The 134490-nt window shown below is 40.6% G+C and overlaps 2 protein-coding genes across 3 annotated transcripts; both read left to right on the forward strand.

Moving 5' to 3' along the window:
- Window positions 1-12841: 12841 nt before the first annotated feature.
- Window positions 12842-55261, forward strand: prkx (protein kinase X-linked). 2 transcript variants are annotated; one of them, XM_066705959.1, is made up of 9 exons: window positions 12842-13477; window positions 30491-30659; window positions 32402-32665; window positions 34575-34694; window positions 41783-41878; window positions 44936-44993; window positions 50297-50374; window positions 51367-51516; window positions 52548-55261. In XM_066705959.1, exons 1-8 carry the CDS (start codon window positions 13306-13308, stop codon window positions 51490-51492), a joined length of 1083 nt encoding a protein of 360 aa, XP_066562056.1. In that variant the 5' UTR covers window positions 12842-13305; the 3' UTR covers window positions 51493-51516; window positions 52548-55261. The 2 variants fall into 2 exon arrangements, with proteins under 2 accessions (XP_066562056.1, XP_066562057.1); XM_066705960.1 differs by having other exon boundaries at window positions 52551-55261.
- A 45507-nt stretch (window positions 55262-100768) lies between these two features.
- On the forward strand, window positions 100769-117436 carry LOC136750844 (matrix-remodeling-associated protein 5-like). The gene is made up of 7 exons (XM_066705961.1): window positions 100769-101209; window positions 103552-103785; window positions 104250-104379; window positions 104813-105203; window positions 105728-110560; window positions 111385-112285; window positions 114002-117436. The coding sequence occupies exons 2-7, from the start codon at window positions 103607-103609 to the stop codon at window positions 115902-115904; spliced, it is 8337 nt and encodes a 2778-aa protein (XP_066562058.1). The 5' UTR covers window positions 100769-101209; window positions 103552-103606; the 3' UTR covers window positions 115905-117436.
- The last annotated feature ends 17054 nt before the right edge of the window (window positions 117437-134490 follow it).

Consider the following 134490-nt stretch of genomic DNA (forward strand, 5'->3'; position numbering starts at 1 on the left):
GGTGGGGTCTTCTGCTGTTGTAGCCCATCCGCCTCAAGGTTGTACGTGTTGTGGCTTCACAAATGCTTTGCTGCATACCTCGGTTGTAACGAGTGGTTATTTCAGTCAAAGTTGCTCTTCTATCAGCTTGAATCAGTCGGCCCATTCTCCTCTGACCTCTAGCATCAACAAGGCATTTTCGCCCACAGGACTGCCGCATACTGGATGTTTTTCCCTTTTCACACCATTATTTGTAAACCCTAGAAATGGTTGTGCGTGAAAATCCCAGTAACTGAGCAGATTGTGAAATACTCAGACCAGCCCGTCTGGCACCAACAACCATGCCACGCTCAAAATTGCTTAAATCACCTTTCTTTCCCATTCAGACATTCAGTTTGGAGTTCAGGAGATTGTCTTGACCAGGACCACACCCCTAAATGCATTGAAGCAACTGCCATGTGATTGGTTGGTTAGATAATTGCATTAATGAGAAATTGAACAGGTGTTCCTAATAATTCTTTAGGTGAGTGTATATTGTACAGTACTGTTCAAAAGTTTTAGAACACCTCCATTTTTACAGTTTATTTGAAATTTGTCAATGTATTCTTTCTACAACGGAAATCAGATATTGTTCAGAAAGTTCTTCCCAACACTGTTGCAGAAGTTCCCACAAATGTGTTGCACTGGTAGGTTGCTTTTTCTTTCACCCTTCTGTCCAGTTCATCCCATGTTTTGGGACATTATCTTGCTGTAGGATGAACCCCTGACCATCTAAGCGTATACCAGAGGGTATTGCATGGTGCTGCAAAGTGCTTTGGTTGCTGTTTTGGTTCAGGGTGCCACTCACTCTGTGCAAGTCGCCGACTCTGGATCCAGCAGAAGAGCCCCAGACCATCACGCTTCCTCCTTCATGTTTGACAGTTGGTGTCACTGAGGAACCATCCTTTCGCCTACTCGACGGCATACAAAAACCCGATGAACCGAAGATTTCACATTTTGATTCATTGGTCCAAGTGCCTTTTGATGGTGTAGGAAACTGTACTTAAAAATGGGGATGTTCTAAAACTTTTGACCGGTAGTGTATGTTATATATATAGTGGGTAAAATAAGTATTCAGCCCCCTTGGACTTTTTCAGAGAAGTAAATATGTTTTAGAAGAGTTTCAGATGGCTCCAAAACACACCTGGAAGCCCTGAATACCTTTCTGCTGTGTTTGAATGAAAACAAAAAGCTTGTAAATTGAGGGCAGTAAATAAAAGACACGCCAAAGGAAATGCAATTCTGTGAACAATAAATCCATGCAGTATTACCTCACGGAGAACAAGTATTCCCACCAAAACATGGTAAACAGAATGTAATTCAAACAAGTGGAATTTCCAAGGTTGTGATGAATTACCCCTTTGAGGTCATCGCTTGATGTGTACACAGTTTTCTTCATTTACGCACTTCGTCGTGTTATCTCAAAAATAATTCAATCAATGTCATTTATTGCCAGTGTTATATATTGTCTTATATATATATATATATATATATATATATATATATATATATATATATTTTTTTTTTTTTTTTTTTTTTTTTTTTCTGACCAGAGCTTCGCTGAAAATCACTCAGTGTAACTTCAAGCTGTGGTGAACTAACATGGACGCCATGTAATCAGATGGTAAGATGATATTATTGGATGAATCTTCGGGAATTGTTTGCATGAAAGCTGAGTTTATTGCATTGATCTTTTTCAATGCGTAAGAAGAATCAATACAACTTTGAATTGTTTGTTAAGTTTGTTAAGAAGAAAGGGATACATATTTCTGTCCCGTTCCACTTTCACTCTGTTCCAACACAATTAAAGAACATGGTACATTTTTCTCAGGCCATTACTGCAGTGGGTTGGAGTTATAATGGCATCTATTCCTGTCCTTGTTTTCTATACTGTAGACTCACCGATGGCCTACCTCTGACATACATACAGGCTACTTCAACTCATGTGTTATTATCAGTGGTGTAGCGGTAAAATAATTAGCAGGTATATTATATGGACCAAAGATTACAACACTTTTTATCACACAACACATATCATTGTCCCCTACGACACGCCTTGGCTGACTGGCTGATACACTTGTAAGGTATGTTTGGGTAAGTCGTTGGGGTTATCCCCTAATTAGCTGCTAATATGGACACTGTGTGAAGAGGAAAAGGGAAAAGGAGTTGGGGAAGCCCCTACGTTCCCCCCGGAGACACAATTTCCTGTCTAGAATGCTTTAGTGATTGACTGACTGATATACACTATGGACTGATGCACTAATACATTGTAGCCTACACTACTATCACTAAACTACACAATATACACTCACCTAAAGGATTATTAGGAACACCTGTTCAATTTCTCATTAATGCAATTATCTAACCAACCAATCACATGGCAGTTGCTTCAATGCATTTAGGGGTGTGGTCCTGGTCAAGACAATCTCCTGAACTCCAAACTGAATGTCTGAATGGGAAAGAAAGGTGATTTAAGCAATTTTGAGCGTGGCATGGTTGTTGGTGCCAGACGGGCCGGTCTGAGTATCTGCTCAGTTACTGGGATTTTCACGCACATCCATTTCTAGGGTTTACAAAGAATGGTGTGAAAAGGGAAGAACATCCAATATGCGGCAGTTCTGTGGGCGAAAATGCCTTGTTGATGCTAGAGGTCAGAGGAGAATGGGCCGACTGATTCAAGCTGATAGAAGAGCAACTTTGACCGAAATAACCACTCGTTACAACCGAGGTATGCAGCAAAGCATTTGTGAAGCCACAACACGTACAACCTTGAGGCGGATGGGCTACAACAGCAGAAGACCCCACCGGGTACCACTCATCTCCACTACAAATAGGAAAAAGAGGCTACAATTTGCACAAGCTCACCAAAATTGGACAGTCGAAGACTGGAAAAATGTTGCCTGGTCTGATGAGTCTCGATTTCTGTTGAGACATTCAGATGGTAGAGTCAGAATTTGGCGTAAACAGAATGAGAACATGGATCCATCATGCCTTGTTACCACTGTGCAGGCTGGTGGTGGTGGTGTAATGGTGTGGGGGATGTTTTCTTGGCACACTTTAGGCCCCTCAGTGCCAATTGGGCATCGTTTAAATGCCACGGCCTACCTGAGCATTGTTTCTGACCATGTCCATCCCTTTATGACCACCATGTACCCATCCTCTGATGGCTACTTCCAGCAGGATAATGCACCATGTCACAAAGGTCCAATCATTTCAAATTGGTTTCTTGAACATGACAATGAGTTCACTGTACTAAACTGGCCCCCACAGTCACCAGATCTCAACCCAATAGAGCATCTTTGGGATGTGGTGGAACGGGAGCTTCGTGCCCTGGATGTGCATCCCACAAATCTCCATCAACTGCAAGATGCTATCCTATCAATATGGGCCAACATTTCTAAAGAATGCTTTCAGCACCTTGTTGAATCAATGCCACATAGAATTAAGGCAGTTCTGAAGGCGAAAGGGGGTCAAACACAGTATTAGTATGGTGTTCCTAATAATCCTTTAGGTGAGTGTAATGTTGCCACTTCTGAGGTACAGATCCAAAACTTATATAGTAGCACGGACACTAACCAACCTGCTATTATTTTCCAGGGTCTTTGTGTTTTGGTGACATTAAGACGGACGGAACAAATTAAACTTCTGAATAATTTCTTCACTTTTACTTCTAAAATATGTTATTATGAATCAGATATTCCTGCAAGAAAATGTTTACATGTTTGTGGATTTATAAGTTGATTATTTTAAGTAAAATAAACCTCACGGAAAATCTATATGAACGTACTGCTACATATCAATAGCTTAGAGACACCGTTATTTTTAAGGTAAATCAACTTTATGGCCAATTCCTTCACTAAAGATAACTGCTCCAGTTCAGTCATATGATGCAACATGTGTCTTTGCACATCACATGCACAGTCTATTTCTGGAGCTGCTTTTAAAAGCTGCCATACCTAAGGCAAAGAAAGAAAAATGCATAGCTGTCTTAGATAAATGTTATGAGCCATTTCTCAACTCACATTGCCTCTCAACATATGCAATTCGGGGTTAATATTTTCAGAGTGTTATTAATGTCTGTACTTTGTGGGTAAAAGGAAGTTTCATGCAGAATTTAATATTTTTACCATTACAGAATGCAGGCCTTGTCTTCAAAACTTCAGACAATTTATGGAACTCAAAACATGAGAAAGTTCTAGAATGCTTGATCATTCTATCTAGAAAGTTGTGGCTATCCGGTGTTTTGCACAACAGCTACAGACGGGTGACAAATTAAAGGAAAATACAACATAAAGTGTCTCAGTAAGGTGCACCACGAGCCCCAGAACAGCTTCAATGCTCTTGGCACAAATTCTATGAGTCTCTGGACTCTACTGGAGGGATGAACACCATTATTCCCTCATTTGGGGTTTTGATGATGGTGGTGGAGAGCACTGTCTAACACATCAGTCTAGAATCTGTGAAGGCCATAGCATATGATTCACATCATTTTCATACTCATCAGACCATTCAGTGACCCTTGTGCCCTGTGGCATTGTCATCCTGGAAGAGACCACTCCCATCAGCAGGGCTGGTTCTAGACATTTGGATGCCCTAGGCAAACTTTTTGTAGGAGGCCCCCCTCTTGATTGGTGGACTGGTGTGGCTGATGCAGGTCGGGGCTCCCTGCCCAGGATTCGAGCTGTGCACCACAGGCACCCTGCACCGCAGCAGCTACGGCGTAGTACAGTGTTAAGCCCTCTACGCTAACAGGCTGGGCCTCCTACCACAGGAGGATTAACACTATACTACTTTTACCGAGGTTACGTCACTTTCTAACGAGCTCATTATGACACGAATGAGCCCTGTTACACTCGGGGATGTTACGGTTATGGGGTCCTCCAAGCCCGAGGCCCTAGCCAAAATAATTGTTATATATGCCACAGTGCATGATACAGAACACCTGTTTGGAGGCATCTACATTCATTATGTTCCTCCACTCATTTATTCAGGTTTTTCCTTTAATTTGTCACCCGTCTGTATATTTCTAGGTAGAAAAAGATTGCAACGATGGCAAAGATGATGAGGAGGCAGAATCTTCTGTTTCAGTTTCAGTAACACTACCCCTCCCCCAACAGCACCAAACAACGTCTGACTTAAAAGCATTTTTAAGAAGCAGGAATGCAAAGACTGGATTCATTGTAAATGGCCTTTCTGTGAAAAACCCAGTTCCCCAAGAGGACGAGCAAATGATTATTCACTGACCTCAATGTTTCAGCCTCTCAGAGTCAACTGGGGAAATTTGCTCCACAGACTTTGTTTCTTAGGAAGTATTTAAATTGTGTTTTTGTAAATATACTATTAGGTTTCCAGTTCTACTCTCACCAATGCATTTTTGTCAAGTTTTACCATCAAATCTGTCTAATATGACTTGTTATTCTTTAAACGCAGTCATATAGATGATCTGCACTTTACTATCTTACACATATTTAGAGGTTGTTGAACTTGTGGATGGGGGTAAAGAGTTAAAAAGAGAGGCTTTAAACACGTTATTAATAAACTTGGATTTTAGATCACTTTTTCTTTTCTGATACGGAAAACACCAAATATTAAAGCAATATTAACTTTCACTCGGATTATTTTTATTTAAATATCCCAATTTAATTAAGGGTTTCATTTTATGATTGTTTAGTGAATTTGTGCTTATTTTCTAGTATGGAGTAGAGATTGGAGAGGAGAGAGAGAAAGGAAGGAACATTAGAAAAGCGGTAAAGAGAGATGAGAGAGAGGAAGAGGGGATAGGAAGAAAACTTTATTAAGGTGTGCAGTTCATGAATATGAAACTGATACACACTGTTTTTTAAACCAAACAACCCCGAATTAGATCCTAAACAAGGTACTGTTAGTTTTTTGCCAAAAAAAAAAATTCCCCTGCTTCGCATCCCTACTTTCAGAGTCCTGGAGTCGCCACTGTTTACAGACCTTCTGTCATGTTTCTGATCATCATAAATACTGCATTAATTAAATCTCATTACTATTACTTCCAGATTAATGATTACATTGATTAAGGCATCATTTATTTGTAGGCATAATGAAGAACACAGTTTACAACAAATGTCTTTCTGTGTTTTTTGTAGCCTTGATCTGTGCTTTCACAAAGTTAAAGGGGGATAGAAATTGTTGAGACATTCAAACAAACCTATAGGTTTTATGGTGACACACTATTTTGTGTTTGTGTGTGTGAATATATATATATATATATATATATATATATATATATATATATATATATATATATTTCTGAGTCACTTCACTGCCATTTGGTGCCATTTCCCATATTTCACACATTGCACAATAGCCCTTGGTGGTGTTGTTGGCTGATATGTTTCCTGGTTTAAGTGGACTCACTCAAGAGTCATAGATCAGGGATTGTGAAATCATACGTATTGTTCAGACTGGTAATCTGAGTAATTTCCCTTCATCAGGGATGTCCGTGTGATCACTAATTGACATGACTGTGTGCCGAAATTCAAGATGAAAGCAGTCTAGTGAAAATCACTTACCGAGACTCACATACTACTACACTTCCATAGTTTAACACCAGTCAGACGTGTAGACGATGTCTGTTTGACCTTAAATCAATTAAACTAATGAACGCTTGCCTCTATCAGGAAACTGATAACAAACCTTAGACAAAGCACTCGCAGGAAAAGAAAAGAAGGTCAAGAACACATGAAATATTGAACACAAATTTAAATTTAAATAATATCTCAGAGTAGAAACCTGGGAATAAAAGCATTTTTGTGTGGAGGAAGGTTGTTAGTAATGCTTGGGCTAGCTAAAAGTAAAGTTTACACTGGGCCCTTCTGTCCTCGGGCAGGAGACGTGTTCGTGCTCTTTACTCTGCACTTTCCTGATGAATGAACAAGACATACAAGTTTAATAAGGGAAGGGACTTTTTGTGCTTTGTGTTGCTGCAGGGTAATAAGTTCACCAGAGCCAAACTGAGCAAGCGGCAGTGTGAAAAAGACATGTCCCTGCATGAAGTCCAGCTTCGACAACTCCAGGCTGCGTACAGTGAATGCCAAGAGTGTTTATGTGTTGCATGCTGGGAATGTCCTTTCATTGGGGGGATCTTTTTCACACACAGAATGTCAACATTGCACACACAGTTCGTAAGACAGCAGATGTTGTCACAGAAAAAACTGAAAATCCCTGCCTTACTTAATGTTGTTTCTGTATTTGTTTTATTATAAATGCTGGGTCACTGCCTTTTGTAAGTTAAATAGCCTGTGGTTTGAGGCAGAAACCTCTACGCGTTTGGGCACATTGTGCACCCTGACTTTGTAAACACCTTGGGACCCCCACAGGGCGTTGTGTGTGTGTGTGTGAGTGTAACTGCTGTGTATAGATGATGCACTCCTGAATAATCTGTCGTTGATGTCATCCTTTGTCATCACTTGCATTGTTCATTCACATTTATTCTTTGAGGTCAACAATACTGGTAGTGTCTAATCCAGTAGTGTCTAAGATAGATAGATAGTTGCTTTTGTTGCAATTAGTTAAAAATCTGGCATATTTAGTTTAGAATGTAGCATAAAATATTTATATCCTTATAATACATAGTTGTTAGTATTAATCTACAAAAGGGCACTAATCTAATCTAAAAGGACATTATAATAACATCACTCCCATCTTTGAAATGTTTGCCCGTGGGAGGGGCAGTGAACAACAGCTGATGTTTCTTTAAGTCACACATGATACTGTCGAGTCACATGACTGAGTGTGAACATGCTACTGGTTTTTTTTCAATGGGACATCTTGTCATTATCTCTTACAAACAACAAACGAATCAACCAAACAAACAATTAATCAGTAAATCAACACATAGGATATAGTTTATTTTATTTCCCTGTATGAATTCACTTGTATGCTTAAAACAGTTTTATTATTAGCTTGAGCTACAGCTGGATAGAATTACTATTATTATTATTTGAAAGAGTTGCCAATACTATTCTGGCATCCTTTATATATATATATATATATATATATATATATATATATTTATATATATATATATATTCTGCAACTGTAGCACATACTAACATTAACATTGTAAAGATTTTGAAACCAACAAAATCGTTGTTACAATCCCTGCAGTAAACATGCTGTCTAGCATAAATAGCCTCTTTTCACCACTTTTAATATTTTGCTAGAAGTGTTCAGTGTCAATCATGTATTTGTGCCACTGTTTTAACTGCAAATATGGTCTATTTTCTACACTAATGCTGTGCATCTATTTTCCTAATATACATTTATCTCTAAAACAAATATAAAATAGAGAAAAAGAAGAAACATTTTTTTTGTTATTTAGTGTTTATTTTAGAAGACAAATCACCAGCATATTAGAATCACGTTAAATAGACCCATTTACACGAGTAAGAACTTAAAGCTTTACTTGTTGGAGATTAGGTACATCCCAATTCATTAAATAGCTTCAACTTCATGTCATAATTAAACCGAGTGGACTGTTATTTTAACAGTTTGTATTCTAGGAACTAATCAGAACTGCATGCTTGTAAATTCTGGGAGAAATTGTTTACAAATTATTTGACAATGAAAATTGCACCAGTTTATTTATTTTTTAAATGATAATAATGTGCATATGCTATCTATTGTAAAGTATTTCCTTGTCAATAAACACAATTTTCTTCACAGACCCTATAATTGTGGTGTTACCAGCAACAATCTGGATGTTACACAGCTGCACATCAGTTTGGTAACTGGAGGACATGAAATATGAGAGACATCAAAAACAACATATCAGGATAATTGGATAACTGTGTTAAAAGAAATTAAGTCATCCTTGCTGATGGCACTTTCGTGTTCATATTTTAAACCTTTCTAAGGGTAAACTAACTTAGCTCAAACAATTTTATGCTTAAAAGCAGGAAGCCGTGCAACATTGTGATGGTCAATTATTGTTAATATTTCCTCCTTTTAACACAGGACTTCCAAGTCCCATGCAGACATTGTACTGGGTTGCTTAATAGCTTTTTGATTTAGTTTAGCACATCCTAAGGTATCCATTTGTAAAATGATTAATGGAATTTGAGAAAAACTGAAATAAACTTTGTCTTCTAATGCAAAGAAGAAAGAATACATTTAACTGCATGGAAATATGAATCTTCGTGACAGGAACATTTCCGTAATCAATTTTGCAGTGAGATTTTTGAAGACTCTTAAATTAAAGTAGACAGATTTGTTTTCTTTGAAGATTTAAATGCCATGGTTTCAGTGCAGATTTGGAGTTCTACGAAAGTGATATAATTCACTGAAAATATGCATTATATGTTTTAAAAGACTCAGAATTCTAAAACACAGAACAGTTTCCTCACACAAAGAAATTCAATGAAATATCACATTGCAAAGCATTCGGTTGTATAACATTAAAGATCACTTCACAGTAGATGGATGAAAAGGGGTTATTGAAAATGACTTTAAAAAAGGGAAACAATACTCCATTTTCATGGGAGTTTCATTGGTGTCACATTGGTGTCTTTCTATGGAATTACTAAAAATGGCTGAATCACAATCCCTTGAAATATCTCAGAAGTTACTAGTGAAGAATCATGCAAAGCAATAACATGTAGGACTACTGAAAATGAATTAAATAATCAGAACAGTACCAATAATCTCTGTCAGCATTATTCACACTGTCTTTTACGATTGTTTGCCTGTAATTTGTGATTTAATACATTACAATTACATCACAATAAAAAAACAATTTTAAACACGTGTAATGCAAGCTGTTGAGCCAGCAAGATACAGGTTCTCATTTGAAGGCAGCGACAGCTGATGGGATTGAGTATTTTGGGAGAAGGCTGATGGCCGTTGTCTAGGATTTCCTTTCTGATGAGCAGATATTTCAAATTCACCCATGAGGCCATACAGTTGTGTATATATATATATATATATATATATATATATATATATACACTCACCTAAAGGATTATTAGGAACACCATACTAATACTGTGTTTGACCCCCTTTCGCCTTCAGAACTGCCTTAATTCTACGTGGCATTGATTCAACAAGGTGCTGAAAGCATTCTTTAGAAATGTTGGCCCATATTGATAGGATAGCATCTTGCAGTTGATGGAGATTTGTGGGATGCACATCCAGGGCACGAAGCTCCCGTTCCACCACATCCCAAAGATGCTCTATTGGGTTGAGATCTGGTGACTGTGGGGGCCAGTTTAGTACAGTGAACTCATTGTCATGTTCAAGAAACCAATTTGAAATGATTCGACCTTTGTGACATGGTGCATTATCCTGCTGGAAGTAGCCATCAGAGGATGGGTACATGGTGGTCATAAAGGGATGGACATGGTCAGAAACAATGCTCAGGTAGGCCGTGGCATTTAAACGATGCCCAATTGGCACTGAGGGGCCTAAAGTGTGCCAAGAAAACATCCCCCACACCATTACACCACCACCACCAGCCTGCACAGTGGTAACAAGGCATGATGGATCCATGTTCTCATTCTGTTTACGCCAAATTCTGACTCTACCATCTGAATGTCTCAACAGAAATCGAGACTCATCAGACCAGGCAACATTTTTCCAGTCTTCGACTGTCCAATTTTGGTGAGCTTGTGCAAATTGTAGCCTCTTTTTCCTATTTGTAGTGGAGATGAGTGGTACCCGGTGGGGTCTTCTGCTGTTGTAGCCCATCCGCCTCAAGGTTGTACGTGTTGTGGCTTCACAAATGCTTTGCTGCATACCTCGGTTGTAACGAGTGGTTATTTCGGTCAAAGTTGCTCTTCTATCAGCTTGAATCAGTCGGCCCATTCTCCTCTGACCTCTAGCATCAACAAGGCATTTTCGCCCACAGGACTGCCGCATACTGGATGTTCTTCCCTTTTCACACCATTCTTTGTAAACCCTAGAAATGGATGTGCGTGAAAATCCCAGTAACTGAGCAGATTGTGAAATACTCAGACCGGCCCGTCTGGCACCAACAACCATGCCACGCTCAAAATTGCTTAAATCACCTTTCTTTCCCATTCAGACATTCAGTTTGGAGTTCAGGAGATTGTGTTGACCAGGACCACACCCCTAAATGCATTGAAGCAACTGCCATGTGATTGGTTGGTTAGATAATTGCATTAATGAGAAATTGAACAGGTGTTCCTAATAATCCTTTAGGTGAGTGTATATAACAACAAAAAACATAAGTCAAGATAGTAACTCTTAAGCTGTTATCCTTCAGGCAGCATCTATGATCATTCAATGGCCTGTGTTTGCTGGCACAGCTCTGTTCTCAAGTTCAATTAGTGTCATTTTAACTCCAGGTTATTATTGATGTATTTATTTATTATTTATTTCTGAGCAGACGCCCTTATCCAGGGTGACTTACAAAACACAAACAGCATTATAAAAGTGCAATACAGTCTAAAATTACAGATCAACACAGTACTTGTACAAATTACAAGTTCAAAATTACATAAGTGTATAAGAACATATACAGTTAATACAAGTCCTATATGCTAGCTTTGTGAGCTAATAACTGCAGACAGGATGTGAAGTCATAGTTAATAGCTCAGTGGAAGGGACATAGAGGTGAACAATACAAACAACACGAGTACCAGCAATGAAAAAGCAAGTTGTACAACGAAAACTAAATAAAGTGCAATTTAACAGGAGAGTTGAGCCCTGCAGGGGAAACACAGCTAGTTTAATACATTGACATTGTCTAGATACCAGCTAAGTTGCTTTACATTTAAGATGCTTTCAAGATTTAAATGAAATTTCCTTTATTCATATCTGGATTCATTTATTTACTGGTGGAGCTTCACAAACCAACAAGACCAAGCAACACAACAATGCAGAAGCCAGTGGCCACACATTTCATTCATATCAGAGTACCAAGGTTTCCCCCTAAATGCAAAACAGCACACACGTGTTTCAAACTGAATGCACACTGTTTCTGCTTTGACACATACAGCATTTTTCACATTCTTCCAAGGGGCCTTATCTCCAGGTTCAGAACTGAGCCTCTTTACATCACAGACACATACTGATGCGTTTATCCCTTGGTTTGTGTATTGATTGTGACTTGTGTGGAAGGAGGACAGGTTCAACCTACAAATATTAATTTAGCCCAAACAAACCTGAGTGTATGCATGGGCACGCCCAGATTAAAATACATACCATCACCTTCCTGTCCTCTCCTTAATTTCCCCCCAAACTTTTACAAAAAACTCACCCAAATTCCCCCCAATCTTTAAATCGATTTTGTGTACTGAAACCTGATTTAATATTGTTACAAGACTATACAGTGGGGTGGCTGCTGCTGGTGTGTGTGTGTGTGTTGGGTTTTAGCTGCATTGTCTAAAATATTTATAAGAACCTAATTACCCCCCGACACACACACACCACCCACCCACCCAGACAACAAACGCTGCCCCCAAATTTCCCACTGGACACTTACAAATCCCCCTAATGTGGACCACAATCCCCCAATCTGGCCCCACTGGTGTGCAGCTACACTGTACCCGACTCGGCTACAGTAACAAAGACCCTTTCTCCGGCCATTGTGACAAGCACTTCCGCGCCGTGCCGTGCCGGGTCCCCGTGTCTTCCCCTCTCCCAGCGGCGGGACACCGGGCACCAACACGGCTCTCTCAGCCTCCATGTGCAGAAAGACAAACAGGAAAAGCCAGTCCTGCCAGCGACGCCCACCCCGCCCCGCCCCCCGAGCCACACCATTGGGCCGCCGCTCTTACACCCCGCCTCCTGATTGGCCCATCCCCCCGCCCGTCACGGCTGCACCGTGCCTGTCCTGCCCGGTCCACAATGGAAAGCGGTTTGAATGTGCAAGCGAGGGACTCCGGTTCGTGTCCGCCAGAGAAGCGAGAGGGGGGCCAGCTAAATCTTTGACATATCCCGGAATCTCTGATCGCGCCGGAGCAGCGGGCCGGCTCGGCTCACATCCCCGCCGGGCAGAGGAGGAATTTTGGGTTGCATTCGTTTGTAAGGGAGGTATGCGTGTGAAGTGAACAAAGTGCCTCGGCTGCGGACGTTTTGCACGCCTTGGTGAACCGTGCGCCGCCCGGGGATGCACGCCGGCCGCACAGGGACCCGAGGATGATCTGCGTGCGGGCGCTCGGAACAAAGGGCACGGCAGCTGAGCGACCTTCCTGCGCGGGGGGCTGACCGCGGCGCTGCGGGGGAGACAGGAGAGCAACTTTTGTATGCGGAAGCCAAGAGGGGGAAAAGCCCGACACTCGGTTTGAGGAAAAGATGGCAGCGGCCAAAGCCAAGGCTGGTCCCGGGGTGAACAGCGACTGTGGCTCCTGCAGGGACGGTGGCCACGGCGCCGGCGCTGCCAGTCCTGGCGCCGCACAGAGCGGCGCGGCAGCCCCGGCGCACAGGACCTACACGCTGGAGCAGCTGGACACGGTGGCCACTGTGGGTGAGTGAGGCAGACTGCGGTGTGCAGAAGTCATCCTGCTTTAAAGCTAATGTTAAAAATAGATGTGCAGGGTGCGTTGTTTATTTATATAGGCTTCTGTGGAACCACTAGCATTGCAATAGTATCATTATTTCTGGAATATTAAACAGAGCAGTAATTGCATATGGAAATAGGTACTATTATATGTATATGTTGCAGCCGGATTCACAGTGTAACTTTGCCATTTTGAGAAGGTCTATTAATGCACAGTCTTTACTAGACATGTAGTTTACTGATGCACATGCTAGAGAGCCTCTGTGAATTCAGGCATTTAAATGAAACATGTTTTTCTCTCTTTTTTGATGAACTGATGATCATCAGCCCCTGACACACACAGGTCCTAGCATAGATATGCTATTGAAAGCTAACTTGATTATGGAAACCTGCTGTGTGAAACCAGTCTCTGGCTCAAGTCAATTTAACGCATTAGGCAGACAATATTTCATATTTAGTCATACGAATTGCAATAAGAATAATAATTCTCTCAAGGCTCTCTATGCGTGTATATAATGTTGTGCTGTGCTGTGTACAATCAATGGGCAGGTCATACTAGACATAGGATAGGCAATTACACACACCCGGACAATTAAGGGACGCCAGTAATTAGGCTAGATCTTGATGGGTGGAACTTGGCTATTTATTCTGGAATAATTATTTTATCAGTCAGCGAAATAGACTGCAGATGTGGGCCTGGTGCCAAGTCACTTCACTTTCTTTTTTCAGTGTGAATGTCAAGTGCAGCACTTTCACAATTCCCTGGCTGTGATCAATGTCATAATATGCTGGCAGACACTCCCTCGAGTGCTGGAGAAGAGGTGATGCCAGACAGGGGACAGTAACTCGGCTTGTAGACGGTGGCTCTTAAATTTGTCAACTTTAGCTGGGAGTCAGGTGACTGGAGAGTCCATTGGTTGAGGAGTCAGGTGACTAGGAAGGCCATTGGTAGAGGAAATGGTTGTGTTTTAGACAATTCCTGTTTCTAGCCTTGGTTCTGCAGCTGACTGGCAGTGTCTGTCTCTGTGTGAGCTGTGAGAACTGAGCTTCTGTTATAGGTGACACTGTGGGACATGATACGTGTATAGATTACCCTCTAATTAAAATAATCGTTTTGTAATGCATTATATTTCACACACACACACACACACATCTCTTGGTCAGTTCTTGTATTTTGGATTCATTACCATGCATATCAGTCTGGGGGTCTATATGAATCTCTGCAAAGCCGTCAGTTCAATGTTCTGTGCCTTGTGGGGTGAGCTGGGTCCATTTTTGGGTAAAGGTGGCATAAAGTTCTTGCAGAATGTGCCATGACCTTGTTAAACAACAGTCTGGGCAGAATTGTGTACCAGTTTTTGTAATGGGGACTTGCATGGGGTTTTATAGGTCTTTCTCAGCCATCACTCCCTGAACGATTGGTCATTTTGACTCATTAAGCCTCGACATTGAATCAATTAGGAGAACTAAGATAAATAGCAGAGATAAAAACATTTTGAGCCATGATCTTTAAACTTTAAACTAATCTGAATATGAGATGGTATGTTTTTTAATTTAATTTGAACGACCCCTTTTCACTCGTCCTGTAAGAGGTTCAGGGTTTGGACGCTCCAGAAACAGGGTTGGCCAGCTCTACCCAGGGTCCTTCTCAACTTTGTGTCGTCAGATGGGGCCTAACTCGTGAATTGTGCCGTGTGTGTACCGTGCAGGAGCTGTCAAACTGCGCACACACTTCTCAAATAAGAGACATTTGATAATAATGACATAATAATAATAATAATAATGATTATGATTTGAATCATCCTTTTTGCATATTTTTAATTTGAGGACCTTGAAGCCGTAGGATCCTCTCGCCAAGCCCGGCTCTTGAGGTATGGCGACAAGGAGACACTGGCAAGCGAAGAGCTACTATTTAGTCCTGTGGTTGAGATGTGCAATTGCTGGGTGAGCTGGAGTTTTCATTTAATCCAGGCCTCAGTCTGATGCAAAATACCAAAATTCACTTAATGTGCTTCTGGAAAAGAGGATAATAGATGCTGTCAAACCCTTCTCGTCCCTCTAAGTGTTGGAGCATAGAACCTGCACATTTAGTAGGAGCTTATATTGAAAGTACACAAAAAAAAAAAAAAACTTTTTCCAGATGCTGAGTGGTTATTTTTGGACTAGTTTGTGTGGTTTTAGAGTTGAATCTAACACACCTTGCATAAGCTAGCCTGAATGCTAAATACTGTTAGGATTACTTACCATATACGATGTAGTCTGCATTACTTGATTTTGTTGTTGTTTACTATGTTTTCGCGTTGTGAATATTTAATGTATAGCTATTAGACATTTTATAAAAGCATGAATTATACTTTCGATTTCTTTAATTACTTGTTTACTGCTGCTTGTGCTCGGTAGTTCAGTTGAACTCCGCTGTGCTGAGACATTTGACGGTCATTGTAAAGGTGTGGTCGGATAATAATGCTCCAGTGAATCATATCATTCGGAGTCATAAATTATGGTCTTCAATTACACTGATCGGTTCCCGTCAGGAGCAGGGCAGTCATTAGTTCTTCTGGAGTGGATTGTGTTCGGTCTGTGAGGAGAGAAACCTTGTGAAACTGGAGAGAGGGAAGATTCAGCCAAGAAGAGCTGTGAAATATTCGTAATTACACTGTTGTGATGGCACGACACAGTTGTGTGTTTGTAAAGAGGGTTTCATAGCCCAGGTCCCACTTGTATTCGTGACATAACATGTTAAACTATGATATTTGCACTTCACTATAGTTAAAGGAGAGAACAAAAGTAGTTTAAACAAACTGCACAATTTCGAGTAAGATTGTGTTTTGTGACTTTTTGTAATTTACTGCAATCTTACTGGACAAACTGACATATAACATAAGTCTCTTCTATTAACATTATCATTTATGAGATGTAGTACATTGCGTGCCACCTTGGATAAAGACATCAACAACACAAGCAGGATAATAAGTACACAATGCACACAATCATCCTCACAAGCACACAGAGTATAACAGAGCTGAGGGGTCTGCAGGTTATGTCAGACTTGAATCTCGGCTCACAGGCAGTTGTTCAGCTCAGTGTTAAGGGGGTTTTCTGTGGATGTTTATAAAAACACTCTGGCCCTTATTCTGAAGTCCAGGAGGCATTTATTAGGCCTGTGGAAAGAAGGAGATAAACTCTGACATCACGGCTTTAGTGTTGCCTACCTTCTGCGCCAAATATCAGTGACTCCAGACATCTACAGTGAGATATATTATCCTGCCTACTGTAACAGACTACTTTCCTCATAGTTTACAGATTATATCAAGGGGCCTGACGCAGCTCAGACCGGAGTTTGTTTTTTATGTCTTTACATGAGCAGTTGGTAAATATTTACAGTTAGATTAATCGTAAAGCTTTTTTTTTTGTTTTTATCAACTTATGGCACGCAAGCTTTGTATTTCAAATGCAAATGAAGAGCTGCAGACAGAAGCCGCAGAATATTAATTATTGCGTTCAGCAGTGTTGTCCTGAATATTGCTAACCGTGCATCTACGTTTTTGGAATCAATATTGGGCTAAAATAAAAAAATCCATCCCATCAAAATAGGTCTTTGTTTCTAACAGGTTTGGCCAATTCTGGGACAAGCTTTACCAATACTTTCCTGTCATAAAAGTACAGTTTTGACATATGTTGATATTACTGTGCCATCCATATTAAAACCACAGCGCTGCACTTTAAATATGGGCTTCACTTTAAATGTAGAGGGACACAAAATCTACTTTGTTGGCAGGTGGAAGGATTTGCATAAAAATAATCTAAAATTACACAAGAGCATTCTTCAGTCTCTTCCTGTTGCAGATACGTTTGCAATCGTATGAAGTGTTTGTTTAACCTTTAAATTGGTAAGATTTGCGTAAAGAAGCTTTAGTTTGTGTTACAGGGCCCTAGAAAAACAAATCTGGGTCCTCGAAGCTGGTGTGTGAGGTCAGACTTCCCAGATCGAACACTTTCATGACGAGCAGCCTCAAGCTAGCTGAGTGTTCTCTGAGATCACCGGAGCTCCTTTTAAAATCTTTTATATATGATTTTATATAATGTCTGTCACTTGAAATGTCTCCTGGACTTTCAAATGCCCTGTTTACCATAGCAGGAGGGACGTTATCTGCTTTGCTGCTTGTCGTACTGTGAAATTGAATAGACCTCCACTCTCGGCACGGTACGCTCGGCAAACATAAATCAGTGCTGTTCAGGAATCGTTGAACGCACGCTAAATGTGTGTAAATGTTTTATGGCTGTGGTAGCATCTCTGTGAATACACCATGCTTGTGTGCCTTTAGTGGCAGCGTCTGTAGCCGAAGGAAAAAGGCAGAAGATGCGATGTGAAGGATCCGCTGTAATTGAATAGCTCTACATTCAGCCGAGTCTCGAGAGCAAGGAGTTGTGCTTGACTGAAGTTCAGGAGTGCATTAGGCTCTCCGCGGCTGCATTCAGAGACACAAAGAGAACGTCTGCAGTGCATCCATCTGCCTGCAGCGCTCGGTAAATATATTCATGTGAGCCTCGCCAAACGTGGAGAGAGAATCCGCTGTGTCTGCAGTCTCGTTCGCTGGAGAAGGTGCCTCATGAATATCGAGACTCTTCGCAGTTTTCCCCTCCTTGAGAACAATGTCATGTGAGGGTGCAGATAAAAGCCCTGTATTGTAAATGACTGAGTGATCATGTGACCCTATAGCACTGACAAGGGTGGGTTTGTTCTTAATGGCGGACCATTGGTGGGGCTATAACGTGTTAACGAATGACCCCCCGGCCCAGACTTTGAAGGACAGGTACGGTAGGCCTACTAACATCAGTCCAAACACAATCAAGCCACTGTCTGCACTTTATTTTGTGGCATTCACAGAAAGATAGACAAGATCACTTTTGACAGACCGACAGATTGATGGGTAGAAATCTTGGACAGGAGCTTGAATCTTCAGGTTTAGGTCTTGTAAGGAACTCCTTTGCAACTACACATTGCGGTTGTGGACTGAAACTGACGTTACACATCAAGGCACAGCGGATAACGGATTCTGAACAACCTTGTCTTATCTGTCCGCTCTGTGTTAATATTTCATGATGTGAGATGCACTGTAGTTCGTGTAGGCTACGAGGCACGTTTTTATATTGACTCACACCGAGCGCTTACCGTATAGCGTCGCAGGGTGATTAACGCGTGTCTGTGCATGAATTTATACATCCATGGTGTGAAGGGGTTTTGCATAGTTCTCTGGAGGTTATGGTGTGTGCAATTCCTCACAGATGAAGGGGTGTGGTGGGGGGGAGTGCAGGGAGATTGAAACCGGCGAGTTACTGTAGTGCAGAAAAACACAGACGGAAGAGAAAGAAGGCACGTCTGGTTTTATGATGTTATCCAATGTCATTTCTTGGTTTATTAAAAGAAAACAGACACGAAAAACGAATTAATCCTTGTTATCTTATTCAAGCCAATGTGGGAAATGTATCATCTGTTAATGCATTGTTGAGATTGTGTTTCAGTTTTCTCTGTTACTGTACTCTGTTAACAGATTTGTGGTGATTTGTATTTAAAACACATTCATTTTTAAGCTGTCAAAGTGTGGCAGTTAGAGTATAATATAATGAATAGATCAATACAATCAGGTGGTGAAAATAGAGGGGCCACATGTATACTGTGACTAAAACACCCTCGGGCACCTGACCTTTTGCTAGACTAAACCTACATTAAATACATAGAAAAATGGAAACGCTGTTGTATCAGCAATTGAGTGATTGTATCCCCTTTGTTGAAGATGACTGTAAATGTGTGAGTTCTGTACTTCTCTTGCCTCTCTGTCCTTTTTACCATATCGAACCTGCACTGCTTCTCTGCAATGCCCGGACATGCGATGTTCTAAAACACAATCCCGCTAACTTTTCCACTCTTCTTTTCTAGATTCGTTACTTAACTTCATTTGCTTTCGATTGTTACGCATTGTGCGGTTTTCAACTTCACAGTACGTACTCTTATGGGACATTGCTTGCAGGTGTTTGCCTGGGTTTTGTCCTCGGTTCCGCACAGGGAAGGGCCTCTCATCCAGAAGAAAATTGCGTTTCATGGCGTGCCACGGCTCAAAAGATGATCCCTAATAAGCCAGGCGTAGAAATCCAATTTGCTGGCTTTTGTTGGCTGCTAACAGATGTACTGCCCATTACAAATCAGTTAAGCTCTTATCTGGGTACTTTCATTCTTCTAATTGTCACTACAAAATTATAAGGAAAGAAGTAGTTTTCTTAAGCTTTACACCTGCTTTGTGATTGTGTTGTTCATTAAAGGGGCGTCCCCCCTTCCTTTGAGTGCAAGCCCCCAGAGTCACTGAACAAACCGATATTAGTGGACACTGTGAAATTCAACTTTAAAACGGTTTTAAATGCCGCATTTATATGGAAAACAATCTCTGTGTGGCAATGCGTTGGTACACTGCCCCACATCTAAGCAGGTTGTCCTGAAGCTAATGACTGATGTTGGTGGGACGTGAGTGGATTGTTGTTTTAGCGCGACAAGACATTTGATTAACAAAATAGAAAACTCACTGCCTGAGAACAGGTTTGCTTATTTTCTTGGATTTATTTATTTAACGCCATCACATATTTTCAGAAAATGCATCAATGTTTCAGCTCGTTTTGGTTTCCTGCAATTAATATGTTGACATAGATGGAGATCTGTAATTTGCATCCATGAAATGCTGTGTGACCAGGAAGCAGAGAGGGAACATGTATGTATCATGATTATCTTGGGACACATGCTGTTATAACCGGTTGCAATTGTAGTGAAGTATTTGTTCTTTAAATATAGAACCACAGTATTGAAGAAAAACCACAATATTAGGGTCTTTCTCCTGTTGTATAGAAATATGAATTTGGAAGTAAGTGAATATGCAACAGCGTTTAAAACAAACATACATTGTCTGTGTTTTTACTGGACCTATGCCTGTGTCAGTTCAGCTGCAGTGTTTCTGAATAATCACAAGTGCCTCGGTCCTTTTTTCCTCCTGCTTGCATACAGGTCTGTCAGGCACGTGTATTGACCGGTCGCCTGCATCCCTCGTAGACCGATCCCCGCAGTGGCCGAGACGTGAAGCTGGGTCATGAATCCGCGGTGCTGTCGTAGGCCGCTGTGGCTGTCCTTGGCGTCTGCTGCCTTGTGCGCTTCATCCTCGGGAGCGTGTGCAGGAGAAACTTTCAAGGGAGAACTGATATATGACACCTTTTAGGATTCCCCTTAGTCAACCTCTGAGTGCCCTCTGGGGTCCGTTTCAGGAGTGGTTTAGGTTGCTAGGTAATGCACTGATACAGGCCTGGACTACCAGTACATTATTTATTTCATAATTTGAACTGCTCTGACTAGGGTAATTGTACAGCCACCAAGTTAGAAAAGTGCGTTTGAATTCTGTTGTCTAGTCCAGGTAAATACCCTTTGGCACGGATTAATTGCAGTCAGTCCAATGACATATGCTTTGAAAGTTATTTGCTGACATGATTTGCAATATGATCTGCTTCTTCAGCCAAGTTCTTTCGTTGTTTTAATGGGGTGGGAGTGGGGTAACTATTTTTCAGATTTTAAAAAGAGATCAAATTCTCCCCGTACAGAAATCAAACACGAGAACCAAACCGATGAGCCGTTAGTTCCCCTTTTCTTATCGCCATTGACTTTAACACGGTCTTGTTTTTCATTGACCTAGTTTTGCTTCGAGCCCACAGTGATGAATCGTGGTTTGAGCTCACCAGGGAAAGGGGGCACCGACCGGGGCACATCTATGAAAAGTACGCCGAGAATGACCCACATCAGGGGAAAAACCTGGGCCACATGTTCGAAACACATGCCTTCCTGCTAAGGTGATCTCCTTGTGGCAAGTATTTTCATATTCGCAGCAGAACAGTTATAAAGCCACATGAAAAAAGCACCTGTTTTATAAGATCTTTATTTAAACTGTTTAAAACGATAGTATTTTTTGTGCATAGTCTGAATTGGATCATGTCTTTCGAATTTTACATAAATTAACACGTTCACAGCGGTCTGACACCCACATTAATCCTCAGTTTTTGTGTCAGGCCAAACATACAGTCTGGAGAGAAAATGCCCAGCTTCAAAAAATGCTTATTATGCATCAGGATGAATTTACAGTGAAAAAGCCTTTAGTCAGTATTTTGATCAGTGCATAGTTCACCTTATTGACACGCGATCTGTGAGTCAAGGCTGTGAGTCCAAATGTGTGTGGTGCAGCTTCCTGGGTGTGCTGAGGTTTTGGTTTGGCAAATTTAGATACACCGATGAAGACATAACAAGTTTTAAAAAAGAAAGAAAAACCCAGAGCACTCCTCTCGCATGAAGTGAATACAAGAACTGAGGATGTGAGTTAGAGAAGCCTTTTATATCTCATGGAAAATAGGTTGCAGTCTTCTCAGAAGTGATTACATCTCGTTAAAATACAGTTGTGCAATAGATTTACGTTGTCGTCGTGTTTGATGGGTTGATCTTTCAGTCATCAGATGTTTATCAAAGACATTGTTTTAAGTCCTCACCAAATACCTGTGCTCCAAAACACAACTTGTCAACTTTTTAACTGTTTTAGCTGGTTGAATATTGTAGAAGGCAGTAGCTGATTGCATAATTCTAGATACAGTAGTGGATTGAAATAACCAAAACACAATAGCTGTATACAATCCAAGAAACAATTAACCTAAGACAGAGAGACAGGGTCACGTGACTTTGGTAGGTCTCTGTGGCATCCTGAGAACGTGGTACGAAACAACAGACCAAAATGCTTTAAGAAACGAATTATTAATTGTGTTAAATGTGCCCGTGTTTTTGCTATATATAGTGCCTTCTCGTCCAAAATGTCTACAGCTCTCAGATTCTGTTGCATTTTTTTAAAGAAAGTGTGCTATTTGAACTGAATTGTGCTCCTATTTTACTCAAGGCACATGTTCTCGTTCTCTCTCTCTCTCGACGAGGATGTGTGTGCTGGGGGAGGGGGAGGCGAGTCCTTTCTCGTCTCAGAGTCTCCCCCCATCCCATTTTTCCAGCCCCGGCTTGGGTCGTTATACGTGCCCTGGCGTTCCCTCTGCAGGTGCGGCGCCTAATTACTGTAACTGCCAAGCGCTTGTTAACGCTGCCGGTAACCCTGTGAGGTCTTGGTGTGCGACGCTCGACTGAGCCCCCACAAGCGTCCCTATGTATTGGGTAACAGGCTCGATAAATAATTCTCTCCTCTCCGTTCCCCGTGGAGCTGCGACTACAGCGAGGGTGCTTGTAGTATTGTGTTACTGTGCCGGTGTGCAGGCAAGCTGTTCTGCGTTTAGGCCCCCTGTTGTCTGTTTGTGGCTGTAGCTAGGGAACCCTCCGCTTGTGGGATTCACTGAGAGGTGTCACTCGCCAGCACACGGGGTTGTTTTATCATCAGACTTTTTTTTTTTTTTACTTTGTCTTTTTCAGTGGCCAGTTAAGAAACCTTAACTGCATCTTTCATTGTCTGATGACTGTGAACCCTCAGTCCAGAGCATGTGTTGTCTTTCTGCAGTTAAATCTCAATTCCAGTCGTAACACATCCAGGAAGATTTGAATAACGTGATTCTTTTTGGAAAGATTTCACTGTTTTTTATAAATCAATAACAGTGGGCTGATTTCATAGTTCCAGTAATTCAAGCTGATGTTCCCTTTTCCGTATCCTGTTATGTGTGTCCCAGTTGGGAACATGTACAGTCAGAAGTCTCCCCGGGACTCCGCTGTAGAGTTTTGATGTGCGTATCCGACTGCCATTGAAGTTACAAACCTTTTTAAATCAGGTATCGCCTCCCAAGCCATTTGTTTATCTCCTTATAAATGTCATTCCTCGTCCCCAGCCTTTCATTTCTCCATGACAAAGCCGAGATTGATTTATTCTCGACCTGTTGAACAATATGGGTTTAATTTATTTTTCTTCTCTCGTCTGTTTATTTGTACTTTAAAGACTGTTTGAGTAACTTGAGGTCTGTGTGCTCCTACTCTGTACCGGTGACCTTATTTTCACTGTGTCTTCGAATCGGTGTGAAGATTGAGCCGTTTTGTATGCGAGTGTGCAGCTGTCTTTGAAGCATTCTGGTCCCAATAGAAAACAAACAACAAGGTAATTTTGTCATACTTTTTAGGTCTGAAGAACATAAAAAGAAGAACATAAAGTTTACAAATGAGAGAAGGCCATTCGCCCCATCGTGCTCGTTTGGTGTCCATTAAAAACTAAGTGATCCAAGGATCCTATCCAGTCTGTTTTTGAATGTCCCCAAATTGTCTCTTCAGCCACATTGCTGGGGAGTTTGTTCAGATTGTGACGCCTCTCTGTGTGAAGAAGTGTCTCCTGTTTTCTGTCTTGAATGCCTTGAAGCCCAATTTCCATCTGTGTCCCCGGGTGCGTGTGTCCCTGCTGATCTGGAAAAGCTCCTCTGGTTTGATGTGCTCGATGCCTTTCATGATTTTGAAGACTTGAATCAAGTCCCCACGTAGTCTCCTCTGTTCCAGGGTGAAAAGGTTCAGTTCCTCAGTCTCTCAGTAGGACATTCCCTTCAGACCTGGAATAAGTCTGGTTGCTCTCCTCTGAACTGCCTCTAGAGCAGCGATATCTTTCTTGAAGTGTGGAGCCCAGAACTGTCCACAGTGTCCAGATGAGCTCTAACTAGTGCATTGTACAGTCTTGCTTGGGGTTGGGGTTGCCAATTGAAGGATTTGTAAACATGCTGATCACAAGTCAAAGCCTTTACTGTCTCCTTTCCAGGAAATTTGTAGTCTTTTTGGCATGGCCAGATCCCGAGCCTATCGGCTTTCAATTTTTTGTATTGATTTAATTTAAGAGTATCTGCTCGAGAAGTATTGCATCACAATATATTATTAAAATGCTTGTCAACTTGCCATCCGTGTGCTTTTCAATATGGTAAAAGTAAAAGTGGCCCGTTCTCTTTCCAAATATGACGACTGTCCAGCAAATGCCGTGTAACGGTAGCTAATGAATCATGCAAGGTGGCGGAGGAGAAAGCAGCAGATAAGATATCTTCATTGCATATCAACAAGACTAATTGACTCAATAGTACTCTTAAGAGGAGATAAGCGATGGTTCCAGGAACTCAAAGCCATGGAGCGGCGAGGCGGCGTCTCAAAGCGGTTATTGAAGGAACGGCACAGTCGAATGCAAGCCGGGCCACAAGACGAATGCAACTTTTCCCCGAAAACTAGAGCTTCCTGCCGTTTTCTCTTTCGCCAAGAGAGTGTTTTTCAATTATAACAGAGAGGGCAGAGAGCATAACAGCTGTAATTTATGTGCCTCCAATGGTTTGTTTTAATTTGCTGCTCATGGGAGTAGTTGAGTGATTTGATGCTGTATTTCTTCCCCCCTTTTTTAGTTTGCATTTATTCCTTTATCTTCTGATTGGATTCGGAGACGGAGTGATAAACAGCCTGGTCTGGTCCATCTGTTCGATTTTCACCAGGATGGTCGGTTTTGTCTGCAAGAAACCAAATGCATGTAAATAATGTAATTGAATTGATTTTAGCGACTGCTGTGTACGACGTGTGATTGCAAAGTTGTGGTCCATCTGTTTTGTTTAGGAGTTGCCACTTTTGCATCAGTTGTGCTCATACAAAATAAAATCTTTAATAATAAGGTAATCAGGTTGAGCAGGATCCAAGATTTATACCAAGAAGGGGGAGAAAAGCTTACTGCATGTCTGCATTTTGGAAGAATGTATTTTCCCATGATCTTCCCAGATGTCTGGATGACAAGGAACCAAGCAGGGGAAGTTCCGAGCAGTGAGTCTATATTGTAATCGCCCCTGATCGAGTGTCGTACGGAGAGATGCTGAAACAATATCCACAAAGTAAGATTGACTGTTCGGAGGTGAAACTTATTAGCCAGGTCACTTGGTATTTGCATTTTTATTTAAAATCACGGGAAGCCTTCCAAAACGTTTCAAAAGCACTTTCAGATCGTTTGGTAATTTGCCCAAGCTGTGTTCACCTGTATTTAGCCCCCGTTCAGCAAGACGAGACCCCGACTCGCCTGCTGATGCTCTTGCTGTCCTTTGATGTATGAATATTGTTCATTAACCTGTATTTCAACTTGTTACTTCCTGCTTATCAGCCCTTAAACCAGTCATTTGCATTGTGGATCGGTATATCTTTTGTAATTAAATCAAGGATATCTTTATAGGAATCGCACTTTCATTCCTTTCACTCCTTCACCAAAAAAAGGACTCTCTTTAAACTGGAATCAGGTGATACTTAAAGTAATAGACCAGACAGTGAGTCCATGTGGATTTACTTATACTTAAGTGCATATCTTGTTAGTTTAGCTCTTTTTAAAAAGATTATAGTTTTAAAACTCCGCTAATGAGATTTGCGCTCAGTGCTAATTACAGCTTGAAGGGAAGGGAATCTAAAATGTTGAATAAATAGCAATAAACGTTGAAAGTAAGCGGCCTTATCTATGTGATTACAGTGTTTGTGTTGCTATTGTGTAAGCTGCACACCTTTTACATTACAATGGATAAGGGCCTACACCAAATGAATACTTAACATAAATTATTCTAATGTTTGTGTCAACAATATTGTGTTTTGAAATGGATTTTGTCGGTCACATCTGTATTTAGTTTTTGTTGTGAACATATCACATTTGTTTTGCTTTTCCAAACACAATTTCAACAGCAGGAAGTCGTTTGTGTTCCAGTGCTTTTCACACTGTCTGTTAGGAGGAAAACGAGTGTAAATACAAGAAGCTAAATGTCAATAAGAACTATTGGCAATATAATGAACCTATTAACGCACACAAACACACACTTTATAATAACAAAGCCATGGAGATCAAGCCTTGAGGACAGCAATAAAAGTCTCTAACAGCATTTTTGGTAGAAACTTCAGTAAGCAGATGCCTTATCTTGGGTTTGTAAGGTCTGCTCAACCGCTGTACTGCTTCTGAGAGGGTCTGAAAGTGGATTGACAATTGCCAGTACCTGTGCACTTTTCTCATTGTGTCAGTGCTGATGGCAGACGCTCAAAAGCAAAGCGATATTGATTTGGAGGCTGCGTGTCAAGAGCACTGGAGTAGGATCGCATGTATAATTGTGTGTCTGTAGTGGTAATCTTAATTAAACCAGCAAATACCTGGGGCTTCAGAAGTCGTTTCCGTCTGAATGTCTTGGGGGTTATCAGGGGGTTGACTGTGTTTTGTGCTCTTATCCTGTTTAGTACAACACTTTTATTTCTGCTCTCAAGCTCGAGGCTGAAGGCAATGTAATATCTCAGCCTTGTTTATTTGGATGCTGCACAGGTTTCATACCAACTTAGGTTACCATATGATCTTCTGTTGTCCACGTATGGCCGATCGTCTCAGCTGATCCAGCGTACATTTACAAACCAAAGATGTGCTAGGAATGAAATCTGTTGTAGCACATTTGTAGGAGGTGATGTTTTTTTATGCATACCTAAGCAGGTCCTCAAGTTTAATTGCTTGAATTTGATTTACAAACAGAGCCAGTATCCAATGTGCATCAGGGCCTGTAGAGATTCACATTCAATCATGGTTTGTAAATATAGGAGAGGTTGGTCGGTGCTGGGATTTCTTTTACTCGTGTTACAGTAACAAAAAGCCCACGATCACAAACGGAAACCCTGGCATGTGTTTTTTGTTTTGTTTTGTTGGTTCTATAATATCCACTTTAAGAACTGCCTGGAATATGTAAAGCTTCTGCACCGGTGGGTTTTCACCGCTGGGAGTAAGCATCATTGTCAAGTAAATACGGATCATTCGGACTGGTACTAGAAAAGCCTTTGTGTTCAATTTAGTTTAGTTAGGAAATCAAAATTTTTTGTACGTTTCAAGTAATTGCAAATGTTGACAGACTTGGCATTTCACTGAAACTCTTATCGTGCTTGTGAAATGTGTGAAAGTGACAATCCGATTAATTACTCGCCAGTGCAAATCTGCCTCATTATGCGCTCGTCTGTAAGAAAATAGAATTGAAAAGTGGTTTCTTTAAAGCATTTTGTGCTGCAGGAGTTGGTCAAGAGTTTCACTTTTCACGCAAGTGACTATCGGGAATGGCGATCACAGTCCTGCTACATGGCAGGGCACTAGAGAAGGCTCAAATCTCCTGAGAAGTCAAGCCCAGTAAATGTGGCTTGTAAAGAAATAAATAATTTAAAGCTTTAACTGGATGTCCCACAGTCAGACCTGTGCTTTCCAAAACCTGTTTCTGAGAACCTCCACACTGTAATATTGTGTTGTCTTATGACTCAGATTCACATGAAGGTGTCGCATAGTTTTGAATTAATGTGGATTGTATATGGAAATTCCTTTTTAATGCTTTTAACAAAAAAAACAAAATGCGATTTTAAGAAATGTGCCATCTGCTCTTACAAAGCTAGGCAAATGACTGCATTACATTATGGTTTATCTACCCGTGACCTAGATTTCATCATGGAAACCAACCAAGAACGTAATCTGAGGTAGAACAACAATAATAAACATCATCATCATCATCATCATCATCATCATAAAAATAATATCATCTAGGGATTCCTGCATCTGTGGCGAGTGACTTGAGTTATTGGCCTTACTGGTTACTCCTCGGCTCCAGTGATCGTAGAGTAATTTGTGTCGATCGCAGGCCTTAATATACTGATGACATGAACCGGTGACAACTGTGTCTTAAATCACAGCCCAGACACGTTATCTGTCTTTGAAATAAACGTTTATAGTCTGTTGTAGTTAGCAGATGGTTTTAAAGAATAAAAATAATAGCATAAATTAATCGAGATTTTGCTGAAATGGCATACTTTGTGTTTGACAATATTACACAATTTCATGATTTTGAGGGTGTTTTTTGTAATAATTCCATTCAGTTGTTTTCTGCTTCCTATTGGCTATTTAGTTCAAAATTAGTCTTTGGAATTCCGGCGCAGCCCTACCGTGCGCCTAATATAACCCCAGGGAATGATGATTTATCCCCAAAAGATTGCGTTGTTATATCTGTCATGTTTACTACGCCTTGGAAACTTGCCTTCACTGCACCTTAAAGATATATAATTTTAGTTTTGTTTTTATATAGTTTAGTTTCTGATTCAGTTCCATTTTGTTAACTTAAGATAATATTCCATTGTTTGGGAATTCAATTTAGCGTCAATAGAAACATTTACTGCACCGGTCTTGGCTTCGATGAGGTGCAGTACATTTCTGATTGGATTACACTGCAGTTTTCAGCACTTTCATATATTTAGTATCGCAGTAATGAAACCTAAAACAGGGTGTTGTCTCTTTTTTCACAGTTGCATTACTGGGGTAGTGTTCTGTGTCTGCTAATCTCTATGCGTCAAACAATGACTTATATTCATGTCACCATCCTGAAATGAGAGAGGAGGACAAGCGAGCACTTGTTGCTTCAGTCCCACCTAACATCACCTAATCTCGACGGTAAAGCTGCGTCGGCGCAGGGGTTGACCAGATTCAGTGATGTGCTCCACGTTTACAGGCTGGTGAAGTTGCAGCTGTTTATTATGCATTACAGCAAGCCCTAGTTAATTAAATTAAACCCGTTTGGGAAGTGAATGACGTGGCGGACGTTCATATGGGCTCAGTGGCAGCAGCCGGTTGTGTTCCAGAACATGGCCTTATCGATGAGCTTATCGATCGGACGTCCGAATGAACGTCTGGGCTGTCGAGTGCCGGTTCTGGATCCACACGACTTCCAGGGGAACTTCAGAAAGCGCGAGAACGCCGCTGGCTAGGGTCCATCTTGATCGCCAAGGTTTTTAAACAGTTCCACGACAAATTACTTTGGGAGCCACTGGAATGTTCAGATGCTGGTCCTCAGAGCACACCCCCATCATGCAACTGGGCATTTTGACAACCTAGCATGTATTGTCAAAAGTGTAGAGTTTAAAACAAGTGCAGTAATCTTAAGACTGTACAATGCACTAGTTAGAGCTCATTTGGAAAACTGTGAACTGAACCTCTTCACCCTGGAACAGAGGAGACTACGTGGGGACTTGATTCAAGTCTTCAAAATCATGAAAGGCATAGACCACATCAAACCAGAGGAGCTTTTCCAGACACAGGGACACACGCACCCGGGGACACAAATGGAAATTGGGCTTCAAGGCATTCAAGACAGAAAACAGGAGACACTTCTTCACACAGAGAGGCGTCACAATCTGAACAAACTCCCCAGCGATGTGGCTGAAGAGACAATTTGGGAACATTCACAAACAGACTGGATAGGATCCTTGGATCACTTAGGTATTAATGGACGCCAAACAAGCACGATAGGGCGAATGGGCTCCTCTCAGTTGGAGGCTTTCTGTTCTTCTTCTTATGTTCTTCAGATTTATGAAGTATGACAAAATTACCTTGCTGTTTGTTTTCTATTGGGACCTGAACGCTTCAAAGACAACTGCAGACTCGCATACACATAGTTATTAATGGACACCAAATGAGCACGATGGAGTGAATGGCCTCCTCTCGATTGTACGCTTTATGTTCATATGGATGTCCAACTTGTGAGGGATTTGGCTGCCGTAATTCCCTTACCTGCAGGAGACACGTGTGCTCCGGTCATGTCCATGTGCACCTGCTGTAGCGTCCTAATGGGACACGGAGCGAACATATCCCAAAGATCATCTCATAGCTCAGGTTATGACTAAGAACATTATGGTGCATTAGGTATGTTTTCCCCAGAGCAGTAGTTATACAAGACAACTTATTTCCTGTGTTCAGACCGTTAGGCATTACATCAGAGTAAATCTTCAACTGCAGCTACTGATGCAGACACTTTTTTTTTTTTTTGTTGCTGTTCTCTTTTCCTTTGTAAATGTCAACTGATGCGCCCTGGCTGTGTGAGGTAACCAGTGATATTCGCAGCTTCTGCTCGTACTGTTTAGTAGTGTGTTCAGTTTTTCTTTCTCCTCTTTGCCTGCAGGAACCGGGACGTTTGGCCGCGTCTTTCTGGTGAAGGACAAGACCACGAGAGGCTTCTTCGCTCTGAAGGCGATGAAGATCCCTGACGTGATCCGACTGAAGCAGGAGCAGCACGTCCACAACGAGAAGGCTGTGCTGGCGGAGGTCAACCACCCCTTTCTCATCAGGCTGTAAGTGAATCTTTAAGACCGGAGAGTCATACCTACATGCATACAGTGGGACAATGCTTTTCTTTTCTTTTGATATGATTCTGCCCTCAATGAAGTGCCACATAGAGAGGAAAATAAATACTGTGATTTTTAAGACTTGCTTTCCTTTTGTGGTGTGCTGGAAAATTCATGATGTAGGCCTCGGCTCTGATTGGGCCACTCAAGGACATTTACCTTTCCTTTGCCACTCCAGTGTAGTTCTGGCTGTGTGCTTCAGGTCATTGTCCTGCTGAGAGGCGAACTTCCATAACAGTTTCAGCTTTCTTGACGAGGACAAATACACAATAACGACAAAATATAATATGTGTAACTACATTACCATAGCAGCATGTACAGTTCTCATTAGTTAGTTAGTATTACTTAGTTCCAATTAAGAAGTCAAGGCATTGTTTTACTCAAAGCCTATATTTATTTATGTATTTTTAATCTGTTTAATAATTGATGTATGATTTTTTATAGCCACGTTATATGGTAGCCACGTTATCTGGGGATGCAGAAGCCACTGTAGTCAAACCTCACATGTGTCCTCTGCAAGTTTACCCAATTTCCATTGAACTCCATGGTTTAACATATGCATCACTGCGATTCACAGCCGGTATCGAGTCCTGATGCGACTCTATGAAGCCAGAAACACAGGAGATCCCTCATGGACAAAATGCAGGCTCTCTAAGTGTCATCTTATAACCCACGGTTTTCAGTGAGCGTCTAGTTTTGCACAGTCTGATGAAATGTTTCTGACATTAAATTACAGTGAGAGAGTGCTGTTGAGGCTTTCTAGTGGGAAATTGGTCCTGTGGAAAAAGTAGTGGACGTTTACAGGTGTTACAGAGGTTCGCACTCATTATAACCTTTCAGTTCTCAGTCACAGGATTAGACAAACTACAGACACCAGGGGCTGACACTTCACTGATCAAGAGGTGTCAGATGTCTCACATTCCCATAACTATAATCTCACCATGTAACAAAAGCGTTTAAAGGGACGGTTAAAGGTGTATTACTACAGAGACGGTTAAAGCAAATGCTGTTTTTCTTTCCTCTGTATTCTGTGAGTCTCATAATGAGTGTCCAATGTAATTTATCTTAGAAGCTGTATGGTATACCATTGAATTAATGCAGTGTGAAGTTTGATCGTTTAAATATAGTAACCAAGCGTTTGTGCGGTCTGTAAGTCACATAATCGGAGACCTCGGAGGCGTTTCGAAGGACGGAAGCTGCATGCCTTCATAACTGTAATGTTTCTCATATTTTACCTCCAGTCAGACCACAGAGAAATCCTCTTGCGTTTTTGTTTAGAGTCCTGTGCAGCTATTTCCCAGCATGCACGTCCTGTACTGGTGTCTTTGCGTAGATATTGGTTGGAAAGTACAGCATTGTTAACTTCAGGATATTGAATATATTCTGCATCTTAGAATCACGGAAGAGAAAGACTGGGTAATTCATGGCTGTAACAGACTTTCTCTTGTTGGAAGCAGTGACATTTCTACATAGATACTGTAGGCCTACATTATGAGACTATATTCTGCTTTATTTATCTATAAAATAAAAATATTACAAATTTTCATTTACTGTAATTAAGATGGAATAGAAGAGAGTCCACTGACAGTTCATACTTCAATCCCACGCCCTTCCCTCAACATCATACATCTATATTTGAAGTGTTCGTTGTGTCTAATATATATTTGATCTTCGATTCGTCCCCACAGATTCTGGACTCATCACGATGACCGTTTCCTCTACATGCTGATGGACTACGTGCCCGGAGGGGAACTGTTCAGCTACCTGCGCAATATGGGCCGCTTCAACAACAGCACGGGACTGTTTTACTCTGCGGAGATTGTGTGTGCCATCGAGTACCTGCACTCCAAAGAGATCGTTTACAGAGACTTGAAACCAGAAAATATTTTACTGGACAGAGAGGGCCACATGAAGCTCACGGACTTTGGGTTCGCCAAGAAACTGGTAGACAGGTATGTACTGCGTTTATTTTCGACACCAGGTAAGCCCTTATAGGTGTTTTCATTATGAGAATTAGAAAATCACAACATAGGTCAAACGAAAGTGGTTTCAATGATGGCACAACTTTTACGAAGAGGGTTTACCACGGTTTAGAATCTGCGTTTCCGGGAATTCAGTTGTTAATTGCGAACTATAGAAAGGGTGCGCTGGAGTCAAACAAACCTCTAACCACATGAAACCCGATCAGCAAACCCTATGGGTGACCTTATCTCACCAGACGCCCTGTGAGTTTGGCGTCCTCGCATGTTTACCTAGCTGTATAAAATGTCTGCCGGGTGATAACACACCTTTACCCACGGATACCATTATACAGGTAAACAAAAGCCATCGCCACTGGGTTGTGAAACTATGTGTGTAATCTGAAAACCAAAAGCATAAATTCCTGGTGTGTTGTGTGTATGAGCAATATACACACAAACCAGCTTTGACCTTGTTTCTCAGGTGAGTTTTGCTAGATTGAAGTGTGTTGTAATAGTTCTTTTTCCGTATAGGAAGGGGGAAAGCAGTTTCAGTTCGTTCATTTTAAGCAATGATTGTTTCTTTCTGTGCTGTATTGAGAAGTAAGTTTGCAAAAGCTAATGTTCTTATCTGCAAGCGACCCACTTATATCAATAATAGGCAATGAAACTGCAGGAAATACGGTCAGAAGGACACTTCTCTCTCTCTCTCTGTCTCTCCAGTGTTAAATAGTTCTGCTTTAATGCGTGAATTCGTACTGCCATCTAGTGGAAATTAAAGTGTGGTTTTATTATTACGATTTAGAAGTATTATTTGTCTATTAGAAAAATAAATCATGAACAAACATGAAAGGACTGGCTGTCTGGCTCCGGGGTGTAATAATTATACGTTTTGCCAGGGAGAAAGGAAGAGGAGATGTTACGGGCTGAAATTTGGATTGGCACTTGCAGTAATGTGACATAAAATTGTGTCTGCAGTTTGTACGGCAGTGCTGACCCATGCGACCCCTCCACATGCGTTTTATCTGCATCCCCATGATTGGGGAAAGTTCAGAAGCCAGACGAGAGGCACTGAGGCACTGAAGTGTAGCTCAGACTGGCGAAGATGTGCCATGGCTTCCCCTCGCTGATGAGCTTAAGGTCTCCGAGGCAGTGTTCGGCGGTTCTGAGATAAAGACCCCGCAGACCTAGCACGTTCCAGAGAGCTTCACTCACGTGGTAAGGTGCAACTGTGGTATGTGGCATCACCACCCTTAGCCAAATCTGTGTCGAAGTCGTGAAGCCGGGCACCCGCTTTACCGCGGGCAGAGTGAAACTCGCTTCCCTCGTCCGTGCTCAGCTGACCTTTAGAGAACCTCTTGCCGATCTTGGCATAAATAGCCGTTCTTGGATGAGAACGGCTCCCGGAGTCCTGACGCGGTGGTGCCCGCCAGCTGCTCCGTCAGCATCGCTCCCAGGACGTTACAGAACGGACAGACCAAGTGTGATGAGGGACCTCACTACTGAGCACACTGTGGACATGGTGGTCAGTAACCGAGAGGAACGGGGCCAAACAGAGCATGTAATACGGACGACTTACTGGCTTTTATATGAGATCGGTCTCTACACCAGTGGAGCAAATAACACCACATCAGTTTCCACAAAAACCCAAAAGTTCAAATGGCCTTTGATACTGTAACTCTTGCTTAGACTATAGTCCTCTGCATTTAAAGTAGTAGTGCATCTTGACCTCAGTGCCACAGAAAATTGCGAGAAATGTATCAAGCATGCCGATTGCACCGACGCATCTTCGCAGTGCATTAGTTTTAGCTCAACACAAAGATCTAGCTTCGCTATTCCATACTGTATCACCACTGGACTGCGTTACACTCATACACTGATTCATACTTGTGTGTTCCTGCAGGACCTGGACGCTGTGCGGGACTCCCGAGTACTTGGCACCGGAAGTGATCCAGAGTAAAGGCCACGGCCGGGCGGTGGACTGGTGGGCCTTGGGGGTCCTGATCTTCGAGATGTTATCTGGGTGAGTATGACGGACTGGGCAATGGGGAATGAATATCTTTGTCATGAGGATACCCATCCACAGAACCATGATGGACAGGTGTCTGGTTATAGAGTGCGCCGCTGAACGTTTTTATCTTTTAACAAGAGTGTTTCACGCATTCGGCATCCGTGCCGAGACAAAGATTCCTTCAGGAGAAAACTGTCAACGCAGTCCGCAGGCAAGCCTCCTCTCAGTGTGCTGCTCATTGAGTGTTCATTGAGAGCCGGAGTTCAGAGCGGTGGTCCCAGACGAGGGTGGGGTGGCAGGAAGCGGCCCAGACTGTGCGTTTAAAACACATGGGGCTCTGGCAGTGAGGGGAGAAGATTCACTGGCAGCAGAGCTCAAATAATAACCTGCTACTGGCGTCTGCAGCCGTCTGTGGGTAGCAGAGAGGATTATCGGGGCTGCTGCTCGTTCACAGCGTTGTCAGGGCCTGTGTTTATGGTTGCTGTTCAGTATCGGTGTGTCCTTAAAAAGTGATAGGGACCCCCAGTTAACACACTGGATGGGTGAGGCGACTGGGCTCTAACGATCGCATTACTGTCCGGTTTCAACTCGTATATTGGGCAGATCCCAGCAGGTGGAGGCTGGCAGGGTTTTGAAGACGTGCGCCACCTGCTTTTATTCTGCCTTCCTTGTCAAAGTGTCACAGGAATGGATCAGTGAAATGCGATCTGGCGACCCGAGCCGACTCATGGAAACGTTTTTTCCGGTGGCACTCAGCTGGGGGTCATTCTGTTCAATATTAATGATCCCGCTGTGGGGCAAGTTTAATGCGTCTGTCCAGATGTGTTCCATTTCCAAACAAGACAAGACAAGAATACCGTTACGAACGCAAGATGAGCTGCTTAATCATGCATGGTGTGAGAGAGATGATGTTGGAGGGCTGTGATGGAGGGAAACTCACTGATGGTGTTCTACAAAATTTTCGAAGCCTTCTGTCTGTTTATGTGTTTATTAGTGCACGTCTTCTCATCGACCGTATTTGTGCAGCCGGATGCCTTGTCACACTCTGCTGAGAGCTCTCACAGCTCGCGAGTGTCGTGCACATCTCTGTTTCATATCCCCCTGGCTTGAACTGGTCTTTCTTGCCCCTAGCATAATTACGTTCGAGAGAGTCTGTATATATTTTCTTTCCAGGATGTTTTTTTTTTTATTTGAAACTTATGTGGAACTTGTACAGCTCTGATTCAATGTTTTCCTTGAAGAAAAAAGGTAAACCTTAAACACAAGTGTTGTGACAACCTGACGCCCGAGGCTCTCGACAGTAGCGGTGTTAAATAAGGGTCATCCGGCCTCAACTGCACATCAGAGACTTTTCAGCTCAAAAAAATAACAGACTTCGAATCAGTTGTAACTGCATTGTTGTGGAAATCTCTTTAAAACTGGATGTTTAAGGTATCCCTCAAAGCTGGCTTATTCTGGCTATTTGTTAATGAAATGAGCATGAAGGAAAAACGAATGACTTAGTCCGAAGTCCATGAAGTTAACACTGTTAATATTTACAATGAAACTAATTAATTTCAAGGCGAGACTTCTTGTAAAATGCGTTTTTTCGTGGATGTTTGTTTTGTTTGGCAGGTTCATTTGCTCAAATGTGTTGGTGCTTTATGCTTCACTGGATCTGAACATTGCTGATGTAAAGTAATGTGGTTTGTTTGAAATGAATGACTTCACTGCTATAAATACCGAACACAATTTCAGTTGTATTATTTGTGTTCTGACTTCTTGAATTGGAAAATAACAATCAATTTAAGGGGAAATCTATTTTGCGTTTTGGAAATCATCGCAAAACATAAACCGTAATAAATGTATTGATGATGATGATGATAATTAATTAATGAGGAAGGGGATCCCCCCCCTAATGACCACTAGAGGGCCGAGGTGATTTATGCTTGACCATCCAGGGTCTAATGAGCTCCAAAATTAGACTTGGTAACTATCTGCAGTGTAGGCTTAACGACATGCAGTCATACAGTCCAGATATTTAATTGATCTCCGTCTCTAATCCGTTAGTAAATTGTCTTTTTAATCCTGTTTCAGTTGTCAGATGGTGGTGGTTTTTTAAAATGTATATAGACGTGACTTCCCTTGAATAGTTTGCTGTACGGATGTGTCTGGAATCTGAATATACTGTTTCCAAAACATCCCAGAAGACAAATCGGACGTGTCTCTGTTCCTGACACCTAGTGAGATCATCTTCACAACCTGATTATTATTATTAATAACATAATTTGCATTCACAAGGTAAACGCACGTGTAAACGGGGGAAGCGCAGCTGTCACAAAGGCACACGAGATTTGCGTTCATGCCATTCGTTTTTTTGCATGTCATTTGCATGAAATGTTGTTGTCTCCCTTAAACACCTTTCAGTTAGTGTCTGAGTTGTTGTCGTATCACAATGTTCGCTAAAGCGCCAGTAGAGGGCAGTGTTGACAAGCTTGGTCTGGGACAGGGAAGCGATTTTATTGTGTTGGGGTTTTTGTTTAGGTATTTTCCCATTTCTTCTCAGATCAAACTTTTTTTTTTTCCATCATAATGCATTAATCACCCTGATTGAAATCACGCACAGCCAGCCGGCCACGGATCTGAATGTCGATCATGCATTCAAACGGTTCGATTAGCGAAAGCAACCTTGGAGATAAATCCTCGTTTTGCTGGGTGTAATTCCTGCTCTGTAAACATCCATCATCAGCATGTCGTATTACTGTCAGTCATAGGAAGGGAAACGCAAAGTACCATAGCCGGGCCTCTGAAATGGGGTAATGCGATACACCGGCACTGCAGGCGAGGGAAATAGAAGCAGTTAGCTGTCTCGGGGAACGCTTGACCCCCAAATCGAGTGCTGAAGGCTGGTCCCTGTACTGCCCTTGTCAGATGGCTTTTATAGTTTTTGTTTTACTCTGCTTTTGTTTGCCAGACAGAAAGGAGCAGAGAAGCACAAGTATTTCATTCTATGAGGCGAAGAGGAATAGCCTAATACAGTGAGGGAAAAAAGTGATTTGATGTTTGCCCACTAACAAAGAAATTATCAGTCTATAATTTTAATGGTAGGTGTATTTTAACAGTGAGAGACAGAATAACAACAACAAAATCCAGAAAAACGCATTTCAAAAAAGTTATACATTGATTTGCATGTTAATGAGTGAAATAAGTATTTGATCTCCTATCAATCAGCAAGATTTCTGACTCCCAGGTGTCTTTTATACAGGTAACAAGCTGAGATTAGGAGCACTCTGTTAAAGGGAGTGCTCCTAATTTCAGCTCGTTACCTGTATAAAAGACACCTGTCCATAGAAGCAATCAATCAATCAGATTCCAAACTCTCCACCATGGCCAAGACCAAAGAGCTGTCCAAGGATGTCAGGGACAAGATTGTAGACCTACACAAGGCTGGAATGGGCTACAAGACCATCGCCAAGCAGCTTGGTGAGAAGGTGACAACAGTTGGTGCGATTATTCGCAAATGGAAGAAACACAAAATAACTGTCAGTCTCCCTCACTCTGGGGCTCCATGCAAGATCTCACCTCGTGGAGTTTCAATGATCATGAGAACGGTGAGGAATCAGCCCAGAACTACACGGGAGGATCTTGTTAATGATCTCAAGGCACCTGGGACCATAGTCGCCAAGAAAACAATTGGTAACACACTACGCCGTGAAGGACTGAAATCCTGCAGCGCCCGCAATGTCCCCCTGCTCAAGAAAGCACATGTACAGGCCTGTCTGAAGTTTGCCAATGAACATCTGAATGATTCAGAGGAGAACTGGGTGAAAGTGTTGTGGTCAGATGAGACCAAAATCGAGCTCTTTGGCATCAACTCAACTCGCCGTGTTTGGAGGAGGAGGAATGACCCCAAGAACACCATCCCCACCGTCAAACATGGAGGTGGAAACATTATGCTTTGGGGGTGTTTTTCTGCTAAGGGGACAGGACAACTGCACCGCATCAAAGGGACGATGGACGGGGCCATGTACCGTCAAATCTTGGGTGAGAACCTCCTTCCCTCAGCCAGGGCATTGAAAATGGGTCGTGGATGGGTATTCCAGCATGACAATGACCCAAAACACACAGCCAAGGCAACAAAGGAGTGGCTCAAGAAGAAGCACATTAAGGTCCTGGAGTGGCCTAGCCAGTCTCCAGACCTTAATCCCATAGAAAATCTGTGGAGGGAGCTGAAGGTTCGAGTTGCCAAACATCAGCCTCGAAACCTTAATGACTTGGAGAGGATCTGCAAAGAGGAGTGGGACAAAATCCCTCCTGAGATGTGTGCAAACCTGGTGGCCAACTACAAGAAACGTCTGACCTCTGTGATTGCCAACAAGGGTTTTTCCACCAAGTACTAAGTCGAAGGGGTCAAATACTTATTTCCCTCATTAACATGCAAATCAATTTATAACTTTTTGAAATGCGTTTTTCTGGATTTTTTTGTTGTTATTCTGTCTCTCACTGTTAAAATACACCTACCATTAAAATTATAGACTGATCATTTCTTTGTCAGTGGGCAAACGTACAAAATCAGCAGGGGATCAAATACTTTTTTCCCCTCACTGTATGTGTATTTATTAGCCAGCTCTCTTTAAAAGGGTATTTCTGAGTGTGTTTTCAGTGTTGTACCTCATTAGTGTGAACCAGAACCACATTACTGCGCCGCTTCCTGAGCATTGTGTTAGTTGTTGCAATGTGCAATTCATGTATACACAAAAAAAAAAGTTGCACAAACACACACACACTCACACCTTAATGTTCATAGAGAGGCTAGCATTCAGTTTCTGGATGGCTATATATAATTATATATATTTTTTTTTTACTACAATTTGCATAATGCATCCAGTATTTCTCAGACACAGTTTACAGGTTCCCCTGCCACCCTGATTCATGGAAATCGTGTGTGTGTGTGTGTGAGAGGTTGTGGGGGGGGGGAGTGTGTGTGTATCTAAACTGCACCACAGCATGGGGTATTATGATTGGCTTGCTCTACCTATTGGCAACATTTCAAGCAGGAAGGAAGCACATGTTCCCAGAGCTCAAACTGCCCTTGGAGTAAATAGGAAGAAATTCGTTATGCAGTGAGCTTGAGATCTTTTCATTGCATTATCAAAGAACATAAGCACAAGGACCAGCATATGCACATCGGCTGCGTGTGACATTTCGTGACTCCCAGCTCCAGCACTTCTATGAACCCTGAGCCCTGTGAGAGATCTGCACTATCCTAATGTAGCTCTCAAATATTAAAAGATACTCCTTTCAGTTAATTAGCAGCAGTTCAGTTTTGAGTCGTAGGTGAGCCGTTTCTGCGCTGCACAGAGATGCATTTGCCAGCCCTGCAGGCACATACATTTGTAGTGTAGTGGTCAAACCAGACACGTTTTCATTCGCAGTCGTTTGCATCAATATATTCCGCCAGAGACGCTCTTCTTTCTTGACCTCCTGTGGGTCTGATTTAGGATATTTCGATGTTACTAACCTCTCTTACAAAATATACATCTATACAATCCTACCCTTCCTTACTGCACCAAATTACACAGGGTCTTTTGAAGTGTCTGCTCTTAATCTGTATGTCCTTTGCCCCTGTGGTTTGGGCCAGTTAGAGAAACATCCATGAGCCAAAAATAATGTTCCCTTCGGTTTCGAGGCCATAAGAGTTTCTTGCTGGTGTTGTTGAAGGCCTCGGCCTAATCTTCGGGATACGTGGCCATATCTCCTGATGGAGACATCCCCAAATTTGCACACTAATGTGAATGTTCAGATCCAGTCATATATTCTCTGGCAGTTTCTCTGATTTAACTGCACTCTGGTGGGATTTTTCGGTTCTTGCTGTCTTCTCCAGCAGAGTTTTCCCTTTCCTCTGCCGAAATCTTGGCTAATTATGAGGTGTTACATAAACCCAAAGCCACAGTTATGTAAACCCACAACTGCTATTGACCCATCAGTAATAACCTGGAGAACAGTGGCTTTATGGTTGCTAAGGCAGCATTGCCACTTTATTCTGGCATCACATTCAAAGACAGATCGTGAATCCATTCCTGGAATACAGTGCAGACCGTCCCGATGTGTCTGCGTCGAATCAAACGTCCGACACTTGACAGGCAGCCTGTGTTCTGCTACAGATCACAGTCTTTTCCATTTTAAAGTCATTTGTATCGTATTGTATTTTACTGCGGAGACGCATTCATCCGATTTACCTCCAAGTCTAGAAATGTCAATCCGCGGAGCAGACAACGTTTTTTCCGGGGGGATGAATCTCGACGCACAGTCTTCATTAACCCAAGAGGAGCACAATAAATTGGAGTCTATAAAGGCATGTGTGGAAGGAGCTGACATGTGGCCTAACAGATTCAACATTTTGACGGATGACGACACAGTTTCCCCACTTTCACAGAATACCATTAATGGTGTAACAACGTTTGGCCGTCCACGTCTCTGCATCGAACATTGCATCGTCTTCGGTCAAATGAAGACCCTTTGGTGAAGGTGGATCCGAAATTCGTTCAGGCATGAAACATCAAGTCCAATTTGGACTCTTGACAGTAATTCAAAAGCCTTTCATGCGTTTCTGCATCCAGAACCCTTTGTGTGATTTCCATCAATACGTGAATTAATAAATGATTATTGCGGGAATCTGCAGGTAAATCCTCTGTGAATAGAAGTCTGTGGAAATCGATTTCACAGAAATGCCATCACTTTGCTTTGCTCGAGGTCAGAGTGTGTGTTCCCTCCCTACAATAGTCCTCCGGGTGTGGTGGAGTAACGCCACACAAAGACAGCGGCCAAATTATTAAATACACATACATGTCCTAATGATGTACATCGTGGCAGTCAATCAAAGCTTTTCTCTTCTGTTGTATCGCACAAAACTCTGATCCCTTCTTTGCTGTGCGATCCAGTGCAGACTCTTAGTAAACGACTCTTTATGAGAGGAGTTTGGCTCCATGTGTACAGATGTTTTTTCCTTCTACTTCTTCAGATGTTCATTTTAATTAGCGGTCAATACTCTGTAAACTCACATTAGGGGAACAACCGTTTGCGATGATGAATTGATTCTGATTTGTTTCCCTGCTTCGTAGGTACCCACCGTTTTTTGATGACAATCCATTTGGCATTTACCAGAAGATACTTGCTGGCAAACTGGACTTCCCCCGGCATCTGGATTTCTATGTAAAGTAAGTTTAAGTTCATTAAAAATAAAATGGGAAATGCCAAAAAGAGGAAAACATATTTTCAAAATAGCTTTTTCCTTCATAAAGTGGTGGGGAAGCCAGTATTTTTTTTAATTCTCTTTCTGGTTTTTAATGCTGTGAGAAGGAAAATTAAGCTGGGAATGATCATGGTCGTACAGAGCAGTCTTTAATTAAAATGACTAAAGTGTCACTCAAAGGCAAATCAATAGCAGGAGCTTTTTTTTTTTTTTTTCTCCCCCTCATATCATATAGTATATTTTTCCATTAAATGTTATATCATCTGTTCTCTTGACGTTCCCCCTGGAAACAAGAGAGCGTTTGTCTGCGAAACGTTCGGGGTTAGCATGTGTTTCTAACATTACATTCAGAGTGCAATGCTAAATTCCTGCACCCTGTGTATATTATCGAGTGTCTCGCTGCTTCACGATTCAATGGGGCAATAACTTCTGCACTTTGTTGATGAGAAGCTTCATTACAAAAGGTTTGGAGGACACTTGAACTTTCTCTCTTGTAAAAAGACATTTCACTTGAATACTAGGTATATATTAGACATTTACACATTTCTTCATTTAGATAATTGGCTAAAAACTGGACGGTGTATATTTTCTGGAGGATAGTTTGCACTTAGACAACAATGCACTAGTTAGAGCTCATCTGGATACTGTGGACAGTTCTGGGCTCCACACTTCAAGAAAGATATCGCTGCTCTAGAGGCAGTTCAGAGGAGAGCAACCAGACTTATTCCAGGTCTGAAGGGACTGTCCTACTGAGAGACTGAGGAACTGAACCTTTTCACCCTGGAACAGAGGAGACTACGTGGGGACTTGATTCAAGTCTTCAAAATCATGAAAGGCATTGACCACATCAAACCAGAGGAGACGCTTCTTCACACAGAGAGGTGTCACAATCTGAACAAACTCCCCAGCGATGTGGCTGAAGAGACAATTTGGGAACATTCAAAAACAGACTGGATAGGATCCTTGGATCACTTAGTTATTAATGGACACCAAACGAGCATGATGGGGCGAATGGCCTCCTCTCATTTGGACACTTTCTTATGTTCTTAAAACACAGCCTATAAAGCCCACTCCATAGAGGAACTACTTTGGACTTCCATACATCTGAGGCTGCAGTACAGAGTGTGAGTTTCATTATTGTGTGAGGGCTTCAGTTAGGCTGTGGAGGATTGGGGAAAATTATGAAGATGCATACAAGTGCTCCACATCTGAAGCTTTTCTGCTTAACCAAAACCACATGGCCGCCTCGTCTCGCCCTCGTCAGCCCACTTACGATATATATCGAAGGAGCTCCAGGAATTTGCTTTGTCTGTTTGTTTTGCCGCAGCAGAAAGCGGATTACTAACACACACTAACATTTACACAGCGCTCTGGCAGACACGCAGGGGAACATGGAGGACTGCGGCACAAAGCGTCAGGAGAACGGACACCTCCGATCTAATGTTTGGTACATCTGGATGAGTGATCTTGTGTAAAGAGATCAGCAGGTGCTGCCGTTTCACAGCGTCTGGTGTCAGAGGTGCACGTCACACAAACAGGACCTACATTAAACAATATAATAATAATAATAATAATAATAATAATAATAGAACGACAATAATATTCCAGAAATCGAGTTGAATAATTGATAATGAAGTGTTCTAAATCATTAAAGACTAGACAACATTGTGCATTAGAAAGACGATGTACCTTGATCCAATAAATACATGTGGGAGAAGATCGGGGGTGGAGATGAAAAGTTAAAAACAAAACCTCTTGGACAGAAATTTACCAAGGTGCATTATTTGGGAGGAAGCACAACATTGTGTGTTTTGTTTGTTTTGGTTTATTTTAAATCTCCTGGAAACATTTATCAGGGGCCCTGTGAATGGGACCTCGAGACATTTCAAATGTCTTCTCCAAGGGAGCGAGATAGCTTTCCCCTCACGTCTCTTTATGTGGTCACTTCTCCTCGGCGCCATCGATTCATCTCCCGTCAACGAAACTAAATCTGTTCTCCGCTCGTTCCCCCGCGGTTCTAAAAGGGCCGCTAATTCCCAACTGCGGTCAGTTTTGCTCTGTCGTGAATATATGATCTCTCACACCTAGCGCGTTATTAACTTCAGCCTGCTGACCTGCAAATTGGGCAGTGGTTTCAGGCCAAGCAGATAGTTACAGATTGAGTGGCGGAGAGTGAATTAACGCTTTTGTCACAGGTCAGTTTTCACAGGGAACAGGATTCCCTCCCGCCTCTGGCTGCTCTTATTGCGAGATCCGTCTCCTCTGACCCTCAGCACGGCTTTACTTTCTGAAGGAGAGAGGAGACACAACTGGCTCTCTCTCCAGAAGTGAAATGTATCGTAATGTCCTTCCTTCTGAAAGTCCTACAGATGCGTGTCTGCATTTATGCAAATCCCAGGCCTGCAAACGTTATTCCAAAAGGCGTGTTAAACATCTCCTCACAACTGTTCGTTCAATTGGCTCTCGCAAGATGAAGGGTCTGGATACACGTAAACTCTAATGGCATAATCAGCTGTCTGCTCCTTGTCCTCCAGTCATGGGACACAAAACCAGCAGCTGTTGCAGTGAAAAAGAGGAATTTAATTACAGAGCGTCAACATCTCTGGTCACCCCAAACCAGTAACGACTTGAAAAGCGTGGCTACAATTCTAGTGCGTGGCTACGACGCGTGATCTGTGACTGAAAGGACAGCCTCTGAAACTGTGTTTTGATGTCAAATGTAAAATGCCACAAAATGTATTTGTTGGACGTCCAATAAAATGTCACAAACTACACGTGTATATTCAAAGTTGGGAGATACAACAGTAGTGGACGTGAAGTCGCACTAGTAAAAATGTGTGTCAAATGTCTGCCAGTGGTTTATCTGTGCTGGTGATTCAGTGATCAGATTGTCCGAGACTGTGTTTATGAAAGTATGTATCCAGTAACACACTAATGCATTACTTTGCCTGAGTGTCCAGTACACATGATGCCATGATGAAAAATTGAAAGACTTAATGTTCGTTTGTTTGTTTGTTTTCAGAGACCTCATTAAGAAGTTCCTTGTTATTGACCGAACAAGAAGGCTGGGAAACATGAAGGTCAGTTTAAAAAAAAAAAAAATTAAAAAAAAAAATTGCTGTATTGATTCTCAGATGCATTTTTGGTATAGATGTCCCCGGTGAAGCAAAATATGAGGTGTCCTTATCTAACCCCTCTCTTTCTCTTCTGTGGCACAAATGTCAAATCTGTTGGAAATAAGTATTTAATGGGAATCGCAGTGTGTGTGACAGAACCACAGTCCTCAGCTGTGTACCTATATCTGTACAAAATGTCAAAGTGTCATTGACCGGCACTTCGGTGCACAGAACTGGGTGACAACTTATTCAAGAATTGTGACCTGTGAATACAAGTGTAAATACACACACACACGCATGTGGAATGTAATCGTCTACGTAGCTTTTTAACTCACTGAAAAATTATCACCCCTGGGTCTGACCAAGACTATAAATCACAAACCTTAAACGGGATCGTCCCTCCTATATTCACACCGCCTATATTTCCATTTAATTGTATTATATTGTTGTTTTGATACTCGTCGCGTTGTCCTAGCTAGAATGACCTGCATTGCTTTCTATTATCAATGTGACGAGGGTTTTTCCAGTCAAATGTATTTTTAAGGCGGTGCAAGCCACGTGTAACTGTGGTAATTGTGTGCTATTTATTTATCTAGAAGTGTCTCCCGTTTTCTGTCTCGAATGCCTTGAAGCCCAATTTCCATTTGTGTCCCCGGGTGCGTGTGTCCCTGCTGATCTGGAAAAGCTCCTCTGGTTTGATGCGGTCGATGCCTTTCATGATTTTGAAGACTTGAATCAAGTCCCCACGTAGTCTCCTCTGTTCCAGGGTGAAAAGGTTCAGTTCCTCAGTCTCTCAGTAGGACATTCCCTTCAGACCTGGAATAAGTCTGGTTGCTCTCCTCTGAACTGCCTCTAGAGCAGCGATATCTTTCTTGAAGTGTGGAGCCCAGAACTGTCCACAGTATCCAGATGAGCTCTAACTAGTGCATTGTACAGTCTGAACATCACTGCCCTTGTTCTCAATTCTACACTTTTGACAATTTACCCTAACATTCTGTTTGCCTTTTTTATTGCTTCCCCACATTGTTTGGATGGAGAGAGTGAGGAGTCCACATAGACTCCTAGGTCTTTCTCATGCGTTACTTCATCTAGTTCTGTTCCTCCCATAGTGTAATTATGGTGGACATTTTTGTTATCTTCATGTAATACCTTGCACTTGTCCACATTGAATTTCATCTGCCAGGTGTTGGCCCACAAATAGAAACCTCCGATCGTATATTTTCCGACCTGAGCCCCAGTGAAGTCTGTTGGCCCACGGCGTTGCAGCCAAACTGAAGTATTTATTACTTTTACGATGTGAAACCCGGCACTCGAGCCCGCATGCAGCGTCCTCGGTCCTCTGACACAAGCGCTAATGAGCCCCACGTCTGAGACAGAACCAGAGGAGCCGTTAACCCCGGACAAATCTCGGGTCCTCGTGGTGGCGATTGGGAGTAATGGAGGGAACAAGGTGGTGTGTGAACGCTGGCTCTGTGTGAACGGCATCCTCCAGACGTTTTAAACGCTGGTTTGCAGGAAGAAATGGTTGAGGAGAGATGAGCAACTCGGCACCAGGTCCGTTCGGCGATCAACCGTTGCTTTTCAATCCGTCCCAGACTCAACAGCTTTTGAGCCAAAGTTGCGTTCTGTCGGGTTAAAGGTCACAGGATTGTCGATTAACTTGTGCGTTTGACTATCATCAGAGCCATGAGTGAGTTTGACAATTAAAAATGTGCTTATTGATTAACAAGGACTCTATTATACTTTAGAGCAGGGGTTTTCAAACCAGTCCTGGAGTAGCCCCTGCCCTGCTGGTTTTTGTACCAACTGAGGTCTTAATTGCTTAATTGAATCCTTAATTGACCTAACAAAGCAATATACCATTCAATTAAGTAATTAAGACCTATGTTGGAACAAAAACCAGCAGTGCAGGGGGTACTCCAGGAACAGTTTGAAAACCCCTGCTTTAGTGATTACTTTCATCAAATAAATTGCTGCACAAATGCGTATAGACATGCTGTTTATTACAAATATTGTTTTGTGGTGGTGTTGTTCTTTATTTATTACAATCATATGAACTGGCATAAGCATTGAAATCTGAAATGTAAATATAACCTGAGCCATTCTAAGTGCTCTTTTGGCTTCATTAAATTAATTTCCTATTGTAATTGTAATTTTAATCATTAACCTTTTTTTATTTTATCCTTATTTGTTTCACAATTTTCAAAATGTGTAATGCCAATTGACCGCTTGAGTCACCTAAAAATATTTAATGGTCTGCACCTGTGAAATTTGTTAAAATAATAATTATATATAGCCCATATAGTGCTTCAGATTTTTTTTAATCCTGCGAGTTTAAAAGTTGAAATCTGTCAGGCTTTTTAAATATATGTACGTCTGTGTGTGTTTCCCATTAAGATTAAGGAACTTTAATTCAATTTTATTGGACTTGCACTTGATCAAAGCACTCAGAGAGTCACCCTGTTTATTTGGAAGTTGCTTGATCACAAAATTATTATTCTGTCGATTTTGGAAAGCCTCTGGCACAGAATTACGTTTATGACAATCCCAAACTCGGGATAAATAATGAGCCATTTATCTCGTTATGAAATTAATGTTAAGCGCTGCATTAGCTCATGCATTGTGAGTGAATAGGCTTTGGTATTAACAGATCACTATTGATATATCCATTATTTTGGCAGCAATCCCAAACCCTGAGCTTTGAAACAGTGTTTCTGGAATGTTTGTTTATGTATTTACAAAGTACAGAGATCCAGAATAGCTTCAGCAAAGTGTGGTGTGTATGAAAAGGATCTGTGTTGATAACAGTGTATTGAGCTCTGTGGGTTGAATCCGGCACTCTGCTCGGCTGTCTGATAGCATTTGTTTCCAGTTAAGCAGGAGACATTAAGGGTTTTATTGGAGAAGGAAGCACCCTGGAGAAAAACGACTTTGGTCTGTGTGACACCGGGGAGAGAGAAAATAGTTCACTGTTCGTCTTTTTTGTTTTTCTGTCTCTCTCTCTCTCTTTTCTCTCTCCTGTTTTGAATAGATAAGGCCAGACAACACATTTGAGCAGTGTTGAGTTTCATGTGCTGCAATAACACGTCCCATTTCGTTGTCACAGAATACTTGTGGTTTTATGAAAATGTTTGAAACTTGTTATTTTTCAACCCTTAGGCTGACACTTTAACTCCAACTACCAAATGTATGAATATCTTTCTGTTCACTCTTGGATTTATAAACTTTATTTTTTGCTTCTGTATTATTATGATATTGTTTTGTACCAATACACTAATATCAATAATTGAATAGGAACATAAGAACATAAGAAAGTGTCCAATCGAGAGGAGGCCATCCGCCCCATCGTGCTCGTTTGGTGTCCATTAATAACTAAGTGATCAAGGATCCTATCCAGTCTGTTTTTGAATGTTCCCAAATTGTCTCTGCAGCCACATCGCTGGGGAGTTTGTTCAGATTGTGACGCCTCTCTGTGTGAAGAAGTGTCTCCTGTTTTCTGTCTCGAATGCTAATGTGCTGCCAATGGCATTTCCAGTCCTGTAAGTCCATAGATAGCCTCTCAATGTGGAGATATGGTGTCAGATTTGTCGCAAGCCAAGTTAAAAGATACCAACTTTATGAATGGACAAAATGGCTTCACCTCAATAGCGGTTTTATTTCATGAAACTGTGGTTTGTGGGACAAAAGCCCCTACTTGGGCCTGGTTAGCTGCAACATGTTCACACATCACAGTTTCCTTAAAGGTTTTATTATTGTTAGTCATTTTAACCTAATCTTGGATTCCCGACGGGCTCTTCAGGTCCGAAAAGATCACAGGTTCTGAGGGATTGCACATCTGGCGGTGCGTAGATGTTTTTGTCTGCAGCCATGTTATTTTATCGTGTCTTTTGGGTGGAATAAGTCGAGAGTCGAGGATGATTTGACTGTAACTATACGTCCTAACTAACACCAGATAACAGCTGTGTTTACGCAGACGGCTCTGTTAAAAATGCATACAGTGTCTTCAAACCCTAGCATGGGCACAGTTAGGCACACTGGGAGAAAACAACTTATGCAAAATATGGACACTGTTGAGGTAACCCGGTGGAGGTTCTCCAAAAGGTTATCTTCCCTGGTAAAGTATTCAAACCACGAGTCTTCCTCAATGTTTACACAGTAGATTGTTTCATCTACATTTGCATATGTTGTTCTCTGTGTGGTTCCCCCGTTTCTGCCTGATGTTATTCCAGCACAGATAGCTTCTGAATAACGCTGCAACAAAACTCGTTATGTAAAGCATCATTTGCCGTCATACACAAACACACACACACACAACTACAGATGTCAGGAATGAGACGCACTGGCCGGGGTGGCGCTGTCAGTCCTGTTCGATGACACAATGCTGGTTGAGCAGGACAACAACAGATCCCATGTCCTGCAAACTCGCTGGCACAAGAATCTTGCTTGTTTTACAGCCCAGCTTTTTCATAATCAGAAAAATAAATCAATGAGGGAGGAAGAGAGTGATACTGAGAGTGATAGCAGGGACACAAATGGGAATTGGGCTTCAAGGCATTCAAGACAGAAAAGAGGAGACACTTCTTCACACAGAGAGGCGTCACAATCTGAACAAACTCCCCAGCGATGTGGCTGAAGAGACAATTTGGGGACATTCAAAAACAGACTGGATAGGATCCTTGATCACTTAGTTATTAATGGACACCAAACGAGCACGATGGGGTGAATGGCCTCCTCTCGATTGGACACTTTCTTATGCTCTTAATACCTCTCAATAGCCTGCAAACAAAATTAAAATGCATTGAAATAGAACAGATACAGGAGACAATAGGGATCTGTATTTGTAGTGTCCAAAATGTGGGACAGATGATGAATCCCAGGCAAAATATCAAATGAAAAGGAGGTCAGGTTAACTGTGGAAGTCATCTGTCATTAACCTGGTGCTGTGCCTGTTCTTTTGAACTCAGCAAACATGATGCAAACCAAAAAACAGAGTGTGAGTAAAGGTGCATACATTATCTATAGGGATAAGTATTAGTCTAAATAAAGACCGTGGTATCAAATGCTGCTGCACGAGATAATGAAGACCTTTGTTTCTTCTGTGTTTTTTGTCTTACACCAGCCACCGTACACTGCCAACCAGAAAACTAATCGTCCCAGAGTCGGGCGGCGAGTGCTTTCAGAGCTTTACCTGGCTGGAGCTCAAATCCAATGATGTCATGGGGATCATACGAGCCGGATTAAAGTTTTCCACTTTCTTTCTCTCCCAGAACGGAGCAGATGATGTGAAGAAACACAGATGGTTTAAGTCTATAGACTGGGATGCCGTTCCTCAGCGAAAACTGAAGGTGAGCTTTACTGTGAGATGACTTTCTGAGGTGTATGATAGTCATGTGACTCAGAGGTCTGAGGGACCGAGTGCAGAGGTGACGCCCACAGAAACCGCGGTGAGGTTTCAGCACGGGCACGATGCTGCCAATAAAAACAACACGATTAATAACACATTGGAGCTGAAACTAATTAGCGCATTGGAGTTTTTTTTTCTTTAGCTCATACTACTGCTACTCAACGTACTTTAATGTAAGCAAAACCATGTTCCTTTCTTTGGCATGTACAAGTCATAAAAACCCCAGACGCTCCTGCATTTCGTAGAATGGTTTCAATATGCTCTCAGAAATGTAAGTTCATCGGTGTTTCGTGTGTTTTTAAAAACGTCACACAACCTCATATTGGTAACTGATTGTCATGTCATTGTTTTGTTCCAGGTGAAAATAAAGGACAAGCATCTTAGCATCTCCCTCGTCTGAGTTTTTGACTTTCACACTAGATCTATCGAAGTGATTGGCTTTCTGTCCATAGAGAATTAAATTACTTGTTTCAACCAATATCTTTACTAAGTCTGTTGATTGTCAATAGTAAATCGGACTGAAACTCAAGCTATTCTTGCTGAAAGACTTGTCTGAAGTTAGTCTGCATAGTATACTAGTCATTTTTGTTTCCCTTTGTGGTACCAATATTCCCATCGTTTTCAATACTAAAAATATAATCTGTTCCGATGAAACTGATAAAAATAATAATAACAAAAATCTAAATCAGACACAGGACTTACAGCTGCCCAAAACTATCCTTCTGCACATGATCTATCTTAGCTATCTGTTCTTTATCTATTTAGGATTTCTAGGCCAACCTAAACTTTCCGCATTTTTCTCATTTTCCCATTTTCTCCCCCGCCTCCCACTCCAGTGTTCGAGTTTGTTTTGAGATCTGCAGTTCATTAGCCACCCTGATTTGAAATCTGTTCTTCATTAGCTGTTATTTCTCTCTCTAATATCATTTCCAGCCACCGATCGTACCCAAGGTATCTCATGACGGCGATACGTCAAACTTTGAAGCATATCCAGAGGACGAGTGGAAGAAGGAGCCCCCCGTCCCGCCTAAGGATCTAGAGATATTCAAGAACTTCTGATCAGCACTGTGAGACGCGCACCTTGTAAGTAAACACAGTTTTTATCGGCCTTGTTTTTCTCTTTTTACCAGTTTTTTGCCTGTAATTTATTTCTGCTCTCGGTTTGCAGCTGTGCACTTGATGTATCTGATGGCATTAGTCTGTGTTATAGTAACTGTGAGTATAAATGCACATCAGTGTTAACAGCCATGTTGAAACCTGCAGGAGGACGGGGGGTGGAGACTCAGCCAAAACACTGAATTGTTACACTGCAGTGTTATGACATCATAGACATAAAGACGCATTGTTTCGAGAGTGTCTTCATCTTGAATAAAATCTCCTGTAGTATCATGTATCCCTCCAATTGTGTTGTAAATCACCTGTTTATTTATCTATTGAGAGCATTTCTCACTTTTTACGCATTTTACAGAGGACTATGTGGTTTATTAGTACATTATTCAGGGTTTTACTGATACTAATCATCACCTGTTAAAAAAAAAAAAGTCTTCCGCTGAGTGCTGAAAATGCTTGACACACTATTATTATGCAATCCTTTGTTGCTGCACAGTAGACAGCTGTTCCTCGTGCAGAATATTTCTCAAAGTCTTAAACAAGTCTAGACTATCGAAGCCTGTCGTATAAATGGTGAATGTGAAGTTCAGGACAGTTTATTGCTGTGCAACAATAACGAGTGAAGGACAGCCACAGCCTGAACGGACTTGCTAACTTCTCATAGAGGTTATAATCGGCGAATTAGGCACAGAGTGACGAATTGGGTTTGTGTTTCACTCATCTGTCAGGATACTTGACTGAACCCAGTCTTATACCCCTGGTACCATCACAACATGTGTTTGTGTTACAGTCCATCCTAAATGTTGGTCTATACATACATTTTCTGATAGTGATCTCAATAACCAAAGGGTTAGTTCATTTTTTGAGGATTAGAGTGAATTATCTGGGGTTGAAGATATTATTCAAATGCTGGGCTAATTGTTTTGTGATTAGTTTTGCTTATTAGTGTTATCATCACTACTTTCTAGAAAATGGCCAAAGTCTCACGACCTCCTTTATTCCAGCAGATGAAGACTTCCTGGCCAGAGGAAACGGCTCCAGCAGAAGCACGGTGTCCTTCGGCCCCCTCAACCCCCGAGCCTCTTAATATATGCAACAATCCAAGGTCCTCCTGATACCAAAACACCGCGTTCGTTTTTATTTTGCCATTGTCGTTTATGTGACGAAGAGGAAAATGGTTACACTAAGAACAATTGTAAAAATGTACAAACCATCGTTTTGTTTTTTATAACTTTTGTTTCGGTGTGGAAAGTTTTTATTTCACGTAAAATAGGAAATTCATGACGTTTTACCTCTAGGTTTGTAAGCGAGTTGTACATTTTAATGTCTGCAGGTTTGCTGAATGTGTATATATTGCAGGGGAGAGGTACCAAGCACAAGAGTGGCTGAGTCTCATGTATTCTTTGGTTTCTGAAGCGATGAGCCTTCGCTTCGGTTTGGAGCAGAGATTTTATCTGTGACACGCATATCAAACTCTGACATCACTGTAGAAATCCTTCGCTGGCCACTAGGGTTCCCTCGTCGATAACGATCTGAATAATCCTGCGAATCCCGTGCGTCCGCCCTTATTTATTTCAGGTTTCTTGAAAAGAGGGATTCTGTCTTTATTTAACCATTCTGAAAGCGTGTAACGTACAAAAAAAAGCACTGCTTCCGTTAAACACTTCCAATACGACCCTGGTCTTATTTGTTGGCACAAGACGTAAGGGTGAACGCTGTTTTGCTGAATTGGAGCACTTGCTGTGAAATGTGGCCTTACTTTCTCTCTCTAAGGAATATTATTAACAATGGCTGAAGTCAGAGAAAGCAGTGGTTTGGAAATTAAACTTCAGGGGAGGGTGACTTTTGCAGCCCCACTCTGAGCGTATTTGTGACTTCTGACCTCGACACGCCTGTGTTGCACGTGGGAAGAAACGGTCTCTCTAAACCGAGTGGGGCTCGTAACCCAGACTTTCATTATCGATACGACTTTGAAGCTAAAATTGTCGGCAAGATTCACCTCTTAAAACGGTCTGCTCAGATGCCTGCTTGTTCACCGTCTGTCCATTCTCAGATGCACCAGTTCCCTGTGTTGACAACGTAGTGCGTTTGTAATGGAGCGAAGCAGGAAGTGGTCAGCCTGTGTGTGTCTCTAGGTTTTGTGTAATTAAGCTGTTGTGGACCAATTATCAGTGCTGGAGTCCAGAAAACAACAGGTGTTCTTGATTTATAAAGTGTCTGACACGACGAACACCACATCCACATCTGCAAAGCTTTAAAAGTGTCGCAGTGGTCTCACAGAAGAGGCGCTGTGTATGTGGCGGTGAAGGACGGTCCTTCGGCTGTTTAATAGCGACACGCCACATATTCTTTTATTATTTATTTTATTTTTCATTTTATCTGTGTGTGTTTGTGTGACATAATGAGCATTAAAGAATTGACCAGAGTGCCCTGGATTCCCCCCCATTTTAAGCAATTTTCCAATCTCCAAAAGGTTAAGGTATTTTATTTGTATGTTTTTTGTTTTGTGTGTTTTTTTTTCTAGCAAAAAACAAATAATGGTATTTTTGTACCATTCGAGCTGGAGACAATGTTTGGTTGTTTGTTTTCTCACCCTTAACCAATGCCTTATGTTTGTGTTCTGAATTAATCTTTTATTGAACTGCCATTCTTTCCAAACTGTGTGTATCTCAAAGTGTGGCTTGAATCAGTGTTACCTACTTAGACTACTTGTAAGAATCATCTTCTCCTAGTCCTGTAAAATCATAGGTCTTTCTCCCATAGAAATGTCACTTCTTCCAAAACACACTGAAGAATAAAATCTCCTTTCAGAGTGAATTATTTTGCCTTAACCTCAGCTGTCATGTTCAGTTACTATGTTCACCACAATGATCTCAGATTTGTATCGGTCTGTCCTCGCAAGGTGGTGATTTTGCTCTGTGTACTTCAGATAGTTCAGACCATCCCGAATGTAATCCATGGCTACGCTTAACGACTGGATGCATGCTTTGAAAAGTGCTGTTAAAAAAAAGTTAGTTTTGTGCTACTGACACTTCGAGATCAATGACCATAACTACTGGTGTAACTGGAACGCGAATGTAGTTGCACTTAAATGCAGTTTCCAGGTGATTTTAAGAAGTGGACGAGCGATTGAGGACTGTTAGTATGAAAGAATTGGTGCAGAACTGACTTGAAATCCAGTTTACAGGGGAACAGAGTTTAAAACCAACGCAAATCTACAAATATATTCCGTAAATGCCTGCCTTGAAGCACCCACACGTCGTTCACTGTGTCAACTCCTGTTTGGATCTACAATATTAGTGTTAAAGTCGCTACGATAGGATTTGCAATCAAATGCACCAGCCGTTACTACTGGGAACTCTGGTGACCTTGCTTTCTTCACTCACACCTGCATCACGAACTATCGCAGAGCAATCTGTATGCTTTCAGACCTGCGATACTCCGCAATTTCATCTGCACCCCGGGACTAGTGTGTGATTAAACACTACTGACAGTAACGGCAAGGAAACCATCCTGGGATGGTACTTGAGTCCATGGACGGGGCGGTCTTGGAAGAAGATCATTTGTATACTGCACATTTGTTTAGTTGTGTGTGAGTGTTAACTCTAAGGGACGCAATATGGGACTCCCTGATGTCTAAAAGCCTTCAGTAAATACTTTCCTTTTTGGTTAATAATACGGTTTGTTCAAATCATTAAAAAATGTTCTAAACATTGAATGTGGATGTTTTCTTTAGTGTGTGTTTGTGTGTGTATTCCATAGAGCCAGTCTACTCTGTAAACCCACAGTGTGATTTAAAATAAAATACTGTGTGTGAACCAGAAAACAATATATATGTATTGTTGTCACGTTTTAGTTTCTGTTTGAGGGAGACCCAGCTACCATCACCTTCAATGAAAATGTAGCATAATTAATATGATCCCCCATCAGAGGTGGCAGCGGTCCAGGTGTAATTTCACTTCCACTGTCGTGGGAAGGAATCGGGATTGCACAGATTTCCAAGACTTCTACCCCCAGCCTCTGTCTTTGTTCAACCAGCTCTTTAACCCCCTGCAAGCCTGTGTGTGTGTATGTATGTGTGTATATGTATGTTTCTATGTATATGTGTGTGTGTGTGTATCTGTGTGTCTGTCCCCTTATCGTGAGCACTGGAAACATTTGTTTTTCCACACATGGTTTTCTTTACAGAAGAAGCACTTAAGCTATTATGCCTCGTACTCCGTCTGGTTTTGCCCATTTTTAAAAGCCTTCAGTTTGATCATATCCCAGTTTGTGCCCCAGAGAGGGTATAGACTTGACAGCTGAAGGCCATTGGCTTCGCTTCTTAGTTCATCATTCAATTACTCTAATCATGTTGATGGCATTTCTGTTATTGTTTTAGATGAGAGCATAAAAGTCCAGAGAGATAGCAATGTTGAAAATGCTCTGAGAATTCAAAAGCCGTTCTTTCTTATCCCATTTTTAACTTAAAACTGGGGAAGGGGAGCAAAGATTCCCTAAAGCAAGGGATGCTGAAGTAATTTATTAATGCTGTCCTTGTATTCAGGATCACTAAATTGATCTAACCTTAATTTTGACAAAAATCACCAAACCACAGTGTTGTATATGTATTTAAGTAGCTGGTCACATTACATTAATTTGGGTTCTGGAGCATCCTCGGTCTTGCTGGGGGAATACATTGCTGCCCACAATGGCATCATCTTATGCATTGCTTATAGGAATGTGCTCTTAAAACATGTTTGTTTCTTTGGTTGATGAATGCATGTGCAGCCAGGGACAGTCAGGCCGGTGTTGTTTGAGTTTCTCTACAGTTGTCTTCGTCAGCCTCCTTAACCACTCTATATTGCCTATCGGATGTTTCTATTGATGTCTGTGAGTCCAAGGCCTTTACATTCATAAAAAAAATTAAGTTTCAATCTGTTCCATTAGTACCATTGCACTGCTTCCCTAATTGCAGAATGAATAGGGATTAGACTCAAAGTATAAATGGCATCTTTCTGCACCTGTAGGTCTCTTATAAGCAATACTGTTCCTTGTCTTTGTCATTGGTCTTAATTCCCATCAGAACAAATGTATGTAGGACACGTGAACACGGCTGCGGATCAGCAGACTCCTGCAGTGTCTCGCTCGCTGGCACCGCATGTGTTGGTCTACCAGGGGTATCAGATGTTTGTCGTGATTCTTCCCTCGGGTGTTTTTCTGGTGTAACGTATCCTGTAAATTAAGCTTGGGCTGCTCCACGAATAAACACAGCCTACAATTTGAAGTGGTCCGAAGTTGGTCTAAAAAAAGGGGCCCAGTTTGTGTTACTTTAGGTCCAAAAACCTCCAGTGCAGTTTGCATCACATCTCAACCTTATATCCCAATTATTTCTGTACCGTACACTTGGTTTTAAGTATTGCAAATGATAATCTATTCAGTCTTGGCAATAGAGAGAACGGGAAACCCATTCCACAGATCTGAATGTGACCTGAATTGCCGTGGTTTTGTTTTATGCCTGAATGAAACGCAGGTTGAGATTTTTATGTTTAAATGCCTGGGTGTGTGTTGAGGGAACCCCTGATCTCCCCAGGCTCATTCCTGTGAGAATATCTTAGCAGACACCTCACCACCTTTAGCAATGGGCCACAGCTCTTTTGGGGATTTGCTTAAATGTCAAAATATGGACTTGTATCACCCCCTTCACACACACACACACATACACACACATTTTGTAATGTATGATTCAGATAGCAGATTTGACTGCCTCAACCTAGGATATCCCTTCTCAGTGATTTAATATATGCAGTTGGTTTGTGCATTTGGTTCCTTTTACAGTAGCCAGGTGTGTTGTTTTAAAGATAGCCGTCCTGCGCTGTATGGCAGTGTTGTATATATCTTGATTTATGCTGCACTGCACTGAGAGACACAACATGCTTCATACAGACTAAACTACTTTACCATATATTCTGCTAGTTGGCTATGATTTTACCTCAGGATACAACTGCATTCAGACTGAGCTGCACATTACAGTGAAACAGGAAGGATTTATGTGTGCGATATGCATTTACTGAAAGCATTAAAAAATACTTTTTTTTTTTTTTTTTTTTCAGATTTTACTTTTGTATTTAACATGATCTTGACAGTCCATTTACTATTTTGAGCTTTTATCCAGCTTTAATTCATAGACATGGTACGACCTTGTGCTGCTGTCAATGACCGAGGTCGCTTTTTGACATCGAGTTGTCATTCATTTAAGATCCTGAGAAACACATTCATAGAAAGTATTCAGAAACGTTGTTGATTTATGGCAAAAATAACCTTTCCCTTGCAAGATTTTTCGACCAAACGACATTAATCTATGAAAAGTTTCCATTGACACCCCCAGCATAACTGCCTCCCCGTGTCCTGCTGACCTTTTGAACCAACGGTTGAAGAAATAAGAGAGGCGCGGATCTAGACAATTATTGGAACGCCGTCAACACTTAAAGTCACAAGATGGTGTCGAGCTGCACTTTACAGGAATTACGGTGGATAATGCCAACAATTTAAGCAATAAGAATCTGTTAAAAATAAGTGCATCCAAAACCACTGCCACATTATTATAATTGTAACAAAGTGTTACAGAAACCGCTATTTCCGTGTAGCTTGCTCTAATGAAGCAGTGCTCATCTGCTACACAATGTGCTACTGTCTGGTAACACAAGCCATTTCTTCTGCATAGCGTCCCCTTGGTCTGACTTTCCTGTAATCAGTGCCCAGGCGCTGTAATCGACGCCGAGAAGAGCGTAAACATGGAGCTAAGAGCCACTGCTGATAACGACACGCTTTGTCTCTGTGATAAACAGCACCATCCTGCCAGGCTGGCCAAATGGCTCTGAATCCCCACAGATACCCAGAGGAGCTGCTACTGCTTGCATTGATTAAAGAGCGAAAAGCCAGGATCCAGAAGTTCAACAGCAAATAAATATGCATGAGGTAAAATATCTGTCGGGTTATAAAAGTATCTATCAGGCAATACTTTTTACACTGTAGTTGTACAATAGGAGAATGTTGCTTTGAATTGTATTGCTATCATTTTCTAAAGCCAGCTGTTCAGTGACAGAAACTAAATTAACTCATTAGTATGCGCTGAATAAAAGACAGCAACGATATGGATACATCAGACACAACAGCGACATGACAGGCAATGTGACACGCAGCGTTCCAGAAGAGATGTCTTAATTAAAAACACATCCCCTGTGCTGTAGAAAGGGCTTCAATAACTGTTCGTGTCAATTTCGAGTTGTATGATTTTGCTGGGTTTGGTTTATCAAGTTTTAACAGCACTATACTATAAGCCACTAATAGATTTAAATGTTAAGACAATAAAGTTCAGGCACAGATGCCAACAGATCATATATAAAATCTAGTCCCATTTGCTGGAAATATCCAAAAATCCCAATGATTTACTTTAAACAGACAGGAACACCCTGTAGAAACATCAATCCTTTGATTTACATAATTGTGTTTTATAGTTTTTCTCACTCACTTGAGCACATTCTTTGTTGGTGTCGTTTGAAGACCCTGTCAGTCTTTGCCAGACTGAGAGAAACACCAAATGAACACGTTTAGCCATTCCAAGGGTCTGCAATTAAATAGTGTAAGGAGATGCATTACCCTGCTGGACCCTTACCTGTTCGTACTGGAACCTAATCTCCTTCACCCTGTACAGCTGTTTTATCCTTAGTTGGTGTTGTTTCAAGACACGGTCAGACGATGCCAGACCGACGCTATGTACAGACGTGGCCAAAAGTATTGGTACCCTGCCACTTAAAAAAAAAAAAAATCACAATTTTCACTGAACTAAGTAGAAATTGACAAAAGTATTTGGTATCCACCATTCATTATTTCACATTCAATAGAACAGAAACTTTGCTTTTGATTCATGATGTAACATATTACTTTATATAGTAAAACAAATTAAAATGGCATGGACAAAAATATTGGGACCCTTAACCTAATATTTAGTTGCACAGCCTATAGAGACAATAACTGCAATCAAGCGCTGTCTGTAGATCTGAATGAGATTTCTACACTTCTCAACTGATAGTTTGGCCCACTCTTCTTGAGCAAACCGCTCCAGTTCTCTCAGTTTGGTGGGGGCCTTTTCCCAACTGCGAGTTACAGCTCTTTCCACAGATGTTCAATGGGATTTAGATCAGGACTCAGACGACCACTTCGGAATGGTCAAATGTTTTCTTCTCATGCATTCTTGGGTGCTTTTTGAGGTATGTTTTGGGTAATTATCCTGCTGGAGGACCCATGACCTGCGACTGAGACACAGCTTTCTGACACTGGGCTGTATGTTTCGCTCCAAAATGCCTTGATAGTCTTCTGAGTTCATCGTGCCCGAGTGCCAGAGGCAGCAAAGCAACCCCAAAGCATCTGTGAGCCTCCTCCGTGTTTCACGGTAGGGATTGTGTGTTCTTTTCTTTGAAAGCTTCATTTTTTTTTCCTTTAAACATGGAGTTGTTGTGATTTACCAAAAAGCTCTACTTTTGTTTCATCTGTCCACAGGACATTCTCCCAGAAGGACTGTGGCTTGTCTCCAATATTCGAACAATCCTTCTCTTCATTCTTGGGTCAATTTTCCTCTTGCGGCCACGTCCAGGGATGTTGACTACAGTCCCATAGGCCTTAAATGTCTAAATATTGGCAACAGTGCTCACATGAACATCAAGCTCTTTAGAGATGGTCTTGTAGGACCTTCTTTCTAATCTCCTCAGACAACTCTGGTTTTCCTTCTCTTTTACATGTTCAGTGTGATACACATAGTGATTGCTCCTTTTGAAGTATTTCCAAGTCATAACTTTGACACGGGAAAGGGAAGTACTTTTCTCCCTAACTCACCATATTTAATTATTGATTTCTCAGTAATATATATCATATTAGTAATATACACTCACCTAAAGGATTATTAGGAACACCATACTAATACTGTGTTTGACCCCCTTTCGCCTTCAGAACTGCCTTAATTTTACGTGGCATTGATTCAACAAGGTGCTGAAAGCATTCTTTAGAAATGTTGGCCCATATTGATAGGATAGCATCTTGCAGTTGATGGAGATTTGTGGGATGCACATCCAGGGCACGAAGCTCCCGTTCCACCACATCCCAAAGATGCTCTATTGGGTTGAGATCTGGTGACTGTGGGGGCCAGTTTAGTACAGTGAACTCATTGTCATGTTCAAGAAACCAATTTGGAATGATTCAACCTTTGTGACATGGTGCATTATCCTGCTGGAAGTAGCCATCAGAGGATGGGTACATGGTGGTCATAAAGGGATGGACATGGTCAGAAACAATGCTCAGGTAGGCCGTGGCATTTAAACGATGCCCAATTGGCACTAAGGGGCCTAAAGTGTGCCAAGAAAACATCCCCCACACCATTACACCACCACCACCAGCCTGCACAGTGGTAACAAGGCATGATGGATCCATGTTCTCATTCTGTTTACGCCAAATTCTGACTCTACCATCTGAATGTCTCAACAGAAATCGAGACTCATCAGACCAGGCAACATTTTTCCAGTCTTCAACTGTCCAATTTTGGTGAGCTTGTGCAAATCGTAGCCTCTTTTTCCTATTTGTAGTGGAGATGAGTGGTACCCGGTGGGGTCCTGTGCTGTTGTAGCCCATCCGCCTCAAGGTTGTACGTGTTGTGGCTTCACAAATGCTTTGCTGCATACCTCGGTTGTAACGAGTGGTTATTTCAGTCAAAGTTGCTCTTCTATCAGCTTGAATCAGTCGGCCCATTCTCCTCTGACCTCTAGCATCAACAAGGCATTTCCGCCCATAGGACTGCTGCATACTGGATGTTTTTCCCTTTTCACACCATTCTTTGTAAACCCTGGAAATGGTTGTGCGTGAAAATCCCAGTAACTGAGCAGATTGTGAAATACTCAGACCGGCCCGTCTGGCACCAACAAACATGCCACGCTCAAAATTGCTTAAATCACCTTTCTTTCCCATTCAGACATTCAGTTTGGAGTTCAGGAGATTGTCTTGACCAGGACCACACCCCTAAATGCATTGAAGCAACTGCAATGTGATTGGTTGGTTAGATAATTGCATTAATGAGAAATTGAACAGGTGTTCCTAATAATCCTTTAGGTGAGTGTATATCATATTATGTTTTCTAGTTGGCTGCACAGAAAAGAGTGCAAATGCCCACTTCGTTGTTCAGTTCTTCAGCGGGGTGAGTGACGGGGCTGCTGAGGGACCACTTTGTGTGTCTCTGTTCTTCTTCAAACAGCAGCCAGAAGCAGGGAACACAGCATGACAGAGAGAGAGAAATTTAAAAGTCATAAGCAGCCCCTCCACTTAGATTATATAAGCCTTGAGTTTTATGACACATCGGGTAAGTTTTCCCTTCTGTGGTATATAAAAATACAAACAGATACTGTTCACTTGTCATTCTTCTTAGATATTTATTATTATTATTATTATTATTATTATTATTATTATTATTATTATTATTATTATTATTATCATTTTTTGGCAGACACTCTTATCCAGGGTGACTTACAACATAAGCGATAAGAGGTAGACATAAGAATAACATTATATATATATATATACACTCACCTAAATGATTATTAGGAACACCATACTAATACTGTGTTTGACCCCCTTTCGCCTTCAGAACTGCCTTAATTCTACGTGGCATTGATTCAACAAGGTGCTGAAAGCATTCTTTAGAAATGTTGGCCCATATTGATAGGATAGCATCTTGCAGTTGATGGAGATTTGTGGGATGCACATCCAGGGCACGAAGCTCCCGTTCCACCACATCCCAAAGATGCTCTATTGGGTTGAGATCTGGTGACTGTGGGGGCCAGTTTAGTACAGTGAACTCATTGTCATGTTCAAGAAACCAATTTGGAATGATTCGACCTTTGTGACATGGTGCATTATCCTGCTGGAAGTAGCCATCAGAGGATGGGTACATGGTGGTCATAAAGGGATGGACATGGTCAGAAACAATGCTCAGGTAGGCCGTGGCATTTAAACGATGCCCAATTGGCACTAAGGGGCCTAAAGTGTGCCAAGAAAACATCCCCCACACCATTACACCACCACCACCAGCCTGCACAGTGGTAACAAGGCATGATGGATCCATGTTCTCATTCTGTTTACGCCAAATTCTGACTCTACCATCTGAATGTCTCAACAGAAATCGAGACTCATCAGACCAGGCAACATTTTTCCAGTCTTCAACTGTCCAATTTTGGTGAGCTTGTGCAAATCGTAGCCTCTTTTTCCTATTTGTAGTGGAGAAGAGTGGTACCCGGTGGGGTCTTCTGCTGTTGTAGCCCATCCGCCTCAAGGTTGTACGTGTTGTGGCTTCACAAATGCTTTGCTGCATACCTCGGTTGTAACGAGTGGTTATTTCGGTCAAAGTTGCTCTTCTATCAGCTTGAAACAGTCGGCCCATTCTCCTCTGACCTCTAGCATCAACAAGGCATTTTCGCCCACAGGACTGCCGCATATTGGATGTTCTTCCCTTTTCACACCATTCTTTGTAAACCCTAGAAATGGTTGTGCGTGAAAATCCCAGTAACTGAGCAGATTGTGAAATACTCAGACCGGCCCGTCTGGCACCAACAACCATGCCACGCTCAAAATTGCTTAAATCACCTTTCTTTCCCATTCAGACATTCAGTTTGGAGTTCAGGAGATCGTCTTGACCAGGACCACACCCCTAAATGCATTGAAGCAACTGCCATGTGATTGGTTGGTTAGATAATTGCATTAATGAGAAATTGAACAGGTGTTCCTAATAATCCTTTAGGTGAGTGTGTGTGTGTGTGTGTGTGTGTGTATATATATATATATATATATATATATATATAATTTCTATACATGCATTAATCTCCTGTCATCACAGTGGTTATGGTTAAGTCATTGGTTAAAAACTAAATCTGATATTGTTTAACACTCAAGTCCTATTGCACAAAAACTGTAAACCCTTCCAGTAAAAATAAATCAATTATCTGCTGAGCTTTATTGACCCTTTCTGTAATATGTAATTAGCAAATTGATACATGTGTGGAGTAATTCTAATGTAAACTATCCTGCTAAATTCGACATTATAGAGAATTAGATTAAATTAGAACGCTGACAATTCTGCGATGCTATGCTAACAGCTGTTTAAATCTGTTTGAATCCTTGGTATGATACATTAATTGTATATATCTTACATTTTTTTAATAATAACTAATAATACAAATTAAAATTAAACTTTTCAGTTATTAAAACACAACATACACAAATATATTTTCTCGTGATGCCATTTCTCTGCCACTTAAGGCAAATGTGAAACACCAAATTGATTTGAATGATGTTAATAATGTTTCTACAAATGTTTAGGCACTATAAACTTATAACCCATAGATTATGTTGATATATTTGTTTCTATCTAGTTATTATGCTTTTGAACATTAATGAGACATTCCTATTTTTAAGCTTTAGAAGTTTTTCCACTTTCTTGCAGATTTGTTGTCATTTCCTGTTAAATACAGACACGGAAAGTTAGCTTTCAGCTGAAAACCAAAAACACACCACACAAAACCACTGAACACAAAAAGTCTTGTTGTTTCCACCTGTTACAAATTGTAAAGAGCCTGGGTATTCCAAGACACCAGACCACTACAACATATATACGGCAAAGACTGCACTTAAGTTATTTTGCTATTAAATCGCAGTAACATTTAAATCTACTTATTTATTAGGATCACACTGTTCTTTGTACACTCTCTTATTAAGTAGCCCCCTATTGGTTCAGAAACCTCCTGTGTGTTGTACAGGATGACTGTATTATCATTCAAACTCCCATCTTGATAAACGGCTCACTGTCTATAATGTAACCCCGAATCTCCTGTGACTCGACCGACAGCAGGGTGATATGAGATGAATGTCTACTGCCTCCTGTGGCAAAGTGTTGCCCCGTCCCACAGCGTTGTGACCCCTGTGTCTTCTGCTCTTCAAACAAATTGTGTGGAATTAACAAGCTCTTAATTAAACCGTTTTCCTAACGATCAAGCCTTGCCATCAGAAACGCTCAGCTCTGTGTGTTGTTGCTGACCCTTACCTCCCTGGTTCAGCCTGTTTGGTCGGCCTTTTTTTCTATCAGAGGGTTTACTTTTAGTGGCCTATGAATGTGGACACATAGATTACCCTTTGTAATGCAGCTCTACTTCTCTCGTCTGGATTACTATTCATCAGATAGTTCTATATTTGCTTTATTCATGCAGTGACTTTAATATCTGAGTCCCAAAAAATTAATGTGATACATGTTTCCTGAACCGTATTAGTGGAATATAGGTGTGTCACTCAGCATTGCCAGCCAAGGGGTTTCCACGAAGATCTAAAGACAGCAGAAGTCCTCCAGTGTCTTGTTGTCTGTTCTAGGGAGATTGTTGGGAAGGGCACCCTGGTAATTGATTGTTCAATTATTTATGATGACACGGTGTGGGGTTGGTCACGGCATCTGTGATCTGGGTTTAGGGAATACTGGGCAGGGATGTGGTAAATTAAGTATGGATTTACTATACCGTGAATTAAAAGAGACAAACAAAAGCCTGAACAAAACCCTAACTCATTACTGAGCCCTGATATATCAGCTCCTTCCACTTTTGGAAAGCAAACTCCTACAGACCATTGACATTCTCGTTGACATGGCATTCCCGGGGGCAGAGGGTGATGATCCCCAGTGCCAGATTCAATCAACTCGGCCGCCCCAGTTCAGTGTTTCTGCCGATTCATGCTGATGGGACACACATCTGTTTGGTGTTACGTAATTCTGAAGCATTTATTGGCAAAGACACCTCAAACGTCCCGGCAGATGCCCTCAACGACCACAACTGCATCCTCACAAGAAGACTTACTGTGGGAAAGTAGAAAACGGTTGCTGATTTTAAAGAGCTCGGTTTCCATCTTCAAAAAAAAGAGAGAAGAAGGATCAATTAAGGTTGACCCTCGGGCTTACCCTCATCTGGCATTGTGTTAACTGTTAACTTTCTTCAAAAATCGGCAGTTTTGCATATTAACAGCGGCTTGCAGTTCATTCACAGCAGTTAAAGAATTCATACTTTTAGTGTTATTTCATTTTATCCGTATAATACAGTAAACTTTCAATGGTTAAATATTTATGTTTTTTCATGTTGTTGTTTCTTTTAACAACATAGAGTACCAGTCAAACTGTGCTGAAGTTTTACTGTATGCAGGTCAAAGGTTAATAAGTACCAAAGGAAAAGGGCACCATGCACGACTGTCTCAGGTCGAGAATTTAAAGGAAGTCTTTACTTAAACAGATTTTTGATTTGGGCAGGATTTCAAAGACGGTCACAGAGACGTGTCTGGTAAACTGGTCGGATGTGAACTAAAAATATTTTGGAATGAAATGACAGTTACCAAGAGCATAAATCAAAATACAAATGCTTCTGAACCAAGGAACTCGTGGAATCGTTAGAGGCTTTTCAAAGAGATTTGACTCAAGAGTTTAATTCCCTAAACGGCACCATATGTTCACTCCTGCTGTTGACAAAAAATCCAACCACGTTTTATGATGAGTTTTAAATCCTTTACTCCAACATTAAGCAAGCTACACACAGAGGTAGAGGTCAAAACTTCTGGTATATTGAAAGCAAAAACCAGGTGACTTTTATAGTGTGTTTTATAATGAACATATGACTCTTTGAATAAACGTGTTTGTGGTTGCACATCTTTTTTCATTGATCAACCAGACCATATAAGATGTGACTGCTTTGAAAATGCAACATTAAAAGGATCAATCACAGCTAATTAATTACTTCTGATCATCTTCAAACGTAATAAAGAATAAATGAATGTCTTGTTAAACGTTTGTTTTTAGTGACATCATAAGCAACACTGGCATGTGTAGACGTGACAAGATTTATCAGTTGTTTTTGCATCTTTTCCCAGCTGTATATGAAGATACATTTATGTGACTATATGAGAACATTTGTTTATCACATTAAAAATCCCTTATAGGATCATAGCATACTATATTATGGATTGTTTCAGTTTTACCGTAAGTCCCAGATGCTACGAAGCTGCATAACTGGTTGCTGTTGTTTTATTGGTGTTAGTAGTGGGATATTGTAAATCCTAGTGTTTTGACAGTATCAAGTGCCTTAACGAACTGCTCATAACAGACTGTCTCTGTTATTTTGGCAGGTTTTATTGAAACTGTTGTGAACCGTAATCTCCCGAGACGGATCTCGCAATAAACTGCCAGTTTTCTTGAATGCAAATCAGCAGTTTATCAGTAAAACACTGGGTCAGCTTCAGGTTGTGTGCTTCTTCTCAATGCCAGCTTTCTGAATTTTACATATTAGCCTCTGCGCTTGGCAATCAGTTTGACAAGATAATGTCGGGTAATTTCCAGTCCCAGAAGCCTCTTAATTTGAACCCGTAAATACCATGACTCAGCACAGAGTTATCTATCATAATCAAGACTAAAAAGGAATGCCAGTGCTGATACAAAAAAAGTAAAATAGGTGTTAAAAGACACAGAATTGGCCTCTAAAATTGTTTGAGTAACCCTCCCCAATTAAATATTAACATTTAATGGTATGTACTGGCAGATTTTTCCTTGACAGTTCTTGTGTCTATATTGTATGCACTATGATCTGCCAAGCTGCTTGCAAGCAATTATGATAAATACTGGTCAAACTGAATAGGCATATTACATTATTTATCAAGTTAATGATATCATCTCTGTTTAATTGTATACAGCTGTGGTCAAAAGTAATCTCATCCTTGATCTGAAGTGATGTTATTCAATGGTTAACTTTTTCATATTTTTCATTAACATATACTATACTATACTATACTATACTATACTATACTATACTATAAAAGAAGAGTAATTGTCTGCTATATTTAACATTTTAGGCTAGATTTTCAAATGCACTCAGTAAAACAAAGGCATTGCATAAGATCTGTCTATGACCAGAAACAGATTGAGCTATTTATTCATTATCAAAATGTAATTGTTTATTTCTGTGCACATTAATATAGTGAAAATCATTATAAATGAATGTTAACATTGTAGGCATAAATGTCGGTATACATTAAAGGTGTTGCAAATGATACGCTATTAAAATAAAGGTGTGCAATGTTTAAAAAACATGTTGAATTTCATCTCTGTGATTGCGCAAACCATAACTCCATGCCAGTGAGATTAAAAATGTGATTAAAGGAAACATTTTGAGGATAAACTCCTAGTCTTAATCATAATTGCCTAATTTCTAATGGAAATTACAAAATTCTCACTCTGGCAAGGGATTTGGAAAGAGGGCGTACAGAGTTCCTGTGAAAACTGGAAAGAACTAACAAACTATTTTTATGAGGGCAGAGAAAAAATGAGCCAGGTAACTTAAAGTTAGATTTTAACTTCGGGGTTTGGTGTAAAACACGTAGCGTTTCCCTTAATGGTTTACTTTACTTAAAAACATTGAACTGGACTGACCTTCATCTTACCCACATCTAAGACAGAGTATTTAAAACAATTTCACAATTCAACAAATAAATACATTCATATACAAATAAAAGCCAGCAACCAGTCTTATGAAGATAGTTACACATCCAAAACCATGTATGGAGGGAAGAAAGAAACAAAACCAACTTTAATAGACCATTACTTTCGAATGAAAAGTCTTAATACTTTGGGAAACTTCAAAAACTCTTCAGGGAACTACCTGCCTCATTTTCCTGCAGAGTTGTAAGTATTGTGTTGTTCCCATGAGGAAACGTTTACAGTCAACACTTTACTGGCGCTTGAAGCTTGACTATCCTGACAAGCATTCAGGTTCTCTCTGCCTTTCTTAATCGGCGCTTCACACAGGTAATAACTCAACTCAGATGTCTTGTCTAATGCAGTTATATTTAGTGCCGTATATATATATTTTTTTAATGATCTTCATTTGTTGTGTTTGAAGAACGATGTGTATTAATTGAGAAGTCATTCCTCTCTTTTCATTTATCAAGAGTTGCTACCTTAGAAACACACTGTCAATTCTGGGAATAAACACAATACCACAGACAGAATCGTAGTGGAAGCAGCCTGTACTTTTAAATCCAATTATTAACATTGAATTCCTGCATGAAATGTGATGTTTTATATTTTGGAATGCACATAAAATTCTCTCTAAACACAGATGGTTCTTAATTATTGGTTGGCTTTAATAAGGAATGGAATATGAAGAAAATTAAGAATATATTTAGTTAATGAATGCACAATTAAATGAAGACTGTTTCGTCTGTATTTTTTTATTTAAAGACCAACTATATTATGTCTAAAAAACAGAATATTCTACCTGTAAAACTACAATTCTGAAAACACCAAATGAATGAGAAACGAGTCCAGTTCCCTCAATATATTTTTTACACGACTGAAAAAGTCCTATGCTGTTAAATGCTTCACTAAAAGTCCTCCCTTCTTCCAACAACATGACGCCAGCATTTAGGAAAAGGTGTTTTATTCATGAACCGTTGTGTTTATTTTAAGACTGCTGTTTAAAAGTTTATAATATGGTGCACTTGCAGGCTGAGCGCAAACCAGGCGATGCTGTGAGGTCATTTTCTTTCTACATACATATTTCTGCTGTGGCTTTTGGTCGGGTTACAGATTCCAATTCATTAAGCTTTAATTATTACTATTATTGTTTCGTAAAAGGTCCCCAGGGTGCAAAGTGGCTCAACTAAGTATGATAAAATAAATATGAAAGGTAACCAGATGCCTTCCCCGGCTCAGTGTGCTTGGAAGAAACTCATAGGATACTTTGAAACCAGTGACAGATTCAGATCTCCAAATGTCTTCAACTTTAACCCTGCAGTGGCGTGCACAATCACCCTAGAAATATCACATCTAGCTCAGTGTTTGCTTTGAAACCTTAGCAATGGCACTTGGTCTCTTCTGACTAACAGGTCAGACACAGCTACATTGAAGGCTCTGTCCGCACTAGACAGGCGGGGTCTGGAAATGTAACCATCAAGAGTACAGGGCCCAGAAAGCGCTGATCTAACCAGCAGACGTTGCCTCATGACAGAATGATGCATTTATATTTCCACTTGGTTTTCACAGCCCTCAGACTGCAGCTCCCCTGTGTTACCTGACAGATCATTGGTCAGTCTTGTCATATATATAACCGTTCTTATTCTTTTTAAATTATCTTTTACTCTGACAGAATTCATTCACTAGATTTGGCACAGCAGCATCGAAGACCTGGGAAAGAAATACAAGTGCTGTCTCAACCACGACGTGCCTTTATCCCTGATAGTTCACAGCTAACGGCTCAGAAAGAAACAGATGTCCAGAAACAGTAAATCTGCGATGAGAGATTGTGCCGTTTTGACACCAGCACATACAGGGGTGTTGGTAGACTGAAATCGAAACCTTAGCAAGACTAAGAAAACTGCCTTTCCAATCCTGTGGTTTGATAGGTATTCAAAAGGGATGCATTGTAACCTAACTACAGTAGTAAAATAGATCATAGGGGTATGCAAAATAATGCAAGCAGTGTATGCTACTTCTATAACAATCCCAGTAGTGTCTTAATGTCTTTATTTGTATTTTGTGGATTCGTTTTAAAATGTTTCCTGCGTTTTTACCAAACTGGCGACGCGTGCTGCCAGAAGCAGGAGGTGATAAACGCCCCTCTCTCTCCAAGCGCACAATAGCCACAGTATTGTCTGTGTGGGGGCGTGTGGAAAGTTGCATTCCCCCCTGCTTACCTCACTCTTATCTAGTGTCCTGCTTTTTGACGCCACTCCTGGCAGCAGGCCTCGGCTTTTAAGAGCCTTAAAGGAAGAGGAGGAGGAGGAAAGTTGATACAAATGAAAATCAAATTGGGAGTGATTTCTTTCAGCTGGTCCAAAAGCTTGTCAAAATTTGTTTAAGTCTTTAGTAATAGTACATCTAGTAGATTTCCATATGCTTATCCATACTCTAACACTTATGTAGTAACGGACTTGTATTGGGCACTGATTGTGTGCATCTGGCACACACACACTCAACGTTTGTGCAGAAACAAAGTCTTTGTGCCTATAATTTAAATAGGTTACACAACCTATGATATCTTTCCAGATTCATTCAATTGTTTTCACAGGGTATTTAGGGTGTTGTACTGATCAATACAAACATCTAAAGTGGAAGAATAAGGTTTATAATCAAAAACATTCTGGTGGACAGGAATCTTTATATACAGGCAACCGCCAAAGTTACCACACCAATGTACGACTGCGCGCATCTCCGCCAAACTGCTCTTCACTTTATTTGTGTTATTCTTTGTGTGCGTTTTTTCAACTATTGTTGCTGTTGACCATGTCTGAGAAGAAGTGATGCAGATTCCCCTCCCTTTCTGCCTTTCTCAAATAATTTTCTCTATATTATGTTTGTTTTTTTGTTAATACGTGTTCGTAACGGCGTATATTACGGTTTTATTTAATTGTCCTCCATTTCTGTAGTCAATGCGGTTATTTTTAGGGTATGAAACAAAACCATCATTTACAACAAGAATGTATTGAATGATAATTTTCTCATTATTAAGTCTAGCCTCCTTTAACCATTATCTTGTTAGTTAATTCTCTTGTTTTGGAACAGATTTTTAAAATATGTTTTAAAGATGTGTGTGGCTCCTCTCATTTCAGAGAAGAAGAAAAACAAAACACTGCTCTAGTTATTCTCATACTTTTAATCCCACAGCTCTAACAGAAATTAAATACGTATTCTTCTGAAAGACAGAATGAAAAACCAAAACTCCTCAAGATGAGATGTTAACCCGTCATCCTCCGACAGGAATTCTCCTTTCTGCTCTTCACAGATATTATATTTGTGAAAGTAAAAAAAATAAGTGGAATATTCACTGAAGAGGTTCGGAAACAATTCAAAGGAAAGCTCAAATTGGTGCATCTTTGTTTTCAGATCAGTCTTCTTCGGTTGGGGACTCAGTCTTCAGTTTAAATCAACTTCTTTCCCGTCTGTATGAACAATCTGAATACATTTGATCCGAGCGACTGTCCAGGGCAGGCAATGACATATTTAGGAAATCACACATTTGACATCCAATATGTTAGCTGAGAAGTTTTCGATTTCGCATTCAGCATTAATAAATCATTTACCTTGATTGTGTCTTGACTTATAGATCTCTGTCCTTCCCTAGGGTAGTTAAAAATATATGTAATAATACTAATGATGACAACGGTGATTCTTACCTTTTGTATGATTATTTCCTGACTATTGTCTCAATAACAGTTTCTCAAACACATTGCTCTCCAGGCTTGGGTTTGATGTTGGTCATTTTAACACTGTAAAGATGCATTAAAATTGAGGTTTAGTCACCATCTGGCTCACTTCTGACCCCCCACTTTCCAGATGTGCTCCATACTTAAGAGCGAGAGCCATGCACAGCTGTGCTACTTATTAACAGACGGCGACTGTATTTATTTCTCTACTCATGTCACCTATCTGGAAACTCACACGACAGAGAAGACTGTTTAGACATGACTCTGATGTTTACTGCGTGTGAGTGTCTGCGTGTCAAAGGTCATACGGGACCGATATTGGCCAGGTACAGGTTTGGGGTTTGTATCAAAGGAACACGTGACAAGACGATATGAAGTTATGAACTCATATAAGCAGAGTCTCCCAGCTGAGCCTTTAAAGATTTGTTTGAAAAAGCAATGTAGCGCTGAACTGTTTATGGATACACATTTCAGAATTAATTCGGTGTGTTTTTAATTAAGTTATGATGACATTCTCAGTGGTGGCTGTAAATCTATTTCCATGCAGAAGAACAGAAGAAGAAAACTAATAGGAAGGAATGTTTGTGATCTAATAGAGAAGTTCAACATGATACACTTAAGTGAAAACGTATCTTTAATTTTACCAAAGCATTGAAAAATACATATCTCAGTCAATCCCAAACCCCCAAAGCACACAGAAAGCAATATAGCTGATCTTACAGACCTGTCTGGATCTGCAGACAATGGTAGAGATGTGGGTGATCAAAAGTCAATGCATGATGTAGAAAAAGAATATACAATTGTATAAGGAAAGACAAAAATTATTAGAATTCAAATTCTGTTCTAGTTACTATACGGAAACAAATGCTGAGACAGAGACCCGAGAGCTTACTTGATCTCAGATCATTTTAAGAGGTTCAGTTGTGATTTTCGTCTTCTTAGAAGAACGCAGTTCCTGCATTTACTAATGTTTCTAGTAAATTGACTGTTGAAACCTGGCTGGTGTCTACAGCTACTGTCTGTCAGCGGGTGGGAAGTGAGTTATTCTTCTAGGGGCTAAAAAGATAGCATCCCCTCTCACACCCACTTGAGCTGAGTAATACAATCCAATATAATAATGGAGATGACTCTGTAGAGTCAATATTTATATATAGGCTCTGAAAACCTGGTCCCTAATGCAAAACTGATACAGAATCGGGAAATGACACAAAGCAGGCTGAGATACATGCTGGGATTTACAAAGACAAGACAGAACAGCAAAATGCATGGATCAGAACACAAAACAACGTATGTGGCATCATTGAAAGAGTGGAAATGTTAAAACAGAAGAATAGACCAAAGAAGATATGGAATGGATCTCACGAGATGAAAAAGGAGAAGAAGACCACAACAAAGAGAGAGGGATGAAATAAGATTTGCTGGTGTGACTGGGAAAACGAAACACATGGAAACAGCTTGGGGAGGCCTTCAGCCAGCAGCGGATTGATAAAGGCTGCTGATGACATATATATATATATATATATATATATATACAGACGTGCTCAAATGTGTTGGTACCCTTTCAGCTCATTGAAATAATGCTTAATTCCTCCTGAAAAGTGATGAAATGAAAAGCTATTGCCTCATGTTTACTTGCATGCCTTTGGTATGTCATAGAATAAAGCAGAGAAGCTGTGAAAAGAGATTAAATATTGCTCATTACACAAAGATATTCTAAAATGGCCTGGATACATTTGTTGGTACCCCTTAGAAAAGCTAATAAATAATTGGATTATAGTGATTTATTTAGTATCACACATGTCTCCAATCTTGTAATCAGTCATTCAGCCTATTTAAATGAATGAAAGTAGTCACTGTGCCATTTGGTATCATTGTGTGCACCACACTGAACATGGACCAGAGAAAGCAATGGAGAGAGTTGTCTGAGGAGATCAGAAAGAAAATAGACAAGCATGGTAAAGGTAAAAGCTACAAGATCATCTCCAAGCAGCTTGATGTTCCTGTGACAACAGTTGCAAATATTATTAAGAAGTTCAAGCTCCATAGAACTGTAGCCAACCTCCCTGGGCGGCCGCAAGAGGAAAACTGACCCCAGATTGAACAGAAGGACAGTGCGAATGGCAGAAAAAGAACCAAGGATAACTGCCAAAGAGATACAAGCTGAATTCCAAGGTGAAGATACTTTTTTTGAGCGAAAGTGGCCTCCATGGAAGAAGACCCAGGAGGACTCCACTTTTGAAAGAAAAACATAAAAAATCCAGACTGAAAATTGCTAAAATGCATATTGCATTTCAAAATGCATATTTACAAGCCACAATCCTTCTGGGAGAATGTCCTTTGGACAGATGAGTCAAAACTGGACCTTTTTGGCAAGTCTCATCAGCTCTATGTTCGCAGATGAAACAATGAAGCTTTCAAAGAAAAGAGCACCATACCTACAGTGAAACATGGAGGAGGCTCGGTTATGTTTTGGGGCTGCATTGCTGTGCCTGGCACAGGGTGCCTTGAATCTGTGCAGGGCACAATGAAATCTCAAGACTATCAAGGCATTCTGGAGCGAAACATACTGCCCAGTGTCAGAAAGCTCTGTCTCAGTCGCAGGTCATGGGTCCTCCAACAGGATAATGACCCAAAACACACAGCTAAAAGCACCCAAGAATGGATAAGTACAAAACATTGGACTGTTCTGAAGTGGCCTTCTATGAGTCCTGATCTGAATCCTATCGAACATCTATGGAAAGAGCTGAAACTTGCAGTCTGGAGAAGGTACCCATCAAACCTGAGACAGATGGAGCAGATTGCTAAGGAAAAGTAGGCCAAACTACCTGTTAACAGGTGCAGAAGTCTCATTGAGAGCTACAGAAAACATTAGTTTGCAGTGATTGCCTCTAAAGGTTGTGCAACAAAATATTAGGTTGAGGGTGCCATCATTTTTGTACATGCCATTTTCATTTGTTTTATTATTTACAATATTATTATGCTGAAAAACAAAATCAAAAGCAAAGTTTGATTTCTATTAAATATGGAATAAACTGGTGGATGACAATTACTTTTGTCAGTTTCAAGTTATTTCAGAAGAAATTATGCATTCTTAGTTTTTTTGGAGGGGTACCAACAAATTTCAGCACGTCTGTATACAGTATATATACAAACACACACATATTTATATTTATATATATATATATATATATATATATATATATATATATATACAAGAAACACATAAAATAGATTAGAATGAGTATTTACCTTCACACTGTCATCCTCACTATTCCTCTCTTTCCATCCTCTCAATAAAGTTTGTTCCTTGACTCCCTTCAAAGTTATAGAGAAAGAATGAAAGGTATGTATTAGAGTCTCTCCACACATGGCTTTCATTAGATTTTATGAGTTTGCCTAGATTCAATTACTAAAAACACAAATGCAATCAATTCATTAGGCCTAAAAAAATATCCTGCCCTCAAAACCACGAACCGCAGAGCCGCGAAACTCGGCCTTCTGGGAAACAGGGGGTAAACAAGGAGTGGATTTTAATTTCCAGTCAGACCGGCCTTTATACACAACCAAATTGAAAGCGGAAAACGATGTTGTTGCTTTTATGGCACTTCTTATTTTTATACACATTAAGTTGAGAGACTGGGTCAGAGCTCCCTTATGTCACAGGTCTTTGATTTATTAGGAGAAGGTTCCTGGGGGGAAATAAGCTTTTAAAACTTGTTTTGGTGAGTTAGTACATTGGGTGGTCAAAAATAAACTTTTAAGCAGTTTAATAATAAAACATCAGATAGCTTTAAACATATACAATTTTGATACAAATTTAAAAAGTAAATAAAAAGTAAATAAAGTTAAGGCTACCACAAAACACAATAAAAACAATATAGTAGATTGTGTTACTAGAGGGACAGTGTTTTCTGTGGAGCTCTCAATTACTTAATTAACCTGCTTATTTTCATCAGTTAGAGATGTGTAACCTGGCACTTTACAGTTGGGACCTTTAAAAAGAGCTTTGTCGCCCTGGATAAAGGTGTCTGCCAATAAATAAATAATAACAATAATAAAATATTATTGTGATTCAAGGTGGTACTATCAATAATGTAATATGCAAAAAGGAAAGAGGAGTGTGAAATACACTCACCTAAAGGATTATTAGGAACACCTGTTCAATTTCTCATTAATGCAATTATCTAACCAACCAATCACATGGCAGTTGCTTCAATGCATTTAGGGGTGTGGTCCTGGTCAAGACAATCTCCTGAACTCCAAACTGAATGTCTGAATGGGAAAGAAAGGTGATTTAAGCAATTTTGAGCGTGGCATGGATGTTGGTGCCAGACGGGCCGGTCTGAGTATTTCACAATCTGCTCAGTTACTGGGATTTTCACGCACAACCATTTCTAGGGTTTACAAAGAATGGTGTGAAAAGGGAAAAACATCCAGTATGCGGCAGTCCTGTGGGCGAAAATGCCTTGTTGAAGCTAGAGGTCAGAGGAGAATGGGCCGACTGATTCAAGCTGATAGAAGAGCAACTTTGACTGAAATAACCACTCGTTACAACCGAGGTATGCAGCAAAGCATTTGTGAAGCCACAACACGTACAACCTTGAGGCGGATGGGCTACAACAGCAGAAGACCCCACCTGGTACCACTCATCTCCACTACAAATAGGAAAAAGAGGCTACAATTTGCACAAGCTCACCGAAATTGGACAGTTGAAGACTGGAAAAATGTTGCCTGGTCTGATGAGTCTCGATTTCTGTTGAGACATTCAGATGGTAGAGTCAGAATTTGGCGTAAACAGAATGAGAACATGGATCCATCATGCCTTGTTACCACTGTGCAGGCTGGTGGTGGTGGTGTAATGGTGTGGGGGATGTTTTCTTGGCACATTTTAGGCCCCTTAGTGCCAATTGGGCATCGTTTAAATGCCACGGCCTACCTGAGCATTGTTTCTGACCATGTCCATCCCTTTGTGACCACCATGTACCCATCCTCTGATGGCTACTTCCAGCAGGATAATGCACCATGTCACAAAGGTCGAATCATTTCAAATTGGTTTCTTGAACATGACAATGAGTTCACTGTACTAAACTGGCCCCCACAGTCACCAGATCTCAACCCAATAGAGCATCTTTGGGATGCGGTGGAACGGGAGCTTCGTGCCCTGGATGTGCATCCCACAAATCTCCATCAACTGCAAGATGCTATCCTATCAATATGGGCCAACATTTCTAAAGAATGCTTTCAGCACCTTGTTGAATCAATGCCACGTAGAATTAAGGCAGTTCTGAAGGCGAAAGGGGGTCAAACACAGTATTAGTATGGTGTTCCTAATAATCCTTTAGGTGAGTGTATATTCTACTTAATCAGATTAATTAGACCTATTAAGTAGCTCGGATTTGTGTTGGAACGGCAGCTAAAAAACCACCAGGAATTTGAGACCCCTGCAATTAAATAAATAATTTAATCTGCTGCTTTAATGTACATATTAGGAACACGAATAAAAATAAAAGTAACAATTAGGATAACAACAACAACCAAATAAGACCAGTCTCAGTCCATTGGTAAAATACGTTCCTGATTTGATATCATGTACTTTGTAAGAAGAAGTCAAAGTGAAAAAAGCTATAATGTACTTTGTTTTATAACATGATTTATAACTAACCTTCAAGATGATTGATTTGTTTAGTACACTGCTGGATTATTCAGTGTAAACCACTTGCTGCTCTCTCCACAACGCACAACTGTATTTTTTTATTTGTGCCACTTGTTGCCTAGTTTAAAGTGATGCTGGAGTTGAAGACGGGCCAATTATTTTAGTTTCTGGACACAGCATTGTGCGACAAATCCAAGTGCATAAACAGGAGTGAAATATATTTCTTATTCTTCTCACCTTCGCTCCGCAGTCCTCTCGGCCATACAATAAGAGACACTCGTCACATGACCTATTAACTTATAGTGTATTCAGAGGGATTGGGTCAACATGCACACAACGGGTCGCGCTACACACACACACAAACACACACTGTGAGGTATTTTATGAGAAGGTAACTGTCAAACAAAAAACACATATTGTGCATCATCATCATCATAACAATACCGTTGAAGTAGATAACTGAGAACACAAGAGACATCGAGATCTACTGTCTGTACGAGCCTATCAGTTGTTATTTCCCTGGGTGCGATCTGGATACTTGTGGGCTGAGGTCACCATCGCTCCCGAGGACGCGGCTGCCGCTCCGAGATGACTAGGCTATTTCGCTATTTCTCAGGAAAATAGGCCATCCAATATTTTCTGGCAGAAGTCCTCTTTTGTTGCTCATCACCATGGGGCGTCAGGGAACAATGCACTGCACACACGGGGCTATAAGTAAAGAAACAGTCAGCTGCAAAGAAACTGTCACAATCAGCGAGAGCTCACCTCTCAGGAGATGCTGTCCTGGCAACGTTATGTAAAAGACATAATCCCATGCATCTTGTCGAGGGGTGTGTCCCGGATTCTCAGATGGAGTCATATATAACCTGTAGCGTTGCGTCATCGAACATCCAGACCAAACCAGGATGCCTTGGAAACACTGGCGGACAATAAACATACTGATCGAATGGCTGTATGCAATGGTGACCTAAATACATTCATTTTGAAAAGTGGAATTATTGAAAACTGTCAGCAAATCTGTTTTTTTTTAACTAGTGTCTGTTTAGATTATAATAATATTAGCAAAGTGTTCACTCAAGCTGGTTTCTGACGCACCACAAGTTCAGGAATGTTTCTACTTGGGAATGCAGTTCACGAATAGTTCAGAAAAAGCCTTGTCTAATTGTCTACTTCAGTGCTGCATGCAAAGTACAGAACAAGAGCTAAAGAACAGGATTTTATTCAAGTTTAGTTGAGTTTTTTACATCTGTAAACCGAAAATCAACAACAACAACGGCACAAACCCTGCCAAATGCCCACATGGCATCATTAAAGTTTTACCAGGACAATGAGTTAGCTCGAGGTATTTTGGCTTGTCAACATGATTGCTCATTTAATGCTTTTTGATCTTTTCACGCTGCCGCCCTGTCGAGAATAATTACGGGCCTAAAGGCAGACCGATAACTAGCGGGATGGAAAGAAAACACTTCCAGGTATACAATATGTTTAATTACTGTTTACAATAGCTATCCTTTCTTTGTAAAGTGCAGAGAGGACTTCATCTCAGGGTCCACAGCCACAGAGTTCTCTCGTTTGTTCTTCTCTTGTTGTGGTGTCAAACTTCACTTCTTAAATGTACGCAAATAGACGTGCACTGAACATAGTGAGAAAAAGGTTTGGATTAGAGTTGGCATTCAATGAAAAATGGTATAAAGTTTTACGCTTTAACAACCAAAATTGTGACGTGATGTCTTTCAAGGTAGAGGAAAGCTTTGTTGAAATGTTTTTGGAACTACATTAGATTTTCTCCTGGCACGTATGTGCGAGAATGGAGGTATTCTATGATTGTCTATAGTCTCTGAAAGAAGACATCCTGAAGATTTTAACTCATAACAGTGTTCTCTTGGGTTTCATCTGGAACGTTGCTTTATACACGTAACTTCAACTGCTATCCCTGGGTTTTGTGTCTCAGCGCAGGACACATATGTTCGGCTTCAGGAATAAAACAGGCCATCCAACATTCTCTGGCAGCGCATCCAGCTTGCTCATTGCTGTGGGATGGTTGAAAAGCTACACACGCAAAGCTTCCATGGGACGATCTGATGAGAGCACAAGGTCAGCTGTGTGCCGCATAAGCTCATTTCTGCCTTGCAAACTTCAGCAGACGTGGATTGGATAAGGTAATGGGGAAGATTTAATTTCCCACCGGTTATAAAATAAAATCACACCCAGATCCTGGCATGTACTGATTTCTGACAAAATTGTTCTGACATCAAGGGCAACTGTTCAAACTACATTAAACTTTAATTACTGAACAAAAGAAGCCGGCGCTTACACTTGAATTGAGGATGACTATTCAGTTTTGCGCTGTACAGGGGCTTTTATCCCCAGGTAGCTGCCACATCATTGTGATACAACCTGGCAACACAGTGTTGCATCTGTTACACTGATTCGATGAGCACCCAGCTGTTCTTAAGCAAAACCAGTGGCCATTAAAGAAAGGCAATCACCGATATGAAGTAATTGCAGCTGTAATCCTGTGAAACAGACAACTGGGAAAAAACAGGAATTTTTATATTGACCTAGAAAATTTGGTTTATAAAAGAATACAGTAAAATCCTGCATTCCCGTTTTCTTTGGCGAATGCCTCACTTTCTTACCGTTGAACAGGAAGTAACTGATATCAAGTCAAGTCAGAGGAGTGTATTTCTCACGGATTTCTCACTTTCTCTCCAATACTTTTTTTCAGTGTTTATCCTTGCATTCCTATCTAATACCATAAAAGAAGCACCAGTCATGGCAAATGGTCTCTAACAAATGGGTTTCTTCGAAGCTGAATACATATCTCACTGTACGACACTGACTATAATCATCCAAATCGAGTTAGAAAACATGCATGGCTGAATCAAGCTGTGTCAAATTGAACACTGGCCCTATGTGCAAGATGAACCCTACATAAGATACATTACCTCATCACTTTGTAAGCAAGTCCTTGATGAAGTTCAAAAGTCTCAGGTAGGATGGGCTACCGGGTGGCACAAGGTAGTTACTCCCGTTTCTTTCAGTCATCGTGGATTGATATTCGGGACATTAATCGCCGCAGTGACTTCATGTGGCAACACTCTTTCCCTGATAATTATATTCTCAAACGGGTTAATCCGTAACTTTGTGTAATTCATAATAAGGGGTGAAAACTCATTTGTCTTTTGGTCTAATATCATCATCGTCTGCGACCACCCAGCCTCATTCAGTGCATGTATGTTTTTTATGGACTCTAAATGATTTATAATTCCACTTTGCTTGCTGATAATGTCGGAAAGTAAAACGTTTCACGACTTTAAACTTAATGTGTAAGGAAATCTTATAGGAAGCTTATAGGAATTCCTGAACACTTCAGGATGTGAATTAACAGCAACATGATGTTTAAAATACAAGCTGGCATTTACAAGACAGTGGAGAAAATGTTTTTGTCTTGGGTGAAACGTATATAAAATTGTGTGTAAACTAGCTGATCCTTGTCAGTTGGGGAGGGAATGGCGCCAATTGTGTCTGGGAGTTTTTTTCTATTTTTTTTTAATTAGCTTGGCTACGTCTTACGTCTTACAAAAAGGCATTGTTAATAAGTCTTCCATATAGTTTTCTTGTGTCTGAAGGAATCCTCATTGTTGTTGTCTTGGAGTCACTGTCCCCAGCGATGTGGCTGAAGAGACAATTTGGGAACATTCAAAAACAGACTGGATAGGATCCTTGGATCACTTAGTTATTAATGGACACCAAACGAGCACGATGGGGCGAATGGCCTCCTCTCGATTGGACACTTTCTTATGTTCTTATGTCATTGAGACACATCAGAAGTGGAGTAAAGATATGGCCACCATCTTTATAACTGATTACTCACAGCAGCTTCTCAAAGAGGGATGGGATGGGGGTCTTAAACAAGAAAACACACCCGATCTCTCATTCTCCTCCTGAACCACTTACAAACTCACACCACCAGATTTATTTTCTGATTTGAGTGTTTTACTTCACACTGCAGGGTATGAACAGCCAAGTCGATTGTGTGAGGCGAGAGTTTCCTAATTACAGATGTTTCCATGCTGTTTGGAAAACCCGTTAGTAGTAACTGAACCTGGTTTGTGGTGATAAGCAGAAAAGGCTACATGAAAATAACAATGTTGTGCTACAAAGATTAAAATATATAGAGAGAGAGTGGTAGTAATTTCCTGTAGATTACAGGAAGAGCTGGCTGTAAATATCAGCAGGTATTCAAAAGCTACCATTGCCGATTGCTTCTGGAAAACATTTTTGTATTACACTGACACGGAAAAAAAGACATTTCTATTTCTAGTTTCTCTTTCTAGGAAAATAAAAAGGATGTCCTTCCATACTAGACAGAATTAGATGTTTCCATTAGCACAACAACAAATTAAGGGAGAGGTAAATTAAAGGATTGGTGTTTTACAGCATTAAATAAATCATTTTTTCCTGTGATGACGCTGATCCCCTTACAGTCTGTAAATGAATGAGAAGAGAAGAAACAAGCCACTGGGGACATCACAGTTTGAAAACCTGATGTTTTTCAAGGCCCCATGGAAAAGCCCGCCTGCTAGGGCACATTAAAGGCAGCAGGGAAGACAGCATGCATTCCCGTCTCAGCAGAGCTCTCCTGTATTGAGATGCTTACCTGCGTTCGTTTATGTTTCACAGCCGATGGCACACGTGTTTGACAGACACGGCATCAAATTTGCATGTATAGCCAGACACCATATAAATTATCACTTCTCCCACACCTTGCTTGAGTTCTTTGGGGAATGATGCCATTTTGAAGGGGCTACATTTCCCATTTTGGTCTCATTATTGAGGGTGACAATTACACTATGGGAGGAATAGAACTGGAAGAAGTAACGCATGAGAAAGACCTAGGAATCCTCACTTTCTCCATCAAAACAATGTGGGGATGCAATAAAAAAGGCAAACACAATGCTAGGGTATATTGTCAAAAGTGTAGAATTGAGAACAAGGGCAGTAATGTTCAGACTGTACGATGCACTAGTTAGAGCTCATCTGGATACTGTGGACAGTTCTGGACTCCACACTTCAAGAAAGATATCGCTGCTCTAGAGGCAGTTCAGAGGAGAGCAACCAGACTTATTCCAGGTCTGAAGGGAATGTCCTACTGAGAGACTGAGGAACTGAACCTTTTCAACCTGGAACAGAGGAGACTATGTGGGGACTTGATCCAAGTCTTCAAAATCATGAAAGGCATCGACCACATCAAACCAGAGGAGCTTTTCCAGATCAGCAGGGACACACGCACCCGGGGACACAAATGGAAATTGGGCTTCAAGGCATTCAAGACAGAAAACAGGAGACACTTCTTCACACAGAGAGGCGTCACAATCTGAACAAACTCCCCAGTGATGTGGCTGAAGAGACAATTTGGGAACATTCAAAAACAGACTGGATAGGATCCTTGGATCACTTAGTTATTAATGGACACCAAACGAGCACGATGGGGCGAATGGCCTCCTCTCGATTGGACACTTTCTTATGTTCTTATGTCATTGAGACACATCAGAAGTGGAGTAAAGATATGGCCACCATCTTTATAACTGATTACTCACAGCAGCTTCTCAAAGAGGGATGGGATGGGGGTCTTAAACAAGAAAACACACCCGATCTCTCATTCTCCTCCTGAACCACTTACAAACTCACACCACCAGATTTATTTTCTGATTTGAGTGTTTTACTTCACACTGCAGGGTATGAACAGCCAAGTCGATTGTGTGAGGCGAGAGTTTCCTAATTACAGATGTTTCCATGCTGTTTGGAAAACCCGTTAGTAGTAACTGAACCTGGTTTGTGGTGATAAGCAGAAAAGGCTACATGAAAATAACAATGTTGTGCTACAAAGATTAAAATATATAGAGAGAGAGTGGTAGTAATTTCCTGTAGATTACAGGAAGAGCTGGCTGTAAATATCAGCAGGTATTCAAAAGCTACCATTGCCGATTGCTTCTGGAAAACATTTTTGTATTACACTGACACGGAAAAAAATACATTTCTATTTCTAGTTTCTCTTTCTAGGAAAATAAAAAGGATGTCCTTCCATACTAGACAGAATTAGATGTTTCCATTAGCACAACAACAAATTAAGGGAGAGGTAAATTAAAGGATTGGTGTTTTACAGCATTAAATAAATCATTTTTTCCTGTGATGACGCTGATCCCCTTACAGTCTGTAAATGAATGAGAAGAGAAGAAACAAGCCACTGGGGACATCACAGTTTGAAAACCTGATGTTTTTCAAGGCCCCATGGAAAAGCCCGCCTGCTAGGGCACATTAAAGGCAGCAGGGAAGACAGCATGCATTCCCGTCTCAGCAGAGCTCTCCTGTATTGAGATGCTTACCTGCGTTCGTTTATGTTTCACAGCAGATGGCACACGTGTTTGACAGACACGGCATCAAATTTGCATGTATAGCCAGACACCATATAAATTATCACTTCTCCCACACCTTGCTTGAGTTCTTTGGGGAATGATGCCATTTTGAAGGGGCTACATTTCCCATTTTGGTCTCATTATTGAGGGTGACAATTACACTATGGGAGGAATAGAACTGGAAGAAGTAACGCATGAGAAAGACCTAGGAATCCTCACTTTCTCCATCAAAACAATGTGGGGATGCAATAAAAAAGGCAAACACAATGCTAGGGTATATTGTCAAAAGTGTAGAATTGAGAACAAGGGCAGTGATGTGCAGACTGTACAATGCACTAGTTAGAGCTCATCTGGATACTGTGGACAGTTCTGGGCTCCACACTTCAAGAAAGATATCGCTGCTCTAGAGGCAGTTCAGAGGAGAGCAACCAGACTTATTCCAGGTCTGAAGGGAATGTCCTACTGAGAGACTGAGGAACTGAACCTTTTCACCCTGGAACAGAGGAGACTACGTGGGGACTTGATCCAAGTCTTCAAAATCATGAAAGGCATCGACCGCATCAAACCAGAGGAGCTTTTCCAGATCAGCAGGGACACACGCACCCGGGGACACAAATGGAAATTGGGCTTCAAGGCATTCAAGACAGAAACGGGAGACACTTCTTCACACAGAGAGGCGTCACACTCTGAACAAACTCCCCAGCGATGTGGCTGAAGAGACAATTTGGGAACATTCAGAAACAGACTGGATAGGATCCTTGATCACTTAGTTATTAATGGACACCAAACGAGCACGATGGGGCCAATGGCCTCCTCTTGATTGGACACTTTCTTATGTTCTTAATGGTGCTGATAGTATATTCTCTGTCATATTAGGAAAGATAGTTTTAACTTTATAAGCTTTCGTTGTTAAGACCACCAGACACAGATGCATTCAAACTTAATCATAACACTACTAGCTGTAAATATGTTACTCCTGTCTACTAGTCTGATGCAATTAGCTCAGTTTACTCTTCACTTGTTCACAGGAAAATGTTAGGCACTCCTTCAATTTGGGGGAAAGATAGATCATATAAGCATTTTATCAGAGGTATCCTGAAACTGAACCAAACATTTTCCACATTTGGTGACAAATTAAACCTCCCTAAGCAGAACAATTCCCCATCCTACAATAAGTGATTTAATTTGAGGCACATCAATTCTCTAAATGGATTAAACACTTTCCTGTAATTCTTTTATCCAGGTACTTCAGACCTTTGATTTTCTTACTAAATGCAAACTGGGCTGCATGTGATTTAGCTGTTGGGTCGACCCACACCTCACTCACACAAGAGCACGGAGATACTCCCATAGTCTAGCTCAGGCTGGTATGCGTGGCAAAGTTGTCAGCCTTTATTCCACATCTGTCAGCTTGGAAGACATCTTAGTAAAATGTAAAGGATGTTTCACAGTCAGGCTTTCGAGTCATCTCCACGCACACAGGCCAAGTGCTGGAAAATCATGATTATAGACACATTTGTTTTTACAATGAGTACCCATATAATGATCTTATTTTATTTATTGAACAGCTGTTATAAAAAGCAAACAAACTCACAATATTTCATGTTACGCTTAATCAGCGAACATTTATTGTGTTCTTCTGAGCTCTCTTTCTGCTGGCGATCCATTAAAAACATTTCATGCCTCACAGAACATGTTGATCTCTTTTAACGGCTTTGAACATTGGTACTTTCCACATTTATGTTGGAAATCGTAAAAGTTCCCATTCCATATGTGTGCTTAACATTCCGTTAATTTGAGCAATAAAGTGTAACCCAACTGGCGTTAATCTCACGGACTGACAATTGTTCTTCAGATTAATTAATCTTCCCTCTCATCGATATCCAAATTCCACTTTCCAATTGTAGTCATTTACACATAAAAATGTCCCAAGTCGATACTTTAGATGAGAGACTAAGGGCATGAAAGATAGATGCAAGAGAGAGAGCAATAGACTGTGCTGCTGAAACAATATGCAAGCAATATGCATCTTTATTTTGTGTATACATTGTCACCATTATGCTTCATTTGTATTGATTTATGTCTCACAGTGCTTTAAATCGGGCTGAGCTCAGTTCAGTTTAGTTAATCAGTGCCTGTTAGGTTGTAAACAGTGTAAAGAGACACCCACGTCTTACTTCTCATTCTATGTTTTTCCCAGAGCCCTCAACTATTTTTACCCCTGGTTTCTTCTCACCAGGGCTGTGCATGTCCTTGAATTGTAATCCAGCCATGGTGACCTCTCTGCCCTTCAGAGGTCTCACCCCCACTCAGACCAGACGGTGAGATCCCAGGACACAAATGATTGAATCACTTGAGTCTGAGTCCTGAGTCTGAGCCTTTATTTGATATTTTCATACCCTCAGATATCATAATGTGACCACTTTAGGGGTCTGATGTTAACCTTAAATTAACATCCACCCCTCAGAGGTCAAAGTGAAGAATTTATTTACTGTGAGAGTTCGACAACGGTAATACGTTCCGTATGTATGTCTGTGCATTAGAGTATTATGATTTTTGGATGATTAATTAAACTCCTGGGTGCAATTAAAGCCCCATGATTTCATTGCATGTGGACAAAATCTGTGCCAAATAAACATACGTTTCTTGATTTCTATTAAAACAACAGCTTAAATGGATTAACAGTCACCTTACGTTTACTTTAATGAGGGTATCTTAAGCTTTAAGAGATTTTTAACCACGTTCGGTTCCCTACTGTGTCCAACACACTGCACATTGAACACATTTCTGTTTTAAAAGGTTCATATAAACTACAGTAAAGTATATATATATACACACACACACACACACACATGCACACACTCAAAGACATATCCACTCACACACACACAAAGACATATACACGCGCACACAAACAGACACACACAAAGACAATGGGTCGAATGGCCTCCTCTCATTTGTATACCTTCTTATATATACACTCGCACACAAACACAAAGACATATATACTCACACACACTCATACGCATACACTTACACACACAAACATATATAAATGTATACATTCTGAAGATTCAGTTTTCTGTTATTTTATGTGAACTTTGCTTGCTAATTTACTACTACTACTACTACTACTACTACTACTACTACTACTACTACTACTACTACTACTAGTAATAATAATAATAATAATAATAATAATAATAATAATCATGATGGCAACACTTTATATGACAGTGTTAATAATAAGTGATTGGTAAATATATCATAAAACAGTTACAAAACTAATAATAATAGTATCATGTTGTTTTATGCTTGGTCCCGCCTTCCCACTTGTCCTCTGTGGCAAAGGACTCATACAGATACACTCTGTATAGGACATGCAGCCTAAATATCCTGACTGATTTCACTGCTTCCTGTTCTTCTTGTCAACACATGATTAAAGCGAGTTTTTGTAAACAAACTGCTACCGGTGTCTTTGTGGGCTTCAGGACGGTGGCTTTTGCAAGAGAAGTACCCAGCATTCAGCTGAACTATCATGACACAGAGATATATTTTAGTTACTGTGGCTTATGGCAATTTGGTGACAAGTAGATGTTTACCAGATAAATCTAAGACATGTTACTTAAGCAATATTATATCATAGCATAAAAACAGATCTCTTGCATGTGTTGGACATTATTTTAGATAGCCCTACATGAGTTTAAGGGATCTTACTGTTTTTCACAATAACTGATTCTCTGGGGATCTTGAAGTGAGCGGGTGATCGTCTGACAGATCTATAAACAATTACCTGCCTGGCCGTACTGTTGTTCACGCTGCTCTGAAGTAAATCCTGCCTTCCTTAATGTTTTTTATCAAAGTGAAACATCTGGGCGATATTACGATCAGGTTTACTGCCAGGTAATATTTAATATCCCTGTATTTCTAATTAAAGAAGGGAAGAGAGACTGTACTACTGTATTACAGGGGTATTATTTTCATGAATAAATAATAACATTAAAATAAAAAGACTTATTAAGAACAACAGTGTGGACAAAGGTCCCTTGTGCGGCACTTTGAGTGACAGCTGGTTGACTGTACGCACTGGGATGCAGAGACTGGGGTTCATGCCTGTGCTGTGTCCTGACCTCATGATGGGAAAACAGATGCTAAGAACCAAAGATTAGTAAGCGCATTTCTGGGAGGTAGAATAAGCCAGTGTGAGATCACAGCTGTAGGTCATTTTCTTGAAAAACGTTTTAAGAAAGCAACTGTTAAAAAAAAAGGGAAGGGAAGAATCTTTCATCTGAATATTCCTCCCCATGAAAGGAGCATATTTCTGATGTTGTTACAAGTTAAAGGCTAATATGAACAAACTCTCGAGATCTATTTGTTTCTGGTGATGGAGAAATTACATTCACCCTTCCCCACAAAGTTGCATGGAGAGATGGGAAGGGGGAATAAAATTGAGCCAGATTTTTCCAGCAGGGAGGGAAGATGGTTAGTGCCCAAAGCAAAATACAATCTTCAGTGTAAGTGCTAAGAAAAAGCTTCTAATAAATAGAGAAGGACAGATCGATAGATATATTGGAGTGTCTTTGTGCATTTGTAGAAAATCCTTTCGCCTGGAAATCACAGTAAAGCTGACTAACTGCTCTCTGTGACAGAACAGATGTTGCTCTTCAAAATAACAACATCTTGGGTTTGGGGGAAGAAAACTCTGAATTTATAACGTAGCCAAACAGTTTCCATCATTAAGTTATGAGGATCCATAGAACCACAAATGGCCCGAAGTAAGATTTGGATGAGAACCTTAATTTCGGTATGAGTGCCAGACAACCACTGGTAACTGTAATGCGCACCATCCAACATCTGCAGAAGATACCTACAATAAGAGTTATTCATTACAGTTCTTGGCAGGGTTGTTTAGGTCAGAGCTCCCACTATAAGGGAATCTGGTCCCACGTCAGTCACATTGGCTCGGTTTCTGTCATTTCTGTGATCAAAGAGGGAACGAATAGATACCCTCAGAGAAAGATGGAGATACAGGAGACTTGAGAAGTGAGAATTACGTCTGGAATTAATGGATACATTTCAGACTTGGTGACTTGCCTAGTCTTGGGTTTGTCACAGTTTTTTTAAAGCCAATATTGATGTTAAAGTGGTCTTAAGGGGATGGTATATATGTTTGTAACAGTTGAGGTAAAGAAAGTGCATTGAGATATAAATTAAATTAAGGAGACGGCTAAAGTTATGAACAAAATGAAAATGTGTTGAAACCTTATTGATTATATTATAGCCCAGAATGTGGAGATCTGTTTCAATGTTTTATAAATCTTGTGAATCCTAATAAATAGCCCGTACTCTCCACATGCAGTGAATAAAGATCATACAAAGCGTATTATATATATATATATATATATATATATATATATATATATGCTACTGTATATTTTAAGGTTTCCATCCCAGCAAACCAATCAAATCCACTTCCTCCCACATCGTCTGCAGACTGAGACCCCATTCAATTTTAACACAACGAAGACACATTTTACATGCGGAAGGAAACCCTCCTGCCAAAAATGTGATAACCAGAGCTTTATTTTTGGTAACCCTTCACTTTAATTGCTCTCTTAAAATACCAAATAATTTAGGGAAGTTTGTGTGAAACGTAAATGAATCACACATGTTGGACAAATCAAAATGTGAGCCGTTCTCATGTGAAGTAGCTGCCAAACTTTGTTTATTACACACTGGGAATGAGTCGGTCACACTTTTCAAATCCAAGAGGAAACCTGTGCTGACCGTCAGACTATGGCATTATATATTAAAGGCGGATGCGTACCCAATGACCTGACACCTTGATGCATATTTTTCCTTTAGTTCTGGGCATTCACTCTCACCTGAAGCATTGAACTTTCATTATTTACATCAAATGACAGATTGCTTTTCTCCCTAAATCGCAATCGACCCAACTGAAATGTTGACAGACTTTTCATTACCGCTCACCTGTTTCTGGATTTCGCTCACAGAAGATGTCGAAACACTGCATACAACTAAAGCATTTACAAAGCCCCTTTACTGGCCCTGTGTTTTTACATGTTAACAGAAAGACCTGCAGATGTTCCTGGTTTTGTCTAACTGTCTCTGACCTCCTGCACTCCTCCAGAGTCTTAACTGTACTCACCCTTTTTTTGATTCCATGAACAAAAGAAAAGAGAGATGATTGCAGGGGGATGAATTGTTTCCTTTATACCACTGTTAATAAAGAAGGAAAAGGATTCAGAATAATGTCTTTCCTCTTGTCAAATAGCATTTGGGGGTTTGCTTTTATATTTGAATCCACTGTTAATTCAAAGGCCGGCTCTGCAGCTCACTGTATGAATAGACCCGTGTAGCAGACATACGCGGACCATCTGGACCGCAGAGGAACACGCTCCAATGGTTTGTTTTTCTTAGGGTCGTGATGATGGATGATATACAGTAGGTCTGGTTTATCACAAAGAAGTCACAGAGTATCAAGGGAAATAAATAAATAAAAGACATTTGAAAAGTAAAGTCCAGACTGTTAAATCACTGGTTAAACAAACTGTGATGCGCAGTGAAACTAGACCCATTCGGATGCACTGATCAAGATCAAGCACTGTCTGAAAATGTCAAAATCAGGCATAAAAGTGTATCAGTGCTGCGCTGGGGTTTTTCCAAGTATTTCCCTGCACTGACTTGCCTTTCCAGAACTATTCCTAATAGTTCATTGGGTTTGTGTGCCTGTCTCTGCATGATTATTTTCTTGTTATATAAATATATTTCTAAATGAAGGACTAGCAAAAGAATACAAAAGAGATTAAAGATCTATATATATATATATATATATATATATATACGTACTATACCCTCCGATTTTACCATTTTACTAACCTTGTGTCAGGGTTTCAGGGTGCTTGATTTTGGTGTTGGTATTTAGCTTTGAGTGCATGTTGTAGCAAGTTTATATTTTTGTGCTGTTTCATTCCGAGACGAATGCAAATACACAGAAATTAAGTGTAAACCCTGAGCAAAGCCCCACAAAAGCAAAGATTAGCCTTAAACTAACACTGGAAGCTTCAGCGATGGTTACAGGGCCTTGGGGTGGGACACTGGTGCTTCTGAGCTTTGTACATCCCAGAACTTAAACAAGTTACTTCTTCAAAGTCCAACCAAATCAGCTTCCGCAACGAGGAAACCCCACGTCTCTTCGGGTGACCAGGTGGTTCTTTATAAGCCACTAACATCGATCATCTTCTGTTCTGCTTTGGTCGACAAACAGAAACCCTGTAAAGGGTGGCAGCAGATTTATAGCAGAACATGTGCGTGCATGTGGGGTTATAAAGACTGATGTGTGAACAAAGATGCAGCAGGTGCACAGACGTATCCCTGAAGCTGTCTCTCAACGGGAGAAGGTGGTCAGACATCAGGAAAGTCTGGCTAAAGGAACCCACCATCACAGAAATATATTTGTTGGAATTAGAGTTTGCACATCACAAAATATCTTTGGATAACTGAGATTGCTAAAAAAATGATTTTCTTCAACTGAGCTTTTCATGAACATAAAAGATGGTGTGCTAATATGCTTTAACTCATCTTTTGAATGCTTTTAACTGCCAAAGATTGTTTTGAAAATCTAGTTCTGCCGCCCCTAAAACAACTCCTTTTCTCCCTCTAACTCCGTTCAACTGTGTTCCTGTGTGACCTCTTTACATCCTTTCAGCACCCAGGCTGTCATGTTGTCATGTTCAATAAGCTTGTTAGTTTCTTTGTGCAATGTTTTTACAGGCTCTCTCTCCAGCGGGGCTGTGCCCATTAGGCATCGCCAGAGCCACGCCGTGAATCCCTGGAGCCCCAAACTTAACATTTCAAAAGTCTTCCAATTTCCCCATCCTTGGACAGGAAGTCATATACCTTATAATTGAGCCTGTCTGCCTGCATTTCCTGTGTGGAAACTAATTTACAGACCTGTCACAGACACGTTACATATAAACATAAAGCACTACTGTACTTAATCCTGTAAAACAAGAACAGAAAATAATATTTAACAGCCATCTTAAGAATAAAATATCCCTACAGTGGCTATATGGTAAACAACTGAAGTTATTTATTTCAAGGGAGACAAAACAATGAAAACAAAGCACAGCACTGAAATATTTCTTTGCCACTATCATTAACCTTATGGTTTATAAAATCTGGTCAAGAAAATCCTCTTTTTACTGACTTATTGAAACAGATTGCCTTTCCTGAGCTAAAATATTGCTGATGCATTAATATGATCATTTAAGTAGCTCTAAACAAATTAAACAACCTAAACCATAGCCAACAGAAGTCTGTTTATATAGTAAAGTGATCAAATATATCAATTACCATATTTATATTTAAACAAATTATTTGAATGAAGCTTCCTCATAGCCTGTTGAGTTTATACAGGTATGTGCTGGAAATAATGAACTACATTTCAGGAAGAGACAAGGGAATTGTTTTTCTCCTGCTTCGAATTTGAATCCTACCCTTTTTCCTGTTGTATTTTTGTTAGAATAGAAAATCTGCAGCCGATTATGTAGACATACATCCTGCACTTGATTTACCTTCACTCATCTCTTTGTGAACCTGCCAAATATTATAGCCATTGCACAAAAGTTACTGTTGAAAGTGTGTGTCTTTCCAACATTTAACTGCCCTGTCTGTGCTCAATGTATTAGTCTCCTATCTCTGTCAGATTGAAAGCCATGTTCACAGTTTTACGCATCTGTTCCTGCTAAGAATTTGACATTTTTATTCACCGTTTGTCCAATAAAAAAAGTAATTTTGATCTTTGGGATCAGTAGGTAAAAGTTTCTCTGTCTTTCACCAAAAATATACTTTGGTCTGGCTTTGAGTTTACATACATCAGGAATATCAGACTTTAATGTGTAGATAACAGAGGATGTATATGGTGTAATGGGAATGCATACTTAGATGGTATGGAAAATGAATTGTTGGTACAAATATTGTTTTTATGGAGTCTGTAAAGCACTCCCAGACTGATCAGTAGGTTATGTCCTACCTTAACATTTATTTTTTAAGGATTAGTTTAAAATATTCCTTTAAATTGCCATAGAAATGTATAGCTAAAATTGATTACATTCTTGCTAAAATTAATTCACGAAACAGCAGCCACTGAATTTGAAACATATAACGTAACCCCTCCATATGAATGATTCAAGTATGATCTACTAATTATCATTAATGAGAGTATAAATTGTCTTACACACACAGGCTTCTTTCTATATCTCATTACAACCTCATAAAGCTGCAGATTAGTAATAAAAACACATTATTAAACTCTATGTATTTTAATGGACTCAAACTGTCATCCACAGGAGTTAAGAGTTGTGAAGTATTCAGGTTTTGCAAATCGACACCTTTACCTGCACTACGTGTCGGTTATCAGAGGATTTTACACCAAGATCAATTGTGAAGTTGATCATGTTTCCAGCTTTGGGTCTTGCAGTGAAATTCCTGTTATTTTTGTTTGTTTTGTTTTGTTTCCTGTTATTTTCTGGCTGTTGAAACCATCTGCAGACTTTAGTCACAGCTGGAAGAAATGGCAAATATAAGATTCATACTTTTAACATATTAATATTGTAGGCATTGCTATTATTTTTATTGAATGGTTTATTATTGTTTGATGTTTAAAATGTTATAATTACTTAGCTCTTCTTTTTATACAGTTGTGGAATGTTTGTTTTCTGTTTTCTCGTCACATGACACTGTGAATTCTGAATTAAAGAGACCACATGTGTCTTTCAAACACTTTGTATTGTATTAATGGCTTTTTAACCAATTACACCTCGCAAACAAAATAGCAGAACTTAACTTGTTTGGTATTTCTCTTCTAGGAGCACTCAAACGTTTTGGTTTCCATAGACACAAGTCCAGGGGGAAATTAAAGACAGAATGAAGATAAAATAGTAATAAAGATTTTTGCCAAACGGAAATTACAATATATTTGATCGAAATTCGAGGTCTCTGACACACTTCTCGAGTAGCAAGTACTGTTTTTAGTATATATTATGAATACCAAACCACTGAACTGAATTTCACATGTTGAACCACGTCCACGCCCAAAAGATCAACTGAGACAGTGTCATTTATTTGACTTTTAAATGCAAAATCCATGGTCCATTAAATATGGAAAAGTTCTGCTAAATTTCTTCGGCCTAGAGTCCTAAGATTTTGTAAAGGAGGTACATTTGTATAAAAGGATTGGTGGTAAGTTATGCACAAAACCCAAAGTAGCTTCAGAACCTGTGATGCCATCGGGGGCAGCTGTGTTCTAGAACCCGTGACATCAACTTTCGGAATCGGACACTTCTGACAGTTCTGGCAGTTATGGTTTATATATCATAATATTATACAGTAATTAATGTAATCTTCTTCTATTCCTGTTTTAAAGTTATTAAGAATGTTAGTATTATTGTTTTCTTATTCTTTTTACCAAGTCGGGTAAAAGGCGGGGTTTCAATCAAGCTGGCAGGGAGTGGATTGGCTGGAGTTGACACAGTGCTGCAGTTTGACTGGCTGGTTTTGAGGCAGAGTGACTTTTGGATCCTGATGAAGTTAAAACTGTGGACCAATAGCGTCTGTCCTGTGGATTTGCTGTCCAGGAGCTGTGAATTGAGCTTTATTGCGGTGTCCTGTCAATGGCATGATTCCCCTCATCTCCAGACCAGTGTCAGAGAGTAGCTGAACAGTTGTTGCTCTTATCTTTTGCACATATTGATTTATTTGTTTAATTGTATTGCATTTATAGTCGGGCATTTCACCGTTCCAGTGTTTAATACAATTCCCACTAGATGCCCACTAGATCTGGAAGGTGAATGGCTGTTGGCACACAATTGTTTTCTAATAGACAGTATGTGTGTTACATTAACTAAATTGAGTATAGTTCTTGAAACCACCTAAATAAATCATCCACTAGCATTTCAAACTAATGACATGGTTGGAACATAGCTTGTCATGATTTGTAATGCGGTGGCCTCCCGGGAGAGTTTGGCCCCTGAGGATACTGTACTGTATCCTAACCAGGGCAGCTAGAGAGCTCCAGCTGGAAGTCTTTAGTGGGTAACTATTGAGTGAGTGTGAGCTTTGCATGTACTCTATCTTCGCTGGCATGGCCATGGTACACTTTTGATTACATTGGCTCACGGGTTACCATTAGAAACATTTTAATGACCTTACCTCACTGAAAATAAATTGTTTATTCGCCCTAATTGCCAGCTATCCAAGCTCACAAACTCTTACTTGAAACAACTGAACCCAAATCCCAATTAAAAGGCCGCCTTTAGATATTTTTTCATAAATAGGAATTTATGACACCCTTCTTTGTTGAGCTGACTAATATGCAGTCTTGCAGTGTGAAGAAATATCCTGCTGTCCCTCTTGATTGACAAGTCCCCAAGCGCAAACCTTTTGTGTAAATAAATGCATACATAATTCCAGGCCAGTTTAAGACTCCAGTTTACTCTACAGATGGGATTACGTATGTTTCTGTTCTTTAATTGCAAAAGAACAGATGGACATTGTTTTCTTATATTTCCCATTTAATTTCCTATTTTATAATCTGGATAATACAAAACACAGAAACACACATGATCACATGGCACATGTATCATGTATTGCCTCTTGAAATACATAGAAATCCAGTTGCAATCAGATATGAAGAACTAAAGCCTTCTTTTAGTAATGTGCAGACTGTACAATGCACTAGTTAGAGCTCATCTGGATACTGTGGACAGTTCTGGGCTCCACACTTCAAGAAAGATATCGCTGCTCTAGAGGCAGTTCAGAGGAGAGCAACCAGACTTATTCCAGGTCTGAAGGGAATGTCCTACTGAGAGACTGAGGAACTGAACCTTTTCACCCTGGAACAGAGGAGACTACGTGGGGACTTGATCCAAGTCTTCAAAATCATGAAAGGCATCGACCACATCAAACCAGAGGAGCTTTTCCAGATCAGCAGGGACACACGCACCCGGGGACACAAATGGAAATTGGGCTTCAAGGCATTCAAGACAGAAAACAGGAGACACTTCTTCACACAGAGAGGCGTCACAATCTGAACAAACTCCCCAGCGATGTGGCTGAAGAGACAATTTGGGAACATTCAAAAACAGACTGGATAGGATCCTTGATCACTTAGTTATTAATGGACACCAAACGAGCACGATGGGGTGAATGGCCTCCTCTCTTTCTTATGTTCTTCTTATGTTCTTTTAAAACTCCGATTGACGTGAAATTGATCAAACCACTTGACTTCTTTTTGCTAGTGTGAATGTTTCATTAACAATCATAAATTCATCTCTGCAAACAGAGTATTTGCTCAGTTTAGGAACCAGACTAATGCACACCTGGTCTGACTGATCCTGACAGTAGACCATAGGAGCCTTGAGTACCATCAGAATGCAACACTGGAAACTGATCAGTACTGTACTCCTCTCTTGACTGACACAATAAAACGCATATACTCATAAAGACACCGCATTTTAGTACGCTGGCATGTAATGTAAGCCACAAGCTGAAACAAATGAGAACAAAATACACCCCAGACCAACACAAAGACTGTACTGTACTCATTCAAAGCCAGCTTTCCACATAATGTGTAATTTGCTGAATGATGCATAAGCAGATCTCCTTGAGAGTCAGTGTAATAAAAATCAAGAGCATGAAAATCAAAAGCTACATAAAACTCAATGTGGATTTGACAGCCAGAGTTTATTTTATTAATTATTTTTTTAGTTTTTTTATTGCTCAACAATATTAATTATATCGTGGCATGCAGGGGATTGTGTCCAAGGATTTGATCCAGCTTGACTGAACAATTATAGCTGTTGCCTGAGTAGATATGTAGATAGGATTACATTTTATATTGTTGTGTGTTTGTTTGTTTATTTGTTTGTTTATCAGATCCAGAAACATTACCAGTGATTGTGACAATAAAACACAATAATATTCCATTCATTAACCTCCCAAATAAGTTCCATTAGCACTACTGAATGATATTAAGAGAGAAGAACAAACGTTTTGCATTATTCTCCTTGGAGACTCTAAAGCAGTCTCTGTTTGCAGAGAGTATACAATTTTGGGCATACAGTGTCTAGTCCAATAATACATCTGAACAACAAGCATGACAACAAGACAGCTGATGGGCTCCCACCACCGACACACTGTTTTCCTTACGAATACCAGAAAATTCCCCACACAGTGTTTCCACTCCTCTGATCACACTATAAACACACTATCTTTCAAAGCATCACAGCCACAAAGGAACCGTGAATTCAGAAGCTGCAGGATTCTCTCTGCACAGTCAGGCAGATCACAGGAAACACACTTCATACAACGCATCTCTGCAATGAGACCATTGCGAACTGAATTAGGAAGCATAATGCTTGACAAATACTGTAAAGCAAGGCTGGAGGATGAATGGCAGTATAATAATCATAAGGTGTTCTGGTATTATAATATAAATGAATACTTTTACTTTTATATTTTTAATAATACAAATAATAACGAGGGGGGAACACTTTATTTGTATCTGTTGTATCCACGTGCATGTACATAGAGACTTTAAACTGAATCAAGTAACGTGCTTATAAACGATTTTCCTTTTAAATGATGGAGTGTATAGTGAAAGGAGCACGGGAACCATACTGTGTAAGAAGCTGTTATTGTTCCCATAAATCAAGGGGTTATTTATTTATCTCACCGGTGACAGCCAGATTGCTTGGGTGAATGTAAGTGATATTAATTTGTACTTAGTGTATGACTTAGATGTATTATTCTATGCAATATGGTAATGTGACTTTTTTCGCATTATAAATCAGCGACTCTCTGCAGATGTATTTTTAAAATGTTTGGTGAATTACTATTCAGAATTGTAGGCTGAGACGATCACGTTCAATGGGCCTAATTCAGTAAATTTGGCGTCTGACAGAGGTATGTTACACACTGGCCACCGTTTGTCACAGTGGTTTATAGATATTTTCATTATTTGAGGTCTCGGGGGGGTGTGAAGGCCTCCCAGCCTTGCTGAACCGCACTGACCTCCTTCACTTTCTACTGTTTGAGTGTCGCTGCCACAAAGACCACAAACCACAGACGGCAAAGAGATCCACAGACACATTGCTTCAGCATATCTCTATCAACATCCGAAAAGCACAGCGTACATTAAATGACAATTTGTAAATGAAACAAATAAGAGATTTTAGAACTTCCAGGTATGTTTTAGAACTTCCTTCTAGTCACTAAAAATCTGGATGGGAAGGAACCCATAAGTGGTTTTAGAAAACTATTTGTATTGTACATTGTTTCAAATGTAAAAAACATTTCAGTAGGTTCAACAAACACGATTATTAAACATTTTTCAATTCTGTACGAATTACATTTATTTAAAATGTATTAAAGTATCCCTCAGGGAGAAGAGAGACAAACAGATTTAGTGGGGTGTAGTGTAGTGGACGCACACATGGAGAGCATGAAAAGTGGATATTACTTTATATACTTAAAGGAGATCAAATATAAAAAGCTCATTTGTGAGATGCGTCCAGTAACACTAACCTCAGAAAACATTAATTTTGTTTTTTTCTCTTGTTTTCCAAAGCTTCGTGCTCATGTTACTCCATGTACAGTTTGGCAGCATGGAAATGAATCTATAAGTATCATTTCTCACAGCTGTGCTCGAGTATTCACCAAACACTCATTTTTAAAAAGTGAGGTCAGATTCCTCCCTCTGTCGAGGTCACAATCCTTCTTTTTTGTAATTCTTCGAGCAAGAAATCAGCCCTGATATGTTAAATTAAGATGAGGTCATTGTGTGGTGTGGCATATATACGAATCACACCACTTTCTTAATTAGAAACATCACTCCACACCTCGTGAAAATGGTTACCGAGTCATTACACAGCACAACAAAACAACAAGAATAACAAGCACAGCGATGACAGCATCAGCAAAACATGTCACACTGGAGGTCTCACCTGGTTTTCTGTGCCTGACGTACAGAGATAGGGTGACATCGATTGAACGTCAACGTGGGACTGTTTAGCTCGTTTGGGCCTCTCAGAAAGACAGGACAGCACAAATGTGAATATCTGAGCCTTGCCTGAAGCGATAGATGTGTTGGGAAAGCTCAACTGTGCTTCCAAATTAACAGAGAGTGAAATATCATCTACCTACTTAGAAGACAAAAAGTGAGAGGAACTTATTGGATCGGTTTGTTGCGCTGATCTGTTGTGTTTGGTATTGTTGGTTCGGGATGTGTGCAACGGCAGTTTCAAGGTGCCCTCGGAATCTAGGCATTGTTTGGAATCTGTCTCTGATCACTTTATCAAGCCAGCCACACATTTTCACACGGCGTCCTCCTCAGCTCCTTTGAAACTGTATACCCTTTACTTAGCATTCCAGTTTAATGGGCCCCCGTTGTGCAGGGCGGGGGTGCGGGACTTGCGCCCATTTCAGGAGTAAATCGACAGCTGTAGCCTTTGTCAAAGGTTAACTCCGCGATAACCTGAAAGGAAGCGGGGGGCGCTGACCTACCTTGTTCTTGGTATTTGGAATGAGCTAAAGCTTGTCAGGAAATTATTAGCTTCGTAAATGAGGTGAGTGTCCATTAGGCTGAGGGGACCCTGTAATGAAGCAACAGCTGTGATTATCTTCAGGATTTTTTTCAAGCTGTCACTAGAACCGGTAGGTGTAAAGCGTGTGTGGACTTTAGCAGACTAGAAGACCACCCTATGAACTAATCAACTTCCAAACAAACAACAATGTCCACCTCACTGGACCTGTGCAGCACGGACACAGGAGAAAAGACCAAGACCATCTCTGAAGGAACAGGATGTTTGGAAGATGCTGACTGACCAATAGAGGGGTTCAAAATGTTCAGATACTTCAATAGACACTTTGATACAGGGTTTACTGGTCTTACTGTGCTTGTTTGAGCGCTTACACTCAGAACTAAGGGCAGGGGAAATCCGTGTCTGCCCCAGCAATAGGCCAGTCTCTTCTAATAAATAAGCTTTTCTTTTTTTAAATTACTTTCAAGTAAGATTTAGGAGGCAACAGTGAAGGGGTGGTGTGGCCGAGTAAGATCCCCATGGTGCAAAGAACTACACAACTACCCTTGATCTTGATTCATCAACATGTGAGTGGTTCTAGTAACGCCACTGATGCGTAGCTGGGGATGGGTGAAAACCATAATGGGGTAAGCATTGGGGCAGGCCTGGGTTATACTGGTATATGTGTTCCGGTGCCCAGGGCCAGCTGTGCCAGAGAGAGAGAGCTGCCTCCCTGTTTGTCAGCTGCCCATGAACGGACGACGGGCCCAGCTGGGGTTGTCCAGGGCATAAATCCAGAGCGGCCACCCCTTCGGCACGGTGAAAAGAGCAGAGCCTAGTTGTGCTCTCTTCAGTGCTTAAGCATTCGTCAAGTTTGGGTGACAAAGAATACAAAGAATAAAAAAGATAATGATAATAATAGACCGCTTTGTGTTTGTGTTATTTCATTTTGATGCATTACCTACATTTAAAAAAATAGTGCATTTTAATTTGAAAAAAAACACACAATTTGAAAATACATCTGTTTAAAACTGCTTTTCATTTTTAAATGTGTTTTTTGACCTCCAAAATCAATTGAACCACTGCACCACTCATCTGTATATTCATATATCGATTAATCAATTAACTACCAATTAAACTCACCAAAAATGCACACAGAAACAAAATCAACTATAAAAGTTGGTCAAGTTAGTACAGTGAAGGGAAAGACCTGTGCTTTATGCATTTCTCAGTGCCTGTGGCCCCTCCTCTCTTGGACAGATCGCATCCCCATCCTGAACTCCAGTCTCGGGTTGCCTGCGCTGCTCGCAGTGGCTCAGAGGAGACGGGTCCCCCAATGCTTCAGTCTGGACTCCGTCCTGAGCACAACCTGCACAAGACGCGCTATTCCCCGCCTTTCACTGGAGTCTCCACCGCCTGCTTTAAATATACTGCCCGACCTCATACCACTGCTCTCCATTCAGTACAACCCATCTCTGGATCTGGCAGATACAAAGCGCATCCACACCCCTGCAGACAGCCGGTGATCTGGGCTGAGATTATGCCTGGACTTGACAACTGGATGGTATTGAATGAAAGTTTTGTCCGTTCGCTGCGCTTGTCATAAGGACTGGATTGAAAATCGTATTTCGGGAATAAGGGGACAAAAGATGTTCAAACTTTCAAATATTGTCTTTCTTCATCAGCTACCTGATAATAAGGTAGGCTTTCGGTTCCTTTTTCATCCTGTGTTGCATGCTTTTTATTAATAACAGTATATATTTTACCGATGATATATTATTATTATTATTATTATTATTATTATTATTATTATTATTATTATTATAATAATAATAATAATAATAATAATAATAATAATAATAATAAAACGTGCAAAACAGTGTTGTTTAACTGAAAGTGCATCTGTATATTTTAACAATTGTTTAAAACTTCCCAAAGTTTTAATTATAATTATAATAATTAAAATAATAATAATAATACATTTGTAATATGAAATTGGTCTTTTATCACACTATGACTGTATGATATAATGATACAGTGTAACAATAACAGATACGTGTTGAAGCTTTTTGTGTGCAATCCCAAGTTGAATTGTATTTTCACTAGAAAAATAAAAGATCACTCATATCTGGGACATCCTGCCTATAATAACCAGACATGCATGTGTTTATGTATTTGTTTGTTTGTTATTTCATTCATTGCATATTAAGATTGGGTCAGGATTGCATTATATTTCCACTATTGGCTTAACATGACCGAGCTGATATTTTAAATGTTGTCATACTTTAACACACTTCCATTTATAACGCATGTAAAATGGCTTGTAATTATAGCGGCTGCCACACAGAAATACACAATTCATTAGTATCCCTAAAGCAATGGGTTTCAGGTATTAATTTATTAATTCATAGCAGGAACATTAATGACCAGGTGGGGAGTAAAGTGTATATACATATTAAAATAGTAGAATGTGAAGCAATACAGTATATATAAATACTTTTTTGCGTCATACCCTATTCTTATAATGTATACTAATGTTTTGAAACGGTGAATTGTGTCATGCATCAGTTACAAGGAGCTTTCTGAAGTATGACTTACATTTTCAGTCCAGATTTATACTGATTGATTGGTTGATTGATTGTTGCACAGATGTTTCCCTTGACAAATCTCCTCCTAAACAGCAGAGGTTAATGAGGATATCTTTTGCAGCTGCCAGCTGATCAATATCCATTTACTCTGTCTGGGAGCATTTAACCATCAAGTCCTGAACTGAATCAGCTGGGATGTGTGCATGAAGTGATTCAGCACTTGGGCTTAGTTTAACGGTTCATATAGCTTTAAGAAAGGTTTTGCTGTGATTAGTCAAGAAAGTATGCTAAAACCATATGAGTGTCTAAACTGGTGCCTTTCCAGTAAATGCAATTTCCTAGTGTTTGGACAGCAACAATGAGGTAAATCAGTTTTTTAACCAGCTCTGCTTTAATCTCCCCAAAGGTACTGTAAGTGGGGAAATAATTAACAGAAATCCTGCTCAAATCTCATTACTTACTTACATTCCCTTTGCACCAAATATATGTAGTCTACAGATGTTGCAAAGATAATGCATCCCTCCAGGGGGACTCGGCTTTCCAGATCTCTGTCCTTGTTTTCACCTGCCTTGAGTTTGGTATTTCTTACTGATGCGCAGCTGGATTTTCTCCTTCCCCTAGCATGGCTATGCCAAAGCCAGAATAATGGTTTCTTCACATCTCAGGCCAAGGCACAGCAGTTTGTGTGTCTTTGTTACCCTGCCCTGATTGTGCTGATGTGCGGTCTTTGTATCGCGCAGGAGTTTTAAAAAGTATAAACAGCAACAAAACACAAGACACACCAACAAAACCAACTAACCACAAGATTCACTTTGATTTACCTATTTAGTACTTATTTTATGGATTAACATCACATCAAATATATATACTTACATGCATCAGAAATTAAAATGATCCCCACCAATATTGAGCCACGTATGTCGTTGTGTGCGTTTGCTTATAAACGTTATAAAAGAGAAAGATCTGAATTAAAAGATTAGTTTTGAAATCCAGCATTAATTTTGCAAAATGTCGACTACTGTCCCACGATCCCAGTTTCCTTGATATCCCTGAGTTTTCTGTGAGGGTGCCCAGGACACTCCATTAGTATAATGCTCATAATGGGAAGCTTCAGTTAAATTTAAAAGGTTCTAATAACTAAGTGTTTATAACTTCAAATAATTGTCAAACAGCTTAAGGCTTAGTAAAAGATGACTATTGGTTAGTCTAAGATAAGTTAATATGTTTGAGCTTGTTATATATATACACACATATGGGGGGGGGGGGCCTTATAGCTTTATTCTGTTCCCAGTGACACAATCTTCGAATTTCTTGGCTCAAATCTTTTAGCTAGTTTTGCACATTTTCAGAACATATTGGAAAAATTAACCCTCATATGAGATATTCGATTTTGATGTGAGTAATTTAAAGCCAACACTTTATCGTGATTGTGTTTTGTGTGCCTGGCTGTGTAGACGTGGTGAGCAGACCTCCTGGCAGCAGTGAAGTTCTCTCTCTCCTACGTTGACAATGGCCCGTCTTGGCGCTCTGTCCTTGGTGCTGATCGTGGCCATAGCGCTGCCACACGGGGGTCTCTCCTGCCCCCATCCCTGCGCCTGCTACCTGCCCACCGAAGTCCACTGCACTTTCAGATCCCTCATCTCCATCCCCGCCAGGATGCCGAAGCACGTGGAACGAATCAATTTAGGGTCTGTACTTGCATTTCTAAACAATTGTCCTGGGCCTGGATGCTTTGCTTACACTGCAGACTAAACATATTAAGAGGATAATTCAGACCTGAACATATTTGTGTAGAAACATTGGAGTAATGTGTGCAGCCATGTAAAATATGGTCTTGTATTGGGAACAACTCCAACTGCTTCCAAAACAAAATGTGTTTTCTGTCAGAGCCATTTGAAGAGTTTCAGTTTCTCACATACGGTTCTCTTTTACTTGTTGTTTTAGAGTGTAGGAAATGAGAATATTAGAGCATAATACCTCCTTTAAAAAAGGGGATTATAGCCTATAAATTAAGTAATCCAATGAATGCATTTAACTGCTTATATTACACAGATAAATAATAGATCTCCTTAATGTCCTGTTTTGCCTGTGTATAGTTTCATTTCACTCAATCAAGTTCTCAACGATGGGTATCACTGTTGTCTTGTGGCAGGTTTAACACTATTAACAAAATCACAGAAAGCTCTTTTGCTGGACTGAGAAAACTGGAGCTCCTGATGATGCATGGGAATGACATCCACGGCATCCCCAACGGGGCCTTTAGAGACCTCATGTCACTGCAGGTAGGACTCGTGTATGAATGGTGCTTTTATATACTCCACTAGATAGTTTTCACAGCTGCAAAAGTACTGCAATAATATTTAAAACGATGCTGTGATATTACTTTACCTTCTCTGGGTCAGATTCAGCAAATAATTATAATCACATATTACTTTTTAATAACATGTTCTTCATAACCTGACATTCTATAGAATGGACATTAACAGTCAATGTATATGTCTCATTGATACGCAGTTAGAAATCTGAAGAGTTACCAATCATATGAAGGTCATGCTGCTGAGTAATGAAGTGAAATGTTCCACTTCCTGGGTCAGTCATATTTTGTCCTTTCCTTTAATATATAATAAGGTGCAAGTCACACTTTGGTCCAGAGAGATTGGTTGATCTGTTTCCTCTAACCTTGTGAGTGATTAGTGTCTCTTCTCTTTATCGTAGGTGCTGAAAATGAGCTACAACAAGTTGAAGGTTATCAGCGGACATACCTTTCAAGGCCTCTCGAGTCTGATAAGACTGCATCTCGATCACAACAAGATCGAGTACATTCAACCCGACGCTTTCCACGGGTTGACCTCGCTGCGCCTGGTCCATCTGGAGGGGAACGTCCTGCAGCAGCTGCACCCCGATACCTTCGCAACGTTCTCCGTCTTGCAGCATTTTAAAATCTCCACGGTCAAGCACCTCTACCTGTCTGAAAACAGCCTGACTACTTTACCGAGCAAGATGTTCAAAACAATGCCGCAGCTGGAGAACGTCTACCTGCACGGGAACCCGTGGACTTGCGACTGTGGGATGAAGTGGTTCTTGGAGTGGAATACGAATTCTGAAGGTAAGAGCAGATTTGGAAAACCGTCAACAGTAATCACATTGTGCTGTCTTTGGAATGTACGTGTGTGTTTTTGTTTTACATTTTCATTAGTTTAACCTTCAGTGCATTGTCTTTTACTAATTTGTTCCATAACTCTTTAAAAGACAATCAGATTATTGGATACATTTTTGAAACCACCGCTAGCGATCTGCATTTCAACTGTCATCATCCCTTCATTGTTTTATTTGGAAATGGCTACAGTATTTTTTTCGTGCCGTGACATTGATTCCCATTCTGAATAGATAATTTCCTTGAACATAGGCATCCCTTGAACTGTCTCACGCAACAGATTTCAGACCACAATTCAATTGGCATTCAATTGTGTAGGATAGGCCTTTTCCAAGCATGTGTTCTTCAATTTGGGTGCTACAATTGACCATAGTATGTACAGCAGCACATTGTGGAGAACAGTTAACTATATGACAAGTGTAAATAAACTGTATTGTGTTGTGTTCCTGTAAGCGTCATGTGTTTCATCCTTGCAGGTGTCTTAAAATGTAAAAGGGACAAAGCATATGAGGGAGGCCAGCTGTGTCCAAAGTGCTCCACCCCAAAACAGCTGAATAACAAGGACATCCTCTTGCTGGATGATCTCTCGTGTCGCAGCCCCGTGATCAGTTTACCACGTAGGGAAAACGATGACACAAAGCGGGAGGACAGTGAGAGTGAAGTGCTTCCTCGGGAGCAATTCCAAGAGCCCTTCGGAGAAATGGCACTGAATTTGACAGATGAACACGGAAACAAAGTCAATCTGCAGTGTCACATCAGTGAGCCAGGAGACTCTACCAAGATACATTGGGATCATATTAATTCACAACAGATCTCTGTGAACATGACGCTGACACTCGACGTTGAATGCCCAATTGACCGCTTAAATTACGAGAGATTATGGAAGCTAATTGCATATTACAGTGAAGTGCCCGTTCATCTCGAGAGGGAGCTGATGCTGAGCAAAGAACCCAAGTTAAGTTTCCGGTACAGGCAGGACATTCAAAAAGATGCATATTATTATACAGGTGTGAAAGCAAACATTTTATCAGAGCCATCCTGGTTAATGCAGTCATTTGTCAACATACAGCTGAACAGGCGACAGTCCTCTGCCAAGAATGTGAGGCTAATTCTCACCACTCGTGTTTCCCAAACGCTGGAAACGGAAGTTTCAAGGAGGCAAAAAAATAAGTGGGTCATGATAGAATCGAAAAACGACACCAGAACTGCGGTCAGTGCCATTGTAGGTAATTTGTGTCAACTGGACTGTACCATTTTGAGTTCTGGCGATCCTTCGATACAGTGGATGTTACCAGACGGGACTAAAGTGGAAGCACCTCATTTCAGCACAGACAACAGGCTTTCGGTTTCTAGCAATGGAAAGCTTACCATCAGATCAGTAGACCATTCTGACTCTGGCATCTACTACTGCATTGCACAGGTCAAGGCGGACCTGGATGTGTTGGCTTTCCGCCTATCTGTGGAAGAACATCCAGGCCCATCGTTAGGAGACGGAGGGGGTTCGGTGACTAAGTTTGTTGGTGAACCTATCTCTCTGCCCTGTGTTGCTTCAGGCATTCCAAATGCTCAACTCAGCTGGATTCTTCCCAGTAACAACATTTTACATTTTAAATCAAACTCATCCAGGGCTTATGTCTTTGGGAATGGTACTCTATTCATACCCCAGACCCAGATGACAGATACCGGATACTACAAATGTGTGGCTCTAAACCAACATGGTGTAGATTCGGTGGCAACTAAGGTAACTCTGACGAGAAAGAAAATGACACAATCATTTAGAAAGTTTCCCATGAGGCCCCAACCTGCCGCAGGTGGTCCCACCAAAATTAAAGTCTTCGTGAAAGATGACGAGGAGTCTTCTGGAGACGACAGTCTTCCAAAGCCCTCGGAAAGAGGATTGTCCAGCGGCATGGACTCACAATCTGTAAGGAGAGGTCCAAAAATGAACACACGTGGACCCCAACTCCGAAATTCAAGAAGAAGGTTAAAGGTGAAGAATGGATTAGGACGGCCAAAACAACCACAGGTAGAAGGCCAACGCACCTTTGAGACACAAAGGAAAATAAACGTGTCAAAAAAAACAATTGACCCACAACAATGGGCTGACATTTTGGCCAAGGTTCGTGAAAGAACCGTTTTGAGAACAACGCTGCCACCCACCGTATACAATAGCGCACCAGTAACTACACCATCTGAGAATGTTGTGAAGTTACAATCTTCAGATGTTACAGAGGGATCTTCTATAGATGACTCAAACCTCCAAGAGGAAGGCCTTTTTCCACTCACCACACCACAAAATCACATTAAACATGATGAGAATGACCTGGTTACAGAACCCACTCATACAGAAGATCAAACTAATACCTTTTACCAAATCTCTGCCCCTAAAACTAACATTGACTCATATGTTGTGACTTCCCGTACTCATATTTTACAGTCAACATCTGGGCCACAGAATACAAACTATGTTATTACAAATTCTAAAGAAAATGAACATGAGGCAAATACTTTAAGGACTAGTACACTGTATGAAATTGATGTACAAGGAAGCAGTGCTGTGGAAATAAATTCTCCTTACACCATGTCAGATGTCCCAATCAGATCCTCGAGAATAGAAAAGCCCAAAAGCAATGATCATACCAGTACCCCAACAAGCCCAAGTGAAGAGGTGATTGATTACATATTAAAATTAACACCATCTGTGCCCGCTGATACAAATAGTGTAGACTCTGAACAAATCACAGACAATGTAAATGTTGATGACCTTTCCAAACTTACAAAATACACAGTTGAGGCAGCTGAACAAGATCAAATTAATGAACAAACTCAGGACAGCTCAGATCATCCACTATTAACAGCCAACATTCCACTTTCCACTACTGTAAGGACAACAGTGGCCAGTACAAGTGCTAGAACTCATCCACCCTCTACACATTCTAGACACCCATTATATTCCAGGAGGCGATTTGGTGGTAGAAGGAGACCCAATAGACTAAGACCAAGACCAAATTATACTGGTTTGTTTCCACGTATTCCCTCGGCAAATCCACAGCTTACAGTAGCATCTCCAACCAAAAGAGTGCCTTCGCTAGTGATCAACTTTCCAACACCATCTCCCAAATCACAGACACCAACAGTGGCGGAGACTACATTGTTAAATAACAACAAAGGGGGACCCACTATCGCAGCTCCACCTACAGTTAATTACTCTTCTAAAGACACATTGAATCAGATGGAAAATAGCGTTCCCGGGCAACGTGAGAACTCTAATTCAATGTCTATCAAACCCACTGTTGATCCCATAAATCAGGCTGCTCTTAAGAGGACCACCCCAGCCTCATACACTTTTATTAATACCGTATTACTAGCTACTGTGGTTCCAAAAAGTGCAACTTCATCTCCTTTCGAAGAGGGACATGAACAAATAAATGAACCCAAAGTTCCTACTGAAGCATTTCCTACATCACTGCCAGGCCATGAAACTGCTTCATTGGCAACCCGTCAAAGGGAGTTTACAAGCCTCGGTCTTCCAACAGTAAAGATGTCTGGTGTTAGCCTCGATGAAAATGCTGCTGGAGTCATCAGTACTACACAAGGCTCTGGCAGGGTCTCACCTGCTTCTCACGTACAGTCGGGATTACAACCAGAAACTGGTTTCAACAAATTGGGCAATAAAAATCAACCCACGTCTTCAAGAGAAACGTCAGCCAAGGACAAAGGTGTAGAGAAACCGTTACCAATAAAGCCTCCACCCACCCCTTTGCCGAGCAGAACAACACAAAGCCAACACAAAGTCAAAATAGTACAAGATGCTCAAATCCCAAAGGTGAATGCAAAGCCAAACACGTATGTGGTGACAGACAAAAAGAAGGAAACATCATTGAATCATCAAATACCAGCGAGGAAACCTCATATATCAGGTAGTTTCAATCACAGATCTGTTTTGATTAAAAACACAGCTGTCACAAGAAGACCTCCTGCTGTGTTCACCAGGGCCTGGGAGCAACAACTTTATATTTCCAGCAAACCAGAACCAGCAGAAACTGCAGAAAAAGCTCCATTGCCAAGGAAAAATGAAGTGTCTCACACCATTACCACAGCGGTAGCAACAACAATACCACCAACAACAACAAAACCAACAACAAAACCAACAACCACAAAACCAACAACCACAACAAAACCAACAACCACAACAACAAAACCAACAAAACCAACAACACCAACAACGACGACAACAACGACAACAACAAAACCAACAACAATGACAACAACAACAAAACCAACAATGACAACAACAAAACCAACAACACCAACAACGATGACAACAACGACAACAACAAAACCACCAACAACAATTACATCAACAAAACCAACAACAACGACAACAAAACCAACAACAACAACGACAACAACAAAACCAACAATGAGAACAACAAAACCAACAACAACAATGACAAGAACAAAACCAACAACAATGACAACAACAACAAAACCGACAACAACAAAACCAACAACAACAACGGCAACAACGACAAAACCAATAACAACGACAACAACAACAAAACCAACCACTATAACAACAACAAAACCACCGACAACAACAACAAAACCAACAACGACGACAACGACAACAGCAACAGCTCCAAGGTATAAGCCAAACGTACCTTTCCTAAATAACCATTTCAACAGGATACAGACTGGACCTGCACACGGTTCTAGAAACTTTGGTTCAAATTACATTCCTGAAAGACCAGGACAAGGTGGACGAACGCCCACTATAAACCAGAGGTACCCATATTACCACAACAGCAGGAATCCTGTAATCCTGCACAGGCCAGGTCTCTTCCAGACACCTATGAGGACCAAACCACCCATCACGCCTGGAAGACCTCCCAGTGAATCAACGTCAGGTTCAGTCACCACTGCAAAACCCACTGCGCCTAAATCTACATCCGTAAACATAACCACAGCTGGGACAACACCAAGAAAGACAACCACCAGTCCTATGACGACCAGCTTAACAGCACTATCTACATCTCCGTTGACAGTCACAACTCAGATCCATCAGAATGAGGTTAATAAACAGAGACTCCCGTATTCTCCTTTCATCCCAAGAGTTCCAAGTAACACTCAGAATGTGTCCAGTGTTCCTCAGAGGCCCCCCAACGTACAGATCCACCGAGCGAGACCTAAAATCACTACAACTAATCTCCATTCAGTATCTGTGCAAGCTGAAATGGACGCTGTACTGCCCTGTGATTCAATAGGGGAACCTAAACCTTTCTTGACTTGGACCAAAGTTTCCACTGGTACGTAACATATTTTTTTTATTTTGTTTCATAAGCAAAAAAGCCCCAAATTGTCTGATATGATTTTGCATAGTTTCCTCATTGATAACTTTGGAGGACCTAGACCTAAATTGACTCTAAGTCATGCATGCCATTGAATTTAGTAGATGTCTGAAGGTTTCGGGCTAGTGACAGAACACTGCTGCTATGTAACGCCTGGCACCTGCGGGATTGAAGTGTTACCATCCTGTAACTGAAACTCAATCTCTTCCATTTTTCACTTGCAGTGTGAAGGGAAGTGATCAATATGACAAGCACACGTCTTTGAGAATACATGTGTGCCTCTGCTGTTTTTGCAGGCCACTAAATTACAGTTGCAGTTGCAAATTGTACTTCAGATTGGGGAAATTATTGCCTTAAACGTATAATTTAAAAAAAGTGATGCTTTCAAATTGTCTTACAAAAGCTTCTAATTAATATATCAATGGCACTCAAGATTTTAAGAGGAGTTCACACACACGATAAATAAATAATTAAAACCAGATTTGAAAATCCTTTACACCTGGTTCCTGTTTTTCTAAGTATGCAATTTTCTAACTCTTCCAATTTTATTCAAAACCTCCTCCAGGCTTTTGTTAACTATGCACCCCATTGTTTGTAGGCAGTAAAGCACTAAGTATAAGTGCCGTCGTTCAAATTGAATCAAAGTATCAGCTGATGCTGTGGTGTAACATGTACAATTGCAGTGAAATGTGGTAAAAAGTGTATTGATGTGCCACTGCCAAGCACGGTTAGAAGGGATTTTTCAGATCCCCTAATGTGTTCCAATGTGTCACTCTTCACAGGAGCTGTGATGGCCCTGAATACGAGGCTCCAGAGGTTCGAGGTCCAGAAGAACGGGACTTTTGTTATCCGCAACGCCCAGCTTCAGGACCGGGGTCAGTACCTTTGCACCGCCCAAAACCAGTACGGCGTGGATAAAATGATGGTTACGCTGATTGTGCTTGCTCAGCAGCCGAGGATGATGCAACCCCGATACCAGGATATTACAGTTTACCTCGGAGACAGTGCCAACCTAGAGTGCAAGGCCCAGGGACTGCCAAACCCCCACATTTCATGGATGCTTCCAGACCATACGATGTTGCGTGCCGCCACCAGCACAGAGGGGCGGGTGATGTTATTGGGCAACGGGACTCTGAGAATTAAATTCACAAACTACCCAGACAGAGGGATTTATAAATGTATTGCTAGCAATGCGGCAGGCGCGGACACCTTGTCTGTGAGGCTGCACATCGCCGCCCTGCCCCCCATGATCCAGCAGCCGCGGAATGAGAACTTCACCATCGCCGAGGGACAGGCAGTGTACGTCCACTGCACGGCCAAGGCGGCCCCCCAGCCGAGCATCCGCTGGCTTATCTTCGATGGCACGCAGATCCGGCCCTCACAGTTCGTGAATGGGAAACTGTTCGTGTTTCCCAATGGCACACTTTACATCCGCAACTTGTCACCAAGGGACAGCGGGAACTACGAGTGCATGGCCAGCAACACCGTGGGGGCGTCCCGGAGGAGCATCAGCTTGACCGTGAAGAAGAACGCCTCCACGGCCAAAATCACTTTGTCTTCTCCTCAGACAACGGATGTCTCCTATGGGGGTCAGTTGCGCCTGGACTGCTCGGCTTCTGGAGACCCAGGGCCAAGAATAATATGGAGAGTCCCATCCAAGAAGCTGGTGGATGCACAGTATAGGTAAACACTGCGCTCCTGATTTTATTTTATTTTAATAAGAAAAAAACCTTAAGAAATCTCGTCACCTACCATACACATCTTATGTTCACTATTTAAGTAAATTTTGAAAGTGTGCTTCATTACTCTGACCATCATATCTTCAAAGGACGATGTTGATAACAGTTTAAAATGTTGAAAATTGTTTAGAAAAGTATTAAATGTAATTTCAGATCAGTCACAAGAAGGAGATCAAAACACAAAAACACATACGCAACCATTCTAGCTAGCAAATAGTTAATTTATCAAAACCAGCAGTCGGCATTTCGTAAAGTAAATAAAACATAAATATATATATATGTTGTTCATTTTCCCTACATGAAGTCATCCACGCTGTGCTTGTTATTCTTTTGGAGGTGTCAAACTCTGAAGGTGCTCATATTGTCAGGGCCAAACCCACACTGGTTTTTATTGTATGGTGTCAACTTCAAAGTGACTCCTTACAAACCCAGACAGGAACTAAATTAAAAGCACCTGCCTCTACCTTTATTCCAGAAAGAATAGTCTTCAAATACAATGTGGTAGTAATTGAATGCAGTCCAGCAACATCTCTGGATCTCATTTCACCACAATAATGATAATATACATGTTACACCGTGTCACAAAAAGTCAGCAACTTGATAGTCCTAAAAACATCTTGATACTGCCAGGGATGAGCCTGTGGAAATACTTTATTATTCATTGGGGTGAAGAGAGCACTATGGGATTACAGATGCATATAAATCTGTCTGTCTTTATTATATTGAGAGATGTCATTCTTGATGTTTGAAAACTATCAGAATTCTAAAAACAAAGACAAAATTGATCAAATAATATCACCAATTATCAGTATTAGTATTTTTATTTTATAGCAATTATTGCATACATTTTAAAAGCTTAAGCAGCTATTAAAACACATACATTACAAATAATTGACTGCAAAAGCTCAGTAAATGATTATTGTTTTTATGACGAGATAGTTTGTTTTCAGTAATTAACGCTTCCTGATAAATTGGAAAGAAAATAATTTTAATTCCACAATGTATCATAGTAGTATGGCTTGCGCTCTATAACTGGCAGGAGGATAAATAATAAATACTGATCACAGAGATCGTGATGCATACGTTTGGGAGATTAAAACACATAGGCAGGAACTCCGTACTCCACACTCACACGCTTTTGCAGACATGCCTGTGTCTATCAGTTGTGATTTATCTATCACAATGATGATCTCTCTGTGACAGGTTATGTCTGTACTTTTTTGTTTTTGTTTGCTGTGGTTCAACAGAGCACATACAGAATACCATGTGTCAAAATATCGGTTTCCCTCAGGCAAATACTGACAACAGACGAAATAAATACATCTGCCCAACTCCCGGCAGAAGAGAAATCTAACTAAAGAAACAGGAAAATGTCAAACTAGTATTCGGATTCTAATTTGAATCAATCCATACTTTAATAACATCATTAGTCATATATTCAGATTATGTTTTAGAAGAAAGCATTGTTGAATTCATGGTCGTGCTCCTTTTTTAGAGCAAGCTAGAGCTTCATGGGGGAGCTGTTAGTTTTCAGAGCTGGGACTAAAATGCAAGACAAAGAAAGTAGTAGAAAAAGCACAGAAACAATATGAGAAGAGGAAACCGTGCAAATTCAATAATCTGAGTTGTTTTTTCTCTCTTGTGTTTGATTCATTTTCAGCTTCGATCCCAGAATAATAGTCTACGGCAACGGCACCTTGGTCGTGCAGGCAGTCACGGAGAAGGATGAGGGAGACTACCTGTGTGTGGCCAGAAATAAGATGGGAGACGATTACGTGCTTCTAAAAGTAAGCGTGATGATGAAGCCGGCCAGGATCGAATACAAGCAGCAGGAGAACCACAAGGTGATGTACGGCGGAGACCTCAAAGTGGACTGCATAGCCTCGGGCCTCCCCAATCCCGAAATCAAATGGGCTTTGCCTGACGGTACGATGGTGAATAGCATCCTGCAGTCTGACGATAGCGGCGTCCGCACCAGGAGGTACGTGGTGTTCGACAACGGCACGCTTTTCTTCAATGAGGTCGGGATGAGAGAGGAAGGGGACTACACCTGCTATGCAGAGAACCAAATCGGGAAGGACGAAATGAAAGTGCGTGTGAAGGTGGTGGCGCATGTCCCCATCATCAAAAACAAGACGTTCTCCGCTGTGAAAGTGCCGTATGGGGATTCGGTGGTGCTGAGCTGTAACGCGAAGGGGGAACCGACGCCTACCATCACCTGGCTCTCTCCCACCAACCGTATCATCCCAGCCTCCTCGGATAAGTATCAGATACACAAGGACGGGACGCTGCTCATACAGAAAGTCCAAAGGTTCGACAATGGCAACTACACCTGCACGGCCTTGAACAGCGCGGGGCAGGACAGGAAGATGACCAGAGTGGAAGTCTTGGTCTCTCTGCCCACCATCAATGGCATGAGAAGTGTGGTCAACACCATCAAGGAGACGGCCGTCAAGGAACAGCGGAAACTCTTGGACTGCCGGGCTGAAGGGATGCCACTGCCACGAGTCATGTGGGTTCTGCCGGAGAACGTTGTCCTTCCAGCTCCCTACTACGGGAGTAGAATAACAGTCCACCGCAACGGCACGCTTGACATCCGGTCGCTGAGGAAAACGGACTCGGTGCTGCTGATCTGTATCGCACGCAATGAAGGTGGCGAAGCCAGGATGAATGTGCAACTTGATGTCACAGAGAGCATGGAGAAACCTGAGCTGAAGAGCCCCAAAGCTGAGATGGTGGCCCTAACTCCTGGTTCCACAATAAGTTTAAACTGTTCTGCCGAAGGCCGACCGACTCCTGAAATCATCTGGATCCTGCCAAACGGTTCCCATCTTTTTAGTGGCAGCTATTATTTGAGATTCTACCACAGGCAGAATGGTACGCTCCACATCAGCAACGCCTCGGTCTCTGACGTGGGCTCTTATCGCTGCCTGGCCAAGAACCCCGCTGGGCAAGCCGAGAGGACCGTCTCCCTCGTCCTCGGGAAAAAGCCTGACATCAACAACAAGTACAACTCTTTGGTGAGCATCATTAATGGGGAAAATTTACAGCTGCACTGCTTGTCAGGAGGAAACCCACAGCTGTTTTGGATGCTTCCCAGTGGGACAGTTCTCACTCGGCCGCAGAAAATGGGACGCTATGCGGTGTGGCAAAACGGCACACTCACGGTCCAACAGGCCTCTGTGTACGACCGAGGAATGTACTCCTGCAAGACCGTGAATGAATATGGAACCTCGGTGCTGACTGTACCGGTGATAGTCATAGCATACCCCCCCCGGATCACCAACGGTCCACCACCCGTGACGTACGCTCGACCTGGAGTCGCAATCCAGCTGAACTGCAATGCCATTGGCATTCCCAAGGCGGAGATACTGTGGGAAATGCCTGACAAAACACACTTAACTGCCTCCACTAATGCACGGCTGTTTGGGAACAAGTATCTCCATCCACAAGGCTCTTTGATCATCCAGAACCCGTCCAACAGAGACACTGGGTTTTACAAATGCACTGCAAAGAATGTGATAGGAAGCGATTCAAAAGCCACCTACGTTCATGTGTTTTGATTTATGAATGAATTTCTAATGTACGCCCGAGGAACTGCCCAGCTAAGTGCAGAGAATACTGTCAATTAAAAGTTGTTACAGACTGAATAATTGTTATGAAAAGGGATGAAATAGAAAAGGAAACAATATTCTGATATCACAAACTAGTGTAAATATAAAATCCATTAGACACACAAAGAAAACTAATTATCCATGACCGATATTGTATCATAGCATATCTGACGACAAGCAGAACTAAATAACATAAATGGTATAAGCACATTACCCATTTATTACTTTAGCGGAGTCCAAAAAAGTTTTTTTTGTAGGGAAAAGATAAAGAGCGCCCAAAAATGAGTACACTGCGGATTCTATCATAGCTTTACGTGTTTGACTAACCCTAGTTTTACTGTTTCTCGCTTCTTTCCTGTATTCTGACAATGGCAAGTTATGTCAAAAGTAATGATAATTACAGACATATTTTTGTTTTACATTGGAACTTGAAAATTATATTGAAGTGGTGCTGCAAAGAACGTGTGACGGTAACGGACTGCAAGAGAACAAACGACAATCAGGGATTTCAATTCTGCCTTCCATCCCATACCACTCAGCATTTCAGATTGCCTTATGAGATCATCTTCATTCTAGAAAAGATAACTTAAAAATGCCACAGTGAATTTACGTTTTAGTTTTGTCTGACTTAAATAAGCAACGTATTGTGCCATCCCTAACCATGTTGAAGAATGAAGCAAATAAGCACGCCGGTTATATCAATCAATCAATTGTTCAAATACCAAAGAAGATGCCCCCAAGATACACATGTGTTTGCTTTAAGAGTTTAGTTTATATTATAGGGGGATTAAAAGTACCCTTCAGTTTGTATAGAGTGAAGTATAGCTGGCACTGGCATGGAGGAATGTAGTGATCAGAATAAAGAGGGCTTATTGTTATGTACTGTACCACAATCTTTTATTTTATTTCTTTATGTAGTTTTGTGTTGTATTGTATTCCCAATCTAGAGAACATATGTAGCTTCAGGTGTGACTAAATGATAAGGGTATTGCAGGCTGTTTGTTCTGTTGTCCTTGAGGCAGTTTTATCATTGACTCAAATGAGACATAAAAGGTGCTAAATATGTAACGGTGGCTATTCCAGCTACACAAACTTTAATATCAAATACTAACAGAATACAAACAAAAAATAAAAGCAAAGAATAACACACTTAATTGTTTCAAATATGAATATAAAAACAAACCTAATGGTTTCAAGGCTAATATTGTTTTTCTGTCTCTCTCCAGTTGGTACACATGTATTTTGTGTGCAACACTTTTGTTATCTAAAGATATCCCACACAGTGTCCTGTTTTTCCTGTTTTAAATTATTCGTCTTCAAAAGACTTTGATGTATAGCTATGTTTATAAGGTTAAAAAGAAGTTGATTCAATATAATGTACATCTTGTAACAAAGAAAAAAAGAGCCAGCTCTGGGGTTTCTGAGCTTTTACTATATTTTGAATAGGTAAGATTTTTTAAATAAAGACAAAAATTATTTAAGATGAGTGTTGTCGTCTGTCTTTTCACTTGATTGTCTGGTGTTTGTCTTCCAACACAATTCACGTTCTCCTTCAAGGCTTTACAGAGACACTCGGCCAGCAATTATCAACCCAGAGGAAATGACTGAACTCACACTGAGCAGCAGTGAGAGGGATTTAGAGTTCAGATTAGAGCCGTACAGGGTAAGTATTGAATAAATGTGTTCATAGACTGCAGATTACATTGATTCTGGTGTGAGCCGTGGCTTTCTTGTAAAATAACTCCAGCAGTAAATCCCTTGTTTTGTTACATTGTGTAGAAGGTCTTTTAAATGCAGAGATAGAACTGGGACGTGTTAACTTTGAGACAGAAGAATTGACTGCGTGACATAATGACTGGTTTAACAGAAACAGGAAACCTGTGAATCGAATGGATTAACTATGGAAGCAATCACCAAGTGTGTATGACTAAATGCAATTCAAATTCAGTCAAAAACAATTTGCCAAGTGTATTTGAAGAAACAAAAGATGATTGGAAAAGCCCTCTCCACTGAACACCAATGTTTTCTCTGCCTTTTATAAAATTGACCAAATTTCTTGATTAATGGAAGCACTGTGTAACATTTTAACAGAGAGCCCTGTTGTTCATGCTTGGCCTGAGAGCCAGGTGGCTCAGCTTGCGCTCCTTCCTGCGATAATGGATTTACCTGATTCACTCGGCGCCGTATGAATCTTTTCCAGGGCCACGTTAGGGGCATCTCAGTTTAAATTAAAAAACAGAAAGCACTTCAAGATGAATGAATGAATGAATACATTAAAAAAATTAAGTCTGTGAGAGACGTACAAGTGGGGGATTAAGTTTAATTAGGAGAAGCTCGGCAAGATAACACAAACAACTCCATTACAGGATTGAAACTTGTGTAACACAAATTAGTACAACCTTATCCTTCCACAGGGAATGCTACACAACAGCAACAGAGTGCTTAGATCAGCACTCGGAAACAATGTAAGATACTACCAGATGCAATCATCGAATTGGACATTGAAGAGTCGACTAACTACGTAGATGTAACTCTGGCCTTGGTCTACAGTCCCTGAGTCCTGTGTCCATTGCCAAGCAGAACATGTAAATAATAAAAACCAGCTGAACCATAGCCTGCCACTGGAGGAGGAGAAAAAAGACACAAAGACATGAGCAGCTGTACTCTATTGGACAGGCAGATCAAGGGATGAGTTTTTTAGTTTTTTTAAAGGCATGACCGTTTCTGTGCCTTTATCTCAACGGTGTCGAATGGGAAATTCTTTAATCCAAACATGGTCAACAGAATAGTGAAGAAGTTCACAGCCGAGACCACTCTACCCTATTGTACCTTAAGAAAAAGACTAGTCGAACAATATATCTGCCATGAAAGCAGGTATTCCATATTGTATGCTTCTCCATTGTGACTTTGTGTATAATATATTACTGAACAGAACTGTGAAATTAACAATCCATACATCTATGTGTAGGTTTTAAATCAAGTCAAACAACGGTATAATAATGTTATGTGCTTAATAATAATACAGACTAGAGAATTAACAACACTAAATATGAGTTCAAATCTAATTTACGAAGTACAATCAAAAACTAACCAGACATGTGTAGGACTCTGTTTGAATCAGTTTAGACATAGACGAACAAATTGAATGTAAAAAAGCAAGGTTACAGCGCAGAGAAAACAAAACAGGATGGCTAAGATCAGAGCAATATATGATAACATATGTTTTAAGACCCTACAAGACAGATGAGGGGTTAAGCAAAAGCAAGAAACATCTGCATCTTGAATTGATGTTGGAAGGAGAAGAAAGCCGGTCTCCCTGTCGCAGCACGGCGACAGGAAGTGGGTTCCAGAGTGGGGCGCTACGCAGCCGAAGGAGACTCGAACCCTCGTGTCACTGTCTCTGGTGTTGGGTCACGAGCAGGCCAGAGGACCTCATGATCCAGTTATTATCTTTCTAATCTCCTGTCCCTCGGGTCAGTCATGAAAACCAGCTGGTCCATCTTAGTCAATAGCGCTGGTGTAATGAATCGAGATGATGACACTTCAGAAATGTGTGGCTGTCTACAAGACCACGAATGTGGTGGAAAACAAAGATGTAAATGTTTAATCCCTGCTTAGGAGCAGATGTGAGAGGCCACCAACTACCGAAAGTGCCTGTGGCAGACCACAGGCTGGCTGGTTCAGATTGGTAGACTCCCCATGTCTGTACGGTTGTTACTAGATGCAAGTTGGGGCCATACCTTGTACGCCTCCACGGCATTTTCCACCAAATCCCTTGATGTTCTCCTCGTGCTTTTGCCCCCTGTGGAGAGAGGGAAGGAGCACTAACTCGATTTTAAGTATAAGATAATCAACTTGGGTGATAAACAGTCATTTTCTCAGTTCCCCTCATTATAGGAACCGCAAAAATAAACCATATGGGATCAGAAGCTTGGGAACTAATCCGGTTTCTTTAGCAATCATGCATCTCTCAGTGAGGCTTTGGGATAACTTGAAGCATGTTGTAGTTTAACTGTACCGGGTTCCAGAAATACAGCAATAAGATATTTATTAGACTATTAAATACTGGCCCTTTTCTACACTGCCCATCACTGGCACATATCGTGGTTTCATTACTCTAAGTAATCGTGTTTTAATGATCTGCTTCTTTACAATATTATATGGTTTGTACTGATGCCTTTAAACCAATGAGTTTGGATCGAAACACCTACGAAACACAATTTACTTCATGGCTTGTTTTTTTCATGGAGAGCTGCTGTAATTGAACGAAACTGCATCTTATTTGTGTGTTCTTCTACTTATCTTGGTGTCTGGAAACTTGTATTCAACCTCTGCATTATGGAAAATACCCCCCCGCCCCCCACGCACCCACCCCAACCACAAAAAAGAGAAAAGAAAAAGCCCTCTGATTGAAAATCCATACGCAACCAACCATGTTTTGTGTCAGCACACAACTGCTTAATTTCATATTTAATTCGAAAGCTATTCCTCAGGCCTTGTCTTACTCTTCGGGTTTTTCTTTGTACAGCGAGCCGTCACCTTTTCAATGCTTGAACCCTGTGAAGGAAGTTCAGTTTTTGGACAGCAGGTTTCCATTAAAAAAAAATGAACAGAACAACTGCACAATGTTTGGATGTTCAGCACAAAGGATAACGGATGATGGAAACAACAGAATAGTTGCTGCTGCTTTGTATCACAAGGAGCTGAGCATTGCCACACTCTGCCTTCTCGGATTTTACATCGCCTTAAGCACATCACAGAAACCAGGAGAGAAATTAGTATAAAACATAGTTTAGGTTGTGAAACGGACAGACAAACAATAAAATGAGAAACAAAATAAATCTTTTGACATTGGAATAGTTTTACCCCTTGATTATTACACCAAAACATGTTTTAAGTGTAAAAGACAACAGCAATGAAACAAAAGATAATGCCAAGTGTTCTGGAGTGTTTGGAATTAAACATCAGACTGAGTAGCCTTGACTAATCACCATCTGTGATACTAGAAAGGCAACTGGACATTTCTTTTTCTTATGACAGGTAAAGCCTGAACTGAATGTCAACAACAATTCCCTTGACTGAAAAGTCCAATATCTCAGTCCTAAGTATTAAAAAAGACTGCACCAAAAACAAATGGGAATTGAAATGGGTCGTACGTTTTCTCGCAAACCATTCATCCACCCTTCATGTCACATAAACAACAGTGAACCCCAGGCAGGCCATACAGTTACGGCTGTGGGAATGTACTGTATTTATTTTATTGCATTTGCTCTCTGCAACACATCTGGCTCCTTGTATCCACTGCACACAAGATGGATCATGCTGAATGTTACAATTAAAAGCCAACTGTGCCGTATAGTTGTATGCACTCTGAATTTATCATGCAGTGTCTGGAGAAGTCACTGATGCAATTATATTCATGTTCATTAAACTGCACTTCGGAATTAATCAAAATGGAGAGGATGGCAAACGAGGCCGACATTCAACGGTTGAAGGCTGAAAGAGGGTACTGTGTTTTTATATCAGATGCACAGAGGACAAATGACAAATGTGTAAGGAATGGCCGCCACTACAGGATTGAAAGTAGGTTGCTCTAGGTACAGAGCCAAGTTTAAAGTAAAACCTGTAATGTCTACAGTGTAAGAAATGGAGCTCTGGGAATCATTACGTCTTTTTGCTCTCCTCTTCCTAATTGAGGAAACATCTGGATCGAAATAGACGTCCCCCATTAGCTCACTAGATTCAGTTATGGTTAATGTAAGACGTTCTAAGGGTCTGCAGCATTCGGTTAGCATCATACACTGGGTGTTGGACGGAGGCCACCATAGCATTTGAGCTGAGCCATCATTAAATTATAGACGCAGACTGTTCATGCAGCGCTGTTTGACTTTATACAGGGGGAATCATAGATAATCTAAGTTTTGTAGTCCATATGGAAAAGGATTTAATCTCTTATTTTATTGTATACCGTAAACTGCCATGCAGCCTCTACTACCACAGTTCTGCACGTTGGAGAGAACTGATTTAGTTCTGATCAATTCATATACTTCTATGTTTTTTTTTCTCCTAAAATGGTACTAAAGGTCTAATAAAATGTCACCAGACACATTTGTAAGTGTAGCTTTATGGACATTAACTAATACGGAAGCAAAGATATCCTCAGCTGTGAGTTTATAATCTTGAAAGCTTTTAATTTTGCTAATTTTAAAGAAGTAAATTAGTATCGAGACCCTTTTCTGGAAATAAACGAGGGATTCAATAAGTAATGCAGTTTTGTGGATTTACAGCAACATTTGTCCCATCTGGGGGGATTCCTTTATCCTAAAATCTCAAAGAAGCCGTTTTGTACACACTCATTACTATGGTTTTGTGGGTTCATAATGACAGATCTCTGTTTGTTAAGGGAAGGCTCTTCTTAATCCTTTAACTATAAACATTCTCACAACATCAATATAATGTCACAAGAGGAATCAAGAGAAACATAATTTTAGGGTAGCAACCAATATCTAACCCTATCCATTATGTTCCCACCGACTGTGTCTATGAGACATTTAATGCATCTTAAACCATAAAGATCAATTCACAGAATAACAAATCCTACAGCATTATGAGACCATATAATCAGAGCAGATATTTTGTTCAAAATATTCTGCAAAAGGTGTGTACTTTATAAAAACGTTGTTCCTGAAAAGAGAAAGGTCTATCTCAAGGATATTCTTTGCCCAATTGAACCGAACCATAAAGTGAGTATTCCCCAAAAGCAGCAGTTTACCCTCAGCACAATTTTTCCAAAAAGAAATATCCTAAATGTAGCAGAGGGACGCCCACACCCCTGGTGCACTTCCAGAGGGGCTGGACGGAGGCGGGATCCAGAAACCGCCCTGCCAGGCAGTCTGGGCTCTTTGGCGTGCTGGTTACAAGGTTGCCTGCTGTGCCAATAATCCCGGCTTGATCCCGGGCCCAGACAACCTTCCCCTCCGGCGCTGCGTTGGTGTCAGCAGTAGGCGGTGTTTGTGTCTCTGATCACTTGTTTAGGAGATGCCCCGTGGCAATATCCGGATACATGGTGGCTGAGAGGGGCAGTTTGAAGTCCCTGGTGATATTCCAGGGAGGTGACACACTCATAGCAGAGGATCACCACCTTGCCAAGCAGCTGGGAAATTTGGACAATGAGGTTCTGGGCTGGTCAAAGTTTCCTTAATTTTTAATTCATGATTTCAGTGAGGTCCTCGCCTACAGAATCCCTGATGTTTAATCATCCCTGGAAAACCCCTGAGCTGAGCTGAACGTTTGTTTTAATGTGTGCTATGTCCCGTGTCCTGAGTGAGGGCAGCGATACCTTTTCAATGCCGTTTTTTGTCTGTTTGTTTGTTTTCATTTGTGAGATCTTTAATACATCTACTCTGAGACGATTATACTTGTTTAAAATTACTTTAGAACGCAATATAGTATAAACACAAACTCAGATTACAAGTGCAATTATCCAAGTTATCCATATTATACAAGTGTTATCAGCCATCTAAACAATTTCTCAGAACGAGCACACTTTACTTTCGCAAGACAAAAATCAATACCCGCCCAAGATATGACCTCATCCAATAAAAAAATATAGATTTTTCAATTCCTGACTTGTATACCTACAGGAATATTCTGACTCATGTACTTCACATTCTCTGTACCATACCAAGATTACATTTCATGATACTGTTGTGTTTTGCTGCTTTAAGCATGTACTCTGATACACGATACAAATCTCTGTCTTTCCTCTCTCTCTGCTGGCTGTAGCTGAGCCAGGTATGTAGTACTAATTATGGGATGAAACCCATCAATATCAAAATATCAAGATGTTTAGTGTGAACTGAGACATGACCTCTTTGTGTTTTGTTATATTACCCTCTTGGCTGAATGACATTTAGACATCGTGTCTGCTCTCATGTCTAACTTACACACAGAATGAAGGTTCAGGTTCAATAGAAAGAGGGGTAGTGTATTTATTAGTGGCAAGGCAGTTATGAAAGAACATTATTGTGAAGCTTAGTTAAAAAAAATACTTGTGCATTGATCTGGAGGGGGCTGAGGAAAGTGATATTCTAGTTTTCATACATAGTACATAGTTTTCCTAACATGTTTCTTATGCTTCCTGGAATAAACCTTCAATATCAACTGCAGATACTGTCTGTAGTTCCCTTCTTCCTTCAGACATTGATCAGCCACTATCAGGTAATATTTGTGTTCCTGTAACACAGGCCTTCCAACATTCATGAGAACAACCGAATGTGGTTTTCAGTTGGAAACCTCAGGATGTCAGTCAAGACTCTCTATGGAAACTTAAGTAAAGGGTAATTACATGCAATTAAGTAATCAAAACACAAAGCACTGGCTCATTATAAAACCTCTCTGCAAGTCATAATTACCCCTCTTTATTAGGGGTTTACAGAGTATATGGTGTTTTGAATATTGTATTAACCATTACACCAGTTACATTTGATTGGTGGTTTCTAAATTGGGATAGTACAGACGAGTTAATCCGCCCGTGTACTTTTCAGGATCCTAATAATCTGAGACAGAGGTTTCTCAGTTCCTCACCAAGTGCTTGTGCACTTTTGATACGGTAATTTCGCTGTGACAGATTGCTTTAAGGCGGAGCTGCAAGGCCTGATGGGGAGTCAAGGTGATATTGACCAAACCACTGCCATCACTCGGCCCATGCGATCAAACTCCTTGCATCTCCGAGGCAAAAACATTCATCTGAATCTCAGTTTTGACTTGGAACAAATTTCACACCAGCATAAATGTTTAAATCATCAATCCCCGGCTTTAAAGCTTGACTGGGAGTACATGTGTTCCAAATTAACATGAATTCTGGAAAACATCTCAAATCTGAAACAATAATGAGGGGGTTTGTGTGCTAAAGGTGAGGAAATCAGAGGTGAAGTCTGTTTCCCATTGAAGTCAATTTTACAACAGAACTATTGACACTATTTTAATTTACTGTGCTATGCTTTCAGGTAGTATTTCTGGATGTCAGATTTGAGAGCTATTTATGAGTTATTTATCTTAATAATCTGCCCAATGTTGATATATTATTTGCATCTACTTATATGCACTTCTAAAGCTGGTACCAGGAAATGCAATGATTCTCAATGTCTGCAGTTTCTGGCAAAACCTGACTTTCACCAACAATAGGAATGATAATAAAGACTCATGTCAAAGATAACATGAACATAGCTTTTTTTCCCCTTTCATCATGAAAATAATGCATTGAAGACATGTTCAATTGTGTTCAATAGACTATAATCCACATAAGACGTATGTTGTGCATTCAAAAGGAACAAAGTAAAGAGTCCCTCTCTCTCTGTGCATGAAGTATCCATGAATAGGGTCTAGTATGATAGACTAGGAAGACTTTTCAGATTCACGTGTTGATTTAACATTCTCATGTTGACAGCCCTTGACAAGGGAAACATTTGTCCCACTACAGGGAGTCTATAGCTTCGGCAAGGCTAGATTATATTCATAAATCTCCCATTGATCCCTACCTCGAAGGCCTACTCCTGTAGTTGCTGAGGTAAGCGATTTATCAGAGACGATTTCCAAGCGTTCTATCAAGCTGAAATTTCACATTATCACTCTATGCTATGCCTAGTTATGCAGCGTTAAAGTCTCCCCCACAGATCATCGATGATAAGAGGCAGGTTGCCAGTTTCTCGATTGACCCAGATTCCATGGCGTTTTTATCGCTCTCTGCCCTGGGTGTTGGGTTTCTCTCCCTAAGCTATTTGAGCTCTGAGGTCATCACAGCATATGAGGGCGGTTTACACCCACCAGTTCACATCTGGAAACAACGGCAAATCTTCTGCCACTGATTAAACGAATCAACGGTCCTTCCTGATCATCCCAGAGATGCTTCTCCATGACACCCCAGGAACGCGAAGGAAAGTTAAACCACCTCTGGGGCTGAGTGCAGTTGTCATCCCCCACCAAGCTCATACCACCGCCTCGGAAAGTGCGACAGCTGCTAGGAGCAGAAGAGTTTGTTCAGTTCTTCATCTGCACCGATGGAAGCACAGAGTCCAGCTATGGACTTGAACGTGTACCAAAAGCAACATGTGCTATTCTGATGTGCTGTTACTGTTCGTTTAAAGAATTGTAAATCATACCTGCTTTATTAATTAAAACCATTCAATTTACCAAATGCAAAACAGCCTGCCGTTACTAATGAACTATTTGCTGTAAATGCAGTTCATGGATGACTCGTCCACTAATGAGTTTTTGCTTAATCCCCCTATCTTGCTTTCTAATTTATCAACCATTGTTTGGAGATCGAGCACAGTGCAGAACCGTGTTTTTGAACTTTAGTAAACCACAACAGTTGCTCGTGATTTAACAGAAGGACATTTCACAAATGAGATCATGACAAACTTTGAATCCTCGATTGCTCATTGCCTGAGTCATTTAAGGAGCAGTTGAAAAAAAATCTGTTAATTTGACAGGATATTTGGAACTAGAGTGTTTTAAAAGGTTCTGAGCATTCTGAAGGACCATCAACAATAGTATAGTTTTAATTGAGTATTTTGCTAATGTGCTAATGAACTCTCAACAAAATTGTATTGAATGTGAAGTCATCGAAAGGGACATGAACAGGATCTACAAAACTAGTTCCTTTGCCACACCGTGTTACTCACAAGACGAGAGGATCAACATACTGTCCTCACGATTCAAAACAGGTCCTCTGGAGGCATGACAACATTATCTTCTGATTAGGTTTACTGTTAGCTATCAATCGTGTGGTTAAACTCTATACATTTCATATTGGCGTTCCACCGTGATAGATGTATGGAAGATAAACTCAATCTCAACGCGAATCAATCAATCAAACTTCAACAATATTTTGCCAGGTGAGAAATGGATTTCCATCTCCTCCAGGTTAAAGAAACAAAGTATACAGTTATGCCAGTCTTAAACTTGAGGTAATATTGTTATAGCTAACAGGATTTACCTTCTACTGTTTCACATTCACTTCTGGTTAGTATCATACAAAACACGGCATTAAAACAGGCTAAATATGGAACTTGGAACATTTGCAGATTGGAAAATTGCTAGGCTTCTCAGTACAATTTTCTTATATCCAATCTATTTATTTGACTAAATGGTAAAATTCTAAATGGGTTCTAAAATTCTAAAATGTCCTTCTTTCTCATTCAATTCAACAGTAGTACTATATTTGATTGCCATTGTGCAGTTGTGTTATTTGACTTTATTCTGCAAGGGTTTTTGCTGATTGCATAGAAATGTGCTGCAGTATCCCAACTCAAACACCCTTGAGAAGGTCATCAGCTTGTTTCTAGGGCCACAGTGAATCATTTTCAATATGTCTTAGATCCTCTGCATTTCCGGGATGTATGCTTGCCTTTTATATCTAGAGCTGGAGATCTGTTAAGTCAATTTCCACACAGTTGTCGAACTCAAAGAGACATTGTCCCCAGTTGTTGCAGATGTCTGGCTTTCAGATTTAGTGGCAGGTATGATCATCCATGGAAGCTTTTGTGTATCATTTTCTGCCGGTTTGACAAGATTATAAATATTTGACTTTATTACGACATTATGTAACCTGATTATTATACCATTAGTCTTACATTTCGGTAGAGATGTGTAATGGGATTGTGAGAGGAAGGATCATTCTTTTTTAAGAAGATGTTGACCCTGAAATTAGCTATTTCCTATTAACTTACTCTACAGGAATTAAATGCATATGTGTTTCCATATGACTACAGTGTGGAGCAACAGTCTTGTAAGTGACAGTGGAGCACAATTGATAAAAAAGTGTCAAGAAATGCATTTTCTTGATTGGCACTTCTTATTAATGTTTTAATCATCTTGTTTCTCACCTGTGTAGCAGTGCTCAGTTATAATTAATTAGAAACTTGATTTAGCATATATTTTGTACCCTACCGTGACTTAAGTTTCTTGCAAATACAGTTTAGTACTTTAAAATGTTTAATATAACTTCTATCGTTTCTTTTATGACCCATATCACTGGTGACCTCTTTTACATCCTTTCATTACATGTAGATTATTATTATTTAGTCAGTCATCTGACTTTCATGCACATGTGGAAAATTTATAATAGAACAATGTTGCTTAGCTCATCTTAACTGTATGGTCTCAGACTTACGGGGCGGGGGGTTACAACAGTACAACAGGCTTCTCAGTTTCTTCTTATGTATTCCTTAATCAGAACTGAATTAGTTTAACATTCACTTTCTCTGCATACTGTAAAACTGCTGACACTTAAAGAAGAGCAATCAAATATTTGTGCAGTTTTTATATGAAGTTGGCGGCAAAATGTTTTTTTTACAGAACGGGATATTCAAGCTTTTTCCTTTTCAAAAACTTTTGAATACTGAAGTGAAGACTTGAATAATGTGTCACAGCACAAACCTTTATATTAAAAAGCATTGAAAGAAAGGCTTTTTGCCAACTCTCTTTATAAAGGAAGCAGGACTGACAGTTTCCTGGTCCGATGCTTCAGTCATATTAAATGTCAGCCTTTTCTTCAGGGTTGCATATCCATTTCTCTGCTTCAGCCCCAAGGGTCATTCTATGTATGCCATCTCTGAATGATCTGCACACCCCCGTACTTTAGGAATGGTTCGTTCCATATGGCACATCCGTAATGTCATGAACTCAATATTGCAGTCTAACAGATATTATAATAAATATATTGGTATGACATATTTCCACAGTAAGCTGTATTGACCAAATCAATCACTGCATGAAACAGGATTGTATATTCGACAGGTAGCATGTTCTTCCGGCCAAGAGAACTTATTGCTGATAAGAACTAAAAGGTGTTTCTTTCTGTTCATCAGTTTGGTAGTGGCTCTCGTCTGCTTGGGACACTTTAATGTCTTACAGATATTGTAAGATACACCGATATTGAATTAGTTTTTTCAGTAAACTAAACCCATATGGGATTTTAAGAAAAACAGAATCTGTTGTCCCTTTTTCAGAGTAATTACACATTTTACTGGCTCTAGGATGCGACTAATAATAGAGGTGCTACGTTGGAGTAATGAAAGGAATCTGTTTCTAATCCTTCAGGCCATGGAAATACGAACCTTGTTGACCAGAGCTGTGCACTTCTGGAGAAGTGGGAAAGTCAAACGGGGATTTGAAACACAATGGAACAGTTATATGTGAAGCGTTTTATTACTTAATGAGTGCTGGAATCGGTGTTTCCAATGATACTATGCTTTCCTTGTTCCTCGTTAGCACAGATCCATTAATCTGAAATCTGTGGGTGGCTGCGCTGTAGGACCCAGCTCTGGGTTTACGACCGCGCTCCTACTGTTTGCTAACAATGGATCACTGCGATTCACCAATGAAGAAGTGTTCAATGTAAAACCACATCCTGCAGATTGTATATCTCTCTTGTGCAAAGGATTATTTATAGAAACCTCTATTAAAGTTAAATTAAAGTTTCAAGCAATCTGGAATAAACTACCCAGCAATGTGGTAGAAGCTGAAAGTTTGGGAACATTTAAAAATAGACTGGATAGGATCCTTGGATCACTTAAATATTAATGGACACCAAACGAGCACGATGAGTCGAATGGCCTTCTCTCGTTTGTCAACTTTCTTATGTTCTTATGTTCTTACATTAAGAACATAAGAACATAAGAAAGCATCCAATCGAGAGGAGGCCATTCGCCCCATCGTGCTCGTATCCAGTCTGTTTTTGAATGTTCCCAAATTGTCTCTTCAGCCACATCGCTGGGGAGTTTGTTCAGATTGTGACACCTCTCTGTGTGAAGAAGTGTCTCCTGTTTTCTGTCTTGAATGCCTTGAAAACCAATTTCCATTTGTGTCCCTAGGTGCGTGCCTTTCATGATTTTGAAGACTTGAATCAAGTCCCCATGTAGTCTCCTCTGTTCCAGGGTGAAAAGGTTCAGTTCCCTTTGTCACAACACCTTGTATGACAAAACCAGCAAATACAGAAGGCTTCGAATATCCATGAACTGGAAGTACATCGTAAAGGTGTATTTAAATATTATAATGACTTACAGTCTGATTACATACTATTAATTAACGTTTAACGGTACCAGACTTTATAAAAGGAACTTAGCCTACTTATAAATAATGTATCTCCACCATGTTTGTTGCTTTTGTTGTCGTTCCTCTGATTTATCGTCCGTTATTGGAACCTGGCTGCCTGTCGGCGTGCCTCACCCTGGAGAAATTTAATGGGAACACATGGAGACACTTCCAGATGCTCCGAATAAGCCTCGTCGCCAGCTGAAAAACTAATCCTCACCCGCAAGTCAAAACACAGGCCCGTTGCAGGTCCCAGCGGGGTTCCCGTAGGACTCCCTCTTCACCCAGTGCACTGTTTGGTGAGGGGAAACCTAGAAACTAGGCCTAATATGAGTGTCAGTCACAACCTGTGGACTCCAGCAGGATCAAATGTATCTCTTCTCTTTCCCAGTTTATTAATATCCGCCTTGATCGCTTGCCACGGTCCGCCTTTTTTCGTCAGATGTAGCGCGGTGGAGATGTGCAGCCCGACCCTCCTCCAGGCCTCTCTGTGTGGTCCGTTGTAGCTTCAGCTGTGCGGTACCACCCCGGGAGCCGTCGACTCTTCAGGTCGTATCTATTCTCGATCAGTGACCTGGGTTTTCTGAGGGATGGGAGTTTTTTTACAGATTCAATAGATATACTGCACCGTAGTGCCTTTTATTTTCGTAGTTTTTGTCCATGTCAGCTTCACGCAGGGGGTTGTGCAGACAGCTCAGAATGAACTCTAACTGTATCTCTCACAGCGGGTCTTACGTCAGGCCAGTCTGGGGGAGGATTTCAACGCCATAAATTAGAGTCGAATGTTTTGTTTTGGGGAATTTCAGACCAGCTTTGCAGCCTAACGCAGTACTTTATTGAGGTGTTGTAGAGGGCAAAAGCCTGTTAGATGGGACAGGAATCTTTAGACAAGTAATCATTGTAACCTAGTTATTTTTGGAACAGAACATTTTGCACGTAGGAGGGATGTTCTTTTTTAGTATGCTGTGGGTTTTCCAAGGAGTAGTACCAACTCATTTTTGGTAGAACTTAATACAGCTTTATTGATTATTTTACCCCCGTATTAGGTATGGTGGCACGTTACTATGTATATAATAATAATTATAAGATAACAATATTAGGGAATGTTATACAATGTATAATGATTCTTTCTGAGGGTGAATCTTTCACAATCACAATGCCAGCTATCAATACTCTGGAAAGAGTGATTCTATGAAGTATTTTATTCCCTGCGGCTTCCTGCCCAATTTGTACCCAAACCTTGTCTCCAGTTGAGTTCTTAGGACTCCAGAAGTCTTGCCACATATAGCACTCTGGTCTTTTTTGGGTGGGTAGCTACCAGCACCGGTTTTATCTTAGTTTACACGTCTTGATCCGATTCCGTGTCGTGATCGAGATAATGAAGGAGTTACTCTGTAGTTCTCTTTCCTGACGAACATGTCCTGACACAAAAGTAGTCAAACAGGTCCGTGTTGTTCAAAGCACAACTGAATTATTGGAGGTTCGGGCACAGTCCACTTCTGCAGTGGTGAATGGATATAATTTGATCTGGGTGAACATTTTCTTATGTTACCAAGTGGAGCCGTTTATTTCAACTACTAAACTGCACTATGTCTTCCAATACGATGAAGCCATGTTGGCCAGTATGCATAATTTAATAAATGTTATCAAGAAATGATTAAACAAATTAAAAATACATGCTTTCTTTCTATCATCCACTTTTAGTATAGCACCCATCATGACATATAAACGGCCTGTGCAATGTCTAACCCTATGTGCATCCGAAGCAGATGTTAATGATGTAATAATTATTTGATACTGATGTTCTGACTAATTCATCACATCATGGAAATAAATGTACATGCATGCAAAGCGTGACAGAAGACCTTTTATTTATTTGTTCCCCCAGCCCTCTTAGTTGTTGTCATGTTTTTCCTCAATGGAAAACAAAGGAACACATGAGTGGAAAGAGCAGGGGATTCCATAGATCTCCTTTGAAAGTAATACAATAAAAGCTAACCATCCGTCTGCTTTGATCACAGCGTTGATCAGTCCTCGACTGCCGTACGTTCAAACCTGAGGACATTTCCACTCAGGACCCATGCCATGTTTTTAACCATGGGCAGTTTGTCCATCAACCATCTGCCAGCAAAACAAGCTAAAAGCTAAACTGTCAAAGCATTGTTTTTTGTCTTGTTTGATTCTTGGCTCTTTCTTTGATTGTTGTGGGAGTTTCTGGTTTGCTTGTGTTTGTGTTTGGTTGTTTACAGAAAATAAGTCATTAAATGTCAACTGATTTAGATACAATGAATGCCAACCCATGGTCTACTTTCATGCACAGTCAAGAGTGTAACTGATTGGCACGGCTGCAATGCATCCAAGGAGAGACATGTCCGTAGTGCCCCTTCAGCGTAACGCTGAGGATGTTTTCACTCAAGGTGCAGGAGAAAGAAAGTCAGCAAAATAAATGCATTTGTCCAATCTGAGCAAAGCCACAGCCGTAATTACTGTATGTCCTGTAAGAGATGTTTTTCTTGTCTATGAAAAACGGCACCTGGGAAATCCTAATTTGAAACAGTTGTTTTTTTTTATATGCTGTTTCTTATTCGACACAGTTTAAAGGAGGCCGCTTTTATGACATTTCCATCACCGACGGTCATCTTTTGATCTATGGCACGGCTGACGAGGAATGCCGGGGCATGCTGGGCTGATTTGAGCCGGCATGTGTTGGAACTAACGGGGAGCAGATGGCAGGTGCGATGTCTGAAACCGCTGGCTCTTATGTCAGGACTGCACACACTGCATCCTGGGGACCCAGCACCCAGAGGTCCAGAGGAAAAGATGCTAAAGTGGTTTAAAAAATTTAGTGAAGAAATCATGCAAGTTATCAATGCTTTGCAAACCCACACGTCTGTAAAATGTGAGTCGGCTTTAATCGTATACAGAATGCTACACAATAAAGTACAGTTTAATTATAAAAAATCAGTCATTTGAAAAGCTCTTCGGTTCTGTATTCAGAAATGACTGATCGGTGTTATTGTAATGCTAACATTACATCAACATTCATCAGTTTCATCCTACAATCCTTTTGACGACTTTTGTGAATTGGTTAAAGAAAATTACCACAACAAATACAATTTGATTAGATGTTTAATGCTCCCGGAACATTTGAAACACACATAAACACACCACAGTTTTGCAACCTTATAGATCTAGTGTAAATAACCTGTAATCCATATGCACAATTGCATAATGTTCGCCTTGAAGTCCAAATATAAGCGTGATCTAATACAGTTCCTACATAACAAATAATAAATCAAAGACCGGCCTTACCATATGGTGGCTTTGGAAGCATTGCAACAAAGTTATCAGGTTGCAATTTACGACTGAGACCATTTTCCAATGTAAACTGAACAGGATATTCGTGAAAAACACTAAAGAATGTGTTCTGTACTTTTACTTTTCAAAAGATTACTAGTGTTTTAAAAAGGTATAGCAAGAAACCAGAACATCTGAGGTGTTAATCATAGTTTCTGTGTTTACATCATTTTTGGATGAATGTTTCAGATTCACAGTTCACAGCTGGTATATGTGTAACTGTGATAGTCTGTTTGTTTCAAAATGCCTGTACCTTTTAGTCATAGCAAATCGCTTTTTATATATGTTGACTTAGGTTTAAGTATATTTTAACTAATCCAAATAAAATGTGTGCAACTGAAAATCGTAGCATCTTTGACACACAAAATGGCTACACTTCCCTTTGGACTTCCACTGGGAGTCATATTTAAAATAATTTTTACAGCCCCAGACACGAAGTGGCAAAGAAACATCAAAACAAATGTAGGGTAGGCGTATAAACACCCACTAAATGCGGATTAATAAAACCGTTCAGGCAGACAACATTCTCATTTCTCGTTTGGTCTGTTTCCAATCAAATGTATGTTACCACCAAATGGAGTTTCCTCTTACGGTAGTTGCATTACAGTAACACACTCAGTTTTACAGCTCCACAAGCCTCGGCCTACAACTAAAGCTGTGTGCGTTACCATCGGCCTTTGAAGTCGCCCATATGATCCCAATGCCGAATTGATACCACACTCCTAAATGCCTATTAACGGGCCTGGGAATTTCTTAATTGGATCAAGATAGCTTGTATTCCACAAAGTACAGTGCTCTGCTCAGATCTTAGGAGTGAACTTGCAGAAACTGGGTCCACAAGGCCTTAAGGAGGCTTTTGCTTTTAGCACCATAAGCCGAGTGGAGTAAATAGAGCAGTAAAGCTGGGTTTGATCCTATCTTTGACCACTTACATTGTTCTGATGAAAAGCAACTGAACAGACCTCACTCCAAAACGATTCCCCTCTAACTTACATAACAAAACACAATGGCATGGATGTGGCCATTCATATTGGCTATAAAAGTGGCATTTCTGTTCTTGAAAATGTGTTTTATCTCTCTC

Source organism: Amia ocellicauda, chromosome 6 (genome assembly GCF_036373705.1).
Source record: "Amia ocellicauda isolate fAmiCal2 chromosome 6, fAmiCal2.hap1, whole genome shotgun sequence".
Taxonomy (NCBI): Eukaryota; Metazoa; Chordata; class Actinopteri; order Amiiformes; family Amiidae; genus Amia; species Amia ocellicauda.

Excerpts from the sequence above, each read along its gene's own strand:
- prkx (XM_066705959.1), top strand. The coding sequence starts at position 13,306 with ATGGCAGCGGCCAAAGCCAAGGCTGGTCCCGGGGTGAACAGCGACTGT. Across the intron at positions 13,478-30,490 it reads GGACACGGTGGCCACTGTGG|GAACCGGGACGTTTGGCCGC; the intron begins GTGAGTGAGGCA and ends CTTTGCCTGCAG. Across the intron at positions 44,994-50,296 it reads GAAGGCTGGGAAACATGAAG|AACGGAGCAGATGATGTGAA; the intron begins GTCAGTTTAAAA and ends TTTCTCTCCCAG.
- LOC136750844 (XM_066705961.1), top strand. The coding sequence starts at position 103,607 with ATGGCCCGTCTTGGCGCTCTGTCCTTGGTGCTGATCGTGGCCATAGCG. Across the intron at positions 104,380-104,812 it reads GAGACCTCATGTCACTGCAG|GTGCTGAAAATGAGCTACAA; the intron begins GTAGGACTCGTG and ends TCTTTATCGTAG. Across the intron at positions 112,286-114,001 it reads CTGGTGGATGCACAGTATAG|CTTCGATCCCAGAATAATAG; the intron begins GTAAACACTGCG and ends ATTCATTTTCAG.